Source organism: Natrix helvetica, assembly GCF_964273705.1.
Source record: "Natrix helvetica genome assembly, chromosome: 4".
NCBI classification, from domain to species: Eukaryota; Metazoa; Chordata; class Lepidosauria; order Squamata; family Natricidae; genus Natrix; species Natrix helvetica.
The window spans coordinates 139,350,630-139,494,808 of NC_138550.1; the positions used below are offsets into that span (position 1 = coordinate 139,350,630).

Genomic DNA, 144,179 nt, shown 5'->3' on the forward strand with positions numbered 1-144,179 from the left:
AGAGCTATTTTCTAATAGATAGGTTCTGATTTAAACATTATAAATTGGCTTCTCATTAGGCTTATTGTAAGAGCGAATACAGATAGTCCTCAAGTTACAACCACAATTGAGCCCAACATTTATGTTGGTAAGTGAAACATTTGTTAAGTGAGTTTGTCCCGTTTGTAAGTGAATCACTACAATTGTTAACTTAGTGACATGGTTGTTAAGTGAATCTGGCTTCCCCATTGACTTTGCTTGTCAGAAGGTGGCAAAAGGGGATCGTGTGACTTTGCGATCGTCATAAATATGAACCAGTTGTCAACTATCTAAACTTTTATCATGTGACCATGGGGATGCCACAATGGTTGTAAGTGTGAAAACGGCCATACGTCACTTTTTTCAGTGCAATTGTAACTTTCAACTGTCATTAAATTAGCTGTTGTAAGTCGAGGACTATCTGTAAGCCAAGTTGTGGATTGTTATTATGCAACAGGAATAATAACTTTGATATTAAGTAATTTCATGTCCTGGTGAAGACACACCAAAAGAAGCACCTGCTTCTACTTCATTAATTCCAATCAGTAGATTTTAAAATCTTAAAATGGCATTTAAGACACCTCCAGCATCCTGAGTGTTTAAAAAAAAGGCATATGCAACTGGCAGTTGATATTCATACAGGCTGCTCTTGATGGATAAACTGGATGCATGTATCAGTTTTGTACACATGTTCCTCAATGAGGTCAGGAATTGGAGATATGGCCCTGGGTATCATAGCCAGAGCAGGATTTGTCGTCATCCTAAGAAAATTGAGGGTGGGGTGTGGGTGTGGGTTCGGGTACACGTACTCTCCTAAAATGTACCAAATGTTCTTTAATTATGTCCTGACATAGTTCAATGACCTTGAAATTCTACAAAATTCATGTCCAAATATCTAAGCCAGAGGTGTCTGCAAGGAAGGAGTAAAAATGTCAATGTTAGCCATAACCATGTGCTCTGTCTCTTTTGAACATGCATTGTGATCCAGAAGAAAAAATACTGGATATAAAATCTAAATACCTATCATTTTCATCTTTTAAATCAAATCCTTCCTTATAAGCATAAGACAAGCACTTCTTTTGACAGGCAGGCAGGAACTATTTTTATTTTTGGAATTGTATTTTTCCTGCCTTCTGTCCTCTAGTCTTCTAGAGAACTGATGTACAAAACAAAATTGCCCCTTTTGAACTCCAAAAAGAATACAAAACAATTTCAAAACTTCCATGACCAGAAAAGTTATCCTGTTTGGCATTCAGGAAGAGGAAGGAACAGGTTTTTCTCTCTAATTCAGTCATATAAAAGGTACTAGGTGAATCCTAAAATGAGAGTTAATACAAGGTGTATTTTGATTAATATGGCTTAATAATATTGTGAGCTAGAAGTAGAAAGTGTCTTTTGGGAGACAAATTTTTGCCCTAGAACATATTCCACTCTTTGAGCAAATGATGGAGCCATTTCTTTCTTCTGGGGTCATGTTTTTAAGCCAGGACATTTTATGATGTTTATTATTTGTCTATTACCAGGATAGACAAATAAAAGGATAAAAGGATTTCCAGAAGAAGACCAAAGATGTTTTTACAAAAAGCGGAGCTGACGATTGCAGTGGAATGAACAGCTGGCAAGTAGGCCAACTTCTCCACGCAAGGTCCTGTTGTGTGTTTTCTGGAGTCTTCAAATATTACACCCTCAAAATTCAACAGCAAGTTTTCTGACAGAAAGTCAAATAAGTACGTGAATCTTCCAATCATACCTGATGTGGTATGGGCTTATTTGTTTAAATGGAAGTTTTAGATATAAATAGATAACTACTCAAATAATTCCCTTGTCGCAGTATGTTAGACTTCATAAATAAGAATGTGTTATTTTATGGCTCAGGATGTGTAACCAAATGATCCCATTAATTTCTGTTTAGCTGTTAGAGCAAAGCAATTTGTATGTGTTTGTGTTTTGTTAATCCTGATCGAGGTTTTAGTGGTTTACTGGATGAATCTAACCAAGTGAGTGGCCAGATTCATTTCAATATGTTTATAGATAGTTTTGTAAAACTCATATTAAAAATGAATGTTCGTAATGTATTGATAGTAATTGCTATTGTAATGTACTGAGAGAGTTCACAATTACTCTAAAAAACCATTACTTGTTGCATTGGTTTTACAATTTTATCCCTTTTCCAAACTGTTAAAAAAAGATGGGTGTTACAGCCAAACTATTTTTTTTAAGGAAAAAGTATATCAGAAACTGCCAAACTAGGAAAAATTACACTGGCCTACTAAACTTGAAGATAGCTTGCTAATAGAGGCTTTTTAAAGGTTTTCAACATTTTCAACATTTTATTGTTCCTGTTTTGATATCTATATCAATGAAGGCATTCAGTCAATTATCAGTTAAAGCAATTTTGGTAACCTATTCCAATAGGATATGATCCAAATACGCAGTTACACAATACAAGGCAAAAAGTTGTGAGGTAGATTACTTTTAATTCCTAATAAAAATAATGACAAACAATCTTAAAAATAAGATCCAGTAAAAAAAAATCTTATCCTAATGAACAGATAAAAAGGAAAAATAATCTGCAAAGACATGCTTCAGTGTACTTTGCCACAACGGATGGCAATTTCTGGTATCAATTTATTTGCTCCCTCTGAGTGAGCATTCTGCTGGCTCTGTGAAAGATCTTGAGGGAATAACCAGCTTTATGATAATGCACATTTAGGTTTTGTCTGCCAAGCTTTTAAGTAATCCTAGGACTCTCAGGTTGTTGTGAGTGATGGAACAACTGCTCTGTTTGCTCCAAAGCAAAACAACTGCATCATATTCTCATCCCTGATATACTTTGCCCTCTGAGATATTTTTTTTTGTTTTTATCCTAATCCAACATTTGCAAACAATCCAGTAGCAATCTTTGCTCTGTCTAAAGAGAGGAGAAGGATATGCTTTGAACTGTTACATTCAGGTCAGAACAGTCTGTGTATCTATGGTGCATGAAATTTGCATGTGTAACTTAAAAGCTACAGTATATCAGATGAAATTGATCTACCTAATCCAGAATAAGAAATATTTCCCAAGCTTCCATTTCATCTAAGTCAGGAATGGTTAACTAACACCATCATTTTTGCTGTTGCTTGGACATTTTTCCTTTTTCCACAGAACAGTTTTACAACACAGTTCCTGAGTTTGCATAACAAATGGAAATCGATTTGTAGTTGTACTGAATTATATTGAACAATAAATAAACAAATCATGCTTCATTTGCATATGATATTAAGTCAGTCACAAGCACACATCTATAATCAGGGATAAACCTACCTAAGCTTTCCAAGTGGTCAAATATAGCTTCTAGGTCTTTAATTCCCTTGATTATATCTGTTGTGAAAGTCCAGCCAAGGGATAAAATGTATGTTAAACTTCTTACAAGTGTTGGTTCTCACTTTGATATGGATTCAAGTAATGCAGGCTCCAGGGAATATGGTGCCCTAGGACACAATCACTGATGGTGCCACAACACAAAAGGGAAAGATCTGCATTTTCAGAATGATTCAAAAGGTAGGATAGCATTGTACCCTCTAGCCATTGGCACTTTGGCTTAAAGGGCCTTTGAATTCAAGCAACTATGAATGGAGATCATTATTAGCTGTGGGCCTCTTCTTCACTACAGAAGAAACTTGCTTCCTGCCTGGAGTAGAAGGAGGCTAGCAGAAAAGTCTCAAGAATCTCCAGTCTGTGGAACACATAGAGGTATTGATTCTAAATTGAAAGCAATTCATACACTGGAATTCTTGAATCACTACAATTTTCATTTTAGTAAACTTTAATAAAAAGAAATTGAGAAAAAGAATCACTTTCACTTCAAGCCATTACAAAAGATCTGGAAGTTGTGCCCTGTTTAATACACCTATTTTGTCTTCAGTTCACTCTGAATAATGGTTACAGGTGGTTAGCACACAAGTGAGAGGGATCAACTCCCCAAATGTTGGTCTCTCTCACTTGTGTGATGACCACATGTAACCATTATACTCCAAGCTGTGCTTAGAAGGCTAATCATGATTTTTAAAAGTGCAGTCTCCAGTGAAGAAAGTTATGCATGTCTATTATAATTGGAGATTTCAGACATTGGATTTAGGATTTAACTACCTATGGGAGTTTTCATTTCTACTTCTTTTTTAACTGGACTATACAGCAATGCAGATGGGGATAGTAAACATTATGTACCCAACACATTTGGGGGACATCATATCAGAAATGACTGTTTTAGATAAGACATGTTTCTTTATCACATAAAGAACCCTATATGCAGAACATGTTTTCCTTTGCTATAAGTACCTCCTTAAGTGAGACGTGGTGGCTCAGTGGCTAAGATGCTGAGCTTGTCGATCAGAAAAGTTGGCAGTTTGGTGGTTCAAATTCCTAGTGCCGTGTAACAGAGTGATCTCCCATTGCTTGTCCCAGCTTCTGCCAACCTAGCAGTTCGAAAGCATGTAAAAATGCAAGTAGAAAAACAGGGACTATGTTGGCAGGAAGGTGTCCTGTTTTTGAAATATTTAAAAGTATATTAAACACTTAAACTATTAAATGTTTATAAATATCACATTTATTGGTTGGAATAACAAAGCACTAACTTCATTGTTGTATCAACTAGACTGGCAGAGCCTCTGTTTAAAGTGTTTAAATTTGTTTAAATCATGCCTTTTCTCAAAAGTTTAAAATAGTTAGAAAAAACAGAACAATACTGTCGGAGGGTTTCAGTGGTAGATGCTGACCTCTAGTGTCTATTGGGAAGAAATAATAGGTGAAATAGAAATACTCTATTTCAAACATAGCTTAAGGACCTCAGAAAATGAAAAAAATAAATCCATGTCTTTTCAGAATAATTCGCTTGTATATCTATCCAAACTACATTCTTACTTTTTTTCTTGCTTTTACCTCTATCCCTGAGTCTTGTGAACTGTGACTCAGGACATTTGCAATAAACCACTATAGGTTTCTATAATAGTTTGAATTAAATGTTGGTTTTTAGGTACTATTGGGTCTGTTGTTGTAAGGATGGCATCATTATTCTTTCCAGTTTTGTTGCCACATAAAAATTGTGAAGAAAGAATGATATCAACTCTCGTTCAACTTTTTTAAAAAAGAATTTTATTGGTTTTTAAACATTTATAGGAAAAGGTAAGGGGATATATAAAAATTTTTGGCAGCTCCCACACTAGTGATAGGAATCCATCCAAATCTCACAATTTTTACAATCTTAAAAACAAAATATAAAAGATAAGCAGAAAACAGTCTTATTCTATGTTGTCAATCATGTGTTCAATCATTTTCCTTTGTCACTTTCTAGAATATCAACAATTACTGTTATTTCAAATACTTTTATTTTTGTGACTTGAGCCTTTTTGATATTGCTCCTTCCTCCCTGTCCCCAGAGGGAGCCACAGCCACCCCCCTCCTTGTCTTGTACCTTGCTGTCCTTTTCACTACCTTCGCTGTGTTTGTCCTCTAGGAGGGAGAGATGCTTTTTAATGAAGGCTTCAGCCTCCTGCACTGTATTAATTCTAATTCTATTTCCCTCCCAGAAGATCAACATCCCCTCTGGCAATAACCATCTAAACCAAATTCCTTTATTGTATAATTTCTTTGATAAGGAGGAATACTTCCTCCTTCTCTCTCTTATCTTTTTTGGAATCTGCTTAAGGATGGTACCAACTTCTTGATGGTTATAGTTTGGCACTAATTCATATAAAGATATAATTCTAAATGATTGTTACAACCAGAAAGCTCTTTGGATGATGTTACACTAGTTTGCATTAATTACTGTATACTATCATGAGGTTTTGAGAAGAATGTTGCATATAAATGCAAAAAAAAAAAAAAAGCAATGAATAATTCACATGAACACTAAGTACTCAGCTCAGTTGCACAGGGTTAACTAGTTTAACTAGGCCGAAGCTACAAGATTCTGGAGATTCACGTGGAAGTTAAATTTCTAGAAATAATTTTCACAGTTTGGGACCTACGGTAGGCTATTCAGAATTGTTAAGGTTACATCACATTTATTTGCATATTAAGTTTACATCCTCCCTTTTGTCCAGGAGGTCAAGAAGGCTGATATGGAGACCTCCCTCACTTTTCTTCCCAGAGCAGCCCAGGGAGACTGTTTTCCCCCCTACCCCCCTAAATAAATAAAGCATTGCTTTTGTACAGATTGGATTAAATATGGCTGCAGATAGTTAAAAGTTGCCTATGAAATGCCTCACCTTCATCACAGTGTCCATAAAACCTTTTGAGAAGTGCTGTTACTTTGTTTTCAAACAATTGGCTCCCAAGATGTGCTGTTAGATGGGACAGAGTGCATTGTTTCAGTTCTGTCCTCAGTTACAGCAATATCAGCAATATGGAGCTTTGTGATTATCGCCTTGAAGATCTGAAGCTGGTTTGATCCAATAAACCTTTCCCAATACATTCCTTTGTTAGACCATCCAAAAGAGAAAGCAAGTCTCAAACATCTCAATGCTAGTGAGTGGAAGGTAGAACATTGTCAGATTTTCCATAAAAATTCAGGACAAAAGAAAATAACAGTCCCTTGTTTCTTAATTGGTACAAAGGGACATACACACACCCCAGCCACAAAATATATCAGGTTTGAAAATTTCACCATAAACTCACCTTGTATTATAGACCACATGACCAGGAGCAACCTCGGGGAGGCAGGGTCAGTGAAGTTAAGATGGTGACCACAAGCATGTCATCAAAATCACAACCTTTATTACACATCATTCATTTAAAGAAGAACATGACTTCAATTGTGTGGTGATAGCTGCCATCTTGATCTTTTTGAACACCCTGAAGATGACCTTAGATAGGGCTGAAAGAGCTTATGTAGGGTTTCACTTACCAATAATTCAGCAACATTCAACCTTTCTTCTTTTTGCTGAAATGTTTGGCCAATGATATTCTTTTGCCATAAGAGCAGTGGTGGGTTGCAGGCAGTATGCCCCGATACAGGTGTACTGGGGCCCGCCCGGAGCACCGGGTACTGTTCTGGTACACTACTCTGGAGGGCCCACCTGCCCGCCCGTCATCCTTACCTGTCTTTAAATTCTTCAGTGCTTCCATGCGTGTGTACGATACGTACAGCACCTGTGCGACGCTCCGCTGAGCAGCTAGAGTGTCATGGAGGCTCGTGGAGATGTCTCTGGAAGGTAGGACGCATGTGCGCATGCTGCGCATGTTCATGTGGAGGACGCTGGGCCCCGTTGGAACTGTACCAGTTGCAACGGGATCCAGAACCCACCACTGCCTAAGAGTGAGCTAAGAAATTAGTATTCAATTACTTTTTGAACAATGGGGGACAGGGATATTATTTATGTTGATTTCCTTCTCAGATTCAATTATCTAATATACAACGTGTTCATTTTAGACAACCCACAGGGTAATTTGTGCTGGGCTGACCCGGGTAGAATATGAGCAGTGGAAGGCAGAATAGCAAAGACACACCCCACCATACTTTCCCTAAATGCTCTTTCTACCAAACCACATTCAGTTAAACCTTGCTGGCTGTAGATGATGACCTTGGTAACATATCAGATTGGGGAAAATTGCAATTAATGTGACAGAGGGAAGAAATATCCTAGTAGTTTTTCTATATTATATATCATAAACTTATAATATAAATCTATAATATCCAAGTGTAGTGGTTAGAATGTTGGATTGCAGTAAATTCCAGATTCAAGTCTCCATCCTACCAGGACACTCACAAGGAGATTCTGGACCAGGTCTTCTTTCATATCATTCTATATTGTGAATTTCTAATGAAGGTAAAGAAGAATTTGTAGGCTCTCTTGAGTTGCTTGGAAGAAAGTGAGTAGAAAAGTAAGAAAGACATGAAAATAAAATTGTTTACAGTGTAAGAATCAGAGGTGGTATTTAGCCAGCTCTGACAGGTTCTGGAGAACCGGTAGCAGAAATTTTGAGTAGTTCGGAGAACCAGCAAATAGGCTGGCCCCGGCCTGCTGCCTCCCAGCTTCCCAGCTGATCTTCTTTTGTTGCCCTGAATAGGAGAACAGAGCTGGAAAGCATGTTAGTGGGGTGGGGAGGGAATGGGGATTTTGCAGTATCCTTCTGCTGCCACGCCCACAAAGCCCTGGCCACAAAGCCACACCCACAAAGCCACCCCCACAGAACCGGCAGTAAAAAAAATTGAATCCCACCACTGGGTGGGAATGAAACACCAACAGTTCTAGTTACCATTTTGTGAGAGAGCTTATTAAAATAATGAAATTAATATATTTGTTTTTTAATCTCATACATTTTGTTCTCTTTTAAAATATTAGTATTGGCAAGTAACATCATTTCTGGAATGGAATCATTAATAAAGAAGTTAATTTTTCCACCATCTATGCACCAGTTTGGGTATTTCATTCCAAACCTCATATTCATCACCCCCCTTTTGAAAGCATTATTTAGATTAATTGAAATCAACTATAATATTATGGAAGTAGCATAGTAACAGTACTAAACAGAATTGACACCAATATAATTCCTTGGAATTTTTAGCATTCACGCAAGGAATAGAAAATCTTAGGAAGGTCTGTGCTGGATGAGACTAAAACTCTCAGGATTGTGTTGTGCAATGGTGACTTTGTTATGGGTCTTCAGGAAGCTATTGTGGGTGTACACTACAGGAAAAATATGATGCAAGAGCACAATAAAATTCTGCCATTCATCTTCCTCAGTAATTTATGGTTAAACATACCGGAGACAGGCTTATGACTAGTAATTACTGAGAGCCTTATCCTGCATCATAGGTCTATAATAATCTGTGGTCCATTGTCTCCAATACCATTTAGTATTAGCATACACTGTGGATTCACAATTACAGAAGTATGCAAATCACACCGTGTTTTCTCATTGGTGACAGAGATTGGCAAGTGTTAGGAGAGGTGTGTGTTACCGCCTGCTATCTCCTGAGATGTATGTTTTCCTTTTAAAAAAAACCTCTCCATTTTATAGAATATTTGATTATACAGGCTGCTGAAGCCCAACAATTTCAAGATTATAAACCAGAGGTGGGTTGCTGCCAGTTCAGCCCGGATCAGCCAAACCGGTAGTAGCGGTGGCAGGAGGCTCAGCCTACCCGCCTGGATGCTTCTGCGCATGCGCAGAAGCATCACACGCATGAGCAGGAGCGCGCCCAAACTGTTAGTAAAAAAAATTGGCAACCCACCTCTGTTACAAACATTTACTTTTTATGCATCATACTTTCAGCATGATTTCATTCTATTCATCAGCATAATCATATACTTGATATTTGGGAGAGGGATGACAACAATAGGCTGTTGCAAAGTTCCAGCCCATTGTTTCCTTCTCTGGAATTCAGTATGGTTACACTTGTGTACCATATTGCCAAGCAGGGAGACATTTCAGGGTCTTCATTTCCCTATGAATAGGATATCATTACCATGATCCATGCTTTATCTGAATGCATAAATATATACATTGGCTGAATACTTATACCTGAATTTCTATTTTCTGCCTAATTTCTGATTATTGTTGTGAAGTGAAGTTGTTGAAGGCAATGACTCAGATAACATTAATCAGGGAATCAGAAAAAGTCAGTGCATTTTGACCAATGTTCAATCCAGAGGTATCTGTGGAAGGAAAACAATAATTTATGGACAATGTTGTCATTTTATACTTGCATGATCATACAATCATATGTGTTGTCATTTTAGTGTGACTGCAATTTGTTAAAGTTGCCTCTGCTAAAATCCATGATATGGATTTGATTCCTCAGCTATGCTAGTTTCATAATTATTAGCATTGGGATTGAACAATGATAGTTACCCCTTTTCCATGTATAGAGAGAATATAGTGTTTTGGAAATAGAAGAAGGCACCTTAGCAGAAAGAAATGGATTGTCAGGAGATCAAGAATGAGACAGACACTCTGGCTCCTCTGATCCCAGCCAAATATTTGGTGGGTTATACCAACAATGGTAAAACAAACCATGATTTTGAACACCGTAGGAACTCAATCACACTGACAGTAAAACAAGTTATTTATCCCCCAATGAGCCAACAATTAAAAACAAGTTCTTACAATTTTGTAGTAAACCCAGTTTTTAAAGTTTTCTAATGTATTCATAGGAAGGGAGCAAATTCAGTTCCAATTCAAAAATATTGCACACCCAAGTTTATTTCCAGAACTAAGAAGTATTAGGGCATTTTGGGAAATAATCATTTCCAGAACAATACTAGCTTCTGAGTGCTTCCTTTCAGTACCATATTCAAAGGGGGGAAAATGGAGAACAGAGCATCCAGGTAAGATGAATGCCTAATTAATTCCCTTCCTTGATAGCTATGTAGCTGGAGTCAGAAAGTTCAATGAATAAAAATAAATAAAAATCTTTCCACATTTATGTTCCTACCTCATTCCCTGGCAGGTATTAGGAACAATCCATCAAAGTGGCAGGTACTTAAATAATCACAGAACAAATTCCAGGCAGCTACCAGCTGGATAAGCCATCAAAATGTTGGGTTTAAGTGGTCTATAACATGCAATTCACATTTGGACTGAAATCTAAAAAAATACATGTGTTTGTGTATTCATGGAAGAGAGGTAAGATTGAATGTTTGTCTTGAATGAATGCTTGATCATGTCTCCTTGTCATCATCTTTAATGGAGTCAGGGTTTTCTGCAACCTGTGAAATTCTTCTTATAGCTATTTATCAATGTCTGATATATTCAAAAGAAAAGAACATGCCATATGGAAGGGAGCAGAAGAAAGTCGCCTTAAGTGGTTGGATTCAGATCACTAGGTCTAGATTAAAGCCAAGCCTCAGCCATAGAAGCTCATCAGATGACTGGTCAATCATTTCTCTTTGCAGTCTCCTTCATGTTGTGACAAAAAATGGAGGAAGGAGTACCATGTACGACATCTCAGGTTCCTGAAGGAAAGATAGGCTCTAAGTATGAACAAAAAAATTCAGAAAAGTTTTAAGCTCAATTGATAACTAAAGTCCAATTAATGTATTGGTTCAAAGATACACAATTCTTTCTGCTTGCAAACAAATGGAAATGAAACAGATTTCTCCTCTCCATTCCTAATTGGTTGCTGATATTAAATATTACATTTACTTGACCTCTATGTATCATCACAAACTTTTCCTACAACATTTAGACAATGAATTATATGAGTTCCTGCACATTCTTTGCTTGCAGTACTTAATATCTGATAATCCAGTCTGGAATCTTGTAAAGTGCAATGTGATCTCTAGTAGGCAACTTAAGATCTTGTAAATCCCTTTTCCTTAAGTATTATTGGCTATTATATTATCCTCAAACTTGCTTTCTTTTTAATATACTAAATATTATATAAATGTATTTGTTAATATGTGCGTGTATACATATATGCACTTACTGTATGTGCAGATATATATGATAAATCAGATGTCATTATAGATCTAAATTATAATTCCAAACATGTTCTTCCAAACATGACTTATGAATTGTTCAGAATTACTTAGGTGAGATAGGCAGCCATACAAATCAGATCAAACCAAACCAAAATGCATTTGTTGTATGAGTAGCCAATCTCATTAAATGTTTTGGATGACTCAACAAAAAAAAAAAACAACTACCTGAATGCAGTGGTGGGTTTCAATTTTTTTTAGAACCTCTTCTGTAGGTGTGGCCTGCTTTGTGAGAGTGGCTTGCTGGCCATGTGACCGAGTGGGAGTGGCTTGGCAGTCATGTGATGGGGGCGTGGCCAACTTGTAAAATGTGGTGAAACTCACTTAACAACACTCTTGCTTAGCAGCCAAAATGTTGGCTCAGAAACTCTGGCATTTGAAGCACGCAAGTCTTAAAGCTGTCAAGTTACAAGACCCTTGCACCCCTAACCCTTTAGAAAAAAAAAACCCAGGGGTGTTCAAACTTGACAGCTTTAAGACTTGTGGACTTCAACTCCCAGAATTCCTCCTCCAGTCATGTTGGCTCAGGAACTCTGGCATTGAAGTGTGCAAATATTAAAGCTGTCAAGTTAGAAACACCCTTGTACCCTTTAGAAAAAAAACCTCAGGGATGTTCAAACTTGACAGCTTTGAGATTTTAAGGTTTAGATAGGACTCTTAGAGGCCGGCGGGGCGATTGGTGAGCCAGCCAATCAGTGAGTGATGGGCGGGGCAAGCATGGTGCAGACGGGCGGTGGGAGGGAGCTGGAACCGGTTATAAAAAGCACGGTAGATTTGTGGAGCCTCTTCTATAGAAGAGGTTAGAACTGGCAGGGACCCACCCCTGCCTGAATGTGCTTTTAGTACTTTATCTGGAGGAAATGGTATAGGAGGGAAATCATTTCTGTTTTTGCTCAACCAGTATAATAATCCTTTCCTGCTGCTTTTTTTCTGAAAGCAAATATATGTGTTTTCCTATCTCTAATGTTTGTTTATGACATGGTGGATAGGGCATTGAGGGATGGGGAGATGATGTTTTTCAGTTGGCAAGTGACAATGGGCAGCTGGATCAAAGTTGGCATAACTTTTGAGGAACACTTACAGGAGATAGTGAGTGACCACCCTAAGCTAGTGCTTCTGGGCTGCAAGGCTAATGTATCCTGGAGATATAGAGGTGGGCAAAAAGAGAGAATTGTTAATATGCAACTGGACTTTTCTATGGTGCACGTGAGCAGGCTGGCATAGAGGGAATGCCTACATAAGATAAATACATGTCTACAGAATGCAATTGCCTCTCCAGGTGTACCATTATCTTCTCCATGATATGTTTGGATTTCCCAGTCTAGTCTACAGGTCTAGGATTTTCTAAAGCTCTCTGAATCAAGTACTAATCCTATCCAACCTAGCTTAAATTTAGTTGAACGAATAATAATATTAAAAATGCTTGGACACACCTGTTTTTTCTTGTAATTTAAACACTTCAGATACTGTATGTGCAAGGTACACTTATACAACTCGCTTACGTTCTGAGCAATGTATGAGAACTGTACAAATATTTATAGCTGTAACTGTTTCAAACTATTTTCCTATGCATAGTATTTTGGAATCTTGGGGATGGGAAATATTGGTCATAAGGAAGGCGTCGGATTTGAGATGGTGCACAAATCATGTAATCTCTTTCTCTGTCTCTCTGTGCAGGGAGGAGTCAGCAACTTCAAAATAATGGACACAGTCTGGTAATTTAAACCCATTCCCTTTGTACATGCATACATTGTGTGCAACAGATATTCAAAAGCAAGGCTTCAGTCACCCAGTTGTGACAATAAAAAAATAAAGGGACAATACAAACTTTAAACTCAAGTTAAAACCAGGAATAAGGGATGCGGTGGCTCAGTGGCTAAGACGCTGAGCTTGTCGATCAGAAAGGTCGGCAGTTCGAATCCCTAGTGTTGCATAATGGAGTGAGCTCCTGTTACTTGTCCCAGCTTCTGCCAACCTAGAAGTTCGAAAGCATGTAAAAATGCAAGTAGAAAAATAGAAACCACCTTTGGTGGGACAGTAGCAGCATTCTGTGTGCCTTCGGCATTTAGTCATGCCGGCCACATGACCACTGAGACATCTTTGGACAGCGCTGGCTCTTTGGCTTTGAAACGGAGATGAGCACTGCCCCCTAGAGTCAGGAACAGTTAGCAGATATATGCAAGGGGAACCTTTACCATTACCTAAAAAAAGGAATATTAAAAATAAATTTAAAAAATTAACAAGTTAAACCCATTTGAAAGATGTGTGTTAATGCTTTCTGTGAGTTTTTTGTGAGTTTAATATTTTTATTGGGTTATATAATAAAATAAGATACAAAATATGAAAGTAAATAGAAGAATGGTGTGTGTGTGGGGGGGGGGAAGAGAAGTGAAGGAAGATAAGAAAAAAAGAAAAAGAAACATTGACTTCCGACTCTCTCCGTTGCACTAAAATAAGGCATTAACATCAAATCACAACTTTTTGCTTTTACATTATAATATAAACTAGCCATTTCTATAAAGATCTTTCAATCTACTCGGTAAAACCCCAAATCAAAATTTCATTCTTTTCCATTTCAAGCACAAAATTCAGAAGTGGTCTCCATGTGGAAAGAAAAGTACTTATATTCTTTCCTTTAATCAAAATGGTCAATTTTGCCATTTCAGCCAACTCCATCAGCTTCTGCAACCATTCGTCCATGTTAGGGATCGAACTGTGCTTCCATTTTTGTGCAGTCTTGTTGCTGTCAACATATATAGAATGCTTTCTAAAAAAACAAACTAAGAACTCAAGACAGCTGAAAGAACATTGCAGAGACATGGACAGAGACCTCAAGAAGACTGAATCTGAACCACTGAAGGCAGGGGTGAAATCCTCCCGGTTTGGCCCGGTTCAGCTTGGTTCAGCCGAACCGGTAGGAAGGATTGTCCTTGGTTCTGCGAACCAATAGTAAAAAAAAAAAAAAAGCTTCTGAGGACACTGCGGCTCAGTTGTGAGCCGCACGATCGTCGGAAGCTTTCCCCCCGCTTTTTAAAGCATTTCTCTCCTGCTGGTTCAGGCAAACCAGCAGGGGAAAAATGCTTTAAAAAGCGGGAAAAATAACTGAAAGTGAAAAAAAAATTGGCCATGCCCACCCAGTCACATGACAAGCCACACCAAGCCACACCCACATAATCAGTTGGAGGCGGAATTAGATTTCACTACTGACCAAAGGAGAACTCATAGCAACTAGAGCAAAACTGCTCAGATGATCCTTATCGGTCTCCCTAGTGGGATTTCAAGGACTGCACAATAAAATTATATATATTTTCCTTCGCTCAGGACACTCGTGCTTTGCTGAAAAGCCAGTCCAAGACCTGCTATGCTTTTCAGAGACTGTTAAATCCCTTTAATTCGCTTTGGTTTTGCAAGCTTCTTTGTGCACTTTAATGTCTTTGTTTAAAAAGTCCACCCAAAAGAAGGGGATGCCTCATCAAAGCATACCTATTATAGCAGAGCTATGTGGCAGGCCTATCACCAGCTGCAGCACCTCTGAATTTATGGCTAAACAAATGTTGCAAGCTCGCAGAGGAAGGCATGCCAGCTGTTGACTTGTTGCCCAACAACTTGCGTAAGGGCTATAATTGAAATTCTGAGTTCATGCGGCTGTGGGAAAAGGAACAAATTCAGAATGAATGCTTTCCATGCTGGGGATCATGGAGTACAGCATGGACTCTTCCTGAACAGATGCAGAAAATTTGTGGAATTTTAAAAATGGAATTTTTGAAGAAGGTCTCGATGGGCAAGAAGGCAAGAATAGACATGAAGATAAATCAATAAAGTATTTTCAGAGTGCGTGTAAATGACTGCCAGTAAAACCAGTGGGATTGTTTAATCTGGCAATTAAGATAATGAATTACATGGGAATTGCAGCTATTCCGTGTGATCCTCATAGCCACATTGTGTGCACATGGATGGGGAAACCAAACCATTCTAAGTGGAACATTGGGTGTGGCTGAATGCTCTTGAAAAGTAAGCAGACAAGGCAGAAGGATGACTGTATTTTCTTCTCTTGACTGTTTCTACTTAAACTTAAACATAATATATAACTACTTAACTGTAGCTACTTAAACATAAGAAGAGTTGAATTAAATCATGCCATCATAATTGAGATATTAAAAATAAAAGCGAAAGTATGTCCAGTTTATCTGTGAGTAATAGTGAATTAAAAGTCCCAAAGATGCTCCACCCCACCCCAAGAGGCAACTGGACTTTCTGCTTTTTATTTTAAGATGTTTCGCTTTTCATCCAAGAAGCTTCTTTAGCTCTGATTGGATGAAGAAGCTTCTTGGATGAGAAGTGAAATGTCTTCAAAGAAAAATCAGAACGTCCAATTGCCTCTTGAAAAAAAAAGCACCTTTGGGACAACCATGACCTGGATAACTAAGAATTTCCATAGACAGTGAATTAAAAGAAAATCAACAAGAAGAAAAAGATTTTTTAATACAGTCAGAATTGGCTGACAATAGCAAACCTTTACACGTATACTGTAGTTGTTGGTTTAAAAACATAGGTTGATTTTAACTACTTGTATTATTAACTGTGATGGCCTATGAATAAGTAATTCCTAGTAATCTATGAGATACTTGTAACCTTCCTGGGAAACCTGTTTAACCATTTTTGTGCAAAGGTCTAAGCCAATATGTGTACAGATTTCCATTGAAAATAATTTGGAAAAAAAATCTAGACAGACTGTATGACTATACGAGTTATAATTTGGGACCAACAGATTATTTCATTTCCTATTTAATCTTTCGGTACAATTTCTGCAGTCTGGAAAAAAATCCTTTGACCATGATGTTAAAAAGTGAAGGTCTAGTTCTCACCATAATGAGATCACCAACCTAGAAAAACATGTGTACAAAGCCTAAAATATCACAATAAATAACCAACAACCATAGAGACTTCTCAATTCTACTCCCTCACCAACCAATCCAGCTCTGTCAATATCAAATGCCCTCACTTATTTTATGGAAAATTCAAGTACAATGAACAATGTTTGAACAGATGTTTGAAATAAGTGATATGCGAATAAAATTCAGTCCAAAGAAGATTGCTATATTGGTCTTTTTCTCTTATCTGAATGCTAACTTCCTGTTCAACGTGGGTCTCCTTATTGTTCATACCTGTAACTGAAGACCTTCCTCTAGCTGTAAAGATCTCAATTTGATTTAGAATCCTCATGCTCTGGAGTCTGGGCTAGGAGAACAGAAGAGATTAATCACAGTAACCATCTATGTATAATAAGAATAATTAGCAGGAAAACAAAGAACCACTCTGCTTTTTTCCTTTTTTAAAAAACATGTTTATTTATTCTTTTATCACCCAAGATAAAGTACAAAACAAAGAAAAGGGGAAAAATAAAAAAATAGACTAACAAACATCTAACACTAACGAAAAAAATCAGGTGTACAAAAAAACCCCCTCAAATATAAATACATCTAATATGAAACATAAGAAAAAAACCTACCCTGGCTGAATGCTGAAAAATACATTAAAAATCTAATATCTTCCCCTCCCCTCTCATAATGGGTCTACAAGAGTTATAAACTTTTCCATCTATATTTAACAAAAGTGCTATATTACATAAACAAATATCCCTGATGTGGAAATCTATTTTATTTGTACAGGATAGCAGGTATAAATATGAACATGGACATGAACAAAGGAAATGAATACAAGTAAATAGGGACAGTAGGACAGGGATGGTGGGCACGCTGGTGATCTTATGCATGCCCCCTAATTATCTAACAATTATCTAATAATTGAATTGATCCAGCATCTCTTCACACACACTATATGTGTGTTTGTGTGTATATGTGGTAATCTACAGAACATACATTCAGGTCAGATATAACTTCTGCAAGTACAAAACTTTTTTTTAAATCAAGTTTAAATCTTTCAAAAATTCTATAATAATTAAACCAATCATAAATTCTTCACTTACTAATTGTTCTCTTGTTTTTATATTAAACCCCTCTTCTTCAAATATCAGTATATCTTGATATGTCATCTATTTAGAATCCAATAGCATCTCTTTTCTGTGCAATGCTTCATGGAATGATAATCAAAGAGGCACTTTTTCACCCAATCTTCTTTTAGATTTTACCATACATGCCCAATCAATTGTCTAATAACACTATTCTTAAAACCAGGGTTAACTTTTATCTTATTACATCACAAATAAGCATGACACCCAAATCTCAAATCAGAACTTTCAAGACCTAACAATGTTGGGTTTTTCAATGTTACCCAATCTTTTAACCATGCCAAATAACAGGTTTTGTATACAATCTAAGATCCGGCAAACTCAGACCTCCTCATTCTTTAGCATCCTGTAGGCGTTTATATTTTATTCTTGGTTTTTTGTTTTGCCAATAAATTTGGATATTTCTTTCTGCCACTGTTTAAAAGGAAAATCTTTAATTAATATGCTGGTCTCGTTGTATTCGGGTCTTTTCCCGTGTAAGATTGAGATTGTCTTGGCAACGTTTCAGCGAGGTCTCCCTTGCCATCTTCACGCTGGGTTTTGGGCTTAAAGTGTGATAGGAGCGGCCGTCTTTCTATAAATCTTGGTGGGGGTATGTGGAGTGCTGGCTTTGTTTCAGTAAGTGGAATCATTGGTCGTGTGGTTGTATCATGATTGGCAGATTGGTGCTGATTGGTGCTGGCTGTGTGTCTATTGTTGTTTTGTGTTGTAACGGCCTGGGTGGTGGATGGGGCTCGTTTATTGACTAGGGCTGGTTTCCAGATGTCTGGTAGGTGGGAGGTATCGTCACGTTTATTCATGTTGTAGGGGTGTTTCTCTATTCTGATAGCTTCCATAATTATTCTCTTGTTGAAGTGTTCTGTTTTGGAGATTAACCTGGTTCCTTCAAAATTAATTTCATGTCCTGTAGCTTTAAGGTGTAGGAAAAGGGAGGAAGTTTTTTCTTTTTCTTTTTTTTCTTACTGTGCTCTTGTGTTCTGCGATGTGTGCACTTATTCTCCTGTTCGTTTGTCCTATGTTGCAGGGCAGATTTTGCATGGTATTGTGTAGACTCCTTGGTTTTCTAGCTGGATTTTGTCTTTGGGGTTTCTTAAGATGTTGGCTATTTTTTGGTCAGGGTTGAAGGCTGTCTTGATATTGTGTTTGTGGAGAATTTTGCTGATTTTATCTGTGGTGCCTTTGATGTAAGGGAAGAGGGTAATGCCGTTGTCCTGTTCTGTGTCGTGGTTTTGGGGGGAGTCTCCCTTTAGATTAGGTTGGTAATAGTTTTTCTTTGGAATCCATTGGAGATAAATATGTTTGTGAGAGTGTGTAATTCAGTTTTCAGGTGGTCTTTCTTGGCTAGGTGTTTGGTTCTGGAGATGAGGGTCTTGGCTACAGAGTTGATCTGTGTAGGGTGGTGATGGAATTGTGCACTTAAGTAGCGGTTGATATGTATTGTTTTCTGGTAGATGGTGTGTCCTAGGGAGCCATTGGGTTTTTTGTAGATTAGGACGTCCAGAAAGGGAAGTTGGTTGTTTGCTTCTATTTCCATGGTGAATTGTATTTTAGGGTGTAGGCTGTTGATATGTGTAAGGAAGTTGTCCAGTTTTTTCTGTGTGGCCAAATCACGAAAGTGTCATCAACATATCTAAGCCAGAGTTTGGGTTTATGTTCAGATTTATCTAAGGCGTTATTTTCAAAATGTTCCATGTATAAGTTTGCGATGACTGGTGAGAGGGGTGGTCCCATGTGTGCTCCTTCTATCTGTTTGTATCTTTGTCCATTATGGATGAAGTATGTGTTGGTTAGCAGTTGGTCAGGTCTAGGATGTGTTTAGGGGGGTTGTGTTTGTTCTGGATAGCTGTCAAGGCTTCTTTTATAGGCACTTGGGTGAAGAGGGATATGACATCGAAACTCACGAGTAGGTCGCTGGGTTGTAGGTTTCGTTTCTTTATTGTTTCTATGAAGTGGAGTGAGTTTTGTATGTGTGAGGTGATGGATTCTGCGTAGGGTTGGAGTTGTTTGGTGAGGAATTTGGCAAGATTCTGTAGAGGTGAGCCTATGGAGCTGACTATGGGTCTGAGTGGTGTTCCTTCTTTGTGTATCTTGGGGAGGCCATAGAGTTGGGGGCATCTGGAAGATTTCTCTCTGGGGATGATTCTTTGCTCAATCTCTTCACTGATGGGAGAGGCTTTTATTTTGGATTTGGTGGTTTTTTCCAGGTATGTGGTGGGGTCTGTGTTTAGAGGTTTGTAAGCGGGATCTACGAATACACACACACACACACACACACACACACACACACTGAAGAGAGATCCTAGTTAATAGTCAGTTCATCTGGGCAAATAAATTTTGTTTATGTCATTTAGGATTAGATTGTATTCTCATTAAAAAAAAAAAACTCCATAGACTGAAGTGCCATCAGATCTACTTCTGGCTTTAGATAGCTTGCCTAGATGGTATCTATGGCATGAAAAACCTTTTCCAACTAAGGCCAGTATGCTAACCGAGATCCTCTAATGGACAGAAATAGCCTGTTCCTCCTATCCATACCTTGATAACATCCAGATTCAGTTACCGAAATAAATTATATGTGGGACTACCTCTGATGATTACTGAAGAATACTAATGCCGAATACACAAATTAAGTATAAGAAAAACTCCATGGAATATATATTGTAGAGATAAACATACCTAGTGATTAACATAGCCTGTAATACAAATACATTTTTCTGGTAAGTAGAACATAATGAACAAGCCTTTGAGATCTTCTAGATAAAGTCTGGTGAATCACAAATGGAATAACAGAGTTGGAAGGGAACTTGGAGGTCTTCAGGTCCAATCCCCTGCTTAGGCAGGAGACCCTACAACACTTCAGACAACATCTTCTTAAAAACTTCCAGTGTTGGAACATTCACAACTTGTTTCATTGATTAATTGTTCTGTCAGGACATTTCTTCTTAGTTCTAAGTTACTTCTCTCCTTGATTAGTTTCCACCCATTGCTTTTTGTCCTGCCCCCAGATGCTTTGGAGAATAGTTTGACTCCCTCTTCTTTGAGTGCAACGTCTGAGATATTGGAACACTGCTATTATGTCACTTGAGTCCATCTTTTCATTAAACTAAACATACCTAGTTCCAGCAACCATACTTTATATGTTTTAGCCTCCAGTCCCCTAATCATCTTTGTTGCTACGAATCCCCAGTTGTCATCAAGTTTTAACCAGGACCTTTTAACTATGAACAATTTCAATATATCCCTGCATCAGTGGGATTGTAGCTCCAGTAGTGAAAATGCAATTTCAAGACAGTGAATGACAGTACTTAGTGACTTGTATTTAAAAAGGTAGCCACAACTATTTTTAGAAGTGTTTTTATTTATTCCCCCCCCCCCCCAAAGTTTAAATATTCTAGGTGGCATTAGCAAACAAATGTATTATGGAGCAAATCTATCTAGAGTTTTCACTCAAGGAGCAAATGACAAAGCTCAAAATATCATATTCTGGGAGCCTTATGTGAAGACTTAGCTCTCTATAAAAGATCATAATGATGAGAAAGGTGGAAGGAAAGATAAGGGGGAAAAATGACCAGGAGAATGGTGTCCATATACCAAATCTCAAAGCTGTGATTAAATAGAAAGATTTGAACTGCATAAACCTCACATCAACGAGTGATTTTCTATAAAAATGCACAGATACGGAATGTTATATGATATCTAGGCAAGATAATATGAACAAAAATATCTAGGTTCTAGAATTCTATGCCAACATATTTTAAAAAGCGTTTGTGAGAATTTTCATAATTGTAACTTCCAATGATGTACTTGTAAAAATGGCTAGAGGAAAATCATTGTATAATGTAATTGAGAAGATGTTTTATAAATAAGCTGTTGTGTATCTCAGTAGTAACTTGGGAAAATACTACTAAATTGAATCTTGGTACTTTGCCCCAAACCATCAGATCACTTCACCTAACAGCCTTATGTAGATGTTTAACCAGGCTTCCTGTCATAGTGGAATTCACTATTGTGAAGTGAGACTCTGCTGTGCTTTCTGGCAGCAAATTACCACCAAAATCTTGGCATCCTCCATCAAAACACAGCACAACATGTTTTCAAATATACTGAAAGTCATGTTATAGGTGGAATGCCACCAACGTTTGTTCCCTGTCTCATATTTTGCAGAATCAACACCTCTGAGTAAAGGTTCAGTTTTTGCAGATGTGTTCTGTAGCTAAGTTCAGGGGTGAGTTCCAGCAGGCAGTACTGCCGGTTCGCTCATGTGCGTGGCCCACGTGCGTGCATATGCGCAGTACAATTAAAATTGTTCTGTGCATGTGGAGAACTAAAAAACAAGATGGCACCACTGTCAACGCCGCCCAGAGGACTGGTTCGGGGGCCTGGCAGACCTGGGTCACTGCCGGTTCCAGCAATCCAGGCTGCCAAACCACTACCGTTTCGGCAAACCAGTCTGAACCGGTAGGAACTCACCACTGGCTAAGTTACCTCTGCCATTTCTTATTTCTGCATGAGCCACAGCAAGCGTTTGAAGCCATAGCTTTCTACATCCATGTTTGTAAAGACACAAATGGCACAATGTTTCATCGATTCATTGATTTAGCAAACCAATAATTTAAAAAAAAGCTTTGACGCATATTGCTTTGTTTCTAACTAGGCAAATAATTTTTAAAGAAATGTTTGAATGTAGGATACAGTTGCAATCTTATTGATCATGGGCAATTGCCCGAAGGCAAAAAAAAAAAAATATGCTGATTGGATTTCTCCTCAAAATCAGAAAGAAAGTACTCAGTTTAGGGAGCAAAATTCTTCATTCCTGTCAGCGTTTAAAAGTTTCCCTACACTGGAAATGTCAATGTTGCAAAGAAAAGAGATGTAGGAAGGATTGGGATCTGAATTTTAGGAATGGCTGTGAATTAGAGATACCATATCTGGGTGACTAAAATCTGTATTGCCAGCACAGAAATAGAGAAGTATAGAAAATGCTCCTTGCTGTCATCTAGTGTTGGGTCTGATTTTTACAGCTGTGTTAGCCTTTCTCATCTCCATTTTGCTTGCTTCCCCCATAGAAAATTAAATGAACAGTTTAGCTGGAATAAATAGCATCATTTCCTATGCTTCACTTAACTTTATATAGGGTACTACATATTTATCATATTCAGCTGTTATGCTATATGTTTGGAATTATTCTCAAGGAGTGTTTATTTCCTCTTAAATTAAAATGTGTCAGTCTAATATTTCCTTGGGGACTAGTGTGTTACCATCTCCTGAATAGGCAATGTGGTGCTAAAGTATACTATGCTCATTGTGTTTGCATTCCTTATCCAAAGTGTCTATATGCTTAAATATTGTGAGATACCAAGCCATTTTCTCCTATTCTCAATTAAAATCTCTCTAGGAGATTTAAATACACTAGAAAATATTTTACATCTTTCCAACAATAATTAATTTGCTGTTGTTCCTGCATCATTCTCTGAACCCGTTCCCATTTGGCATAAATAGCTGAGGCTGCTTTTAGATTTTGTGGTACACTAATTCCACAGATTTCAGTTATGTTCCAGAGAATCCTACAGGTCTTTGCAAGTTTATCAATATTCATGTAGTTTGCAGCCACAGTAGACTCTAGATACCTAGGAGAATGAATGAATAAAGACCTCTCACTAGGATTCCATAGGATTCATTCAGTGGTAGATTTCTACCGGTCCGGACCGATTTGGACAAACGGTAAGCTCTTGAGTGCAAGCCACAAGCGAACCGTTTCTCTGTTTCCGTGAAAGTGTGCCCGCCCGCTCCTGGGTTATACCAACCTTTATTTCTGCTTCTGAAGCCCAGCTGATCAGTGGCTGCAGATTGAACTGCTGTCCGTCATCTGTTTTCCTTGCTCCTTTCCTTGTTTGCAATGCGGAAGTTCAATTTTTGCTAAACTGCGCAAGTGCATGCATCGCACATATGGCATGCTCGTGAGTGGAGCGAACCGGTTGTTCAGCTGGTAGGAACCCACCCCTGGATTCATTGGGACATACCTCAAGACTTTTTATGAGATATAGGAGCTCCTTAGCTGGCATGCAGGATTACTACTGAATTCACTTAAAAGCAATTGTCATACTCATTGCCTTCTTATCACGGGACTTCAACCAAAAAAGGAGACCAAAACAAGCAAAAGCCGTACCAATTTTCAACATATTCAGTTTGTGAAGCCAAGCCATAGCACTAGAATCGTGGTTTCATCATGACCCACAACTCCTGACTCTGAATCCCTGAATTCTAACACTGACATAGAAAGTTAGTCAACAAGCTCACAAGTTGTAGTAGTAGTTATTGCTTTGAGATAAGAGAAAAGGTGGAGGCAATGGCAGACCATTTCTGAAACCTTGCCAAGATAACTGCAGGTACTTCTTCAGGCGTTGCTAGGTATCAACACTGACTTAAGGGTGGGCGCATAGATAGTCAATTCCCAACCGAAGCAAAGTAGGATATTAAATCTGCTGCTTGTCCCAAATCTTGTAAGGAAAATGTTGGACACATAGGATGGCTTATAAGTTGCTAAGAAAATTGGGTAGCCTTATGTGTTTTGCATTTCCAAGAAAAAATAAATAAATGTCGTTCTACTGGCGCTTTGAACCTTTCTGGCAGCTTTACATCAAACTGCCCCATTTATCAGCCTATGCTTATTTCTTGCCCCAAATCTTCGAATGTGTATAAAATTGCTACTGCTTCCCAGATGTTACAACCAAGGCCTAGAACCTCATTTATTCCTTGTGCTATCTTACCTTCCCTAACTTGTTTGCCTTACCAGCAACAGTAAAATACAGCACAGAGGACTGTATCCAAGTCATACCTATTGAATATTATCATTTCTTTTCTTCAGTACTATCTTGTTGCAGAAAATGACAGGCTTAGACTTCTCAGGATACAGGAAAAGTTTATTTGGCAGCCAGGTTCAGAAACGTTAGCCCATGGCTAACATTGCAAATTCTGAACAATCTTTATTATTGATGCACGCATTCTTATACATTCTCAAAGACAGTGTAATACGGAAACACTTTACTCATTTCTTATTGGTTACCTTGAGGAAAAAGCCTTATAAGGAGATGGGGGTTATTGTATTCTTTCCTCCCCGACTTACGACCGGGGAATTCCCCCTGTTGTCAGCCAGCAACAGCCATGCTGCGCCTTAGCCAATCAGGCGCGGCATGGCTGAAGGCGGGCTGACTTGCGCTCCTGATTGGTTCCTTGGCCTGACAGCTCTCGTATAAATAGCTGTCAGGCTAAGGAAAGGGGCTTCTCTCCTGTATTGCTTGCCGTTGTTTAAATCGCAATAAAATAGTGTTGGACGTTCCACAGTTGTCAAGTCTCATCTTTCCCCACACTTCTTCACTGGCGACGAAGGTGGGATCCTGCTGAGGCGACGACCCTGACGGAACCCGACCTCTGTTACTCAGCCGCTTGAGTTTAGCTCCCCGAGCCGCACAACTCCAAGCCGCTATGTCTTCGCTTCCCCCGTTCGCTCCCTTCGGCACCGACGGAGAGGGATGGACGGGGTTTTTGGAGCGTTTTGAATGCTTCCTGCGAGCCAACGGGAAGCGGGGTATTCCGATGGAGGAGAAGTGCAGCTTCTTCCTCAGTAGCTGCGGAACCCCTATGTTCAACGCCGCCCGGGCGTTGGCAGCCCCTGTGCCAGTCCACGACCTAGACTGGGACACGCTGATGGCCAAGCTGAAGGGACATTACGCCCCGACCCCATCGAAGATCACCAGGCGATACGCTTTCCGTCAGTGCGTCCAGAAGCCGCACGAAGACGTCAGCCAGTTCCTCCAGTCCTTGCGGACCACAGCCATTCCCTGCGAGTTCCCTGACTTGGAGGACAATCTGGTTGAACAATTCGTCAGCGGCATCAGGGACCGACGGCTGAGGAGGCGTCTCCTGGCCCGACCAGAAATCACCCTGTCAGAGGCGGTCGCTGATGCACGGGCGGCGGAGTTGTCGGAGCAATCTGTTGCTGAGATGGACCGCCACCCGTTTCAATCTTCCCCAGCGCAAACCTGCCTCATCGATCAGCTGGTGCCCATTCCGAGCCCGGCTGAGGAAGAGGAAGAACTCGTGGCTCGCCTGGCAGAACTGCAAAGGCGCCGCAATCCGCGACCTCCGCGCCAGACTGTGACAGCCTGCCTTGGCTGCGGTGGCAGCCACGACCGGTCAGCCTGCCCATTCCGGGCATCCATCTGCCGCCGGTGCTCGAAAAAAGGGCACCTGGCCCAAGTTTGCCGTGCTGTGTTACCACCACCACCATCCCAGGGAGCCACAGGCCAGCAGATGACAGCCGGACCGCAGCAGCAGCCCCGCCGCCAGCCGCGCTCGAAGGCCAGCTGTTACACCGTGGAGCCAGGCCCTGCAGCAGCCGCCCCTGCAGAGGCGATCTACCAGGCCTCCGCAGGTGCGGACAGAATCAAGGCGGCAGTCCTCATTGAGGGCACGCCTTGTATAATGGAGGTGGACTCCGGCTCGTCCCGCTCCTTAATCGCCTGGGCGGACTTTCAGAAACTGTGCCCCGGCGTCCTAAAACGCCAGCTGTCTGCTAGCCCCGTGGCCTTAAGGGACTATCAGGGGTCACTTATCCCAACCCTGGGCTGCCATACAGTCAGGGTTGAATACGGGGGGTTTTCGGGGTGCCTGCCAATCCTAGTGGTTGAAAAGCCCCTCCCCGCTCTATTGGGGCTAGATTGGTTCCCCGCCCTTGGTCTCTCCGTGCAGGGGGTGCACTCCATCTCAGACACACCCCCTGACGTAGCTGCTGTCATCTCCGCCTACGCGGACGTCTTTGACGGCCAGCTGGGACTATACAAGGGCACCCCCATCTCTCTTAACTTAGATCCCCAGGTTGCTCCCATTAGGCTGAAGGCCCGCAGGGTGCCTTTTGCCTTAAGGGCCAAAGTTGATGAGGAGATTGACCGCTTGTTGGCGCAGGGCGTACTGGAGCCTGTTGACTACTCGCGTTGGGAGACCCCAATAGTGGTCCCTGTGAAGGCCGACGGTTCCATACGCCTCTGCGCCGATTTTAAGTCAACCATCAATTTGGCCCTTCAGGCAAACCCCTATCCAGTCCCTGTCGTACAGCACCTGCTCCACTCCCTGGGGCAGGGCTGTATTTTTGCGAAACTGGATATGGCGCAGGCTTACCAGCAGCTCCCGGTGGATGACGAAGCGGCGGCTGCGCAGACTATCGTCACCCACCGAGGGGCTTTCCGTTGCCGCCGCCTCCAATTTGGCGTTTCCGTGGCCCCGGGGATCTTCCAGAGCCTCATGGAGCGTTTGCTCCATGGGCTCCCTGGCGTTGTACCCTATTTCGACGATGTCCTGATCGCTGCATCCAGCCGCTCAGGACTCCTCGAAGTACTGGGGAAGGTCCTCGACCGTTTTAGGGGCGCGGGTCTCAAATTAAAGCGCAGCAAATGTTCATTTGCTGTGCCTAAAGTGGATTTCCTCGGCTTCTCCATAGATGCCCACGGAATCCACCCCACCCCTGCAAAAGTCGCAGCCATCAAGAACGCCCCCACCCCCGCCACTAAGGCGGAGCTGCAGTCGTTCTTGGGGCTTTTAAATTTCTACGCGCCATTTTTGCCACACAAGGCGTCACTAGCCGAGCCGCTGCATCGGTTGCTCGACCGATCGGCAGCCTGGCGCTGGGGCAGCCGCGAAGCGCATGCGTTCGCGGCTGTCAAAGACATGCTGACGTCAGAGGCAGTCCTAGTCCAATATAGTGACAGGATGCCCCTGACTCTAGCGTCTGACGCCTCCCCCGTGGGTTTGGGGGCTGTCCTGAGCCACGTCCTTCCCAACGGCTCAGAAGCCCCCATAGCTTTTTATTCCCGGACACTCTCTCCAGCGGAGAGGAACTACAGCCAGATCGACAAGGAGGCTCTGGCTGCCGTGTCCGGGGTTAAAAAGTTCCACGAATACCTCTACGGACGGCATTTCACGCTCTTCACTGACCACAAGCCGCTCCTTGGGCTTCTGGCCGGTGACCGTCCGACCCCTCCCATTCTGTCACCCCGGATGACACGTTGGGTGGAGTTCCTAGCGGCATACTCGTATGCCCTGGTCTACCGCCCTGGCAAGCAGCTAGGGCATGCTGATGCCCTCAGCCGCTGCCCCTTGCCCGTCTCCAACCCTCAGACAGTGCCTTGCATGTCTGTTTTGGCCATTGCAGACCTCGCCTTGCCGCTCTCTGCGGGCGATGTGGCGGCAGCGTCTCTGGCCGACCCCACCCTCTCCCAGGTGATGACCTGGGTTCTGCGGGGGTGGCCTGAGGGGCCGGTGTCCGACGGCCACCGCCCCTACAAGGCCAGGCAGTTAGAGCTGTCCCTTCACAGTGGGTGCCTCCTGTGGGGAGACAGGGTGATCATTCCACCCACACTGCGTGACCAGGTGCTATCTCGCCTCCATGAGGGCCACCCTGGCATAGCGCGCATGAAGGCATTGGCGCGCAGCTATGTCTGGTGGCCCCGGCTGGACGACGAGATAGCTACCTGGGTTGCCAGGTGCTCGACCTGCCAGGTCTCCCGTCCAGCGCCTCCGGCGGCCCCGCCGCGGGAGTGGGAGATTCCCCGCGGCCCGTGGTCACGCCTCCACCTGGACTTCGCCGGGCCTTTCCGAGGTCAGGTTTTCCTGGTTGTGGTGGACGCTTACTCGCGCTGGGTGGAGCTCATCATCATGACCTCCACCACAGCCGAGGCCACTGTCCGAGCACTGACGCGCCTGTTTGCCACCCACGGCTTGCCAGACGTCGTTGTGTCGGACAATGGTCCTCAGTTTGCGTCCACCGTGTTCCAGGGTTTCCTGGCCACCCAAGGCATCAGGCATGCCCTCGTCGCTCCCTATCATCCGGCCAGCAATGGCCGGGCGGAACGCGCTGTCCGCTCGGCCAAAGACGCCCTTGGCCGAATGGACAAGGGCGACTGGCCCACGAGGGTGGCTGCTTACCTCCTGGTTCAGCATTCCACCCCGTGTCCCTTGTCCGGCAAAACCCCAGCTGAGCTGCTGATGGGCCGGCGCCTGCGGACCACCTTAGATAGGTTGCACCCAACCTATTCTGAGGCACAGCCGAGCAACCTGGGGCCCCCTCCCCGTTCCTTCCGTGAGGGCGATCCAGTATGGGCTAGGGCTTTCTCCGGGGATATTAAGTGGGTGCCTGCCACCGTCACTTTTGTAACCGGCCCCTGCTCTTACAGGGTCCGGACCGCCGACGGTGCAGACTGGCGCCGCCATGTGGATCAATTAAGGCGCCGCGAACCTTTGGATCCACACAACAACCCCGCAGAGTCGGCCTCGCCAATTCCACCCGAGGCCCTGGGGTTGGCGCCGCAACCGTTTCCCCAGCCGTGGCAGTTGCCCAGGCCGCAAGATGTTTCGCCAGAGACTGTTCCAGGCGCCTTCCGCCTTCCACAGCCCTCCATCGTTTCAGCCCCCGTTGGGCTACCAGCTCCGCCATTGCAACCGACTTTGGCCTTCCCTCAATCAGGCCAGCCTGTCCCTCGCAACAATTCAAAGTTCCCTGACTCAAGCCCGCCAACGGCCGCGCCACCCCGGCCCTGCCTACCTGTTCCTGAGTCTCCGCCTCCTCCTCCGGCTGGGGTAGGCCTTCAAGATGGCGCCCGGAGCTCCATTCCCTTCAGGGAGGAGCTCCCACGGACACCACCTCCTCCTCCGACGGTCTGCCCAGTTCTGCGGCGTTCTGGGCGTGTCCGTCGCCGCCCAGCCTATCTTAGCGACTACGCATGCTCCACTGCTACGCATGCGTACTCGCTGGGGGGGAAGGAGTATTGTATTCTTTCCTCCCCGACTTACGACCGGGGAATTCCCCCTGTTGTCAGCCAGCAACAGCCATGCTGCGCCTTAGCCAATCAGGCGCGGCATGGCTGAAGGCGGGCTGACTTGCGCTCCTGATTGGTTCCTTGGCCTGACAGCTCTCGTATAAATAGCTGTCAGGCTAAGGAAAGGGGCTTCTCTCCTGTATTGCTTGCCGTTGTTTAAATCGCAATAAAATAGTGTTGGACGTTCCACAGTTGTCAAGTCTCATCTTTCCCCACACTTCTTCAGGGGTCTTACTTCTCCTTTTGTTACAGGTATGGACTACGTGCCATTAACGAACTTTAATTGAACCTTGTGGTTTTGGACTTTTGGCATAGGGACATTTGCTGGAACATGTTGTGGTTGAAGGCTGATGACATTTCCCTGTCCCTTTAAGCAAGCTTCTAACTGTTCCTTTAAGCAAGGTTCTAACTGTCCCTTTTATGCCACATCTTTATTCTTATATTTTAATCCATATTTTATTCTACTTTAATCTGGAAATGCCACAGACCGGATTTGGGACTGTTCCATAGAAAGCAGATGCTCCAGTACCAAACTATATATTTTCACCTAAGAGAAATTCTGATAGCAAAATTGTTTCACTGCAAAATTTTGTGGATGGAGGTTGTAAAGCAATCACATTTATTTGATTAAGCAAAAATCACAATAATTTTGTAGTTCTTCAAGACTAGCAACATCTCAATATCAATTATCAATATCAGCAGGATCAATAACAATAGCAACATCAGCAGGAATTTCAGCAATTTACAGCTACTTCATCTTATATGGTACTTTCAGTAGCGACCTTTACTTTTTCTACTCTATGACTTTAGTTGTTCTTCATTATTTGATCATTCAACTTAGGTCAGCATAGCAGAAGATCATCTGATGGCAAGAATGAATTGTCAATCTTTTGGAATTTCAGTGGAGACACACCTCAAGGTTATAAAAACAAATGGCTTAAGGCAGATTTTCATTCCTGCAGGTTGTGTTTTTTTTGAGCCACACTATGCCAGAGTTCATAAAAGCAGATTGTGTAACTCAAGCTTTCATATTTGGAATAGGCTTCTGGCTGATCTATTCGTGCCACACAACTGAAAATTGTCAATGATACCCACCTGATGAGTGAAGCAATTAAGAAGCTGTTTGATCATAAGCGGAACTGCAGTCAAATATTTGAAAAGTAGAAAATAATTGTACATACATCACTATTATATCCCTTGCACTTCAAATATTTTTAATATGATTTGGTATATCTTATTCTATTTATATATTCATATTTTAAATGCACATCTTCAATTTTTGGGAAATGTAAAAACAAAATGACACAATATCACACTTAATCTGATATACAGCTGCAACTGTTAGAGCAGGGGTGTTAAACTCAAGGTCCGTGGGCTGAATCCGGCCCACAGGGTGCTTAGAACTGGCCTGCGGGGCCCTCCTGGAAAAAGTGAAGGACTGGCCCGCGGTGCCTCTGCCAGTGAAAACCGAGCTCGGCAGCTCAGGAGTTCAGGAGGGCTGTGGGTGACTGGCAGAGGGTTGCAGGAAGCCATTGCAGCTGAAAATAGAACTTGGGAGCCTGTTTTTGCTGGCAGAGCATTGGGCCACCACAGGCGCCCCTGAGATGGGTGATGTTGAGGTGGCCACACCCACCATGGCCACGCCCACCCCACCCCCCCAAGGTCAAACACAACTCTAATGCGGCCGTCAATGAAATTGAGTTTGAGGAGCAGGTATTGGCTTTGTCTCCTTGGTGAAGTACATCTTTGTTGTAAGGATAGGATACAAATACAATCAATAATAATCATAATAGATGGCAAATTTTACTGTGACTGTGTAAAATACTATATGGTCTGAGATCTACTTGCAGAAGAACACATATACAATACCCAGAAGTTTTGTTCTTACTGCTACCTGTCATTTCAGATCTGCAGTAGAATTAGCATTATAGTCCTTCATAGGAAAAAACAGGCCGAATCTCTGAAACTGCTGAATCTACTATCAGGCCTTAAGTTATTTACACACAGTGGATATTTGTATTTATTTATCAAATTTATATGGCTGCCCATCCCACAAAAAATGACTCTGGGCGAGGTACAGCAAAAAAAAAAAATAAGAACAGTAACATGTCAAAAGCAGTAAAAAAAAAAGTTTTAAGAGCATAAAAACCACAAGATATTAGACCAGAAAGGGAGGCACTTTGAGATTTTGCCAGCCCCCTGAGGCCCCAGGCCAAATGACATACACAGGTCTTGAGGGGCTTCCAGAAAATAAATAGGGATGAAAATGATCTCACTTTGGAGGAAGAATGTTCCATAAGGCAGACACCACTTATAATGGTCACATATCTAATCTAGATATACAATATGCATGGTCTTTTTACAACTATGTATTGTGTAACTGATTGCCAGTTTTACAGCAACTTCCAGCATTATGCTACAAATAGACGTTGGGTATGTCTAGTTTAGTGAAAAGAAGGACTTAGGGGCTACATGATAGCAGTGTCCCAATATCTCAGGGGTTGCCAAAAGAAGGAGTCAAGCTATTCTCCAAAGTACCTGAGGGCAGGACAAGAAGCAATGGATGGAAACTAATCAAGGGGAGAAGCAATGTAGAAGTACTGTAAGAAGAAATTTCATGGCAGTTAGAAAAATTAATCAGTGAAACAACTTGCTTCCAGAAGTCGTGAATGCTCCAACAATGGAAGTTTTTAAGAAGAGATTGAACAACCATTTGTCTGAAATTGCATAGGGTTTCCTGCCTGAGTAGGGAGGTCCCTTCCAACTTGGTTATTCTATTCTATTTTATTCTATTCTATTTTATTCTAATATGTTTTTGTTACTGCAAAATGTGGAAACACTTTCATTATGCAACTGATCTTTGGTGAGTTTAGGCAGTTAAGCCTAACTGTATTCTCCTGCGAGTAAACCTTGATAAATCAAAGAGGACTTTTCCCCGAAGGCCTGGGCTGTTAATCACATTTCTCATGTAGCTGACTTTACCATCCTTTTCTTTCCACACTCCTTGCATTTTAGCTAACAGGCGGGGTTTCAAACTACCTCTCTATTATCTGTCTCCCTTGGTTTCCTGTTAACACAAGACAAATGAAAAGGACAGCTGTCATTAAGAACAGGAGAATAATATCATTTGGGGCTCTGAATAAAACAGGAAAGTGGTTAACAAGCTGCTGCTGTTGCTTCATGGGACATGAAGTAGTCAAAAGAGGGCCGGGCTGGGTGGGACAAAAGGTGTCAGTGTCACTTCATGGGATATATTGGTGATGGCTTGAGTCATTTTGCATTGCAATCATAGAACTCTTGCCAATTTGCGCCATGACATCAGATGACATTCCGGACAGGGGAAAACTAATATAGATACAACCGTTTTGATCGGGGAGTGGAAAAAGTAAATGATCATGTGAAGCATTGCCTTAACTTAAAAAAAAAACACCTAACTGACCAACTATAATCAACCACTATTTACAACACTAAAGGATATTTTGCATAGCAAATGCTTTTTTAAAAATTATTCAAAAGTTCTGCAGAGTGTATTTTTTGATCCAGATTGAATTCTTTAGCCAGGTAAAGTGAGGAAAGAGAACAGAGGTTAGATTCCACCAGAGATTTTTCTCACCTCTTTCTCTTCACTCCAAGTGCTGTGTTTAGCTCCACCTGACGTAGATTCACAAATTTCCCCGCAACCTATTTTAGGGCCATATTTTAGGGCCAAATTTCCCTGCAACCTATTTTAGTGCCATATTTTTCAGATGCAAACTGCAGCCAGTAAATAGCTTCTCTCAATTAAAAAACCTTTTGCTTAAACTAAAAAGAACATAACTGAATCTTTTTTAAAAAACAAAGGAAGTTAATTGTTCATTAAGGGTAACTGCAAGAAAACATTGCACAAAATGGAACATTTTTTCCAAGAATATTAAAAGTTTAAAGAAAGAAAAAGAGATTAAACAAACCTGTGCCTAATGATGCTTTTTAGAAAGAGAATTCCATGCCAAGTTTGTCTCCTGTATGAAAGTTTGTTTCCGTAAATCCTATTACCTCTCATTGGCAATGACTCTCAGTCAACAATTTCCAAAGATTTTAAGGTCAAGATCAGCGGCATTCACAGCAAACCCCAATGATACCAAAATGGCAACAAATGAGTAATGATCTCATTATGCAAATGTTTCTCTTGTGTCTCAACATCTGACACAAGGGTGTAAGCAGTGGCATTGGTTTGCTTATGTTGTAATACTTGTTTTGTCACTTGCCTGCTGTCCTCACAGATGCCCATGGCAAAGACAAGCTTACTGTAGGTGGTTGATGTCAAGAGAAAATTATGTGCCATACAATTGTGATATACTGTATAAATAATAAACTTCTTGAATTTTAGCAATATTCCCAGTCCAGTATCTATAATTGAGTTGGCCTACAGTGCTGATCATCTTAATCCAACACTCTTGGAAGGAATCAAATTTGGAAGGTTGTTTTAATCTGTCAAAATGATTATGCTCCTTTCTTCCTTTCTGTTCTCCCCTGAGTTTGTTTTCTTTGTAGTTGTTTGTTTGTTTTGTACTTGTTTTTTTTAGTAGTAGTCTCAATTTTCAAAATATTTTAACAATTTTAACAATTGAACTCCCCCAGAGTTGTTGGGGCAGGGGAGAGGGTCTGGTGGTATATAAATTCAATAAATTATTATTAATTATACTATTGTTAATGAATAATTGAAATCTGGACAGACAAATTAAGAAACTACAGGAAATGAGTGGAGTATATAATAAGGTCACACAAATCATCTTAAACGTGCTCAATTGGAATAAGATTAACACGCCTCTAATAGTTACTGGAGGACACATTTGTTCTTCTATTCTTATTCATATGTAAATCTGTCTGGAAATGCAACAAAAAGAATTACGGTATTCATTTGAAGAGAAGATAGTTACAATTTCCTTTTTCATTCTGTCCTACAGCATTATATGAAAACTAAACCAATGTGCTAAAAAGGAATAAAAAAGCCTGAAGGTACTGATTGATATGGATGTCAGATTTTCTTTTCTTGAGACCAAGACAATTAAAATGAAATTTACATTTATATGAATTACATAGTTTGGAACTGTAAATTTATGAGATTCAATTAAACCCCTGTAACTTTAACCTTAAACTGTATAGCGTGAACCTCACCCCTTTCCTAAGAGGTCAGTAGGGGGCGTGCATAAGCGCACCAGCGCGCCTAGTGTCCCTGTCCTACTGCCCCCATTTATTTGTACTCATTTCCTTTGTTCATGTCCATGTTTATATTTATACCTGTTTTCTCATACATGCTTGACAAACTAAATAAATAAATAAAAGAAATAGAGTAGAACGTAAGGCAGTTGAGTTAAAATTCTCTCCATACATTCTTGAATCAGAAAACCATCACTGTGAACTTTCCTGTCCTGTCACTGGTAGCTGCTATGTTGCTTTTATTGCCTGTTTCCAGTCACTGTGGGTCACTTGTCTTCCCTCCAAGGTAACAGGTGGCAAAGTCTAATACCTCGAGATTGTTCTGGGATGGTGTCCTGTTTCAGAGGGAAAAACTACTTTAATAGAGGTACAACTAAGCATGACATAATCCTGTCTCGATCCCTCAAGGCCTGTAGAAGAGATAAGGGCAATTATCAAGGGGTCATAGAAGGAAAAAAATGCCTGGAAAAGTTTGTGCTACTGTTAAAGGCAAGTGAGAAGCGTATTTGTACTCAGGTGAATGTGTACTTGACAGGCATCTCTTATCCAAGTACAGAATTGAAGTCATTTCTAATCTGACCTCTTTCTCTCTTTCATTGCACTGCTTATTGTCATCATTATTTTTAAAACAAGGATGCATAACTGCTTTGCAACATTTTAGCTTGCACTATAGGGATTGAGCTGTTTTAGCCTAAAGGTAAAGGTTCCCCTTGCACCTATGTACTAGTCATTCCTGACTTTAGGGGTCGGTGCTCATCTCTGTTTCAAAGCCGAAGAGCCAGCGCTGTCCGAAGCCGTCTCTGTGGTCATGTGGCCGGCATGACTAAATGCCGAAGGCACCTTCCCACCAAAGGTGCTCCCTATTTTTCTACTTGCATTTTTACATGCTTTTGAACTAATAGGTTGTCAGAAGCTGGGACAAGTAACGGGAGCTCACTCCATTACACAGTGCTAGGGATTCGAACTGCTGAACTGCCGACCTTTCTGATCGACAAACTCAGTGTCTTAGCCACTGAGGCACCATGTCCCTGGTTTTAACCTACAAAGGTTAAATTCACTCAAATGACCCCAGAAATATACATATGGACAGATGAACAGATGTAAATACACATGTAGATGTCATGTTAGTCTTGATTCCAGGTGACTACCTGGACAAATCCTGCTGGGATATTCTTGACAAGTTTTTAAAGTTCCTTGCCACTGCATTCTTCCTAGGGCTGAGAAAGAATGACTGGCCAAAGGCTGGCTTTGTGCTTAAGGCAGGACTCAAACTTGCAGTATCTTAGTCTTTAGCTTGATGTCTGAGCCATTATACCAAACTGACTCTCTGAAATGTGTTCATGAATTAATTGAAAAGCTGAAAAAGTGATCAACTAATATTAATGCTGTACATCAAGACCAAGAGGCTTATTTGATTTCTTTGTATTTCAGTAATGTTTTTCAAGTGATATCATAAGTACAATATTATCTTGCAATATATTCTGCTCTTTATATTTTATATAGATTTTATAAAGGAAGCACTAGCTGTGCTAGAGAGATTTCATGAAGGTATAATTTCCTATTGGAAATAAGCAAAGAGTACCGTCTATATATCTGTCACCAATCCCAATGTTAATTCTGTTTCCAGAGTGGTAACGGAGTTAGTTTCTTGAAATAAAATCAACTTCATCAAGTGTTTTAACTACAAAATTTAGTTTGGCCATACATGTGTTAGTCTTCAATAGCACATATACATGTGGAAGGAAGGAAGGAAAAGAAGGAAGGAAGGAAGGAAGGAAGGAAGGAAGGAAGGGAGGGAGGGAGGGAGGGAGGAAGGAAGGAAGGAAGGAAGGAAGGAAGGAAGGAAGGAAAAGAAGGAAGGAAGGAAGGAAGGAAAAGAAGGAAGGAAGGAAGGAAGGAAGGAAGGAAGGAAGGAAGGAAGGAAGGAAGGAAGGAAGGAAGGAAGGAAGGAAAGGATCCTTTCAACAATGTGCAAATGTCAACTAATTCTGACACGGAATATGGAAAAGTATGAGGAACCACTATCTGACAACCATCAACCTCCAAGCCGGATCATAAGGAAGATACCGAGAAATCGAGCGAGCTCCACTTCTCTTAAACTCATCGTTCTTCCAGCCGCCGACAGATCCAACAGGACGATCCAAGTTTTAAGGGAAACCCGCGCTAGTGCGTAGCTCCCCCTTCCGGCCTCCGGCTGTAAATGATCTTTGGGCGCCTCCGACGCCGGGCTGTCCCAAGGCTGGAGTTCGCTGAGCCTTATAAATGGCTCGGGCGTCAGAAGTTCGCAGCCAGCGGTGCTGAAGCCCCCGAGAGAGGACGATGCGCAAGCAGTCGACCGGCGATGCCCTGACCTGGGGCTATAGCAAGGAAAACGGTGAGTGGGAAGAAGTCCCCAGCCATCCTGCCTCGCCCCTCTAACTGCACACACATCCCAATCGAGCAAGGCTATTTGGGGCAGGAGTTTCCCTCGCAGCTCCGTGGTCCCCCGCAGCATTCAACCGAACTGGGGAAGAAGCGTTTTTCCAAACTCTCGGGCGTGGGATTCATGTGTCTCCGAGAGGCCGCCTTACCTGGTCACTCCACTCTTTTTGATGCTATCAAATAGGGCATAAGTTCTCAAAGATACTTCACACCCCGTCAGGCTTTCCTTTTTGGGGTGCATTGCAGGTATGATGGACCACAACTCCCATCATCCCCACTGAAAACCTGGCTGTAGATTTATTGGAGTTCTTGCTCGACACAGTGAAGGATGTTTAAGAAATGTTTCTTGGGGTGATAACTTGGAAGCAACTTGCAAGGCTAAGTGGTTCTTTCTTAGGTGGAATATATTTGGGAAGCCAAATTAACCAGGTTGTTTGCTTATCTATCTTAGTATTGAATTTTGGACTTTTCTGGATTTTTGATGGAAGACTCTCATTGTTCGTTGCCTCATCCTTGTTAGTAATTGAGGATGCCAAAGACTGAAAATAGCCCCTTTTTGCACGCACTATAAAATGTCCTGTTGGAAGAAGAACAATTTTTATTTTTATTTATTATCATAGGAAAAGCACAGAAGACTCTAGGTTCTTAAAAGATCAATGTGCTTATCACAGCTTTCTTCTAGTGCTTGGACACACTAGAGATTTCCTGCCATTCACCTGCTGTATCCTATAGCAGTACATTCACTATAGCAAGGTGGTACGTTCCAGACAGGGTAGCTGGGGGGCACCCATGCATGTGTCTTGAAAAAGACAAGATAGTGACCACAAACATGCAATCAAACCTTGCCCCCCCTTTTTTTATGGGCATGTGACCCATGAAAAAAAGGGGGGGGGCTTTTGATCGTTTGATATGGCTGCCATCTCGACTTTCTGACTCCTTCCCTGTGGAAGGAAAGACTTCAGGATAAAAAGGCTGTAATCTGCTGAAGTCTAAGAGCAGACCATAGTTTTTATGAATGGCTAATATATAGTGTGACACCCCCCCCCCCAAATGGTTGCAAATTTGTTGGATTATAATTTCCATGGCTTCCTGCTGTTGCCCTTACAGGCTGAGACTGATGGCAATTTGGAGATTAAAATATGTGCAGGGTTCAATTTGCCTAACCTTGTTGTGTGCATGTGCAAATAAGGGTGCATATTCCAGTACGGTTGCTTTTGTTCTTTTTGCTAGTATTATCATTTCTAAAATGCCAATCCTGATACCAATACTGTTATAAAGTTGTTTAAATTAAAGCTGAACATCGTATTAAGAACAAATACAAAATGCACCAAACCATTTGTTATACAGTTATACATTTTGTATGTATGTATGTATATGTTTCTTATACATAGCATTAAGGGTTAAGCTTCAATCTAAAACTTAATACTTAAATACTACAGTCTCCACTGTGTTGTTACATATGATTATTTGAGCAAGACTTTTTTTTTCTAGTACTATTCAGACTTTGAAATGTTAAAGCACTCTACATTATTCTCATTAATTTATACTAATCATTGTTAAAAACAATAACAACATAGAATGTTTTTCACATTTCAGGCATATTATGATAATTAATACTGGTATAAACAGATTTATTTTTAATAGTTTAAATTATCTAAATATGAGAGTATCAATAATCTCCAGTTAATGTTATATAAATTTCTATTGACTCAAATAATGCAGTAAAACTGGGAGAAAAAGAAAAAGAAAGAAAAATAGGGCCCTGTCAAGGGGAATTTTATACAATACAATACAATAGTAGAGTTGGAAGGGACCTTGGAGGTCTTCTAGTCCAACCCCCTGCCTAGGCAGGAAACCCTATACCGTTTCAGACAGATGGCTATCCAACATCTTCTTAAAGACTTCCAGTGTTGGGGCATTCACAACTTCTGGAGGCAAGCTGTTCCACTGATTAATTGTTCTAACTGTCAGGAAATTTCTCCTCAGTTCTAAGTTGCTTCTCTCCTTGATTAGTTTCCACCCATTACTTCTTGTTCTACCCTCAGGTGCCTTGAAGAATAGTTTGACTCCCTCTTCTTTGTGGCAACCCCTGAGATATTGGAACACTGCTATCATGTCTCCCCTAGTCCTTCTTTCTCTTAAGCTAGACATACCTAGTTCCTGCAACCGTTCTTCATATGTTTTAGTCTCCAGTCCCCTAATAATCTTTGTTGCTCTTCTCTGCACTCTTTCTAGAGTCTCCACATCTTTTTTACATCGTGGCAACCAGAACTGAATGCAGTATTCCAAGTGTGGCCTTACCAAGGCATTATAACGTGGTATTAACACTTCACGTGATCTTGATTCTATCCCTCTGTTGATGCAGCCTAGAACTGTGTTGGCTTTTTTGGCAGCTGCTGCACACTGCTGGCTCATATTTAAATGGCTGTCCACTAGAACTCCAAGATCCCTCTCACAGTTACTACTATTGAGCACGGTACCACCTATACTGTACCTGTGCATTCCGTTTTTGTTGCCTAAATGTAATAAGCAATTTTCTTTGCTTATGAGTCTGGAATTCAATATATGCAATTCAATAGAAATAGGCTTTCAGGAGGCCTATTGTGGCAATTGCCTGATGGGTAAAATCAGGTTTTCTTCCTTGCTATAATTGTTCTTGAGAGAAGGGGATGCAAGTAGCTTGGGCAGGTATGTTTAAATTTAAAAAGAGGCAGAAAATCTTCCATGTGGGAACCCCATTCTCCCCAGTTAATCATTCCCTGCCCTATAATAACTCTCCCGAATATGTAACACCTTTGTCTACTCTGGTAGCACTCTTGTCATTCTCAATCAGCAGGAAAAAATCTCTGAAGGGTACCCCATGAGGAGATAGAATTAGTCTGTACACTCAGAATGACATCCCAGAACCTGTTTTTCACTTAGATCCCAGGCTTGAGATATATAGCCGTAAAAAAACATGATTCACAGCTTTGTATAACACTGTGCCTCTGCCTACAATTAAGTGGTGCTATAGTAACCCTGCCACGTCTTAGAAATATATAGTTTTGCTATCCTTCCTGTTCTAAAGTAAATAATTTGAAAGGCAATTGAACAAAAGCCCCTTTGGCTTTAATATGGCCTATTTATAGTAGACATGCAAAAGATTGTTGTGTTAAGATTTCCAGGGACTCACCTTGGAATTTTGTGTTGCATAGATGCAGAACTGATTTCCAAACATTTTTTTTAACTTTACTCTAAAAAGTAGGTTTGAGGAAGAAATCTAAGCAGAATCCTTATAGTCTGTAGTTCCTATGAGGGTCATACAGCCTTAACAATTTTCTTTGAGGTTTAAATAAATGAAAGTTTTCCTATATCAGTAAATGAAAGTTTTCCTATACCAGAAAGTTGGTGGAATATATTTAGCAACTTCACCCATTTTGCTTCTAATTAGCAAAAGTTTATGCAGTGTGAAAATTATCAATAGCACTGCATGCTTTTTAATTTTTTTCTACACGAGTCTATATATGAAGGTAACCTCACTGAATTTGTTGAGATTTCCTGTTAGGTTATCCGGGACTGGGGGCTATGTTTTAAATTCAGATCTAGTTTTAATTTCTTGTTTTCTAAGGAGGAATAGAAAGAATGGTTGAAACTGTAACACTAATCCTTGCTTCCAAGATATAAAGACTCTTTAAAAGGTAATTTAAAGTAATTCAAAAAGACTAAATCATCTTGGGATCAGGTAGGGCTTCACATTGTTCATTTGACTTTTCCAGCCTCATATCCTTCAGATATTGGAACAGGCATTGTAGCCATCTGGGGTTAAAAAACCAAAATAGCTGAAGGGCAACTTGTTGGAAACGGCTGCCATATGGCACAAGATATGACACACCTTTGCCTTGGCATGTTTCCCTCCCAGGACCTGATAACTGGCATGCATCTTACCCAATAGCCAAAGGGAACAGCCAGTCACCTGTTGCAATTCTTAGCAAAGATGTCTTCAAGGACCCTGCTCTTTTGCCTTGGTTTACTGGCTACGATCCAGGAGCAGCTAAGAACATAAGAAACACCGGGAAAACATTGCGGATTACATTTGATGATACTTTTGATCGCTCAGGTAAGTTTACTTTGGTAAATGTTTGCAAATGTACTTGTAAGCCTAAAGTAATCAGGGTTAAGCCTACAAAATCCTTGGTGTGAAATGATCTTCTAAGGAAGGCTTCATCTCCCTGAACACAGGAACAGCTGGGGGAAGATGAGTGATTTGTTGCGTATTGTGCTGGTTGGATTATTTACTTTCCTCTGCCCCTCGGGATATTCTTCCAATTTCGAGAGATATGCCATCCATGTCAACAGCCAATTTACAGGAAGTCTGCAATCATTTTGAAACTCAATGCTTTTCAGCAAAGTTGGGATTTTGTTACTATTTTGCTCTTCAGTCTTTGTTCTGTTGTAGAATGATAGGGGCAGTCCTCCTGGTTTTGCATCCCAATCTGATCACATGATGGGTAGATCATGCTGGAAAGTATTTGTCAGTCATGTAATTTAAGAATTGAAGTGCATTAAAGGGACGCGGTGCCTCAGTGGCTAAGACACTGAGCTTGTCAATCAGAAAGGTCAACAGTTCGGCGGTTCGAATCCCTCGTGCTGCGTAATGGAGTGAACTCCTGTTACTTGTCTCAGTGTCTGCCAACCTAGCAGTTCGAAAGCATGTAAAAATTTAAGTAGAAAAACAGGAACCAACTTTGGTGGGAAAGTAACAGAAGGTGACTTTGGTGTTGAGTCATGCTGGCCACATGACCACAGAGATGTCTTCAGACAGCGCTGGTTCTTCGGCTTTGAAACGGAGATGAGCACCGCCCCCTAGAGTCAGGAATGACTAGCACACAGGTGTGAGGGAATCTTTACCTAAAGTAAAGAGCCAGTATGGTTAATAGTTAAGGTATCAGGTTAGCGATCCTAAGACTGTGAGTTCTTAGGCACAACACCAGCCGGGTGACCTGGGACCAGTTCTCCTCTCTAGGAAGGAAGCAATGGGAAACCACTTTAAAACTCTTGTGGAGAAAACTGCAGGGATTTGTTCAGAGAGTTAACGGGAATAAAAAAACTGGCTCCAACTCCCCGCCCCACCAACTCACATAAGAAGCCACTAGCCATCAATTTTATCAAAAATCATTCTTCTATAAGCATTATTGTACTTGGCTGTTATACTACCAAGTCAAGACTGATTGATAATATGCCATTAAGTCATTGTTGACTCTTAGCAACTGCATAGTTCGATTTCCTTGATGATGGTCTGTCCCTAATCTGATCATTCATTATCTCCTTACATTCATTGCTGTTGTAACTGAGTCCATTCACCTTTGGAAGTCATTTTTCTCTTTCTTTTTACCTTTCCCAGCCTTTTTAATTAGAACCTCATTAATTATAATTTCCCTATATATTTTTTCTTGTCTCTACCTCCTTTCTCGGCTTTTTCTCCTCGTGGAAATGTGTATAATTTGTTTATACAAGAAGAAATGAAATAAATCCCTTTTCTATCCAAAAAAGGGTAAAGCTGCTTAGAAAGCAATCATAAATCAAGAAGCAAGTCACCAGGGCACAAAGAAATTTAAAGATAAAAACATAAAATAGGTTTTATAATGAACAATTAGATAAATGCGATAAACAATCGTAAGCAAAAATTCCAAGCAGCCAAATTGTACATCACTTCTAGGGAAATTCAGGTTCTGCTTGCTTGGAATGAATCCTAATCTATATTTCCAATAGTTTCATTCAACTATTTTAAAGCCTTTAAGATGATTGGGAATGTTAGTCTCTACTGCAGGGGTGGGTTCCTGCCAGTTCTAACCTCTTTTATAGAAGTGGTTCCACAAATCTACAGTGCCATTTAGAACCGGTTCCAGCTCTCTCCTCCAGCCCGTCCGCACATAATGAAGATGAAGAGCGAGAGGAAAAATTCTGGGAGTTGAAGTCCACAAGTCTTAAAGCTGTCAAGTTTGAACATCCCTGGGTTTTTTTTTTTCCTAAAGGGTTAGGGGTGCAAGGGTCTTGTAATTTGACAGCTTTAAGACTTGCGTGCTTCAATGCCAGAGTTCCTGAGCCAACATGACTGGAGGAAGAATTCTGGGAGTTGAAGTCCACAAGTATTAAAGCTGTCAAGTTTGAACACCCCTGGAGGTTTTTTTTTCTAAAGGGTTAGGGGTACAAGGGTCTTGTAACTTGACAGCTTTAAGACTTGCGTGCTTCAAATGCCAGAGTTTCTGAGCCGACATTTTGATTGCAAAGCAAGAGTGTTGTTAAGTGAGTTTCATCACATTTTACAAGTTGGCCATGCCCACCCAGTCACATGGATGGCAAACCACTCCCACCTGGTCACATGGATGTCAAGCCACTCCCACCCAGTCACATGGCCGGCAAGCTACTGCCACAAAGCAGGCCACACCTACAGAAGAGGTTCTAAAAAAATGTGAAACCCACCACTGCTTTGCTGCCACAGTATTTGATTGGATTAAGCTTGCAATTCACATGAAAACAGATTGCAAGAATGACATTTTACTGTGATCAGCACGATTCTTTCCATGTGCATCTGTGGTTAAATATCAAAATGTTCTCGTTAGCCCTTTCCCATGAAGTTGATTTTTATTTCCTAGTAGGGTCTTTTACAATAGTCTTTTCTCAGAAAATGGAAAAGGAGTTGTGGAACAGCAGCTTTTTGCTTTTAAACAAAATATAGGAACACTGACCATACTTGGAGTAGTGATACGATTTTAAGATTTGTTTTAACAGCACAGGTAAGATACAGTCCTCCTGAACTGTAATTGCTTTCAAATGTTTAGAACCTACACACTCATGTACAGTACAGAAATGTATTTACTTGCTTGTGTGTGTGGGTTGCTGCAGTGCCAATTTAATATTTGTATTTTGTGATGGTCCTCTATGACAGTTTTTATCTATTCTCTTGTTGGAGTAGTTCTTGGCTATAAGGTTACATATTTTTCATTGGAGTGTCTACTATTGATGCTGTTGTGAGAAGGAACAAACCATGTGCCTTTTTGTTCGCTTGTCTCCTTGCATTGTATGGCTGCAACAGAATGCATCTATTTTTCATGTATTATAGTCCTTGGGGTTTTTTTTTTTGCATTGTTACATTTAATTGATTACGATGTCCTTTTGTATGGGTGCTTCAATAATCCCAATCAAAATGAACAGAATTCCAAAGCTGAAAAGGAGAGATGGTGTTCTGAGTTGGCCAACATCACAATGCCAGCTAAAGAAAAGACAAAGCTAAGCCTTTTGCCCTATGCCTTAACATACTTTTATCCTTGGGTATTCGAGTACATAGATATTAATCACTGATGAGAGACCAGCAATACTCTGACACAAAAGGTTGAGCTCTGCGGTAGCATTAACTCTGGAATTCCATGCTATTGCTGGCAGTCAAAGGACTTGAATGTTGCTTCAAACAAAGGCCCTCTGGGATTGTGGCAGTGATCGGCTTTCTGCCCACAGGAGTCGGGTGCTTTCTCCTTTTTAGGCTGCAAAAGAATGTGTGGTTAGTATCACTGGAGGCCTAGACTTAAAACTCATGGGCAGGGGCATTTTAGGTCAAAACTGAGATTGCTTCCAGAATGCTACGCTGGAATAATCTCTTCTCTTTGAATTCAACGTGACCTGAATTCATGAAATAAATGGCACTCTTTGCCACTATGAAAATGAGCAGTATTTTAGTTAGGCATTTTCATCTCAGAAAAGTCCATGGTATCATTGTTCAATGTTCATAACTGCCTTTACTGACCGTTATTTCAAAGAACATGCCAACGGTCTATTTATTCTTGGACCTGTTAATTGCATTGTTATTGACATGGCCAACTGTGTTATACTGTTATTTTTTTTTTAAATCATAAAACAAAACTGCAAAGCCCTCACTTGTACCTAGGGGAGGGCTGAACTTCCTTTGTTTTCACTTGTGATTGTCACCTGTCGCTGAAAAACTGACAATATATGAAGCTTTTCAAACCTTTGTAGCAATATAGTGTGGCCTTCCCACGACTTTATGTGAAGAGGGATAACATTCCTGGCTTGGTCAATTATGTATTGATGAATATCCCATTTGTAAGGAAAACTCAATTATATTTGCAGAAGGATACTACTCTATAGGCTGGTCATAGAGGCTTTCATTGGTTTTACTAAAGATTGTGGGTCTCTAAGATAGAAGATTGTTTTTCCTGATCTGCATATTGTGCCCTTCACTGAAAACATAATGTACTAAGGATATTTTTAAATAATGAATTTTCAAGGTCCTCCCCACACAATACTATTCGGTGTTGTACTTTTTTGTTAGGAACTGACTGAACTAGAGGAAAGGTTTCCCTCGCATATGTGTGCTAGTCATTCCCAATTCTCGGAGGCAGTGCTCATCTTCATTTCAAAGATGAAGAGCCGGAGCTGTCTGAAGACGTCTCTGTGGTCATGTGGCCGGCATGACTAAATGCCAAAGGTGCACGGAACGCTGTTACCTTCCCACCAAAGGTGGTCCCTATTTTTCTACTTGCATTTTTACATGCTTTCGAACTGATAGGTTGGCAGAAGCTGGGACAAGTAATGGGAGCTCACTCCATTACGCGGCGCTAGCGATTCAAACTGCTGAACTGCTGACCTTTCTGATGGACAAACTCAGCATCTAAGTCACTGAGCCACCCTCTGAACTAGAGTACTATAGTTTAAAAAAACATGGTTTTCAAAAAAATGTTTTTTAATGTGACCTAGACCAGAGGTTCCCCAATCCCCGGGCCAGTGTCAGTCCATGGGCTGTTAGAAATGGGCCTGTACAGCTGGAGGTGAGTGACTGGTGAGCGAGTGGAGCTTCATCTGTATTTACAGCCACTTTCCCATGCTAGCATCACCGCCTAAAATCATCAGGCATTAGATTGTCATAGGAGCACAAACCCTACTGTAAAGTGCACATGAGGGATCTAGGTTGCACACTCCTCCTATCCCCCTCCCCCTCCCTCAATGGAAAAAATGTCTTCCATGAAACTGTCCCTGGTGCCAAAAAGGTTGGGGACTACTGACCTAGATAATAATGTTGCAGTTAAGAAAAATGTTTGAATTCCTCTCTTTTGCTGTGAGGACAATAGATAAGCATTTGAAGATTTTTTTTATTAGCAAGTTATTAATAGCATTTATTCCATGGCTGAAGAATGCAGCACTGACCTTTATTTTTATACAAATAAATAGTAGCCAATCAAGTACATTAAACAACTCTGCAGGATGGACAGAAAAGTACTTTTTCACCATGTCTCCTTTGCAGCGGGCTTACAAGCATGCTGCATATGAATCAGAAAATAGAATACCCATTTATACACCTATCTTCTCTATTCCTTTAAAAATGTCTAAATTGGTGGCTACCACCACACTGGATAGCAGTGAATTCTGCAGGTCTGAACTGAACTGAATAGGATTTAAAACTGGGTGAAATGAGTTAATGAGGAAGTTGCAGGTCCTAGCATAATAGAGTTGTCGCTTACAGTATGATGTTGGGTTTTCTGTGATTTTGATCAAATTGGCTTAGCTTTGACAAACCGTTGTAGTGGAATATTTGCCTATTTTATTTTTACAGAGAATAGTCTGCTGTTTGAAGACATCTTCTGTACGAAGGACTATTTATCTTACATCCTAAAAGCAGAAGGAATGGGTTGACCTTGACAATTACTATTGTAATTAACATCTGGATAGCATGTGGAACAGGCATATCATTCAGTTGGTTCAGCATTACTCCATATCGTGAATATATTTTTCTATAAACTGTTCAATTCTGCCAATCAGAAAGGTTGGCAGTTCAGCGGTTCAAATCCCTAGTGCCACGTAACGGAGTGAGCTCCAGTTACTTGTCCCAGCTTCTGCCAACCTAGCAGTTTGAAAGCATGTAAAAATGCAAATAGAAAAATAGGAACCGCCTTTGGTGGGAAGGTAACAGCTTTCTGGGCACCTTCGGCATTTAGTCATGCCTGCCGCATGACCACGGAGACGTCTTTGGGTAACGCTGGCTCTTCAGCTTTGAAATGGAGATGAGCACCGCCCCCTAGAGTTGAGAAAAAGCTAGCACATACTGTATGTGCGAGGAGAACCTTTACCTTTACCTTAGACATATACACTATAAATTCAAATGTGCATGTAATATAATTTGCCTCATTTTCTTTAATGATGCATTAAAGCAATGGTTCTCAACCTGTGGGTCGGGACCTCTTTGGGGGTCGAATGACCCTTTCACAGGGGTCGCCTAAGACCATTGGAAAACATATATTTTCGATGGTCTTAGGAACCGAGATACCAATTTTATGGTTGGGGGTCACCACAACATGAGGAACTGTATTAAAGGGTCGCGGCATTGGGAAGGTTGAGAACAACTACATTAAAGGATATTTTTATACTCTTTTAAAAATAATAACATAATAAAAGGAAATCTAAGACTGGACCGCCAGAAACCATGCTCATCTGTATTCAAAGGACAATTTTATAAAAGCTTGAAATAATCATTGACTGAGTTTGCAAGGACTATCCCTATATGTTTGACACATATTTGGATTGTTTATTTTACTTTTGAAAGTTGTAAAATTGAGGAAGAAACAGATCACACAACTCCATATTCTTGGCAAAGGAACTACTGGAACAATATTGCCCTTCTACCATTGTTCTCTTCAAGGCTGGCCCTCTTGGTGAGTAAGGTGGAATACTTGCTTCCGGTGACAGCAAGATGCATGATAAGGTAATTGCATACACCCCTGAAAAATAGTCTGTTTCCTTCAGATTTAATAGATGATGTATGCTATTGGAATTAGTATACATATAGAAGATGCCATGTTATTTTTCTATTCAGACAGCACAAAGTCACAAGGCTGCCTCTTTATCTTTCTTCTCTGTTAAAGAAGCAGCAAGCAAACAAAAAGAAAAAACAGAAAAGAAATATTCCATATAACTAATGGGAGATTTAAGCAAGTCAGCAAAAAGGATAGTTACTGACATGTTGGAAATTTGGTGGCAGTTAGTCCACAGTGAACCATAATTGCAAAGATAATTTGTATCTAATGATGGCATCAAAATGTGAAAAATTAGACATAAGTACTAAGAGAAGTTATGAGTATTTTAGAAATTACTTAGGTAACCTCATCACAAAAGGGACATGGTGGCTCAGCGGGTAAGACGCTGAGCTTGTCGATCAGAAAAGTAGGCAGTTCGACGGTTCGAATGCCTAGTGCCACATAACGGAGTGAGCTCCCATTACTTGTCCCAGTTTCTGCCAACCTAGCAGTTCGAAAACATGTAATAAATGCAAGTAGAAAAATAGGAACCGCCTTTCTATTGGGTAGGAAGATAACAGCGTTCTGTGCACCTTTGGCATTTAGTCATGCCGGCCACATGACCACGGAGACATCTTCAGACAGCATTGGTTCTTCGGCTTTGAAACGGAGATGAGCACCGCCCCCTAGAGTCGGGAACGACTAGCATATATGTGCGAGGGGAACCTTTACCTTAACCTCATGACTGTATCTAAAACAAAAGGCAAGACATAGAGACCTAATTGTGCAGGAAACAGTTCTGTGAAATGATAGCTCTTGGCAGTTCAGTTGAGTGCAAATGGAGAGAAGAATTCTATTGATATGTTGGAAATACTAATTTTTTTAATGCAAATATTTTTTTTCCATAGCTAGAAGGCCACAGTAGTGGGTCAATCCATATCACATGACTTTTATCCTGTTTGGTGCTTGCCTTGGGGATGAAGTGCACAATGCTTTTGTACAGATCTGCCTATAAATTCATTCACTGGTTGCATTTCTCTTAATTGACTTTGACATTGAGATAGGGAAATGAAATCTTAATCAAGTAGACATTCTCATCTGACTACAGAAGTGGACACGGGGTAGAATTACATTGTCATTATCTTGGCTTGTGTTTTATACTGAGCATCTTTTTTAAAAAAAAATGTAGGAGAAAAACTTCAGAAGGAAAGAGCCATGGCATCAGCCCAGCAACACATGCTTTTCTGAGCTCCTGCCTTTCAGTTTCATGTTCCTTTATAATGGTATATTTTAATTACCTGGATCCTTTTCAATCAGGATTCAGGCCTGGGAGTGGAATGGAAACAGCATTGGTCGCGATTTTGGATGATCTCTGGTATGGGTGTGATGGTGGATGTGCATCCATTCTTACCTTACTTGACCTTTTAGCAGTTTTCAGTACCATCGACCATGGTAACTCTGTGGATTGACTCAAAAGACTGGTAGACAGTGGCATGATGTATTGCTGGTTTTCAGGATTAATTCCTGATGGTGATGATTGGGGAACAAAGATCCTGCCCTTGGCCCCTATATGTGGTGCACTCCACGGGTTGCTGTTTTTCCCCCTCCTATTTAACATCTACGTGAGACACTTGATGAGCTCATCCATTGCCATAGGGTGATATATGATCAATATGCAGATGGCATTCAATTGTACATCTCTGCTCCTGACAAGATTGTTTATGCTGTGAGTATTTATCCCACGGTTTGGAGGCTGTCTGGATGAGGAGCAACAGACTTCAACCAAACCCTGGTAAGACTGAGTGGCCTTGGATTTTGAGATAACCCCACTCCCCCTTGGTGATGGAACTGTACCATTTTTGGTGCAGGATGGGATTGCACTGCCCCAAACAGACCTTCTACACAATCTGGGAGTCCTCCTGGAGTCATCACTCTAGTTTAGTGAGCAAGTGGCAGTGTTGACTAGGAGGACCTTTGCACAACTTTGTTTTGTGTGCCAGTTACACCTTTTTCTGGATCAAAGGGTCCTTACTGATGGTCATTCATGCCCTGATGACCTCCAGGTTGGATTGCAGCAATGCACTGTACGTGGGACTGTCCTTGATGAGTAACTGGAAACTTCAGCTGGTGCAAAATGTGGTGGCACGAGCAATTATATGTGTTTCTTTGCAAGCTGCATTGGTTACCTATCTCTTCCAATTCACAGTATTTTATTGACCTCTAAAGCTTTTTATGGTTTGGAGCTGGGTTTCTTGAGGATCGCCCATCTCTTTACCTGCTTGTCTCATCAGGCCTACCAGAGAGAGTATGTTAGAGGTTCTGTCAGCTAGAGAGTTAGGGCCCTAGGGAGTGGGCCTTTTCTGTGGTGGTTCCCACATTGCAGAATCTACTATCAGGTGATACTGGCCTCATCACTTTTGAGTTTCACAGTCCTTTAAGACTTGATTATGCCAGCAAGCCTGGGACCCTAGGGGACAGGTGAACTTTTGAGGTGGCTCCATTATTAACATCCCTTTGCTATTATTTCCTTGTTTGTTCTGTTTTTTATAATTTTAACTTTTGTCACAATGTTTTTATAATTAAATGTTTAAATACAATTTTTAATGCTTTTATAATTAATAATGGTAATTGGTTTTATGTATTTAAAACATATCGAGGAGGCAATATTCTCTATATTGAGATACCTACAAGGTCCATACCTGCAAATCAGAAAAATCCCCCAGAGAATCATCTGTGCAGATCAGTTTGAGTCCAGGTGCCCTTGGTGATGTGGAAGAAAGCGAAAAATTTGCCCCTAAAGCATTTCCATATCATACCAGCATAAGACTTGTATGGAAACGTATTGACGTATTCCTCAACAATTATCAATAAACCCGCCTTAGTACATCCCGGTGCAGGATCATCATAATCCCTTAATTCCACCTCCAGGAAAACCGAATGAAGCTGCTTGTGATGCAAGTACGATTGGATGGTGCCAACTTTGTCACCAGAGAATTGGATTTCCATGAGCAGCCAGAAGATTTGCTTGGCAGAGGTCCTGCTGACCTTCCCTGGTTCACCATTCCAAACATCATGCTCTTACAATGTTGGATTGGCCAAACCTGCTCACATGACTCTTACCAGATGCTCATGTGATCTCCCTATTAATCTTGAATAATGCAGACTGGTCAGAACTATTAAAAGACCATCATTACTTTGATTATGTATTGTGATTTGATACTTTTTAAAGCAGGAAACGTGGGCCACATCAATTCAATCTTGGTTACTGCAAGTAAGGTGGGAGGGAGACCCAAGGGAAACATTGCAACCCTAATTAGTACAATTTTACAAGGGAAATGTGTCCCTCTGCCTTCCTAATTCAAATCCTAACCCTACTTCTTTTCTCCTCCTATTTTCTCTGCAACAACAACACAGAGAGAGTGACTGGTCCAAAGTCACCCATCTGGCTTTCATGCCTAAGGCAAGATTATAACTACACTCTTATCGTTTTTAGCCTGGTGCTAAGTGTCACAACTAAATCAAACTGGCTCTATTTGATTTACCTTTCATGTTGTATTATGTAATTTTTTTGTTATCCATTGACTGAATAAAGTCTTGCATATAGGAAGCTTCCAAAGATTTTTCTGCGATAGGAAAAGTTACCTTACATTTCAGGTCCTTTCTTGCTGCTACATCTAGTTGTTCATTAAGTTGAAAGACAACATTTATTTATAGATAGGAAGGATATGAATTTTGGGCAAAGGCCACTCTAACTTGACGTGCATAAAGTTAATTAAGTCAGAAGTGACAAATGTGTGAGTTCAATCATACTGCCCGTTCATAGTTATCATCTACTGTTAGATGACAATGTGTATCTTGTACATGCATTGTTCCCAATACTGGAAAAATATCATGACAAATCACTGTAAGACTCGATCTGATGATCAGTTGGGCTTGGGGGAATGGCTTGATCCTGGCCAAAGCAATGGACATTTTTCTTCTGCATCAAAATATTTCCTAGAATACATTCAGTTATGGATAAACCAATCACCTAATACTACTTAGAATCTTAAGGCAGAAAAAGGGAGATGCTAAGTGTCACAACATACTTGCCAATGTGTTAGAGATAGGTGCCTGGCCAAGGATGCACTGTCTTATGAACATTGGATTGGAAATGCACTGGAAGATGAGATGTCCTCTTTGCCATCAGTCATATTGGCAAGAGATGTTCATAAATATTCATCTTATGTAATGGTTATACCATTTGTTATGGCACAGCAAAATCTTCTGTTAATCTAGACTATTCTTTGCAGTGCTTAGGGGAGGACCACTCTCTGGGATTTACAGACTCCGTCAGCTTCACATCCACTGGGGTGCTACCAGCGACAAAGGCTCAGAGCACGTGGTGGATGCAAAAAGACATGCAGGAGAGGTGAGTAGGTTTTGCAGGAAATACTGGAAGATCTCCCCTTGCCAGTAGAAAACCATGTGCAGATAGTCTAATAAAGGTTCAGCAAACATGGACAGTCAGTTGTCCTCTAGATGTGGTTGAATTGCAATTTCCATCAGGTTCCATTGAGGTCAGTGGCCAAAGGTGTAGGACAGGGGTGTCAAACTTGATTTCATTGAAGGCCGCATCAGGGTTGTGTTTGACCTCAGCAGGCCGGGGGTGGGTATGGCCATGGTGGGCATGGCCAGTTCAATGTCACTTGTGTCGGGAGGTGCCTGTCATGGCTCCCGACCTCTGTTTTTATCTACGATGGCCTCCTGCAAACACTGCCAGCAAAAACCGAGCTTGGAAGGACTCCCGAGCCCTCCCGAGCTCCATTTTCACTGGCAGAGGCACCATTGTTCATTTCTTTGCTGTTTCCAGGGTGGGCCCACAAACCAGCTCTAAGCATCCCACAAGCCTTGAGTTTGACGCCCTTGATATAGGACATGAAGTTTAATGTTTGATGCATACTTTTAGTGCCAACATTTTTTAAGTCTTTGAAGTATTGAATTTGTCCTACACAAATGAACAAGTTATTTCTTCTGGTGAAAAGATAATAATTCATGGTTTGAATCAAAACTCCAATTGACACATGGAAATGGATGGCAGGCAAATAGAGTTGGAGCTCAGTTTGAAAGTTCAGATCCAATCTTTTCAAGAATCCCAAATGAGCAGAGAATATAAGAAGACTGGGGTGGTAGCATCAATATCTATGTCAGCCAGTGGTGAGTTTCAACATTTTTTAGAACCTCTTCTGTAGGTGTGGCCTGCTTTATGGGAGTGGCTTGCCGGCCATGTGACCGGGTAGGAGTGGCTTGTCGGCCATGTGACCGGGTGGGAGTGGCTTGCCAGCCATGTGATGGGTGGGCATGGCCAACGTAAAATGTGGTGAAACTCACTTAACAATGCTCTTGCTTAGCAACCAAAATGTTGGCTCAGAAACTCTGGCATTTGAAGCACACAAGTCTTAATGCTGTCAAGTTACAAGACCCTTGCACCCCTAACCCTTTAGAAAAAAATCCCCAGGGGTATTCAAACATGATAGCTTTAAGACTTGTGGACTTCAACTCCCAGAATTCCTCCTCCAGTCATGTTGGCTCAGAAACTCTGGCATTTGAAGCACACAAGTCTTAATGCTGTCAAGTTACAAGACCCTTGCACCCCTAACCCTTTAGGAAAAAACCCCCAGAGGTGTTCAAACTTGACAGCTTTAAGACTTGTGAACTTCAACTCCCAGAATTCCTCCTCTCGCTCTTCATCTTGATGATGTCCGGACGGGCGGGGGAGGGAGCTGGAATCGATTCTAAACGGCACTGTAGATTTGTGGAACCTCTTCTATAGAAGAGGTTAGAACTGGCAGGAACCCACCCCTGGTGTCAGTATACAGATGAGGATATCTGTGTAACCAGGATACATAGTGGTTAATGCAGCATTCTTCTTTTTTAAAATGGAAATGGAAATTGACTGGGCATATTTAGAAACGCAAGTGTTAATTATATATACGCATGTAGATGCATATGTGTTTATAGCATAAAATTTGTCCTGACTCCGAATATGTAACTTGTAAAAAGCATATTATATACTATATATTTGTTTGCCAGTCATTATAAGTTGATACATTGAAAGCACCACTTATAGGAATTTTTATAGTATTTTGATTTTATGAAAATTGTTCTTATGAAAATAATTAAACTGTGGGTGCTCAATATATTTTATATGCTTCCAAAGGTGTGTGATAACTCTTCATCATCTCACATCTGCTTGGCCACTACTCATATTGTCTGAGAATTAGTATTAAAGTCTGTAAGATGCTCCAAGATAAGTTGGAGAAAAATAGTAGAACAAAAATCATTTAATGTAAATTTGGCAATTTTGTGAAATCTTACCTTTTGACCCTATCATTTTAAACATTTTCGACAGGGTCTTATTTTCTTTTGCCCCACGAAATATGGCCTTGGGCTTATTATAGGGGAGGGCTTATTATTTTCTAGGGCAGGTGAGAAGTGAGGCGCACCTTTTACCTTTCCAGCTCTGTCGCGTTCCTCGCCATTGTGCTCAGGGAAGTGGCGGGTAAAAAAAAGCCCTTCTCGCAAGTTCAATCAAATTTCTTGAAATTGCGAGAAGAGTTTTTTTAACAGGGGCTTCCCTGAACACAATGGCGAGGAATGCGATGGAGCTGGAAAGGTAAGAGGCGCGCCTCGTGGCCCAACACTGCCCACCTCGCCCCAATGGTAAAGGCAGCCTGCCTGGTTCCCCTCCCCGCTGTCCCTTTAGTGAGGGGTGGCAGGTGGGGAGGGGAGAAGTGAGGCGTGCCTCTTACCTTTCCAGCTCCGTTGCGTTGCTCGCCCTTTCACCCATTGAATCCCCTTGTAAAAAAAACCTCATGAGTTCAACTCGCGAGGTTATTTTTACAAGGGGATTCAATGGACGAAAGGGCGAGGAACGCAGTGAAGCTGTCAGTCTTTGGTAGCGCTAGGATACGCGTCTTGCTTCCCCCCACACCTGCCATGCGCTTAAACAGTTGGGGGCGGGCTTATTTTCAGGGGAGGGCTTATTATGGCGCATGCTCTGAAAAGCCCAATTGGGCTTATTAGCAGGACATGTCTTATTTTCGGAGAAACACGGTAAAAGAACAAAAATACTTAGATACTGCATAATACAGTATGCGTGTTTCTGGTTTTTAACATTTTTTAAATGTTTAAATTGATTATTATTGATTACCTGGTAATGAGAGTCAGATGGCTTCTGGGAAATGAAGAGAATTTTATGAAATTTCACCAAGTTCTGTTAAGGCTTTTTTGATATCTAACTATAATGTTTCCTTGTTTTTAGATTCATTTGGTACACTGGAATTCCTCCTATAGTAATTATGCTGATGCTTTGAGAAAAACTGATGGCGTGGCTATTATAGCCATTCTAATGCAAGTAAGTTCTGATTGCTATTTTCTTATGCACATTTTCACAGCAATCTTCAGCTGTGGCTCCAAAAATTGTATCTGCTTTGAACAATGATGCTTTCTCTTTTTCACTATGCACCACATACCTTCTTGGTGCTACTATGGACTGTAACATACAGAATGCCAACAGCTATCCTCTACCTTCCTCTAATCCCCCATCATATGGCACACTAATGGACAGAGTCAGTAGTGAGATTCAGCTGGTTCTCACCGATTCGGGCAAATTGGTTATTAAATTACCTCCCCCCATTCCGCTATGAAAGTGGATCCTGGGTGCTGCGCTGCAATAGAGAAATGGGCAATGGAGCAGCTGGACTGATGAAAGGAAAAGACCCCTTTCCCTCCTCATTCTCTTGTGCCGGTTGCTCCATTGTCAGTTTCTCCATTGCAGTGTAGCACAGTGCCAGGATTCATTTCGATAGCGGGGGGGGGGGGGGATAATAATTTGCCTGGCCAAACTAACACCGCATTGGACCCAGCTTTGATTGTGCTGCCAACATAATTCCTCATCCCTCTCACTTTTGCCCGCAGACTGACCAACACCCCCTGCACGCAGCTCCATGGGGAGGGGGTAATATCTCCCTCCACTTCCCCCCAATACTTCACCTTCCCATGTGAGCTTTTGGGAACATCAACTCCTTGTCTCTATAGTGACCCCCCTTCTCCTTGCCTGTAAACTTTGCTTCTTCAAGGAGCAGCATCCAGAAGGCTGAAACAGCTACAAGACCAACATGCAGACAAGCACTCCCAGAAACAGCCTTTTGGCAAAGGGTGGAAATTTAACAACTGGTTCACCCAGGGTCAGGCTAGCCATCATGGAAGACTCATCCCTTATTTGTGACAGAGCTGGAGGATGGAGATGGGCCATGCCTCTCGCAACAGCCAACTTGACCTTGGGTAAACCGGTTGTTAAATTATTTGAATCCCACCACTGGATTGAGTGTACTGTCTTATCTTTCTCATTTCTAATTAAGCTTGAGGAAAAAGTCCACCATAGTATTAGGTTTCCTTCTAATACATGGAATACTGTGTGAAGATTCTTCCTTTTCCAAGGAAGGGACACACCACAAATGTATACAGTGCTTTGTGGCAATCAACACCTTTCCCAACAACAGGCTGTTAGTCTGGGTTAACTCCAGTCTTCTTGGCTTTGCAAGGTGCTGTTACCATGTAAATGTCTCTTTAGCACTCAGGCAATATGCTGACTCTGTAAACTGCTTAGAGAGGACTGTAAACACAGTGAAGAGGTATATAAATCTAAGTGCTATTGCTATCTCTCATTATTCTCAGCCAGTACGGCTCAAAATATAAAGAACCATAATCAATGAAGATAGCAGGATCTGTAGTCAAACACGGCTGGAGAGTACCAATTAGTGAAAGTTTAGTTTAGTTTGTGAATACTTTCAATTATTTTCACTTTCAGCACTACTACCAAAATGTTTCCTGAAGTCCAGAAACACTCACTGAAATTAAAATCATACTCTGGTTGTGCAAAACAGAGCACCATTAAATAACACCAACCAATCAGGCAAATGTTATTCTCTTTTAGTTTTTATACTTAGTCTTATTGGTAGGGGTTGTAAGATATTCCCCAAATGTTACTAATTAAATGGACATATGGGATAGTTAACAATTCATTCTGCATACTGTTGCAATTTGGAAGATAATCACCTTTCATGGTTGCTCACTATCTGACTTCTGCATGACAGGTAGGAAAAAACCCTAAGCCAGAAATGAAAAGAATTATGGAAGAAATAGATGCTATTAAAACAAAGGTATGGAAAACAAGATTCTACTCAATAACAAGTTTTCTAACATGATTAACCTAATATGTTTCAATAAAGGCAGCTAACATAATTAGATAATGCATAAAAAGTATGCTATTATTAACACATGACAAACTACAGTATTCTTAATTTGTTGAATAAGGCACAGTTAGTTGGCTTTAGTTGTCATACTAAGCCATAAGTCATGCCTATGAAGCTTAATGACTGTATTTGCACAACAAGCCAAGCAATGCTATGGTTATGATGTGCCAACATGGCTCTCTTAATAAATTGGAACTTTGAGCAATACTTTGCCTTGGACTCTGATTTACTTTTGGATGCTATTTGGAACCCTGGCTTATGTGAAACTTCACTGTGGCAAGTAACAACTAGTACTGAGAACTAGCATGAAACATGTGGACAACAGGAACATCTGAAGCTTGTAAAAAATCTTTTTTAAAAAATGAATAGCTGACAATTTCCCATGGGAGGTTTAATGAGAGTGGAACAAATGAAAGATTATTTAAAGGAAGGTTTTCAGACACAGGAATTTTGATTCATATTTCAAACTACTTGGGGCAGGGACGTGCGGTCAGGGGAGGCAGGGGAGACAGAGCCTCACCTCTCTCACCATGAAAAGAAAAAAAAGGGAAAAGGGAAAAGGCACAAGTGGTCTGATTCCCTGCCTTCCTGAGTCAACATGAAGGGGACCGCGGAGCGCGCTCCGCCAGCTCGCGCTCTGCGGTCCCCTTCATGTTGACTTAGGAAGGCAGGGAATCAGACCACTTGTGCAGGAGGCTGAGGCTGCCTCAGCCTCCTGCACACGTGGCCCCATTCCCCGCCTTCCCGACGATGTCACCAGCCTCACCAGCCATAAACCTCACCACACGTCACTGACTTGGGGACACTTACTAAAATAAACGCGGACTTAATAAAATAGGGATATCTAATGTTAGGTAAATCTGGAATAGCTTTTGACTGCTGATAGACATTAGACTAAAATGTTTATTAGTTTTTGTATTCTGTGATCTCAACTACACCTGGAAGCGATTTATACAAATGATCATCATCATCCAGTCATAATAAATCTTGATTGTAGAGAGTTTTCTAGTCTCTGTCACTGAATTTAATTATGTTATTTCTGATTTCTTTAAGGGAAAAGAGGCTCCTTTTCCAAACTTTGATCCATCCATCCTCTTCCCTCAAATTCGAACTTACTATACTTATCAAGGCTCTTTTACAACGCCTCCGTGTGAAGAGTGTGTTACCTGGATTGTTATGAAAGAGCCCATAAGTGTTGATGAGCAGCAGGTAAATTAGTTATTACTTTTGTGTATTTATTTTGTGCAAGTTTAAATGTATCTTGTGTTCGTTAGTAAGTATAATCTTGCTTTATCATAAATGATATACATGATCCAGGTATATCCAGGTATATTGTGCCACTGTATTCATGAGAGATATTGGATAATTTCTAAAGCAAATGAATCAGAGTGACAAGCGAGAACCTAAGGGCATTTTACAGGTAGTCCTTGAGTTACAACAGTTCATTTAGTGACCATTCAAAGATACAACATCACCGAAAAAGTGACTTATGAACATTTTTCACATTTATGACCGTTGCAGCATCCCATGGTCACGTGATCCAAGTTTGGATGCTACCAAGCTCCATTTTCACTGGCAGACGGTTGCTGGAGGCCATGGCAGCTAAAAATGGAGCTTGGGAGGCAATTTTCTCTGGCAGGAGCACCGCGGGCTGGTCCTTCGCTGTTTCCCTGCGGGCCAGATTTAAGTACCCCGTGGTCCGGATACAGGCCACGGGCCTTGAGTTTGACACGCTTGGGGTAGAGCTTAACTCCAAGAGGCTCCATTTTTACTGGTGCTTATCAAAGTGTCCAAAGAGATCACAGGGCTTTAAAACTCACATGGACATTCCAGGAAGCAGGGCTATCATGAGGAGATTTGTATCAGGAGATCACAAGCTCCTTTCTTGTAACAACGGGAGATCACCTGATGTTGTTATTTTTCTGGTATGCCTTTGACATAAGCCCTATAGGGAAAAATTCTATACTACTACCATGTTAAAAAAATAATGGCGCTCCAAGATCCCTCAGCTACCTTATAAACATAAAGTTTAAGCCTACCTTAAATCAGTACAACAATGTTTTCTTAAATAAGATCTTTTTTTTAAAGAACTTAATCAAACTTGCATATCTTGAATCTCAAATTTTAATTTAGTTTCATAAAAGTGGTTGGCGATTATATTATTTCCAACAGATACGAGTTTTTTATTTAGACAATGACACTATCCTTTATCAATTTTATTATAGAAAGAAGCACTCAGAAGAAAGATGTACATTCCTTTTTCATAGTGTCTTGCATAAACTATTTCATTTTTTAATTTCCCATTTCCTAGTTAAACTTTTTCTGAAAAAACAAAATACTAGTGTGCTTTGCTTAGGTTTCTTGAGCTAGGAATCAAACCCTTCATAAAGCCTCACACTCTAGTCCTTGTGCTATTTATGTAGAATTGAAGTCTATTGGCTTTAACTGAAGTCATTTCCAAAAAGGGCGAAGTGCAGAGTAAGTCATTCATAAATAAAGACCGATAAACTTGTTTTTCTTGCTTTGCAACAATCTAGTAAAAAAGCTGAGCAAACAAAGCAGATCTTTATATTACTGCAGGAAGCTCTTTGATCAGTTGTAATAATCAAAATCTGTTTAATATGTTATATTTATCCTTCTAAGACTTTTTAAATGGCGTGAAACAAAATAGATAAGATATTTAGAGTAGCAATTTGAGGGAAACCCATCAGAGAAATAAAGATAAGAGGTTTATTTGTAATTAGAAAGTTCTTGATACCCAGGCAATTACTTACCAAGAAATATAGATCCAGGAGATCTATAAGAAAGAATTATAGATCTCCAGGAAAGGAAAATCAGTTAACATGGTTGTTATCTAAATTAGGCAAAACTTTATTTCAGTGTTTGGGAAGAATTGCTATGTGGACTGTGATAGGTCCTGAACCCCAGATAGCCTTCTCTACCTGAGAAGAGTATAATCTAGAATAGACCATTGGTTAGCTAAAGAATGTTTAAAAATTGAATCAAATACATAAACAATTGAATCCAACAAGTAAGAGTTCATTTCTACTTGGGTGAGAGGTTCTGTAGAAAATAAGCCAAGCAGAACTTTACACAACAAATAAATAACAATGGTTGTATTCAGTGGTGGGTTTCAATTTTTTTTAGAACCTATTCTGTAGGTGTGCCTGTTTTGTGGGAGTAGCTTGGCAATCATGTGACTGGGTGGGAGTGGCCAACTTGATGTCACTCACCAGGAGATGTCATTGATTGGGTAAAATGTGGTGAAGCTCACTTAACAACGCTCTTGCTTAGCAACCAAAATTTTGGGCTCAGTTGTAGTCATAAGTCAAGGACTATCTCTACCTTCCTCTGCATGGCAGCCTTGTCCTAGCAAACGATTTCTCCTTTCTGGCAATTTTCTTCTCTGTTAGAGGCACCAAAATAATCCATACAATGTAAAGTTTCCAGGAGGGGGTTGGACTAGCTTACCCCCTAATAGCCTTCTAGCCCTAAATTGGTGTGCTGTTTTTCTTTCTTTCTGCTAACAAAGAAACCTGCCTGAGGTTCATTCCACATGCCTGCCAGATAGAGATGAGATAATGACCCTAGAGAAAGTTTGGCTCCATTCACAAGCAGGGAATCATCTAAACCGTTTTAGAAACACAATGCTCATATTGCACAAACTCCAAAACTTCAAAAACATAAAACCATATAACATATAACCAAATTGTTCTTTCCTGCACCTTTTCAATTTAAAGTTATTAAGACTTGTGGACTTCAACTCCCAGAATTCCACAGCCAGGCATGCTCAGTTCCGATTTAAAGCAACAGCATTTGTTTTTCTCCTTTGCGAAAGAAGTTTCCTTCTTTCTTTTTCTTCTCCCTTCCCCTCCTTCCTCCCTCTCTCCCTCCCTTCCCCCTCTCTCAAACACACACACACACACAAGTTGGATTGGATTATCTCTCCTACCGCCTTCCCTCTCTCACTCACTCACTCGCTCTCTCTCAAACACACACACACACACACACACACACACCTTCACTGATTGTAAGTTGGATTGGATATCTTTTCCAATGACTTGAAAGCAGCTCCTCTGCCATCCCCCCCCCCCATTCTCCTGCTGCCTTCCTCAAACATCTTCCCCATTGCAAATGCAGCCTGCTGTCTGGATGGGAAATGCCTGGAATGCAATAAAGCCCACGCACTCACCTCCTGCTGGCAGGCTGGGGTGAGAGGAGAGGCAGAGAAGCTGGAGGGGAGCCGATTTGACCCTTCTGAAAGAAAGGGGCTGGGGGAAAGTGTGTGTGCTACAGCTTGGCACTTTGCCTGGCTTCCTGCCTCCTCCTGTGGTCGTCTCAGTGCTTGCTTGTGCTCTCCCTCCTCAAGTGTAGTTTGATTGGAGGCAGAGCCATGTTGCCTTTTCAAACTTGTAATCAGTGAAGCTGGGCTGGATTGTCACATAGCTTTATTCAGCTGTGTGTTTGTGTGTGTGTGTGGGGGAAATGGATGGGAACCTGGGGAGGAAGTCACTACACTTGGGGAGGGAGAGCATGAGCGAGCACTGAGGAGACCACAGGAGAAGGCAGGAAACCAGGCAAAGAGCCATGCTATAGCACACAGACTTTCCCCAGATCGGCTGGGTAAAAATACAGCTCAGCTTCACTGATTACAGGTTTGAAAAGGCAACGTGGCTCCGCCTGCAATCAAACTACATTTGGGGAGGGAGAGCACGAGCGAGCACTGAGGAGACCACAGGAGGAGGCCGGAAGCCAGGTGAAAAGCCATGCTGTAGCACACACACTTTCCCCAGATTGGCTATGTAAAACTTTAGCCCAGCTTCATTGATTACAGGTTTGAAAAGGCAACGTGGCTCCTCCTGCAATCAAACTACACTTGGGGAGGGAGAGCACAAGTGAGCCAGGTCCTTCCCTCCAGCCTTTGGCCAAATCCCCACCCAGCACCAGGAGGATGAAGTTTGAATTCCTCCCCTTCCCACACATACCTTTTCCAGCTGTTTCAGAGAGGGCTTCAACGCTGCTCTTGCCTTGGGTCCTCTGAAGAAGCCCCACCCTTTCTTCCTTCCTTTCGCCACTAGAACGGCTTCTAGTCAGCATGGTAGATTTGTGGAACCTCTTCTACTCAACTGGTTAGAACCGGCAGGAACGCACCCCTGGTTGTATTGCATTTTCCCCCCTTGAACATACTCTGACAACTTTTTAAAGGAAATTGTCATTCTAGTATCTTTTGAATGTCTTTTTAGATGATTTGTAACTAAATTGGTCTTAGAAATCTCTTTCTTTTTCCTCCATAGATGTTAAAGCTGCGTAGCCTTTCTAGCAATAGCGCAGAAGATCCTCACTGTCCTTTAGTGGACAACTGGCGGCCTCTTCAGCCTCTCAATACCAGGATGATACGATCAACATGTCAATAGACTTTCTACTACAGTTGCCATCTTGAGTCATGAAGATCTAAGGTTTTACACTCATGTTGTATATTGGTGGTTCTTCCTTTGGATCTATGCTGTTGAGCCAAAAATTTTAAGCAATGAAGCGGGACAAGTTATTAAACGAATATAACTTCTGGAGGAGGAAAAAAATAATTATAGTAAAACTTTAACTTGTATATTGATATGCTGTGGACTTTCTCTTCAGATGTCATATACCATATGCCATGATGTTACAGAGACTGAGTAGTGTGTATCAAATGCTTCCTAGCTCAGCCTTACTCATTTGGTTATTCCTGCTAACTGAACTGGCTAAACTGTTTTCTGCAACCAGATAGTGATAACCAAACCAGCTGTATGTAATCTTGAAATATTTTTTTCTTTTCCCCTTTCACAATTGATTAAAATGTTCTTAATTTAAAACTGGTCAAATTCCACTATGATTTATACCAGTTGAAATTGGTGAAAGAGGATTTATTTCAATGATAATCAAGCCTTCTATAGGTTGTAGGAAAAAAATAATATTCCCATTCTATTCATACCAAATTTCCTTGAAAAGCCTATTCATTTTAGGGAATTTGACATTGAAAAAAAATGCTGTTAAATAATAAAAAAGAAAATCACCCCAGCATATACTGTATTTACAGCATTAATTTATCTTTCTTGAAATATACATTAAATGTTCAAATAGAAGACAGAATGAGCTATAGAATTCATATTTTATCCTATAATTGTGTAACTTTATTTCATGCTAATTATGAATATTTTGAACACTTTAGATTTGCTTAATATGAAAATAATCTCAGAGAATTAGAAGCAAACTTTTTTTAAAAATTAAGTATGATGTACTCAGTTTTTAGTTGTGCTGTATTGTAGCATCCCAAATAGTAATATTCTGATCTTATCCTCATTTGATTATTTAGTTATTCATTTTGTGGCAATGCAGATAGTGTGCATTATATTCAGAATTACTGTTATAAATGGGAAGAAATTTCATAATGCAATGATATTTTCATGGCATCTCATTTTAGATTTGAAACCAGTTATGAAATGGAAAATATAATAAATCCAGACTTTTAAATGTCAATGTTACATTTTTTTTTTCAAATAAACTTTTATATCTCCTATGTCACGGATGCTGTCACATGACATTCCGTGACTTTTTCCCCTTCACGGAGCTGGGGTGGGCATGACCTACGCATGATGCATCCAGCCCACTGGCTGGCAGTTTCACACCCCTGTCTTATGTATATATAATTAATAACTTATAAGCATCAGAGTATTTCTTCCAATTTTAAAAATTGATAAATGGATTGCTTCCTTCCAAATTAAAAAAAAATCAATTTGTCTTTGCATTGTAGCACTTAACATTTCTAAAACATTCATTAAAATCTAAAACATAGATTAAAACATCTTTTTAAAGCTACTAGGAAAACAACAGTGTTTGGGAAGAATGTCTAAACTGATAATTATTAATAAAATATTGGCATTTCAAACTGTACTGTATGATGGCAATATACTTGCTTTTGTAAAACAATAAAAATAAATCTACCTTTCAGAACCAACATTTTCAGATTTTTTTTTTCTGACCGCGTAATTAGAAGTCACAAAAATAATGCTTGGTCTTGAAATCTAATTTTAGTGCCTCCCTCAATAGACAATGCACATGGACTATTCTAAAAAAAAATAAAAACTCCCAAAAAATTACAAGGTCACCAAAATTATCCAAATTTGTTTACTTCATTTTACTCTATAGGACAGTTTAATATTTTTTAGTAAGTTAAATCTTTAAGAAATTTCCTTTTAAATACTGCCTGTTAGATTACCCTCACCACAGGTGAGGGAAAATACATTTATTCATCAATATTTATAATTCACATTTAGCAATCAAATTTCAACTTCACATGTGCCAAAAATACCTTATAAATTAATCCTATACACTATACTATCTGCTTTTTCTAAAATGACAATCATCAACAACTGTTATGCCCATACAGTTTTTGATGATTTCATCAAGAACAAAATTTGGGAGGCTACATGGCAATTCTCAAATTTTACTTATTGTCACCTCTTCTACTCTTTCAAACACAATCCCCCTGTAGGCTTTGCATTCACCCTTGCTACATTTCAATCTCCATGTGGGAACAAAACAAAACGTATTCCAAACCACTGGAGCTGCATGTGGCTCTTTCACCCCTCTGCTGCGGCTCCCTCAAAATATGTGTTGCAACTGCCAATGTGTGATAACCTGCTGGTATGCGATTTATTGAGCTTTTCGAACTCCAGTAGGCCAACCATGGATAAATTCAAGAGAAGAAAAGTTTCAGGAGAAAACAGAACATTTAATTCAACTACATATGCTACTTCTGGGGCCACTCAAGAAATAGTCAGGCACAGGAAGGTTTTTGTGGCTCCTGGTGTTTTCTTTTCTGCGGAAAATGGGTCCAAATGGCTCTTTGAGTGTTTAATGTGGCTGATCCCTGAGGTAAACTCTTAATCTGATAAATAGTGTTTAACATCATACTCTGCTTGGATGCCCTCCTTGCCCCCAATTCAATACACCGGTGCTTGCTCAGTTTCAAAATTGAGAAGATCAACCCTTTCTTGTATGTGAAATATTCCACATATTTCTTAAGTACTATTATATTTCGTATTAGGCTTATTTTTATGGTAAATATACCTAGTTCTTTAACTTTTCCTCATAGGACTTAATTTCCAAACCTTTTATCATCTTGACAGCTTCTCCATGTTTCTTTTAAAATGTAGTCCCACGCTATACCCCTATTCCAGATTAATCAGGGCACAGTATATTGGAACAATATGCATTGTGGATTCAAAACCTAATACAGACCCATTTTTATTGGCCTTTAAGTTGCTGCATCAGATGACTCTAGTGGTGTTGAGAAACATCCAGCCAGATAGGCAGGAGGGGTCAAGTGAGGAATTAGTCTTGAATCATTGTGCAACCACAAGAGATCCAGGACTGACCCGCCCCAAGCTCCAGGGAATCTTATCTCTCCTTACCCAAAGGAAGGCAAGCAGTCTGGGAAGATTCCTGTATTATGGGAAGAATACAATAAAGTAGTTAGTTTGAACTCTACATACCAGTATGTGGATCTGATAACTTGCACCTGACAGTGGCACATTAGTATGCTTAGATCTTTCTTACATACACAGTTATTAAGGTAAGAGCACAGGTAAGAGCCTATTTACGGACCTACCTTGTGGCATTGAGAGCGGCCAAACGTAGACATTGTGCCGCTCTTATTGCGTCCGCGGATAACCGCCCTGCCGCCCTGTTTAGGGTGACCCGCTCCCTCTTGTCGCAGAGGACGCGGGGGGCACCCTTGCAGGGAAGAGCAGAGGAGTTTGGGGAATATCTGCAGGACAAAGTCGCTCAGATCCGGAGCGGATGGGCCCCCTCCAGTAGACCAGGCGAGCCGTCAACAGTGAGTCTTGTGAGACCATTCTGGGAGGAGTTTGACTCTGTTGCCCCCGAGGATTTGGACGGGTTGCGTGGACGGCTGCGACCCACCACATGTTCAATGGACCCGTGTCCCTCCTGGCTGGTACTGGCATCCTGGGAGGTGACACGAGGCTGGCTTCTGGGCCTGGTGAACACCTTGTTGGGTGAGGGATCCTTACCAACTGCCTTGAAAGAGGCGGTGGTGAGGCCCTTGCTCAAGAGGCCTTCGCTTGACCCAACGGAGCTAGCTAATTATCGTCCAGTCTCCAACCTTCCCTTTCTAGCGAAGGTTGTTGAGAATGTGGTGGCACAGCAGTTTCCGCGACACCTTGACGAATCCGAATATCTAGACCCACACCAGTCTGGCTTCCGACCCGGGCACAGCACAGAGACAGCCTTGGTCGCGTTGGTTGATGATCTCTGGAGGGCCAGAGATAGAGGTTGTTCCTCTATCCTGGTCCCATTAGACCTCTCAGCGGCTTTTGATACCATCGACCATGGTATCCTATTGCGCCGGCTGGAGAGGATGGGAGTCGGAGGCACCGTTTTGCGGTAGTTCGGCTCCTACCTCTCCGACCGGATGCAATGTGTGTTGACAGGGGGGCAGAGGTCGACCCTGAGGCCACTCACTTGTGGGGTGCTGCAGGGGTCGGTCCTCTCGCCCCTCCTGTTCAATGCATATATGAAGCCACTGGGGGAGATCATCCGTGGTTTGGGGGTTGAATATCATCTGTACGCTGATGATACTCAGCTGTACATCTCAACCCCAAACCACCCCAACGAGGCTGTCGAAGTGATGTCCCGATGTTTGGAAGCCGTCGGGGTCTGGATGGGGGACAACAGACTCAAACTCAACCCCTCCAAGACTGAGTGGCTATGGCTACCGGCACCTCGGTTCAGCCAGCTGACTCCATCGCTGGCCATAGGGGGCGAACAATTGCCCCCTGTGGAACGGGCACGCAATTTGGGCATCCTCCTAGATGCCCGGATGTCAATGGACGACCATGTGGCAGCCGTGGCAAGGGGGGCGTTCCACCAGGTTCGCCTGGTGCGCCAATTGCACCCCCTTCTGGACCGGGATGCCCTACGCACGGTCACTCATGCACTGGTGACGTCTTGCCTGGACTACTGCAATGCTCTCTACATGGGGCTTCCCTTGGGACGCGCCCGAAAACTGCAGCTAGTCCAGAACGCAGCCGCGCGGGCTGTCATGGGGAGTACTAGGTACTCCCACGTAACACCACTCCTGCGCGAGCTGCACTGGCTGCCTGTGGTTTTTCGGGTGTGTTTCAAGGTTTTGATCACCATCTTTAAAGTGCTCCATGGCACAGGACCTAGCTACCTGCGGGATCGCATCTCTCCACACACATCCCTGCGGCCAATTCGCGCTCACAGGGAGGGACTTCTCTTAGTGCCGTCCACTAGGCAATGCCAACGGGCGGCGCCAAGGAGTAGGGCCTTCTCTGTGATGGGCCCAACCCTCTGGAATGACCTCCCCCCCGACGTTAGAACCACCACCGACTTCCGCTCCTTCCGACAAAAATTGAAGACACACCTGTTCCGATTGGCTGGCCTGGCATAATCATAACTGCTACCTCCTGGCAAACATATTTCTTAACTGGTATTTTAGGGGAATTGTTTTTTAAATTTAATTTTATGGGATATTTGTAGGAGTTTTAAACTATTTACTCAGCTGTACAGTTCTGTTAAACCTTTTTTATCCTCCTTCGTATCTATTTATCTATTTAATAATTTTAATTGCTTAATTTTATAGTTATTTATATGATGTATTTCCGATATGGACTGTACACCGCCCCGAGTCCCTTTCGGGAGAGGGGGCGGTCTATAAGCGCTCAGTAAATAAATAAATAAATAATAAATAAGGCAGGTCTCCCTATTCCTATGCTTATATATTTGGTGTAGGACCTTAACCTTGTCAGAGTGGACCATCATCCTTTGGATATGATTGAATGCTCATGCCTTTTCAATGTTATTTTGAATTGAGATATTGTCCTCCAAGGTATTGCCCCATATGCCTAGCTTGGCTCCATCTGCCAATCTGATAAGCTTCATTTTGGCAAAATAACAAAACCAACAACTGGAGCTGGTCCAAATGATTGTTTATTAGCCTAAATCTAGCATGTTACCCCTGAATCACTAAGTCACTTGGACCTGAACAGGCCAAGAGCAAGACCCACAAGGTTACATAGATCTTATAAGGAATGCAGATCAAATATAGTTTGAGCATGTATACACACTATAGAAGATATTAAAAAGACAAAAAAGCTTTACAACTGATAAACAATATAACTAGACATGGTATCTTCAAATGCTAAAACAAAACAAAACAATACAAAACAAAACACAAAACAAAACAAAATATTTTCTTCCAGGTTGCCGTTTAGTCCTTCTGGCTCCATCCTACAAGTGTAAGTTATCAGTCTACATTCATCCATAATGTTTTCTATACATTTTGTTTTTTGCTTCATAGCATCTTGGAGAAATGATTTATTATTATTATTATTATTATTATTATTATTATTATTATTATTATTATTATTATTATTATTATTATTATTATTATTCATCAATAGAATTGTATCACAGTGGCCAGTTGTTTCGCCGGATTTGGCATCGATTACTCGTCGGGCCCCACCCAGGGGCCTAGGACGTCGTAACGTATTTTCGTAATATGTGTGCGGATCCAAGCAGTGCGGCCTTTTGCATTTGACTGATGGTGATTTTGTCAAGTTTTAACTGTTTTAAATGTAATTCCAGTGCTTTTGGAATAGCACCCAGTGTGCCAATTACCACTGGAATTACCATTGCTGGTTTGTGCCATAATCGTTGAATTTCGATTTTTAAGTCCTGGTATTTCGCGATTTTTTCATATTCCTTCTCGGCGACCCTGCTATCACCTGGTATTGCGATGTCTATGATTGTAACCTTATTTTTCTCAACCAGTGTGATGCCTGGTGCATTATGCGCCAGCATTTTATCCGTTTGTATGAGAAAATCCCACAAGATCTTGACCATCTGACCCTCGACGACTTTTTCAGGCTTATGTTCCCACCAGTTTGTTGCTGTTTTAATATTATAATTTTTGCACAAATTCCAGTGGATCATTTGTTCCACTGAATTGTGCCGCATTTTATAGTCAGTCTGCGTGATTTTTTTACAGCAGCTGAGTATGTGGTCAACAGTTTCATCAGCCTCTTTGCAAAGTCTACATTTGGCATCATCAGAGGATTTTTCGATTTTGGTCTTAATGGCATTTGTGCGGATAGCTTGTTCTTGCGCAGCCAGGATTAGTGACTCTGTTTCTTTCTTTAATGTACCTGCTGTTAACCATAACCAAGTTTTTTCACTGTCCACTTTATCATCAGTTGGTTCAGTGATAACTGGTTCTGGTGATAGTGCTGTTATTTCCTCCCCGACAGCTTCTTCTGGGAGTTCTACTACAATGTTGTTGTTGTCATCATCATCATCATCATCATCATCATCATCATCATCATCATCATCATCATCATCATCATAATATAGACATTGTAAAACATTTCCCATTTTTCCTTCCATAAAGATAATTTCTTCCTGTAATTTAATTTTCTTCTTCTTCTAAAACAGCTAAAACTTGTTGATCTAGGGCAGGGGTATCAAACTCAAGGACAGGGGAGCAGAGCTGACCCACGGGGTGTTTAGATCTGAGCTCCTGAGCTCTGGTTTTGTTTGCAGAGTGCTCGGATCACCAGACATGCCTCCCAACATGAGTAATGTTGAGCTGGCGACACACTCCTGGCCACGCCTCCCAGCCCTCCCCCCCGAGGTTGGGCTTTGAAACACAACCCAGATGCGGCCCTCAATGAAATCGAGTTTGACACCTAGGATATGGTGACTTTTTTGCCTGTATTCTTTAAACTGCCAATTTTTAGCCTAAGATATATAACTAAACTTTGAAATCAGTTCTCTTGGCCAGGATTACATCCAAGATAGCTGATTTTCATGTTTCTTCTTCTTCCTTCTGAAAAACAAATTTATCACCAGAAAGATCAGGAATCTGTTGAATCTCCTTCTCTTAGCTGAGTCAGAGTAATAGTAACATTTTCACCCGGAGATGTTCTGGAGAGAATCCTCCAGAAGATATTCTGTATTCTGGAGAAAGTACATTTCCTCAAGCATCTTAATGCACAAGGAAAAACCAGATAGGATGAAAAACACATTACTTTGTAATTAAAACAACTATTTGGAAATAGAGTCTTTTTCTAACAAAGATTTCTGTATATTTTATGCTACATATGGTTATTGGGAATTAACCAGATTAGAGTGCAGTGGGACTAAAGTATATTTTGTAAGACAAAAGCTACCATTGGCTAAGACACAGAGCTTGTTGATCAGAAAGGTCGGCAGTTCGGCGGTTCAGATCCCTAGCACTGCATAACGGAGTGAGCTCCCATTATTTGTCCCAGCTTCTGCCAACGTAGCAGTTCGAAAGCATGTAAAAATGCAAGTAAAAAAATAGGGACCACCTTTAGTGGGAAGGTAACAGTGTTCTATGCATCCTTGGCATTTAGTCATGCCAGCCACATGACCATAGAGACGTCTTCGGACAGTGCTGGTTCTTTGGCTTTGAAATGGAGATGAGCGCCGTCCCCTAGAGTCAGCAATGACTAGAACATATGTGCGAGGGGAATATTTACCTTTATCTTTATATTTGGTTTACAAGGTGTTTTTTTCCCAAAGCCTGTTGCCAGAAAAGTAAAGTTTTTCCTCAAATTATCCTCAAATAGAAAACATTTAAGCATTTAAAAAGCTCATTGTTATGTATTTATTGATCAACTCTCCATTTAAATTAAGTTACAGAAAGCAAGAGCTAAGAATCAAGAAAAACATTTGAGGAATATGATGTGCCCCCCCCCCCAAAAAAAACCTAATTAGGATTTTAGTCATTGACTTCTGCAACGGAATTATGCTTTTGCTAAATTTTCTTGCTTTTGGAAAAAATAGGTAATTTTTTCTAATAAATAATAAAAAATAGTAGGTATTTGAAGAATTTCTGAAACAGCTACATATAAAATGCTTTTTTAAAAAATTGACATTTGGAAACAAGCCCATTTACATCAGTACAAAAGTATTTGTACTTACATGAGAATGCAAATTTGTCATATTTCTGGCAACCATTCATCATGGAACGCTTATCCTACTGTATAATTTCAATAATAAGGGTATTCGTATTATTGCAGTCACTTTAGCTGGAAGAAATAAAACCTCAGCTTCATTTAGTTGTGACTTTTCTAACTTTTACATTTGTGAGTGCACCTTGTCTACATCAATAGAAAGCTTTTTAGATTTGGTTGATGATATCTTGGCTTAAATATCTTTAATTAGACCAATGAAATGTACTGTAATAAAAAAACCATTTTGTAGTAAAGCATTGAGTCTGAATTTAGCCTAGATTTAGTCACTCAATATTAATAAATGCATTTTATAATTACCTTTGATAGGCCTGTGAATTATACATTCAAGTACTAAATTTCTGTACCACACACTGAATTACGCTGATTTTTTGACATTCATTTCAAGTTCCGAGTTTTCCATAAAAAGCTAGGTGTTTTTAACAAAATTATAAGGTGCTGTAGGAAGTGAAAGTCGCGGTGTCATTTAGCAGTCTTTATATTAAAGGTAATATGGAGGCTAGAAAAAAGTCAGTATCCATCAAGCAATTAGAAAAGCAACTCAGGCACCAACAAGGTTAGCTAAAATATCAACAAATACCTCCCCAAAATGTTGGAAATGCGAATCGATACACGGAACGTATTACCATTTATGGTGGACCTGTGAGGAGGCTAAAAAGTTTTGGAAAAAGATCAAAAATTGGCTGCAGGCAATAACGGGAGTTAAAATAGAATGGAAACCGGAAATCTTTTTATTAGGAATAATGTCTGTGAAATACAAAAAAGAAATCCAGTATTTAATACTACATATAACAACGGCGGCAAGGATTGCCTATGCCCAGAAATGGAAAAACAAACTAACTCCAAGTGAAGATGAAATAATAAGAAAGGTTATGGACTGTGCTGAAATGGACAAACTAACTAAAGAAATTCAGGGAAAAGAAGAATCAGAATTCTACCAGATATGGGATAAATGGTATAGGTGGATGGAGGAAAGAAACAAGAATCAATGAAGGAATGTAACAAAACTCAAAAATAATAGTTATGGGTAAAATAAGAAAGTTAAGAATGGTGAAACCCAAATAAAACACAATTGAATGGGGAAAAAAATAAAAATAAAAACTTAGTTAATTTTTGGTGATTAATAAGTAGAACTTTGTAGATGCTTATAGAATGTTTTTGTTTTTAAAATATTTATTCGTTAACAGATAACCCATCATGACAATAATAATGAAATAATAACTCTAACTGGTAAAAACAATTTGGATATAAACTATAATATGGGACCTGGGGAAAAGATTTACTAATTTTATTAATATTTTTTTTGTTTAGATTTTGTTATAAAGATGTAATCTCTCCTGGGTACTTATAAATTCTCGTAATAAATTTTTGTCTAGATTTATTATAATATAAATATAAATGATTCTAGACAAAAGCACGCTTAAACAAATATAGTTAAATGAGAATGATGGTATATTGATGGTATAAAGATTTTTGATTTAAAATGTACAATTCAATATGAATGAAATATAAAGAATGATTGTAGTAACGCACGAAATTTATTTGTAACCAATCAGCATGCTTTCTGGAAGATGTAATGAAGAATGTTTTTGTGTGTTTTTTTTGTTTAATTAAAACAATAAAAAATTAAAAAAATTAAAAGCAACTCAATTCACAATGGTTAAGTTCCTGTGTTCTATGGCCAGTAGGTGGCAGCAAATGACAGGTGATTGAACAGTACCTTTGATATGTCTATATTGAAACCAGAAATAGTTTATAGGAAAAGCCCTGGAATAGGTAGCAGAAGATATTGTGGACCTAAGACACTTAGGACAGTCCAATAGTCAAAGCTAACCCAGTGTGGTTTTGAATAATAGAATAAAGTTTAGTTAAGATTAAATTAAGAATTTATGGGAAAATGTCTCTGCATCTGTACATTTAAGAGGGCCATAAGCAAATCTATATCTATGTACTTTGTTCCATAAAACAAATCTACTATACAATAAGTGTACATACATAAGAGTTACTATCCTGGATCAGATCAAAATCCACAGTCTATTTCCAACAGGATTCCGATGCTCCTGGAAGCTCATAAATTGGATATCTTTTTTTGGTCTGTCCAGAGTAGCATTGGGAAATCTTTTGATCATGATGAAAATTCCCTCAAGCTTATCTGAAACTATATATACTTTTCTTCAATCTTTCTCTCTCCTTGCCACCTATTTGCTTTCTCCTCTTACTTTCTAATAGTCTGTTTGCCTAAGATCAAAACTGAAAAAAACCCACCCCTCTATTACCACTGACTTGCAAATATTTGCATCTATACTCCAAGATATGTGCTTTTGGTTCTATGGGAATATCAGACCTAACATTCAGCAATAGACTTATTTTTATATTAACTAGAGATATAAAAATAGACTAAGCTGCTCCAGAAAAAAAAATACTTGTAGAACTACATAATCAAAATGATTGATGGTCTGCAGGGAATATTAACCTGCACAATATAATCCTATTATGTTTACAATGTAGACTGTAAAATCAATTGCCCAAGATTGTATTTACTGATATCTGTGGGGCTGTGAAATTCTTTCATAAAGGAGCTTTAAATACATGATGCCTACTAGCTATCACACAATTACTTGCTAGGATAGAAGATGGAAAGAAAAAAATTAGCAGTTCTAATGTATTTATAGATGAGAAGGATGTTTGGGGTGGGGAACTGGGCAGTTTGCATCTGGAAAAACTGATACCGCTTTAAAATCTCACACTCTTGTTTACTTTCCTTCCTTCATTGGCATTAGTGCATTTCAATAAATATTATACAAATTAATATTAATTTCTGGAAGCTTTGCCTAGTGGGAGCTAATTTAAATGTAACTACAGACAGTCCCTGTAGTGCTATCTGTCAGAAAAATAATGTTTGTCTTGTAGTAAAAAGAAAAAGGGAGAAGAATCAATGTGAAAGGAATGCTAGGATTAAACCATAATGTATGTCTGAGCCTACACCATGTGATTTTTAAATGACGCTAATTGGAACCAAACCATATAACCGTGTATGGTGATGTGCTGACTGCACCAGTGGAAAATTGCTTTCGTTCGCCTGATCTGAGGTCTGGACTAGGTGCCTGAATCTTCTTCTCTGCTCCTCAGTAAAATTACTTTTATGGGCATAGCCCATAATAAAATAAAGCCATGTTTAAAAACACTGTAAAAGTTACAAACTTCTCCCTGGTATAAAGCAGTGCTCAGCTGAAACAGTATTTCCTACATGAGTCTGCAGCATTCCCCCTCCCCCTTCTCTGTCTATGTCCCTCTTTCTTGTTCCCGAAAATTGATTAACCCAATTTAGGAAGACCATTCATTAAGGCAGAAAAACTAAAGCAAAAGTGTAAAAGAGTTTGCTTTAGTTTTGCTAGCAGTTCCTTAAGTAATCTCTAAGCAATAGATCCGGCTTAAGGGTTCAGAAAACAATTTCTCACATAACTATAATGGAAAGAGATATTGATGAAGGAGCAACTCTGTCAAGCTGACATGGATCTTTCAGAAAGTATCAACTACCAAAACACAGTCTCCAAATGATCAAACATGCCTGGTCTAAATTTGAGCTTAATCTCATTTAAGCATTGTTTACCGAAGGACTGAGGTTAAATGATACCCTGCTTTTCCATATTTGCCTTTGGAATTGATATGACATTTAATCTTAGAATACTGAAAACAATACTACAGGGGGGAAAAACAGATTTCCCGCTAAGGATTAGCTGAGTTGCTCTCTTGAAGGCAAAAAGAAAAAGAAAACGTTCCGTGACTTTCAAGATTAATGCATTTATAGTGACAGAAGTTTTTATAGATTGTGCAGGGATATAAGACGGCCTTCAATTGCCAACATTCATAATCACACATGGGTATAGAGAGAAAGAAACAGATGTAAATGACAATGAAATGCAAAACAAATGCAACTTTTGACAATTCCAGGATACCAACTTGAAATAGACACGTGATAGATAATTTTAAAAAACTTTTATTCTTAACCTCCCTTTATTTGCTCTGTAGCTGTGTGTGAAAACATATGAAACATTATAATAATATAATATAATAATATAATATAATATAATATAATATAATATAATATAATATAATATAATATAATATAATATAATATAATATAATATAATATAATATAATATAATATAATAATCCTACATACAGATACAATAACTGAAAATGCATGTGATGAAAAATGAAATGCAACCAGGAGAAATATTTCCTCATAGATGATGATATCATTGATTTCTCTAAAGTGCCTCCTTTCAGTTCTAATAATAATGTTAATATGGAGAGCACTGAGTCTCTTCTAGGGCTTGATGCTGCTGCTATAATGGCACCTGACTCTGAGCACAATTCCCATATTCAGACTTCAGATGAAAAAACATTAAAATAACAAATAAATAACATAAGCAATTACGATCCTGAAAAGCCATGTATGGGGGAAGAATAAATAAGTGACTAATCGCATATACTCCAATCAATGAGTTCCAAATTAAAACCCATCCCCCCCTTTACTTTCTTTTAATTCCTTTGTCCTGATGCAAAACCATATTTTAATGGACTCACTAAAAGCCAGGAGAGAAGGGACTTGACTTGACTTGTTCTAACTACAGGGGTTTCCACCAAGGTCCTCTGTTCCGGCGGGAACAGAGATTTAATCCTATTGGTCGAAGGGTCTGACAGCTCCCTATAAAAGGGCTGCTGTCAGACTCAACCTTCGGTGGATTGTTCTAACTTGTTGTACTTAATATAGAGCTGTTGTTACCGTTAAGCCTGTGTGTGCCTATCCATTACCCAATCTAACAGAACTGTTCATATCTCTGGGGGCAGTCTTTGCTGAAGTATGGACCACAGGAAGTTTTTGTGATATAAAGGGCTGAGTGAAGGATGATAAACTGATTCGGACAGCAAAGTGCTCCAGTAACATGAAGGATAAATTTCTAATTCCCATATGGTGCTTCAGAATTTCTACTTTCCTTTATAACAAATAAATGCAAGTTTGTTCTTCCAAGGGCAGGATATCCAGTATAAGAAAGATCAGGATTGCCATATATTAAAGGACTGACGTAATTGTTTTTCAGTGCAGATTGCATGCATGAATGAAACACATGCATACAGAGGAAGTTAATGGTGTTAGGTCTGCGCAGGAAGAATACAAGTCTTGGCTAGAGGATAGGAAAATCAGACACACTGTAAAAGTCACAGTAAATGAAGACACCAGTAGACATAGTTAGTAAAAGAGATGTAGGAATCTTTTAACATAAAGTAGCAAATGGGATCAGGGACTGAATCTAATAAGTCCTAGTAGTTGATTCTCACATCTGCAAAAGGTACAGAAAGTGCCTTTGCTTGGGTGGGATTGATTTGGCCGTATCTTTTCTAGAAAATGCAGGAATGGCAAAGAGGAGACATATATTTTGCAATTTGCACATAACTACTGTACAAATATGCTCTGGCAACATCTTTCCCCCCCTTGCCTTATTGATGTTGGCCCATCAGCAGTGGCGTAGCGTGGGGGGTGCAGGGGGGGCCGGCCGCACCGGGCGCAACATCTGGGGGGGGCACCCTGACTCGCCCCGCGCCGCCCTTTGCCGGACTGTGGCCGCCTCTTTCCGCGCCCGGCTCGGCCCGCGAACTAAGCTCCCTGGCCCCGGCCCGCCCAGGCCCCTCCTGCGCACTGCCTACCTCCCAGCGGAGCCGCCAAGATGCGCCGCCCCGCCCCCACGGGAGCCGAAGGAGAGCGGCGCTGCGCTCCGTCTGCCCGCCGCTGCAACGCCACCGTGTCCTCCCGCTCCGCCTGGAGTGCCCCGGGGAGCCGGTGCCTTCCCAAAGCCCCCGGTGCGCCTCCCACCCCCGCGGCACCTGCTTCCCTTCAGTCGAGCCTTTTCCCGCTGCCCTGTTGAGCTCCTCCTCGGGAGGAAGGCAGGAGGCCAGCATGGAGAGCCTCACTTGACTGATGCCGACCCAGGGGCAGCTGCAGTTGGGCCGCCCTCGGGTTAGGGGGCACAAATTACTTGCCCCGGGTGCTGACAACCCACGCTACGCCACTGCCCATCAGTAAGATAGGCTTGTTCTTAGGATACTCATTTTAAAACAGTATTTTCTTCCTTTTTCCAACATTTTTCAAGGGCATCCATTACGGTACCTGAGAATGAATTCAACTGAAACTTGAAACACGAGTAATAGAAAGAGAGCAGGGATTGGTAAAGATGTTTACATATTTTGGGCTAGTTTTCTGCCGGCTCAAGGATGGGCATGTAGAACTTCAGTTCAGCAGTTGGAAAAGACACTGAGTTGCATCACAACTAGGTTATTGCACCTTGTTCTATGGAAAGATGCTGATTAATAGGAGGCTATACTTGGTTCAAAATGCTATACACATAGTCCTCACAATGACTATTTGAAGTGATGATGAACTTCAAAGAAAGCTACTCAAAGCTATGACTGCTGTACACACACATACACATGCACACACACACAAGGTCATGGGGTGGCATTTTGGGTGCTTGACAAGCAGCTTGCATTATGAGCAGTTGCAGCATCCTATGGTCATTGACCACAATTTGGGGTATTTTCCTGCCATGTTTCAGCTTGCCTATTGGATATGCTGGATTTGCTTAATGACTATGTGGTTCACTTAAATATGTGACTCCCTTCTTGTTTAACAACCATCGTAAAAACGGTCATAAATCAGATCATGTAGTGACTCACTTAAATTCTGGTCTCAATTGTGATCATTGGCCAAGGACTATCTGTAGGCCTTTTCTTAACCTGAGCTGCGTATAGGAAACACATTATGTCTGTACTAAAACAATTACAGTTTATTTTGATATAGAAATGGATGTGCCAGTGTTGATCTCTAATGCCCTCGATAGTTTAGAAACAAGATAATAAAGATTCATATTTTCTCATACACATCTGCCTTTGGCTGCAATCAAGTATTGAAGTCCTCTTCTATGTTGCAGCAACCTTTAAGATACATGTGGCGGTGATCGGGGTGGTGGTGGTAAGCATTTTCAATAACCATATTTATATTCTGAAATTGCCTTCACAGAAAGGCAAATCTCACTCTTTCACTAACAACTTTTCAGAAGTTGGTGTAGGCCAGCGATGGCGAACCTTTTTTGGCTCGCGTGCCACAAGTGGGGGGAGCGCAGGGGGGTCGTGTGCAGGCGTGCCGCACCCATAATGCAATGCGTGACCCCCCCAGTGCGCATGCGCATACAACACGCGACCCCCCATTTTTACATGCGTTTTTCGCCCTCTCCAGGCTCCAGAGGCTTTATATACACTGTAGGCCTTCAGTTTCAGAAATACCTGTGATACGAGCCTTACTTTTAGATTTTTTGCAAACTGCTCTTTGAACATTTTAGTCTTTTTAAAATAATTGCTGGGGTGTTTCTGTGCTGATTAGTGATTTTTATATTTACCGTATATACTTGAGTATAAGCTGAATTTTTCAGCCCACTTTTTGGGCTGAAAAATCCACTTCGGCTTATACTCCAGTGAACAAAAAAAAAAAAAAAAAGAACTTACTTGCGCGCGGCCGAGGCTTCGGTGCTTCCGGGATCGCCATTCACAGAAGATGCGGCTCCCAGCGTGACACATCATCTGGATGGGCTGCGAATGAAGAAAGTCCTACCGCGCAGGCGCAGTACAGCTTAAACGCGATAGAGGTAAGGAGCCTGCGCATGCTCTGTTTCATAGCATGAAAGACTAGCATGAACCCCGGATGCAAACGAGCAATAAATAAATAAATAAATAAATAAATAAATAAATAAATAAATAAATAAATAAATAAATAAATAAATAAATAAATAAATAAATAAATAAATAAATAAATAAATAAATAAATAAATAAATAAATAAATAAATAAATAAATAAATAAATAAATAAATAAATAAATAAATAAATAAATTATATATATATATATATATATATATATATATATATATATATATATATATATATATATATATATATATATATATATATATATATATATATATATATATATATTACCGTGAGCTGCTGCATTTCTCAGCCTCGGCTTATACTCGAGTCAATAACTTTTTCCAGTTTTTTGGGGTAAAATTAGGGGTCTCGGCTTATACTCGAGTCGGCTTATACTCAAGTATGTACGGTATGTATTTTATTGATATAGTGAGTTGCTTAGAGCATCATACAAGATATGAAAGATAAAAATCATTCAGAAAATACTGTTAGCAATATCATAAAACTAGCCAAAGTTTTATGTAGAGAAGCATGATCAATAGTGTTATCCAGTCCAATCACTCTTGAGAAGTTGACTGAACCAATAAAAAGTTTTATTCTGATTTTTAGCCAGATTTCTGTGTGGGCTGGGAAAAAACACTTTATAACTGATGCAGACAATAGAGAAGGTAGGAAGTGCTCATTTTCACGAGGAACAATAAAATCGTCATTGGCAGCAATGCAGAGAAATGAACAGAGGCTAAATAAAGTGCCTCCATTTGCAAGAGACTAATAAATGCTGACTACTATTAGCAGGAGTTGAAAGTTCTTTGAATTGTGCCATTTCCTTTTGGTGTGACTGACACTTTTGTAATATCTGGAAAGCTGGTGAGATTCTTTCCATGCCTAATGTACCCCCTGGGCCATGCAAACTCTCTCAGGTTGTGCTCATTTAAATTAAAAAAGAGAAAAGTACTACAATAAAAGCCAGTAATTTTGCCGCTTACAATGCAGCAAAAATAACCTTAAGAATTTTCCTCCATCACCACTACTGCAATCAAGTTGTAATCTTCAGCAAAAGAGAATGATTCACATGTGATCCAAGGTGTTTCCTTACCATTCGCACTTCTAAAAAACATGCAATATTGTGGTGGGAATCAACCTGACTGTAATTTTATAAATGCCAAATCTTGGTGAACCGGTGCTCCCTGGATCAGAATTGAGACCTGACAAACCAATGTAATCTGGGCCTCGAGATCAATATGGATAATTGTTATTTTTTAAAAAATAAAATAAAATCATATTGTGTCTCATTGGAGTACTTTACTGTAATGTTATCCTTGTGCATCAGCTTTATTTATGTTTTTCTACATCTGGTGACTACAAAAGCTGGAAATGGCTCAGTCTTCAAAGTTCAATAGGAGAACTGAACAGCTCAAACGGGCCTGTGGGAGCTTCTTTTTATAGAAACCAGAAAACTAGAGTAAACTGAATTTTATATATAGACATGAGTGAATTTTGATATGTTGTAATGGGATGTCATATGCACATATTGCAATATGTGCCAATGTGGTTCTGGAGAACCGTAGCAGAAATTTTGAGTAGTTCGGAGAACAGGTAAATACCACCTCTGAATGGCCCAGGCACCATCTATTCTCTGCCTCCCGAGTTCCAGCAGATCGGGAGGGAATGGGGATTTTGCATTAACCTTCCGCTGGAGTTGGGTGGGAATGGAGATTTTACAGTATCCTTCCCCTTCCATACCGACCAAACCATGCCATGCCGACCAAGCCACGCCCACAAAACTGGTAGTAATGTTTTTTGAATCCCACTACTGGTATAGAGATATAGCCTTGCTCTACTTCCTCTTCATTTCTTGCCAAGACCAAGGACTTAACTTTTAATATGGAGGTGGTGGTTGTACGAAATGTCTTGGGTTATTTCCCTACAAATCCTCTATTAGCTCCTGAAAAACTAATCTACTTTTGTTCAGGTGACTAAAAATATACAGCTTTGCTCTCCTCTTAGTTTTATTTCCACAACAATCCCATCGGTTAGGCTAAGTTGGAAAGATGATGATCCAAATTCCCATGATGAACTTCCGCAAATGAAGATGGACCTGAATCTGATACTTCCTGGTTGTAGCCTGACACATAACTGCTGCACAATACTGCTTATTTATTATAATGGCATCATAAATCTGATGATTTCCTGTTGGATCCAAACCAAAAGCATACTTTGTCCAGGATACTTGCTTTTCAAATAAAGCATGATCACAACAATTTTTCCTGCTTATGATTTATATCCACTGGAACTGAGAGCTGTATTGCTTCTGAATGTTCTTTTTATTAGAGAATGTTTAAAATGTATAAATAATAAGGAGCAATAATAGTGGGAGGCATCATTTCCAGGGAACTCAGGTGACTGTGTCATAGAATTTGGTGTACATACATACGCACACCAACCAACCAACCAATATGTGCCAATATGGTATAGAGCTAAGATGCTAGTCAGCTAGATGACTTGGTCCAATCACTCTTTCCTAGGCAGGAAGTTGAAAGATACATATCTATCTGACTGTGCTGGACCAAGCATAGTAGATTGGTCATAACCCTCAGTGAAGAAACTTTCAATTTGCAGTGGATAGACTTTGGATTAGGATTATTATTGTATAAAATGATTTCTGCAAATTTATCTTAATCCAATGACTAAGAAAGATTTTTAAATGACTAAGAAAGATTTTAAAATATACAAAGCTTTCACATCTCCTTACTAAATTTGTCACATTTTTAAAGCTGTCTAAGTAGACAGTTTGAAGTGGCAAAACCTTGAGAAACATCAGTGGACCTGTGAATTCTTTGTCACAATGGCAACCAATGAAGTAGGTTTTGTGGGTTATTGAGTAGCTACTTCTAATCCTATTGCCCCTATAGAGTCATCATGAACCCCTATGCTTTTTATGGGAAGTGCTTGATTGATGGATCGGCTCCTAGAATGCTTTCCTAGTTTGTGATGGAATGTAGAACGGATCCTGGGAATTGGGAAAGAAGGAACAATAATTAATGGAGGAGTTTCCTGCCTTGACCTGACCTATCTTGAAGGACTGACCCAATTACACAAATTTGGGGTCATGCTGCACTTTTTATATCAGAAGAACTGAACTGAGGTGTTCCTGCCAGTTGCTCAGAGTATGTCAGCACCAATTTCTCCTTTTACCCTTGCTTAGAATATTTCAGTGATTCAGTGTGGCAAATAAATATTCACAATAAGCAATAGGTAACAGGATTGAGCAGCACTCTGCTCAAAAAGCAGCCTTGCGTGGCTTTGAAATGTTTTGATTGTACAGCCAGCTCGCATAGTAATTCCAACAAATACCATAGAGAAGTCAAGTTATCTAAAGTTTCTTTATTCTTCTCTTTCTCTTCAGTAACATTTTGACTGTTGACTTCCAATCATTCCTTACTCAGTCAAGCACACAGATTATCTTTTTTGACATAAAAGCATTATATTTAAGGTTTATTTCCTAGTCCCAGCCATAAAATCTCAAACATTTTTCCTTGTGAAGTAGCGTATTTGAATTGCTTGCCTACATTTAACATACATGAGATTCCACTTGCTGTACTGCATGATCTATTCCCCCCCCCCCCCGAAATATTCATAGAGCACTCTGAAAAGTTTTTAAGTTAAATTTCTATACAATGGGAGCTATGGCATTCAGGCATTAGGGTAGGGATCTCCAACTCTTGAGCTGTGGACTGATACCTGTCAGTGGCCCATTAGGAACTGGTCTGTGCAAGTGAGCAAAACTCATCTGCGCATGTGTGGGACCTAGGTAGTACGCAAAACAATCTCCCGCCCTCTACCAGTATGTGGAAAATTTAGTTTCCATTAGTGTCCCTGGTGCCCAAAAGGTTGGGGGCTGCTGCATTAGGGTTCAATGTCTGAAATATGTTAAAACAAGTGTGTATTTTAAACAAGTGCACTTTTAAATCCTATGCAATATTAAAGCTAATATCAGTAACAAAACGGCTTGGTGTATACCTTCACTTTAATTGCGAGAAGAAACATACCAGCATTTTTGGATATAGGTGAAACATCAAGAAGCATACTGGTAGTTCTTGACCTATGACTGTAATGGAGCATGTCCATCATAGTTGTAGGTCATGACGGTTATAAAATGTTCATTAAGCGAACACCATGATTATTAATCAAACCCATGTTCAGTATGAGAATGGTTTTGTTGAAAACTGGAAGTGCTGGGTTTTGGCAAAACCAGCATAAAAGACAGTCACATGACCACAGAATGCTGCAAACAGCCATAAAAGCAGCTGTGTTGCCAAATGCCCAAGTCGGAATATGTGACTGCAGGGGGACGGGACGGGACGGGATGGGACTGTCAGAACTTTGAACACGTGATGTAAGTAGCCCCAAACTAGGTCCATCTTGAACAGTCACTAAGTGCCAGTTGCAGGTCAAGGACTTCTGTACTCATATTACAAAAATACAAGGAGACCCCATTCTGAAAGCTATCCTCCCATCTTTTAATGACCCAACTGTGGATCATTAATGATGGATTATATTTTTGGCTCAGGGAGTTCAAAAATGAGAAGCAATTTCCAAAACCTTTATGGCATATGGTAGATAGAAAGGAGCGGAGTGGAAGAGATCAGCCGGTGCAGAAATGTGCACACATAAAAAGTCTTTAGAATTTGCATCGGAATCAGTAGGATTAGTGATTCTTATTCATCCTCTGATCATTCACCTACTCTGTACATCTGTACAGTAGCACTAAAACAGAGGTGGTATTCAGCAGGTTCTGACCAGTTCTGGTGAACCGGTATTGAAAATTTTGAGTAGTTCGGAAAACCGGTAAATACCACCTCTGACTTGGCCCGCCCCCATCTATTCTCTGACTCCCAAGTCCCAGGTGATCGGGAGGAAATGGGGATTTTGCAGTAGACTTCCCCTGCCATGCCTACCAAGCCACACCACGCCCCCCCAAGCCACGCCACGCCCACCAAGCCACACCACACCCACCAAGCCATGCCATGCCACGCCCACCAAGCCATGCCCACAGAACTAGTAGTAAAAAAATTTAAATCCCAGCACTGCACTAAAAATGTGTAATAAAAGCAAAAAATCCAGTGGGGCAGCACTAGAGTCCTAGTGGTGTTGCACTGCTACACCAGTAGAGGGGGCTACCAGACTAATAGTAACTGCCAGTGTCAGAATTAACCATGCAAAATTGAGGTCCTCTGTGTTGTCTTTAAAATATGATATGCTTGTGGTGAACTGTAATAGGCATCATAAAACATTTACTACAATTATCTTGGCGTCTTTATTTAAAGAACAGAGACTGCAGTATTTATTTGTCCATTCTGTATCTTTATGGCTCTGCTTATGATGCAGACCCCTTGATTTCCTGAAAAAGCTTCAAGGAAATCAAATAGAGTATTCAAATGAAGTTAAATGAGCTCACTGAAGGCCAGGGCTTGTATGTCTGGAAGAAGAGGAAAATGCTAAAAAAAGACAGAATGGTGGGAGTTCTAAATCAAACTTTTTTTAAAAAAAGTCAAGCTCAGCTGCTGATGACATTATAGATCAGGGGTGTCCAAACTTGGGAACTTTAAGACTTGTGGACTTCAACTCCCAGAATTGCCCAGCCAGCCGGCTGGGGAATTCTGGGAGTTGAAGTCCACAAGTCTTAAAGTTCCCAAGTTTGGACACCCCTGTTATAGATGCATCCATGGAGTTTCCTTGGCCATAGTGTAGAAATACTTGCTACAACGTTCCTGATTTTTGTTTCAGCTTAGTTTATTCCTTGGAAATCTCTTTCCCAAGTAGTAATCAGGCCCAACCTACCTAGCAGCCCAACCCCATTAATAGCTGATTAATAACAAATAAACTTGAAAAGCTACAGTACATGACCAGGAAATATGGAATCCTGTTAGAACAAGTAAAAAAAATTTTTTTTAACCTGAACAGTATGCAATTGAGTGTATTGCTGTTATATAAGAAACTCCCTCTTGTAAGTTCATTCATTTTCATTTCAACTCAAAGAAAGCCTCTTTGTACACTACCATAATGGGCCTTCTATTTATGTTTGTGTTTATGAATATTTACTAAGCTGTACCTGAAAGATTTTATCAGTCCTGAGAATGTTCAGTAGAAAAGACAAAGCTCTTAGATGTGGCAGGCATGAAAGTAACAAAGAGGAACACAAAGTAAAGCCTCGTGGCTATTTATGCTACTTAAACCTGGCAGCATTTAATTTCAGCCCTTAAGTAATTCCAGGAGTGCAGTGCACATTAATTAGGGTAATAGTATTTTCACTGAATCCACTGAAAGGCTGCAAGGTACAATCTCACAACGCTATCGGCTGCACCATCTACAGCTCACATATTTTGATGGAATTTTCTTATGTGCTCCATCAAACTAAATACACCTTTAAATGAACAGACTGCAGTTGCAATACCTGATATTAATGCCCTTGGACTGCAATGCAGACTTGAATGACTTATCTAATTGTACTTCGTGAACTACAGTCAATTGCTTATCAAATGTGATCCCCTGAAACATTCATCCTAATGAAGTTTATAAGGCTCAATTTATTATTTTAGAGTTATGTACTATATAATCTTAAGACAATACAAAAAGAAATATATTTAAAATGCAACTTTATTATGTGTGTCAGGTAGAAATACTGTGTGCAACATAATATTCTCTAATACAACAACACCTTAAATACATCCTCTCAACATAAATTTCATTGAAAGAACTGGTTTTTAGAGTCGGATTTTAATGGTTTTGTAGGTTGTGCTCTATCAGCTGCCTTTGCTAGGAAAACTATTTCATCACTTTTCCTCTGAAAGCATCTATTGCATGATCCTGGATTTATGAGACTCATCCACTACATTTACATCAGTGCTTGCACATTTCAACAGCCAATGCAGGAATATTAAATGAAAATCATCATGTAAAGACAATTCAGAAATTTAGCTTCCAATTTAGTGTGTGTTCCCAAAGGGATTTATACTTAAGAACTTGATGAACCCTTCAAGGCAACTGTAGTCTAAATATCTTCCAGATCTGCCATATCCTTGTTCTTTAAAGAAAGCTTCTGTAAAGAACAAGGATATTAAGGAAAGTGTTGACTGTATATACAGTAGCACATCAGAGAAAAGTTCCTGATTCTCATAATCATTACACCCAGAGAATCCAATGATGAAATAAATATCTGGAGCTTCACTATTTGAATATATGAAAGGCACGCACATGTAGGTTAAAGTTAATCATGTTAGTCAACTCTTATACTCATTGCCTCCTGGGTCAACTTGCAAACTGCGCATTAAGCTCATTACTACATTTCCGAATGGCATAATTGAATTGTGAAAGAACTCAGCTAACTAGGTTAATCAGTAACCTTTGAAGCATTTTCTGGAAATCTTGAAGGAATTTCTTTTCCAGTGAATTCATTTGCATTTTTTTGCTATTGGGATTAATAAACAAATGATATAATCTTACTTTCAGTAGATATGTATTTTTTAAAAAGTTCCTGTGAAGCAGTTATTAATTTAAGCTGCTGACATTATTATACCTGTAAATACAGCTGACATGATTTATTTAATTTGATCAAGTAAACACTCTGTTGGTTTCAATTTGTAGTAGATTAATCAACAGCAATATATTTCCTTCCGTCTTTGCAGAACCTGGCTGTTTATCTTTATTAGCTGTTGCAATAAGGCACAAAGGTAAAGAGAGGCTCATAGCTCCATGTTCTTTTGTTCTAGTGATTTCTCTTATTATTCCTCATTGCTTTCTTTTAAGATTAAAAAGTTTACCCATTTCAGCTAAGACAAAATTTAAAAGAACATTTAAAAGAACTATTTAGGGGTCAGCTGCCTTTCAAATTATACATGGTTCAGAACAATGTAGAGTGAGTGTCAAAAGGTGCACGCTTGTGCATGCGCTTCTCACAGCCTTGTGTTAATGCTGCCTTGCAATTAAAAATACTGAATGATTCTTCCTTATACATGTGTCTGTGTAGTTTGCTCTTAAGCTACAGGCAATCATTTTATCCTTTTTGCATATAATACTTTATTAGAAACAAAGCAACTGAAATTGAGAATCTACAAGTACAGTATTATACCTGGCTAAACTAGTAATACTCCTGAGCTATTAACAGAAATATCTTGCTTTTATCAAGAATGTATGCGTCAAGGTGTGGGTGTGGGTGTATATATGCAAAATATTAATATTTTAATGTTTAGGTCAAACAGGAACAACTCAAGCATAGAGATGAACCAAGGGACTGTTCACATCCTGTTTTAACTCCTTCCATATGGCTCTCAGTAGAAACTTTATTAAGCCATGACTGTTTAGAGGCATTTTCTACTGTCACAGTTTTGATGAGCCACATGGACTAGTGTCACACATGGTCAAACAGTGTTGTTATGACACATAAACACCTTCCCATGGAGTCAAACAAGAATGCAGATAAGGTTTTTAATAAGCTGGAGTGAAAAAGTAGAACAGGAAATAATGTTGAGAGTTTGTATTACTAATGCTTACCTGAAACAGTTCCTAAACTACTTCGCAATACTGGCAGTCACCCAATGGCTCAACCAACACTTTAATCTTTCCATTTTCATTAATGGCTTAACCACTCATGTACACACGTGTTAGCTGCCTGAGTTATTTCCTCAATCAGTTCAAAGTATCTCCAGGACACTTGGCAACATTAAGGGGATGGGACATCGGTTTTTTGTTTGTTTGTTTGTTTCTCCACTGCAGGTTAGAATACTGTACAAGATTCTCACTGGACCAGTTCAAAGGCCGCACTAAGTAAGGCGTTTGTTTGTAGAATACAATTAGCCTAAAGGCAGGACATGAGCATAGTACAATCCTCTTGCAATGTTCTTCAGCAACTGGGATTCATTCCGGCCTCCAAAACAGAGGAAGAGAGACTACATTACTTTAAATGCACGCAGAAAAAAGTCCCATATTTTGAAATCACGGTTACTATGATTCTGTTAAAAGCTTTTATGAGCGGGAAACCGGTTACAATTGTATTTCCCTTTTGCACGGAGAGTGAAGAATTAACTAGCTTCAGAAGGCGCCGCAGTTTCCTATGCAGGTATTCGCCCGGGGATACATGATGAGTGTGTTTCCATGCACCCCCACTCACTACTACTGCACGACAACAAGCCTCCTCGTGTGATTCAAAGACCGCGGGAATTTTTTTTTTTAATTACCAACCTCTGCTCTCTCATTGCGACCTTCCAGGCAACTCCAGGGCGCCAGTTCTGGACCACAAATGATCCTCCCTGATCCCCGGGAAGCCTCCGGCACTTTCGTAATCCCCACAGCGCCCGCGCTTCCCCGTCACGTCCCAACCCGAAGCGCAAAAGCCGCCACCGCATCACGATACTGCCCGCAAACCCGCCGGGCCGGCTCCGCTTCGCCCGCGTGCAAGCCCGCCGTCGTCTCAAGGTCACTCCCGCGAGTGGTTTTTTTCCCCCCTTCTTCTTTCCCGCCTCCCGGAGGAAGGGAGACTCCCGCGCGTGGGATGGGGAACTGCGCGGTGGGGCTGGCGATCAGAGCCGGCGCCGAGGCCCTGAAGAGCCGGACTTAAGCAACAGCTTCCCCGGCGCCAACCCCACCTGCCCTCCCCACCCCCGGCATTCTGCGCGCCCGCCCGACAGAGAGAACTGAAACTGCTCCATCTTCTCGGCGGCCCTGAGCCAGGAAGCTCCTTTACGTGGCGCCCTTCCCGAAGCGGCAGCGCCGGGCTGGAGCGCTTGGCTGTGCCAGGCTCCGGCTTGAAGTGACGCGGTGAAGCGGCAGCGGTTCCCGCTACAGTGACGGAACAGGAGCCCAGCGACGGGAAGCGCAGAAGAGGCAACCGCGCACGTACCGCCGCCGCCTCGCAGCCCCGTCCTGCTCTCCCCGCCCCCCCCCCGCCGTCCGGTGGCGCTCGCCTGGGAGCCGCCCCCTTCTCCTCCCCTTCGCTCCCCCCTCCCGTCGGCGAGGTCCGCGAGGGTCATGGAGTTGATCGGGACCTATAAAAGCCCCTGAGAGAGAACCCCGAGTCTGTCACCCTCGGGCAAGCCAGAGCAGGCAGAACGCACGGCGACGGCGGTACCCGGCACACAGCTGACCCATCACCACCATGTCCTGGGGCTACGGCAAAGAGAACGGTGAGTCCCTCTGCGGAAGGTGAGGGTCATCATCCTGGGTCCGGGCACGAGCTCAGGTGGGTGGGTCGCTGTCCGAGCACACACACACACGCACACCCCCCCGATCTCCGATGCGCTGGGAGCTGTGGGTCTGGCTGGTGTTTCTGGGGCTAAGCCAAAGGAGAGCGCTAACCCCGCTGCCTCTTGCACTACCTGAGCTGGAGTTTGTTCCGGATAGGCTGCGCGCTCCCGGTCAGAGCTCAAGGGAAGCCTGACCTTCAAGAGACGAAACGGAGCTTCTGCCCCGCGCCAGTTAAACTGTCTTCTGCTCCATATTAATTGCTGAGAAGTAGTAAAAAAAAAAGGGGGGGGGATTGTGGAGCGAGGGGTGGGAGATGGGGTAGGTGGATGTGCTTGGTCTTTTTAGCCTTTCAGCTGGACTGAGACTGACTGTAGGAACTAATAAGATTTCCAAGTAGAATTGTGAGTAGAAGAAAGTAATCCTACAATTCCATCAAAGGTATCAGGTGCAATAGATGAGGAGCTTGGTAGGCCACCTTCTCCAGCCGTTTGACCTTCAGGTGGACCCAGCTACAGCACTGGCTGTGTCTACTAGGGATGATGGGAGCTGTGGATACCTGAAAGGCAACAGGTTGGGAAAGGCTGCAATAGGTTCTTCTAACCTGAACTTCCACCTGCCTTTTACTGCTGTATCCTCCTTCCAAGCAGAGTTCAGGAACATACACTGTGTTGCAATTGCAGCGACACTTGTAAGGCAAAGGAACCTCACTTCTTCCACTTTCTATTAGGTAACTGAAATGCCCAGGAAAGGATTTTGTTGTATCTTCAGGAACTCCATTAGAATATGGATTTAACATTCCAAGATTTGCTTTGCCATTTCCAAGCAGAGTGATTGTTTGAGATGGGAATTTTGTTCCCGCTAACTTGAGAAACAAGTTTGCTTGCCTAGAATTGAGTAAGCAACTGTTTTTTCCTCTATAATACACTGGGAAATGGAAAGCTGTTATTTTTATTTGTACAAACAAATCATGGAAGGGAAAATGTAAATGTGCCCTCCAGTGTTTTGCTTTGCAAAGAAGAGGTGACCTGTGAACTTTGGTTGCTATATGTTAAATTCCTAGAATCTCCTTGAACTTGATGCACCAGTTTAAATAAGATAGGTGGGCTTCCAGTTTGTCACTGATTAGATCATAAGCACCCTTAGCTTTTAATTCCCAACAATGCCTTAGTGGAGAAATCTGAGTGATGCTGTTTCATTCATCTCAAAAACCCCTCAGGCCTTGTGCCCCAGTTTGCAATATCTGTGCAAGAATAGATTCAAATTTAAACCACACCCCCAATCTCTCCCCCACCCCCACTAGGTTTTTCCTCATTTTCCATCTGCTTCTCTATGTGATCTTTCTATAATTTGAGCTTCAAATTCTATCTGGCCAAAAAAACCTTCATTCTTTCAAAAACGTTAAAAAAACCTTTTAGGTATCTTTATGTTAAGAGAAGAGCCAGGTTAGTCAATAGTAGCAAAAAAAATCAGGAGTCTGTAGCACCTTTTGCAGCTAACAAATTTTATGAAAAGGCACAAACTTCAGCTCACTTCCTCAGATGTATAGAAGGACTAATATCAGCCCTGCAAGGTAGACCAAATCAGGTAACTGGCTCCAGAAGAAGATTAGAATTATACTTTGCTGATATCGGCTGTAATAGTAAAAGTTTACTTGTTTCCCCCCCACTCACACCCCCATCCCAAATGTCCCTGTTATAGTCCAGAGAATTCAGGAGAGCCTGAATGAGTCTTTTCTAATATTTTCCCACCTCACTGCACTTAATGCATTCCGATGCACCTGTTGTTTTCTTAATAGCTTCTTGACTTCTCCAAGGTCATTTCCCTACAGCTAGAATGATGAAGTGAACTGCAGTTCATGCCTTTTAATAAAATATTAGTCCTAAAAGGTGCTTTACTCTTTTATCTTTTTCTTCCTGATCTTTTTATCTTCCTGGTCTTTTATCTTTTTCTTTCTGATCTTTTATCTTTATCCAGGACCCAGATTGTTGGGGGCAATATGCTGACTCTGTAAAACGCTTAGACAGGGCTGTAAAACCCTGTGAAGTGGTATATAAGTCTAAGTGCTATTGCTATTGCTGTCTTCCTAATTTTCAACTGCCTTAAGAATTAAGCCCCTTTCCCTTAAGAATTGTTTCCCTTTCGTGCTGTTATTTTGTGATGCGGGGGCTTCATTCGTGCACTTTTCTCTCTCTGTTTTAGGACCTGCTTTTTGGCATAAGAACTTCCCTGTTGCCAATGGAGAACGACAGTCACCCATTGATATCCAACATAAATCTTCCAAGTTCGACCCTGCACTGAAGAGCTTGAGCATCACATACGATGCATCTGCAGCAAGGAAGATAGTCAACAACGGGCACTCCTTCAATGTGGTCTTCGATGACTCTGGAGACAAGTGTGGTTAGTATTTGATTAGTTTTCTTAGGTTTAAAGCTTTGTGGGAGGGATGGAAGCTGCAGCCAAGGGGGAGGGAAGGGCTGACTAGAGAGAACTTAATTGATGTATGGCAGAGGGATATTTTTGTTTTCTTTATTTTATTTTATGAAATACGAAAATATGATAAAAGTCAATTTTTATGGATGATTTCTCCCCCCCCCCAATGGCAATAGATCTTTTAAAACCAGTGAATCATCTTGTGCTAATAGAACAGCAATGGGGGCAGGCTATATATATCACTTCAGTGATGATTCAAGTACAGGAATATTAAGAAGTTCAAAAAGTTACCACTAGACAAGCAGTCTAGAGAGACAGGTATTCTTTACCCACTTAACATTTTCTAGATATGTTGAACTATAATTTCCATTACCCACTGTGAATAGTGATGAAGGAGGCATTGGGAATTATTAGCTCCGCCTGTAATCAATTGTCCTTGCCATCTGGCGATCAAATTCCAGTGTAACATTGAAATCCTGTATTGATTCCAAAGATAATCCATAGCAGACTTCTTTCCCAGATACATTTGTACAGTGTTGCAAACATATCCGAAATATTGTATTTTTATAGTCCAACAAGAGATGTATTTTGCATACTAGGGATATGCCATGCAGTGGGTCTGAAGTAAAAAAGATGCTTTGGGATAAGTATGGCCACATTTATGTATGTATGTATGTATGTATGTATGTATGTATGTATGTATGTATGTATGTATGTATGTATTTTATTTAGTTTGTCACTCATGTACAAGATAACAGGAATAAGAATAAACATGGACAGTACAAACAAGTACATACAATTGGGGACAGTAGGATAGGGACAGATGCCTGAACCAATAGTAAAAGAAAATTGGCAACCCACTACTGTCCTGGGGTCATGTGATCATCTTATGTGACATTCTGACAAGCAAAATCAACAGGGAAGCAACATTCAGTTAAAAACGGGGTTATTAACTTAACAACTGCAATGATTCATTTAACAACTGTTGCAAGAAAGATTGTAAAATGGGGCAAAATTCGCTCAACTAATGTCTCACTTAGCAACATAAATTGAGGCTGTACATTGAGGACTACCTGTACTTCATCATACATGTTGACTTTCTTATATTCAACCTGAGTTCTATGGGTATATATATTGTTTTCCAAGCAATGTAGAAGTTGTGTGATAATATCTGTGTGAACAATAACCATTTATGAAACTTGGATGTTTTATACTGTAACATTCCTGTATTTTTTTCTGCGGAAAAAAGTATATAAGATAGATAATAAGTATAGCTGAGGGCTTGGATTAAAAAAAGGGGAGGGACATAAAATTGAAAAATAAAATATTCATTTGATAGTTTCCAGATCAGTGGAACTAAAAGTAAAACTCAACAGACTTGTGTATTATTCTGGGGGAGTTTTATGAATGTTGATATACAATTTTTTCTGTAAGTATAATGTCTTTTTGAATTAAACATTAAGTGGAAGCTCATTTTATAACTAGGATCATCCATTATTCAGGAATATATATGTCATGATTATCCCAAGATAAGTGATTCTAATTGCCACTAGGTTCCAATTCTCTCCATTTAATATTTCCTGATTTAAAAAAAAATAAGAAACAACATGACATTTCCCCCACATTTCCATATTGTTTCAGTTAGTCATTTTTGCTGGAGGATGTTCTATTCACAATAATTCTAAATTAACTCCCTCTTTTTAGCATTTTGTAAGTTCTCTGTTCTTTATGACGATTCTGCAATTGCTGGCAGTGCACAGCTGGTCTTAGGAACAGGAGTTGGAATGCTTGCTTTTTAATCACCCAGATTTGCCAAAGCAATCTTCTTCCCCTCTCAGTATCCATGAATGAGCATTCTAGTCTGAGACAGGCTGATGCTAGAAACAAATGGGCTGCTTTGTCTCTCAGCTGGTTCAAACTACCTAGTTTGATTTGCTTAAGCAAATGTTCTGTATTTTCTGCCCATGTTGGCAGCCTCGTTGAGGGAACATCTTCAAAGAACCTGGAACAGTTTGGATATGTAAGCTTTCCAAACAGCATTGAAAATAGCCATGCAGTGGCTATAGTCCAAAGCTTGCTTCTTTTAATATGTAAATGGACTACTCTGGAAGAAAATAGGTTGTGCAATGTAGCCAAAGTGTGTACAATCCATTTTACTAAGGTGACCAACATTTTTACAATGAAAAGGAGGACAAATAAATTGGGGAAAAAATATCGTAAATAAAAGAAATATTTTATTCATTGCAACAATAATACACTAAAATATATATGCATAATAAAAACATTTGTAACATTTTATTGTAATTATGCTTACATGCCTGTTAATTATTATTTAAATGAGTACTTTTCCATTGAATTAATATTTTTTGTCAATGTATCATCTTCTAACAATATATTGGAAATATCTGAACAAGAAATATCCTTCATATTGAATTTTACGGCAAGTGCTGCAGTATCAACATTCAATCTCAATCTCAGTCTACTGCGTGTGTATGTGCCGTGTCGTGTTTCGGTAAGAAGTAAACAAAGCCACTTACACGCGACGCTCTCTCTCAAGGTCTCCCATACGGAGTGCATGTGTCTCATAATCGCATGTTATACTGCACTATACCGAGCCTAGACGAATTGTCATGTCAAATACAAATACGTCACATAACGCGCAACAGATTAGTCTTCAAATATCGAAAAGGAGGACATGTAGGAGGACACTTTTCGAGGGAGGACAGAACTTACAAAAGAAGGACTGTCCTCCCTAAAGGAGGACGGTTGGTCACCTTAATTTTACTCTTAGCATTCCCTGTAATAGAAAGAAAAATACCCCTAAACACAGGCCTCAGTGCAGGATCTCTTTTATTTATGACTGGAATAGGTTTTAGGTTCTCACCCACAATTACCTTCTCGGTCTGTGGTTACTGCAGACAGAAGAAGTCAACTATCTTGCATCCAGACCCTTTAATGAAATTCAGTGTCTGAAATATGACAAGAAAACTACATGCGAAACATAAATAGCAAGGAGGCCCATTTTATGTTTCTTCATGTAATGGATTTTTTTGCATCCTTTTTATTATCTCAGCCTCTAGTGGGTTTGCATGCATGAGTAGTCACAGTATAAAAAGTATATATATCTACATATATTGTCCTGGTTGTAAAATTGGTGATTATTGAGAAAGATACACTTTTTTACTTTGGTTGTTTTGGAGAGAAAAACAGAGAGAGGAAAGAAAAGGTTGCAGGTAGGTATAAACTATGATTCTTGAGGAATGGGCAGGAATTTGAGATTTTTGTTCACAGTTCTGAGGGAAAGAGAGAAAGTCTCTACTATCCATATGGACTTGCAGCTAATCCTTAAAAAACAGAGTTGAGGCTCATATTTCTGCAAGAATCACTATATTTTGCATTAGGAGATATGCCAGATAATCTCCAGCATGCATAATTTGGCATAATTTTATAACTGTTCCTTCCCTCCTAGTTATTTTTCGTGTCCTTAGGTCCCCTTCTCTTTGGCTGGAGAAAGGCAATAGGACCAGTGATAGCCAGAAAACTGCTGAAAATTCAGAAATCCAGTATTCTAAGGAGGACACAGATATCTCTGTTGTTATCCTTCAAACTGAGACTAGGGTCAGTTAGCTGGAGAAAGTAACAATGTGACAAAAATAGTTCTAAACATCTTTTCAAGCTTTCACTTATGTCACTGTCCCATGGCCCACTTTCTCTTTTCTGCAGAATTTTTTTTAAAGTACAAATATGGGAAGGAGAAGGAAATAAGTACCGTATATCAATATTTCTCCAGTCTCCCATACCTTGTATGTAGACCCCACATATATTGGAATTAGCCTGTTCCGTTCACAAAACGACTAGTTTAAAATCCATTTTCTTCTTGAAACACCAAGATGAAACAACATTACAAATTTTAGACTGTAATGCATTACTTTGAAAGTCGAGAGAACATTCTGTGACTATTCTATTATTTATACTACAACATATGTTGATAATGTTTGCGTTTTTTATCCCGACTACCAAAGTTTATAACTGTTATAGGAATCAAGAAACTACTGAAGGATAATATTTAAACAGTCGCCTTACAGAATGCTGATAAGATTCACTGTCTTCCTGGGGTTAATTTTGCCAATATTTTGATTGGTCTGCTGTTTTTGCAAAATGTGTATGTGAGGTAACATTTGTAATAATGTTTAAGGCTTCTTCAAATTCTCTCCCACCTCCCTAACTTTACTGTAGTCTCTTTAACTATGGTAAATTGGTAGTAGTTGCTCGTTTCCCAGCCTAGATAATAAACGACATCAGAAATTAAAGAGTCCTTTGCAATGCTTAAAGATGTTATCTACATAATATTAATATGTATTTTTTGTTTATTTCTGTTCTGACTTTATTAGTTTTAAAAATAACTTATATAAATATCTTATTAAAATACATAATATATAAATTTCTCTAATCGTTTATTATCAATAGATCAATTCAGTGATTGTTTAAAATAATCATTACGGTGTATTAGGACTGTGCAAAGTTTTGATGGGCTGATTTGATTAGAAAATGTGTAGAGCAGAGCCTCAAAATCCAGATTCAGTTCCACTGGAACAGAGCCTCATAGTGATCCAACATTGTATGGAATGGATCAAAGTATATAAACCTCTTTCTTTTAGTTGCTTCTCTGACCCTTTAGTGAATATACCACTTTATGCATGTGCAGAAGCCAGAGCTGGACTGGCTCTGCCTTGAAGCTGAAAGGTGACATCTGGTTTTTTCCCCCTGTTCTTGGTTTTGCCCAAAGTGCCAAGACAAATAACCCTTGCATTGCACAAGCAACATACAGTAACCAACCTGGTGCCATTCAGTTTATGTTGGATTTAAATTTCCAGAATTCTCAGCCAACATAGTTAGCCCCTACTTCTACTTTTATTTTCAAGGAAATAAAATTTAAATTTTATGGAAGTTTGTTTTGTAATTCTATACTTACTATACCATACCGCGATGTTGGCGCAGTGGTTAGAATGCAGTACTGCAGGCTACTTTTGCTGACTGATGGCTGCCAGCAGTTCAGCTTTTCGATTCTCACCGGCTCAAGGTTGACTCCATCCTCCTTCCATCCTTCTGAGGTTGGTAAAATGAGGACCCAGATTGTTGGCGGCAATGTGTTGGCTCTGTAAACCACTGTGGTTTACAGAGAGGGCTGTAAACCACTGTGAAGCAATATATAAGTCTAAGTGTTATTGCTATTCACCTGAATTAATTTTTACATTAACAGTAAACATTGTTAGAATCAGATTTGTGTCCCAAGCTGTACTTTATTCTGCTATGTTGTTTGATGGTCTACATTTGCTCCTATGATCACACAGTATGAATTCTGCTTTCTTGAGGTTATGATAAATCCTGTTTATTTGTGCATATGAATAGTAAATCAGTGATTAAATAAGGGCAAGATGATTGTAATATTAGTCTATAATCCATTTTAGATAAGGTCAATAAAATTATTCAAAAGCTTTTCAATTACACACACACATCATGGAAAAGATCAAAAGTTCATATATGGCTGTTGGGATCATTTCAGTCTTACTGGGTCATTAAGGTCTAATTAGTACTTAATTATCTAATAGATTTTAACTTGAATTTTCTAGATAAATTACTCTCTACATAATTAATACTTTTTGAAGCATGTTTTTATAATATATTTTTATTAATAATACAGTGCATAGCTGAAACATACAAGGATGCAAAAAAGAGATACTTACTAAAGATACCTCTTTTACTTTGGCAGTTGTAAGCTTCGATAAAACAGATGTTTTGGAGGGATTACTCATGCAACTCCCTTATAAAACTACTCCCAAAATATCCTATAGAACCACACATAACCGTTAAACCTCACCCAGGCAGAACTTTCTGATATAGTCATTGGCTATTAACCAAGGCCAGCCTACTCCTTTATAAGACCCTTCTCCAGCATGATTTTGGAAGTTCTCCTCATGCCATAAGTAACATAGGTAGAATATCTGTAGAGTTTTATGGCTACTAAGACATAATTGTCCAGAAGGAGAAGACCCATCCTTGTCTACCCAAGGACAAGGCAATCCTTGCCTCAGACATTTTTCTTCAATTTCTTCATCACAGTTTTTATTGGGTGAAATAACACAAATTCATTGTTTGAATTCTCTGATTGTATCCTAAATGTAATAGTAGTTGCAATAATTTCTTTTTCATGTGGAATTGGTGTCAAACATCAAATAGTGAAATATTTCAGTTTGCCAAATATTGCAATATTTTATAAACTACCTCCAGTGAAATCAATAGAACTTACTCATGAGAAAGAATATTTAGGCTTGGGAGAATGATTAAATGTATCAAATAGGAGAAGTCTAGCTTCCCACACTATACAGCATACATTTGTTTGATAATCTTCTCTCCAAATTCTTAGAAAGCCAATGAACTCCATGATTTTCATCTAATTTCTAAGAATTTATATGAAAGTCATGAAACTCCATGGCTACTGGCCCTAATGGCAATGTGGCTGCCTCTGAAGGCCCTATGCTGATTGACTAAAGTTAATTGGTTCCTGTGAGAACCAACTGCTGGACTAGATGGACCAGGCATCTGATCCAGCAGGGATCTGTTTATTTACTTATATAGGAATTATATCACTTTATTACATTAATCAGGCAGCATTGATGGAGATATCCCCTCATTTTATCTTCCTAACGGTAGTAACCAATATGTGAGACAGGCTGCATTGAAAGAGACAATCATTAATCATAATTAAAGACACCCAATGAGTTCAGAAAACAGTTTAAGTATGTTGTGTGAATACCATAATAGCTTATTTATATGACAGATATCTTTTTTATGCAGGGAATTAAAAAAAACTTTGGTTCAGTTTGGCTTTTTAACTCATACTCAAGCAGCCAAATAATTATTTACAGGTTTGTGGAAATTGTTTCTACCTGCAAGTGATACCATTCTAGAAGGTAGTTCTATATGAAATTAGCCTACGTCCCCTATGTCATATGAGGACTTAAGATATGAGTATTTTTGTGTCTTTAAATAGAACTTCCCCAAGGTACATTTAGGGTAATTGTTGACAAACAGCCAGTAAGTAATATCTATAAATACAATTTAGGGAAGGTTTCCCCCCCCCCCAAATTATCTCTTAAAGTTAAACCTTGTGCTGCTATCAGTCTCCTGCTGACTTCTCTCAGATAACCAGCTGCTGTTTATCAGAAGAAATTACTAAAAGTACATTTTTAAACATGTGAACAGTTTTGCCTGACTGGTTCTAGAGGTTCTAAACTAGGAAATTAAGATAACCATCCTGCCTGTAAGTTTCTGTTTGTGCTAATTCGGAACCAAATATTACCAAATATAGAAAGTGTGCTTGTGAGAGATAGCATTTAAAAAAAAACCCTCTCCCAAAACGACAATTTGCCCTGTTGGTAGACTGTTGGATAATGATTAGACTTCACCCTGATTGAACTCAATAATGGCCTGTGGATAAGTGAATGACAAAACAGCCTAATCCTTTATAATCCTTACTAGTTTAACTCAGGTCAGCCGTAATACTGAATTTTTAAACATGAAATATTTGGGGAAAATGTCCTGTATAATAATTTTTTTGTCATAACCCACATATATATTCAGGCCATCTGCCCTAGTTTTTGAGAAACTATAGGTGAACTGTGTTCTACAGAAATACTTTGGCTTGTATTTTTGTAGATTTCTGTCTCTTTTCTTACTCCGTGATCGAAGAATACCAGGTAGCAAATCAAATTCTATTAGTAGTAGCCATTTGAGGGGAAATTATGTTTTTCAAAGCACTGAAATGCTCTAAATCTTGTAGTTATGCAGGCCCAGCTGAGAATTAGACTTGTCAAATGTCAAAAGTCTAATTGCTTTCTTAGCATGCAGATGTTGCTATGAAATTAGCTCATATTAAGATTCAGGATCACAGAACGTGTTTTGCATGTGTTAGATTATGATCTTTAAGAGATTTTTATTAGCTTTTGAAATGTTTCCTCAACTGATATGCAGGAGAAATTCAATTTATCACAGCAAGATCATATATGATCAATGTGCTATCTTAACATCATTGGGGCAAATGATTGTATTTTCATAATTTTCAACTCTTTGTTCTTATCGCATTGCTTAACCTGGCAAAAACATTAGTGAAACTATATCTAAAAAATTGATTCAAGGTAAGAAAGTAATTCAGACTTTTTGTTATAAGGCACCAGCTCTCTTTTGGTCAGGAACCAGTTTATGGATGAAGTCTACAACAGCTATTTTTTATTTCAGTGCTGAAAGGTGGCCCAGTTGAAGGAATTTACAAATTGAAGCAGTTCCATATTCATTGGGGATCCTGTGAAGGCCAGGGTTCTGAACACACTGTTGATGGGGTAAAATATGATGCAGAGGTAAGACCTTCATTAATTTCCAAGTGTTTATTTGTGTGTGTTTACTATTGAAAAATATACTGAAATATATAAGAAATGGATGTTGGGATGGACCAAATTAATATATGATGGCAGCTGGAATTCCTTTCTAATCAATATTTATTTAGCAACCCAACCAGTAACATGGACCACATGAAACTTGCATATTCTATATCTACTAATATTATTAGCGAAAAGTCTATGTTAACCTAGGTTTTTTTAAAGTATATTTTAATACTGACCTACCAGGATAGGATAAAAACCACCCATCCTTTTCTTTTTATAGCAACAACATGAGAGGCATTGAAATGAAAATAATTGAATCTCATTGCAACTAAGGGTTCTTAAAAAGGGGTTCTAATTTATGCTGATTCAAATTCTGTTATCATTATCAAAACTATATCTCATTCGGAATCTGTATTTGATCATTAAAAGCATTGCGTCCCAGGTAAAAGAGGGGATCAAATATTCTCGATGAAATATTTTAAAACTTGTGGTTTAGTTTCTGCACTGAGTAGGGGTCTTTCCAAATTTCTGTAGGATACTTATAAGGGCCATATTACTTTTTATCCTAAGACAAAATTAGTAATGGAATAAAGAATTCTGTCAATCAAATCCAATAAAATAAAATGCAATTAGTATTGAAAGCTAAAAGTATTATCAGTTTTTGGAGTCTTAGAATTGTACAATTGGAAGGAACATTTAGATTATCAAGTCCAACTTTGTTTGAAGGAATCCAAAATAAAATAACCCATAAATTGTGAATTTTTAGGAGGATTAAAGTGAAATTAAAAAAGGCTTTTCAGAAAGTAACTGAAAAATTCTAAGCTATTTGTGGCCTTCATGAATATGTGCCCAAATTTTTGCTGCTAAAATTTGGTGGTAAAATGAGCAATCATTAGTAATGCAACATTATTTTTAATGTGTTTATTAAAAATACATTTATTTTTCAAGTTAACAAAAAGTTGCACTGTCAAAATTCAGTCATTTTCCTGCCAAATTTTGGTGGTACACTTATGAATAGTAATAGTAAGTGTAGGAAGTTTTGAACCATTTTCAAAATCAACTCTCCAAATAATTTGTGCCTTTTCTTATGATATCATCACCATTTCACCAATGTCACTGGTAACTCTCTCTAGAGATGTTGCATCATCTCTAGATGATGCAACAAGCTGTTATTTCTGATCCTAATAAAGTTGCCCACATTTGATCTAGCTAACATAGTTGTTCTATATTCATACTTACAGACTAGGGTGTACTTATTTTACAGGCCTGTCAGTCACTACTCAAAAAATGATACAGGGCTATCACGTTTGATAAATGCAATGGATACATTACCACTTCTAAGAGGAAGTAACCTGGCTTAGACTCTTTAGATCAGCCTTCTCCTCTCTGGTATTCTGATACTCCTAGTTAGGTTGAGATCCCAGTGCAGAGCAACAGCTAGAAGGCCAACAGGGGGGAAAGGTTAATGTATGACACTGAATGCAGTAACTATCAGTTTGAGTTGAGTCCAGAAGTAGATTAGCAGCCAATGGACATGGTAGAAAACCAGTGAATAGTAAAAGCTTTCAGAAATCATTTTTACTACTGCATTTTGCACTGTTTTACATAGCTGTTGCAATTTTTTTTCAATCTACCTGATCCTTCTCAAATTTATATATAGTATCTCTCTTGCTTTCACAGAAATGTCTGAATAAAAGGATTGGCAGTCTGCTCACATATTAGTAATGATCTGAATGGCATGAGAAGACAGTGTGAGAAATATAGTTGTATTTGAATATTTTATTGCATGGGAAAAGGAACTAACAAGCCAATTCTTTCTTTTAGTGTCTCTGAAATCAAGAGACTCTTTCAGGCTAAAGATTAATATATAATTTATTGAGTCCTGTTTAAAGGAAAGACTATTAATGGATGTTTTCTGTCTTCCATATTTTTCTTGATTCTAGCTCCACTTAGTGCATTGGAATACAAAATATGGAACTTTTGAAGAAGCTGTGAAGCATCCGGATGGCCTGGCAGTTGTGGGAGTTTTTTTGAAGGTTAGTATCTTTCTATTTCCCTCTGTAATTTTTGTATTTTCAGAATATTTATCGAGCAAGGTGACTTTGTGCTTTACTCAGAAGTGAATTAACTGCCTGCAGTCATTCCAGGTGTTTCAATGATAACATTGTTATCTTTATATTAATTTCTACTGAAAACTGAAGAGGTCAGTTGGAAAGGGTCTAAAAGTCAGGTGGGCACATTTTCTGGTCTGCGACAGAATGATCAGAAATTGACTTAATTTATATGCAACAAGATTCCAATTAAGCTACATGGTTTGCAGAGAAAATAAGCCTTTGAGGATACAAGTGAGTGAACACATTGCAGAAAAACAGATACTTACCAGTAAAGCTTCTTACCTAAAAATCACGAAGACCCAGTTTTAACCGCATTTAACATATTCTTGCAACATATTGTATTCAAATATGAGGTACAAGTACAAAATTCATATGCACATGTGCCTAATATAACAGTCGTATAAATTTGATACATCTAATAGATTTTTTAATTTTTCCTTTTAAATATATCAGATGAGTTGAGTTTAAATGGCTCTTCTGTATAAAATAATAAGCAACAAAAATATGTACATTTGATCTGTAGTTATGCATATTTTTGTTATACTTCATTGTATATATATTCATGTCGACATTTTTATCTTACTGTATGTAGAGTTACATTCCATTGCAATTGGCAAATTTGCTTTTCCAAATGTATTTCAGAAAAATGGTAATAGATGATAAACAGAGTGAATATTGTTTTAGGAGCTGAGTATTGATTTTATTTTGGAATTAATATTAACTTCTTGGAAGGAGGTCAGAGGGCCGAATTTACAAGGCTTCTTCAGTTGGTAAATTACATAAACATATGCACAGGGGCACAAGGCGTAACTCAACTTTCTCTTTATCCTTTTATTTCACAGGTTGGAAGTCCCTGTCCTGGACTACAGAAAGTTGTGGATACACTAGATTCCATTAAACACAAAGTAAGTGCTTATTTTTCTTGGTAGCCAGTAATATCGGACCTGTTAATTTTATTATTCTTTGAAAAAAACGTTACTGTAAGGGGGGGGGGGTGTTGAAATGAAATTGCTTTTAATCTGTATTTTAAATGGCAATGGTTGCTTAACTATATCTTGTTTTTAAATGCTATATTTAATCATAGCAGACATCTTTACTTTTCATTTCTACCTACCTATATTAAAAGCTTTTGTTCACTTGGTATCCCTCAGGGAGGAGGTAAAATAGCATATACTTTTTATCACTATAGTTTAGGGGGTGGGTTCCGATAGTCACTACTTCTGGTTCACTCGTGGGCACGCAGTGCAATAAGAATTGCTCTGCGCATGCGCAGAAGCAAAAAAGAAGATGGCTGTTCGGGGGCGTTGCAGGCCTGTGTCGCTGCTGGTTCCAGTGACCCAGGCCACCAAACCACTACTGCTTCGGCTGAAACGGTCTGAAACGGTAGGAATCCATCACTCCTATCGTTGCATTAAACGTATTTACAAAACAATATCTTAGCATACATTTTATCATGGTCTTCAACTCCAGAATTTCTGACTGGGAAATTCTGGGAATTGAATTGAAATCTATACATCTGTGTTGCCAAGGTTGAGAAACACTATACTGGATTGTTTTATCAAACTTCTCTCTTCTAGGAGAAAGAAGCTAACTTTACCAGCTTTGATCCCACTGTTCTCCTACCTGCCTCTCTTGACTATTGGACTTACCCAGGATCACTGACCACACCACCTTTGCTTGAATGTGTCACCTGGATTGTTCTGAAGGAACCTGTAACTGTGAGCAAAGAACAGGTAAATTCATTTGCTTCAAACATTGTACTCCCTACCTTTTGCCACTTAGGAGTTACTAATCTCCTCTCTAATATCTAAGTAGAGAGCATGGACAAATGGTTTTTCTGATAGAATTTCACAGTGCTAGACTTGAAGCTGATTTTGCTCCTACCCCACATGGATATGGACACATGGACACACACACACAAACACACAAACACACAAACACACAGTGTATGGCTATGTAGTGTTTCAATCTTGTGTACTTTTGTTAGAAGTGCTTTCAGGTGTAGTTGGCTCAGTGTGGTTTTGCATGATGGCATGGATATTAATCATTTTTATTTGCTGAAATGTTTAATTTCATTTATTTATTTGTTTGTTTGTCAAACATGTACAAGATAACAAGTATAGGTATGAACATAAACATAAGCAAAGGAAGTAAATACAGATAAATGGGGACAGTAAGACAGGGACGGTAGGCACGCTGGTGCACTTATGCACGTCCCCTTTTACGGACCTCTTAAGAATGAGGTGAGGTCCACCGTAGTCAGTTTGAGATTGAAGCTGTGAGGGTTTTAGGCTGTAACAACGGAGTTGGGTAGAGCATTCCAGGCGTTGACCACTTGAAGATTGAGAATTCAATCCTAAGTATTGGTAGATATTTCTCTCAGGGCACAAAGAAAAAATGACAGCTGTGAACTCCATGTAGGAGTCAGGAACGGCATCCACACAGTAATCGCTCAGCTCTACCAAGTTGCCCATAGACTCCCCCAACTAGTCCCGAATTAAGGGTCTTTATTTTAACTGCTTTGTATTATTTTGTAACCTTTTATTATATTGGAAGCTACTCAGTCACTGTATCAGTGGGATGGGAGATATAAAAAATTAATACACGCATACAGGTAGTCATCTACTTACGATCACAAAACAGAAAAAAATCTGTTGTTAAGTGAGACATTTGTTAAGTGAATTTTGCCCCATTCTATGACCTTTCTTGCTACAGTTGTTAAGAGAACCACTGCAGCTGATAAGGTGATAACCCAGGTGTTAAGTGAATCTGACTTCCCCATCTACTTTGCTTGTCAAAAGGTTGCAAAAGGAGCTCACATGACTATGGGACACAGCAATTTAGTCACAAGTATGAACCAGTTGCCAAGCATCTGAATTTTGATCACCTGATCATAAGGATGCTACAAATGTTGTAACTGTGAAAAAGGCCCTAAGTCACTTTTTTCAGTGCTGCTGTAACTTTAAACAATCACTAAATGAACTGTTATAAGTCACGAACTACCTGTACTTAATTCTCCTAAAGGGCAGGTGGGAATGTTGTTTGAGCAGCAACTGAAGGTTGCGATCAGAGCCTTTGTTCAGTTTTGCCTACTACTCAGTTGTGGACCTTTTTTTGGCACAGAACACGAGTGGTAAAATTCAATTTTTTTTACTACTGGTTCTGTGGGCATGGCTTGGTGGGCGTGGCAGGGGAAGGATACTGCAAAATCCCCCTCCAGGGGAAGGATACTGCAAAATCCTCATTCCCTCCCCACTCCTGGGACCAGCCAGAGGTGGTATTTGCCTGTTCTCCGAATTACTCAAAATTTCTGCTACCAGTTGTTCAGAACTGGTCAGAACCTGCTGAATTTCACCCCTGCAGAACACCCTTATGGCGGTAACTCATGCCCCTCATCATGAAGAGGAGACTACTGCAAAACAGTTTACATGATTCTTCCTTGTAGACTCAGAAACTGCAACTGGTCTTGCTTACTGTTTCTACAAGTCCTTTGGATATTTTTGGAAAAGAGACATGCTCTTTTCTGGGGGAGGGGAAACCTGAGGGATTTTTCTGACTAGAAATTTTATTAAAAGGCATAAGCTATCATATAATGAAGCATTCTGTTTGCAAATAGAAGCTGTTTTCATTCAGTTGGAGCAGTTCACAGACACAACACCTCTAGTCCAGGGGTGTCAAACTCACGTCATCATGTTGTGGTCACGTGACGTATCATGACTTTTCCACCCTTTGCTAAAACAAGGTTGGGCATAACCTACGCATGATGCATCCAGTCCTCTGGCCACAAGTTTGACATCCCCGCTCTAATAAGTTAAATGGCATGAAAGTTGTGTTAACCCGCATAGTTCACTTCATTGTGTGTGCATCAACCATGGCTCATGTGTGTGTGCTTTGATATGGATGAATGTACAAAATAACATCTACATACACATCTGCAAATTAAAAATAAAACATGAATTCTCCTCTTTAACATTTATTGGTCTGTGTAATTCAGGCTCATGCAGAAATATTAAAATACACAAAGATCCAACATGACTATGGAAGAGCTGTTACGTTATAGGTAAAGAACATAGGAATCTAGGATACTCTTAAGTACATTGTCCTATAATTTAAACCCACATATCTGTCTTATATCAGATTGAACCACTGAGGCCCAACCCATTACTTTATGCTCCAGACTTCCACAATCTAGAACGTGATTGGCACGCCTTTACAAAAAGGTTAGCCATCACTGATCTAGAACATTCATGACATGTTGCATTTCAACTGGTACACTCACCCAGAACAATTGAAGCCAATACCAGACTAGGAAGGGTAGGATGGAAGACTATTTGCTATTTTTTTATTCGTGGCAATATATACAAGTTAGGAAAAATTGTTTTCCTGTTAAGTCTTACGTCACAACCCTAAGAATTCTGCTTGAAGTAGACGAATACTAATATCTTTTCTTTCCTCTAGATCAACAAAGTCCGCTGCCTTTGCTTCAATAAGGAAAATGAACCTCAATGCAGCATGGTTGACAACTGGCGCCCTTGTCAGCCTCTGAAGAGCAGACAAGTTAGAGCCTCATTCCAATAAGTTCTTGCTGTTAGTTCTTCCTGCTGAGCACAAATCGAAATGCGATACATGCACTTGCCTCATTCCTCCCCCTCTCTTTTCCTACTGTTCTTTTTTCTTCCCATCTTTGTTTGTAGTGAAAAGGAAAAGGCCATCAGCAAAAGAAAAACATAGTTATAGCAGTGTGGGGGTGTATCTGCAGGATTTGATACTTGATAAGAATTACTGTGATGTTGATGTTGGCTCTGCAACATGACATCATCTTTTGCAGCTTGCTAAGGGCCTGGATAATAAGCCACAAAAATGAAGCCATTTCTTACAGAACAACTGTATAGAATAAAATCTTACATGCACTAATTAACTTGAATCTTTAATGGAAGCACATGAATGCATCCGAAGTAGACATTCTTCATCTGATTTAGGATATTTTGACTCAACCTAGTCATTCAAATGCAGCTATTGGTACTGAAGAATAAATGTCTTAGATTTTAAATAGTTTGATGTGTAAATATTGTTTTGCATTTTAATCATGAATCTGAACCATAACTTAATGTTACTATGCTTTTATTTTTCTAATCACAGATGTTAACGAATCTAAATGAAATGCTATTGTGTGTAAAGAAAAGAATGAAGGCAACATTTAAAAATAATGTCATAATTTAAATAAAAACATTGTATTTTAGATATATTCTCAAACGAACAAAGTTGTTTTTGGTCTCTAAACTGCAATGCAGATAAAAATTACAATTGGACATATGGTAACTCACAGATACTTTACTGCAGTATAAAAATATTTGTCAGCATCCAGCTTGAGTATCCAAATAAAAGTCCAGGATCATTTCTGTTCTGAAAAGCTTACTGTTTATTGAATACATAACATGGTAATGGTGAAGTAAAACTAACACTGAATCTCTCAGGCAGCAGTTCACAATATTAAACAATGAACTTTCCCAGCCCAAACCCCAGGCTTCCATGTAGACCATGTAAACAAGTTCTCTATGTTATGGGAACCATCTGACTTCTTCTTCACACCTATTTATCTCCTTGAAAAGTTTCCAGACTCTCACAAATTTCAGTAGAACTGGAGAAGTTTTGTTTCTCCAACTAACCCGGGGTGGATTCCAGCAGGCACTACTGCTGGTTTTCTCATGTGCATGCTGTGCGTGTGCACATGCTTCACACACTTGATGTGCGCTACATGCACATGTGCAGTGCAATTAAAATTGTTCTGTGCATACGCAGAACTCAAAAACAAGATGGCACTGCCTATGATACCGCCCGGAGAACCGGTTCAGGGACATAGTAAGGTAATGGCGAAGTAAAACTAACTCTGAATTTCTCAGGCAGCAGTTCACAGTATTAAACAATGAAGTTTCCCAGCCCAACTCCCAGGCTTCCATATAGACCATGTAAACAAGTTCTCTGTGTTATGGGAACCAACTGACTTCTTCTTCACACCTATTTATGTCCCTGAAAAGTTTCCAGACTCTCACAAATTTCAATGGAACTGGAGAAGTTTTGTTTTTCCAACTAACCCAGGGGTGAGTTCCAGCAGGCACTACTGCTGGTTTGCTCATGTGCGCACTTGATGTGCACTGTGTGCGCACTTGATGTGCACTGTGTGCGCATGTGCAGTGCAATTAAAATTGTTCTGTGCATGTGCAGAATTCAAAAACAAGATGGCGCCTCTGGTACTGCCTGGAGTACCGGTTCGGGGACGTGGCAGGCCTGGGTTGCTGCCCGTTCCAGTGACCCAGGCTGTCAAACCACTACCAGTTCGGCCAAACCAGTCCAAACTGAACTAAACCAATTCGTAATCAACACCTCCCTCCCTTGCTCTAATGACAAGTTGAAGTGAAGAGGCACGTAACAGCCAGTGTTTCATTCTTCTTTTCTCATTTTTAAAAATGAACAGCTATCCATATAGCACATTAAAACAAAATAATGCTTTTGAATTCCATAGCTCCTTGAGTGTTTATTATTCATTTATTAAAACCATGTACTGTCCAAGTCCCGGTAACTGAAGAGCATCTAAGAGAAACACCGCTGTTCCTTTTTCCTTTTCTGAATGAGGAGGAAGAGCTCTGAACTTGAAGAGAAAATTCAGCATTAAATTTACCCACCAAACAAACTTGATACTCCCAAAGTGGGGATGTAAGGAAGTAATACTAATTTTTAGCAGGAAGCCATTGATTAAGCGGAATGGAATGCATATCTAGGTCACATTAGCTTGGTTATCCATGAGTTACACAGTGATGTTGCAGAGCCTGCTTTACTATTGGAATAACATCAATATTTTGTGGATCATAAATAAGACACATTCTTTAGGAAGACAGGCATTTCCACATGTATTTTACAAGCAGACAGAGATAAGTCAGTGCCTCCCCAAGCATACGAATGTGATACAAATATGATGCTGATGTTCATTTTTTCCACAAATTCATGAAGATCTAAGTGGATCCCCCCCCAAGAGATTTTCCCAAGTATTTTAAAGGGGAATGGAGATAAGGCCAGTTTGAAAACTTAGGGCCCTCCTAAGCATAATGATGGGCTACGAATTTGTTAATGATACCCATTTTACTGTTTGAATTCATGGAGACCTAACCATAACCCTAAGTGGATTTTCCCTGATAGGAGATTTTCCCATGTATTTTACCAAGAAACGTAGCTACTGGTAACCATTAACTAACGTGGTTAGTCTGCACCCTCCTAAGTACATCAATGCACTATGAATCCATTGGCAATGTCTATTATACCTGGAAGAGAGAAATGTAATGAACAAACTTGGAGTCCATGGCCATTTCTGGCAGTGGACACTGACATACTGTGAAAAATCTTTCTGATTGAGAAAATATTGTGTTATTAAAATACAAACATAACTCTATTTATTCTCTTGCTATTAAAGGGTGGTTCTTGAGTGTCACGTTTGGTTCATTAAGGAATGGTTCTTTGGCCGCTTTCTTTGCTGCTTAGATTCCTGGAGTGGTCACAGCAGTCTCCTGACTATTTTGCAACAATGTGGGACAGAACACTAATGGAACTCCATGCATGGCACCTATTGAGAGTTAAAATGGCTTTGAAGTACAAAACAAACAGATGGCAAGCTCCTTTTGGGAATGACTGAGAGTTTAGCAATTGCCATGTGGTGCATAAATGGGAAGTGGATTACTAAATTTACTAGATGTATTCCAAGTAAATTTGTTAATTAAAGGATTCTTGAAATCAGTTAGGAGTTAATTAAACATCTGTCTGTCTTTGTACTCTCCATCCATAAAAGAACCATCATAATTTCCTGTTTTAAGGATGCTATGATTAGCTATTTTAAAGTCAATAGGATTTAATCATAAACAACAAGCTGATTAGGGGACTAAAGGCTAAAACATATGAAGAACGGTTGCAAAAATTGGGCATGTCTAGTTTAATGAAAAGAAGGACTAGGGGAGACATGATAGCGGTGTTCCAATATCTCAGGGGCTGCCACAAAGAAGAGGGATTCTCCAAAGCACCTCAGGGTAGAACAAGAAGCTGGGTGGAAATTAATCAAGGAGAGAAGCAACTTAGAACTAAGGAGAAATTTCCTGACAGTTAGAACAATTAATCAGTGGAACAACTTGTCTCCAGAAGTTGTGAATGCTCCAACACTGAAAGTTTTTAAGAAGTTGGATAGCCATTTGTCTGAAGTGGTATAGGGTTTCCTGCCTAAGCAGGGGGTTGGACTAGAAGACCTCCAAGGTCCCTTCCAACTCTGTTATTCTATTCTACAATAAATCCCATGAATCTTAATTTGAAAAAAAGTTATGGATGAATTAATGGTTGGTCTCACTATTAATGTACACCTTGGTTCCTATGTACAGTGTGATTAGAAAGAAGAGGCCTTTTTTGTTACAATATGTAGAAACATGGTTGCATTTTATTTCAAAGAATTTCAAAATGGCCTGACAATAGAACTTTCCCCCCCTTTTCCTACAGAACTCTATAAACTATTTTTATTCTGTGACCTGAATAGTAAGAGAACAGAATGAGAATATGCCATTCAGGCTGTTTTCAAGGCTTGCTGTTTCTGTATTGACAATGTGGAAAGAGACATGGGACCCTATGAAGAGAAGGGTGACCACAAATACTGTACATCTAAGTTTTAAATTGAGAATCAGAAACTGATTTGGACATCATTAGAATTGAAAATGAAAATATGCAACCCGTTGTGACCTTTTTTTTAAAGGCTTGCGATTAATAGCAATCCTCTTTGTATCTGTATATTCCTTTAGATAGCAAGGAAACTTGGATTTGTGAAATTGATTGGAATAGGTAGAAATGGAGTAGAACATGCAGTACTCTGCTTTTGAAGGCTTTTGAATTGTTCCCAGGAGCAAACAAACAATGATAATTGGGGAAAAACTATTCTGAAGAGATTTGCTCAATCCTGCTAGTTCCTGAGACACTTCTAAGTTAGCATTCTGGATGACAATGCTAAAACTTCCAGATGCTTTTCAAGGGCAGTGTCACACAGAGAATTCGTTGCTCAAAGGTCTCTGTTGCATGACTGTCCCAATAATAATTGCAATTAGTTTAAAACAAATTCACAATCAAGATAAGACAAGCATATCTCTCTATTGCTGAGATACACTGCAATTCCAGCATATATGGAGATATTAATAGTGCGCAGAAGTAGTTTGACAAGGAAGAGTCAAAGGACATTTTTCATCAAATAAACATACTGATTTCCACTGAAATAGAATATAATAAAATAGAATAACAGAGTTGGAAAGGACCTTGGAGGTCTTCTAGTCCAACCCTCTGCCTAGGCAGGAAACCCTCCAGTCCCCTAATCCTCTTTGTTGCTTTTCTCTGTACTCTTTCTAGAGTCTCCACATCTTTTTTACACTGTGGCGACCAAAACTGAATGCAGTATTCTAAATGTGGCCTTACCAAGGCATTATAAAGTTGTATTAACACTTCATGTGATCTTGATTCTATCCCTCTGTTTATGCAGCCTAGAACTGTGTTGACTTTTTGGCAACTGCTGCATACTGCTGGCTCATATTTAAATGGTTCCTAAATAAATGGGAATTATAATAATAATACTTTATTTACAGTCACAGACCAAACATGAACAGTACAAAAGAGACACAGCAGCCAGTCGCCAAAAGCCCAACTAAGGGAGGTTACAGCTCTCTCCTCTAATGGTCACAGCTCTCAAGAAAAACCTGGAAACCTGAGAGGTGATGTACGAGGAGACATCCCCAAGGCAATGCACATACAAATCACAGCCATCAGGACCAGGAGGGACGATTTCAGGAAGAGACAGTAACCTAGATCTGTCCACGCTATACATAGGGCAAAATAGAAGGACATGCTCCGCTGTCTCGACCTCGGCTCTGTCACAAAGGCATAGCCGCTTATTAATCGGGAGCCTCTTGTAACGACCACCCAGAAGTGCTGAGGGCAAGACATTGAAGCGAGCTAGGGAAAAATGGGAATTATACATGCTTAGCTCTAAAATGGGCAGACTGTGGAAGAGACCACTTGACTAGCCACTGAAGGAAGCAACTGATTTGTAATGCAGATAGGAATACGAGTAAAGAGTCTGCTATCATTATTTCACTTTATATTTAAACATTCATGTCCTCCTACATTGCGGCTTAACAAGTAAAATCAAAATATAGTAATAAATCTGATGTGGTTTGGTTTTGATTTAGCAAAAAATGCAAGCAAAGCTACTAATATATGGTAATTATGGCTTCTTCAACAAATCACCATAAAAATGGTGTTTATGTTATGTATGGCCCATTATACATCAGACTCCCAAATCTGATAAAGATTTCTACAAGCAGATGACCTTAGCTGGAATAGACACCAGGATAATGTTTTTCAACTTGGCAAGTTTGAGATACTGAGAACTTCCAGAATTCTGGGAGCATCCTGACTGAGGAATTCTGGGAGTCGAAATCCACACTTAAGTCCTAAGCTTATACACTTTGAAAACACTGCTCTAGAGCTTTCTGAATCTCCTTCCCTGGTTTCATCTACAGGTTGTTAGTGCCGCCACATCATATGAAGACGGTAATTCAGTTGCTGAAGGCTTTGAATATGTCAAAGCTGACTTCTTGATGACTTCTTCCTTTACTACCTAGCCCCTTGTCTTAGCTCCTACTTATGAGCCACCATGCTGGAAAGTAACACCTGTACTTTTAGAAAAGGCATTGAATGTAGGTTAGATTGTGAGGTCCTTGTTGCTGTCTGAGCTTATTGGTTTTCTTGCAGATGTTTCATTACTAAGCTAGGTAATATCTTCAGTGCTAGTACTGATGATATTACTAGTTTGATAATGAAACATCTGCAAGAAAACCATCATGTTCAGAAACTACCAAGGACCAAGCTCAGTTTGGGTCTAGGACAATTCACCACAGCCAACTCACCATGGTCAACTCATCACAGAACAATTCACCACAGCCAACTTACCAGCGGACAACTTCCTGCAGGAAAAAAGTTACCTAACATTGAATAAATGGTGGAACAGGATCATTAAAGAAATGATGCAAAAGGAGGAACAAAATGAAATGTCAATGACAAAAATTAAAATAATTTTTTAATTATTTTAAATAATTAAATAAAAATGTTGAATTGTCCCATGGTGAGTGATCCTAAGGCACGTTGGCCACAGTGAGATGTCCCCTGGCAAATTGGCTGTGATGAGCTGCCTACAGTCAGTTGGTCATGATGAATTGGCCACGGTAAGTTGGTTGCACCAAGTTAGCTAAGGCGAGTTGTCTCATTTTGGCTCAGTGCAACCCTGAGACATAAGTTCTCTCTTCTTTCATTAGATTGCTAACTATTGCATTAAAACAAAAGTGATTGCCAGTTAAAAACATTATTTGTTCTTGAAAGGACCAATTCAATGGGTTTAATAGAGCCATTTAGCAATATAATCATGAACAAGAAGGCTTATCTTGTCTTTTTTCATGGGATTTTCAGATGCACATCATGTAATCCATACATAGCCCTGGTATGTCTTTGATATTTTCTGAACATTTTTTTATTTACTGGGATGATCTTGATGCAGATAATGATGAACAAATCTATCAATGACACCAGTAAATGCTATCCTAATCTGGTATATAACTGCTGCGGAACAAAAACTTTTTTGCCAGTTAAATCAGCCAAAGGAGGCATTTTTTACTCTAACTTTCCCTTAAAATGAGCCTAGGCAGCTTTCATTGAGAAAACTTGTACATACAGCATCGGTTATATGGCACATGGCAAAGCTGGCACTTTGAGCCATTTCGAGGCCATCCTGTAGGTCTTGCTCATGCAGAAGATAAAATAAAGGAACAGGAGTAGCAGGAGAAAAGGATTAGAGGACAAGACCTATTATACTTGTCCTGAACCATTCAGATTAGGCTGCTGTACTAAACTTCAGTAGATCCATTGTTGCTACTAGTTAAAATACTAATTTCCAGGTCAGTTTCCATATAGGAAATAAGAGGTGATGAGGCATGCTAGCTCTTCTCCACTATGCACAATAAGTTGTTACTTCGGCTTTAGTGGATTTCTTTTCTTCTGTATCAGATTGCTTTGGCAATCAGGATTGATAGATAGTCTCTGCCACTGCATTGCTCAGGAACTGATGCAGTTCTATGCAGTTCTATGCAGTGTTTCAGAAGGATAGATGTTGGTGGTTGCTCTGAATGACATTGACTGAAACCTTATGCACCCCCCCAAATGCCTTCTCCACTCCAAGAACATATAATTACAGCTCTCATAAAGCCAATAATGAATATTGTGCTTTATTGTGTCATGCATACACAATCGTATTCTCATTCACATACAGTTTGATTCTCATCCACACTTTTTAAAATTACAAAGTGATTTTTGGAAACACATGTCTTGCGTTATTAAATACCCTTTCTCAGAAGTGATGTTTCTTTAGGCATGCACCTCTTTCCCAGATGAATTACTATTTCTAATGGTAATCCACAAATCACCTAAACTAGAAGATAATGTGTGGTTATCACATTACGCACTAAGATGCTGATTAGAATTCAGGGCAGGAATACATTTGTTTGATGTTGGTTGGCTCTTTCTCAAGTGCCCTACATGCATAGGAAACAAAGAAAAGGCCTCCACTTTTTGTAAACAAGTAGCAGGCTCATTCAAAGCTGCCACTCTTCATTTTGTCACTGATTCAGCAGTACATAATGTAGCTCTTAAATGAGAGTCTGACCTTGACTATGTACCAAAATGTGTAAGAGTGTCAAGGAAGAGACAGTGGAACAGTTAACAAGCAGTGCTGTTCAAGGACAACGTCCTATAGGACAGGGTCAAAAAGAGAAAGCAAGATATATGAATGAATGAAAAAGGAGCAGATAAAATGCAGGACAAAAGCCCTCATGAAAACTAAAGCCACTGATTATCCATTCTGTGCAGTATTTATTACTGTAAAAGTGCAAATTAAACTTGCATACTAGGAATTATCATTGGAGCTAAAATGGAAGTACATGAACCAAAGTAATAGTAATCAGATGCTTGTCTGTCTGTCTGTCTGTCTGTCTATCTATCTATCTATCTATCTATCTATCTATCATCTATCGATCGATCGATCGATCGATCGATCTATCTATTATCTATCTATCTATCTATTTCTTCCTAGCATTTTTCCACAAGTGCAGGATTTGCTTTTTTCAACAGTTGATCCATTGGTTGCAATAGGAATTGACTAACCAGCTTGTCACCCAATCTTCTATCATGGGCTGATATAGAGTGTTTGGTTTAAAGTCACCCAACTAGCTTTCATGCCTGAGGAGGGACTAGAACTGACAGTCTCTTGATTTCTAGCAGGGTGGCTTAACCACTAGACCAAACTGGCACCAGTTGAGAAAGAATAAAATATAATTACAGATAGCTCTCAACTTACAACAGTTCAATTATGACCATTTGAAGTTACAACGGCATTGAAAAAAGTGGATTATGACTGTTGCAGCATCATCTGATTGACATCTGGATGCTTGACAACTGATTCACGTTTATGATGGTTGCAGTGTCCCGGGGTCATGTGATCACCTTTTGTGACCTTCTGATAAGCAAAGGGAAACCAGATTCACTTAATAACCATGTTACTAAGTTAACAACTGTAGTGGTTCACTTAACAAATGTGGCAAGAAAAGTCATAAAATGGGGCAAACCTCACTTAATAACTTTCTCACTTAGCAACATAAATTTCGGGCTTAATTGTGGTTGTAAGTTGAGGGCAACCTGCATTGCATCCAATTTGAAGGAGGAAATAATTATTTTAATTGACCACAATCTGTGAAAAGTTGTTACTTATCCCTTACTAAGGGCAAGAAAAAGAAAAATGAGTTTGTTATAATGCTCCAGTCTGTGAGTAGTATTCATAGTTGATGAACTGGTGAACATTAGAGTTTTGTTTAGAGCAGCCATCTATAGGACTCTGGATAAGTTTTATACTCTAAAGAATATTCTAAATGTTAGAACAGATCAATCTGTTATCTAGAGAAACTGTGGAATTTATTTCCTTGGTGCCAGTTCACAGATACATTATTCTAACTGTTGTAACATGAGATGTAGAGGCATGAAGATTTTTAAAAAACTTTTTAAAAACGTTTTTTTTAAAAGTTCCAATGATCAGCTGTGCAACAATCAGCTGTGCCAAGCGATTGTTGGAACTTTTTAAAAGCATTTTTTTTACTACCAGTTAGGGCAAACTTGCCTGAACCAGCAGCATTTCACCCCTGGATAAAATGTAGAGACACGATTATACTAAGACAATAATACACAGTGTAGGCCAGTGATGGCGAACCTATGGCACGTGTGCCACAGGTGGCACGTGGAGCCATTTGTCAGGGCATGTGAGGCGCTGCCCTGTCAGCTGGCCAGTGCGCATGCGCACGCTGGCCAGCTGAGTTCACCCTTTTTAAAAGACATTTTTCGCCCTCCCCAGGCTCCAGAGGCTTTATAGGAGCCTGGGGAGGGTGAAAAAAGCCCCCCCGCCCCCCGGAGGCCCTCCAGAGGCTTCATGAGCTTCCCTGACGCTTTCAGAGCGCTCAAAATGACCCTCCAAGCAAACCGGAAGTCACTTCCTGTTTGCTTGGAGGATCGTTTTAAGCGCTCCGAAGGCTTCAGGGACCGTCCGGAGGCTTCCCTGAAGCCTTCGGAATGCTTAAAACGACCCTCTGAGCAAACAGGAAGTGACTTCCGGTTTGCTGGGAGGGTCGTTTTGAGCGCTCCGGAAGCTTCCCTGACGCCTCTGGAGGGCGTCTGGGGGGCGGGGAAGGCTGTTTTCGCCCTTCCCGGGCTCCTATAAAGCCTCTGGAGCCTGGGGAGGGCGAAAAAAAGCATGTAAAAATGGGGGGGGTCGCACCTGTAGTGCACGCATGCGCATTGGGGGGTCGCCATTGCATTATGGGTGCAGCACGCCTGCACACGACCCCACTGCGCTCCCCCCACTTATGGCACGTGAGCCAAAAAAGGTTCGCCACTGCTGGTGTAGGCCTTACTAAATTATTGTAAACCTTATTTTAAAAACCTATGAGCACATACAACAACTGTACTCAAATGTATATTATACATTGTATTATCCCCATTGGAGGCATAGATTTATATATTTGACCTCTATAGGATTCTCATTTGGCTGTTTTCCACTGGGAACTGTAGTATATGCCAGAGTGGTTATATAGAGATAATCAGTACATTTTCAGTGGGATATTTGCCTGGGAACTAAAAGAAACAAGATGAAATCATTCAGCTACTTTGGTCTCACTGGACCATACGCGAATACAAATGAACATATTGTTATAAGATCTTCCATTGTATGTTTTCAATATGTTTTTTAAATTTCTGAGCAAGTTTTCACTGGACTACATTGTCTCATTCAGGATTTTTTTTCAGGAAATCCAAACCATCTTTCATTTGTAGAGTGCTTGGTGATCTCTGAACTTGCTTGCAGACATTTCATTACCCAATTAGGTAGCAACATCATTAATGGCAGCACCAATTCAGTCCTGGGGTATAGATATTCTCTTCTACTGGAATCTTTCATTTCTATCCATTCTGTACAGCATCACTCTTCCTATTCACGTTACCCTATTTCACGTTAAAAAATCAGTTATGAAAGAAAAAAAAATATCTAGAAGCATTCTCTGTGAACCCATGCATGACTGGTCACTGTTACTGATTTTTTACACGTAGTGGCTTCCTTTATAGTGCAAAATAGGTGATTCATTCTTACTTGTAGTTATAGCAACCTTAGTTCTATCACAGTGGAAGTTTGTTCTGAAATTAATGGGCCTACTTTAGAAAATTATCTTCAGAAATTGCACATATTTTACCCAAGAAACAATACCACGATTCTTTGTGTTCTTAAAAAAAGATTGGGTGCAAACTTTATTATTTGAACATAGTTATCGTTAACATCAAACACTGTACTTGGCTGAACACACGGGCAAATCTTTCCAGAAAGATTGATAGTGAACGGGTATGTAAAATTGATAAATCTATTTATCTAAGCAAAAAGGGTAGATAAATCACATTTTCAAACTGGATCATCATTTTCTATGTTCTCAATATACCAAAAGTCTGTAAATGACTTTTGGTATATTGAATAGAGATATCTATTCCTGTTTTCTATTGGCACATTGTTGCTCGTTGGGATGAGTGAAGTAGAAACAATATTCTATTTTGTCTGGAATGTGATTTGTTACCATGTTAACAATAATTACATTACTTTAAAAAGGATTTGGTGTACCATTATTGTATATTACAATATCTGAAGTTATTCCAAATATTCTTAACTAGAAACAGGTCATTGGGATATACCAGGGGTGTCAAACGTACGTCATCATAGCAGTGTCTACACTATTCAACCTTATTAAACTTTCAGAATACTAATACACAAGTCATTCTATTCATGTTTACACAGAAACAGATCCCAAAGAATTCAGTAGGCTTTATACAATACAATACAATACAATAGTAGAGTTGGAAGGGACCTTGGAGGTCTTCTAGTCCAACCCCCTGCCTAGGCAGGAAACCCTATACCGTTTCAGACAAATAGCTATCCAACATCTTCTTAAAGACTTCCAGTGTTGGGGCATTCACAACTTCTGGAGGCAAGCTGTTCCACTGATTAATTGTTCTCACTGTCAGGAAATTTCTCCTCAGTTCTAAGTTGCTTCTCTCCTTGATTAGTTTCCACCCATTGCTTCTTGTTCTACCCTCAGGTGCTTTGGAGAATAGTTTGACTCCCTCTTCTTTGTGGCAACCTCTGAGATATTGGAATAATGCTATCATGTCTCCCCTAGTCCTTCTTTCTCTTAAGCTAAACATACCCAGTTCCTGCAACCGTTCTTCATATGTTTTAGTCTCCAGTCCCCTAATCGTCTTTGTTGCTCTTCTCTGCACTCTTTCTAGAGTCTCCACATCTTTTTTACATCGTGGCGACCAGAACTGAATGCAGTATTCCAAGTGTGGCCTTACCAAGGCATTATAAAGTGGTATTAACACTTCACGTGATCTTGATTCTATCCCTCTGTTGATGCAGCCTAGAACTGTGTTGGCTTTTTTGGCAGCTGCTGCACACTGCTGGCTCATATTTAAATGGTTGTCCACTAGGACTCCAAGATCCCTTTCACAGTTACTACTACTGAGTAAGGTATCACCTATACTGTACCTGTGCATTCCGTTTTTGTTGCCTAAATGTAGAACCTTACTCTTTTCACCATTGAATTTCATTTTATTAGATAGTGCCCAATGTTCAAGTTTGTCAAGATCCTTCTGTATCTTAAGCCTATCTTCTGGAGTGTTGGCTATTCCTGCCAGCTTGGTATCATCTGCAAATTTGATGAGTTCCCCATTTATTCCCTCATCCAAATCATTGATGAAGATGTTGAAGAGTACTGGGCCTAAAACAGAGCCTTGGGGTACTCCACTGCATACTTCCCTCCATGTAGATGCAGTTCCATTGAGAACTACACGTTGAGTGCGGTTGGTCAGCCAGTTACCAATCCATCTGGTGGTGATGCTGTCTAACCCACATTCTTCTACTTTATCTAGTAGTAGGTTATGGTCTACCTTATCAAAAGCCTTACTGAAGTCCAAGTAAACTATATCAACGGCATTTCTCTGGTCCACTAATTTTGTCACATTATCAAAGAATGCAATAAGATTAGTCTGGCATGATCTGTTTTTGACAAATCCATGTTGGCTTTTGGCTATTACTTTGTTTGCTTCTAGGTGTTCGCAAATTCGTTGCTTGATTATTTTTTCCAGAATCTTTCCTGGTATTGAGGTTAGGCTGATAGGTCTGTAGTTTCCTGGATCTAATTTTTTCCCTTTTTTGAAGATGGGAACCACATCAGCTCTTTTCCAGTCCTCTGGTAGTTCCCCGGTGTTCCAGGATCTCTGAAAGATATAATTCAGTGGTTCTGAGATCTCGTCTGCTAGTTCCTTCAGAACTCTGGGGTGTAATCCATCCGGTCCTGGTGATTTGAACTCATCTAGGGTAGACAGGTGCTCACTTACCATTTTCTTCCCTATTTCAATTTGTGTTCCTAATTTTGTGGTGCTGCTTTTGATAGGTTGGACTGTTTTATCCCTTTGTGTAAAGACAGATGCAAAACATGAGTTAAATAGTTCTGCTTTCTCCCTGTTGCTTGTCACCTTCTTGCCACTTTCTCCTAGCAATGGACCAATTGTTTCCTTAACTTTTTTCTTGTTTTTAACATGTTGGAAGAAGCTTTTTTTGTTAATTTTTACTTTTGTGGCAAGCCTTTCTTCATTGTGAGCCTTAGCTTTCCTCACTTCATCTTTACAGGCTCGGGCTATTTGCTGATATTCTGCCTTAGTTATGTCCCCCTCCTTCCACTTTTTATACTTACTTTTTTTGTCTTTCAGTTTGTCAGATAGTTGTTTATGCAGCCATGCTGGTTTCTTTTGGGAGCTGTTGTTTTTCTTCTTCATTGGTATTGTGTTAGACTGGGCTTTTCTAATCTCATTTTTCAAAATTTCCCAAGCTTCTTGAGTTGTTTTCCCCTCGAGGATTCTCATCCATGGAATTTTTCCCAAGCTCTCTCTAAGTTTATTGAAATTAGCTTTCTTAAAGTCCAAGACTCTAGTTTGACTTTGTTCTACTATTTGTGTTTGGATAATGTTGAATTCCAATATTGCATGGTCACTTGCCCCCAGGGTTCCTATGACTTCAACACCTTCTATCATTTCCTCTCTGTTAGTGAGAATTAAGTCCAGTATGGCTGATCCCCTTGTTTCCTTCTCTACTTTTTGGAAAACAAAGTTGTCTGCTAGGTTTGTTAGGAACCTGTTGGATCTTCCACTTGGTGCAGAGTTTGTTTCCCAGTTGATGTCAGGGTAGTTAAAATCTCCCATTACTATTGTGGTGTGCTTCCTACATACCTTAGTTAGCTGACTAGCAAAAAGTTCATCTTCTTCCTCTGCTTGGTTGGGTGGCCTGTAGTATAGACCTATGGCAATGTCATTTCCCCCACAACCTTTAATATTGACCCAAATGCATTCAAGATAGTTCTCATTATTGTTGTGCTCTATTTCTGTAGAGACATAGTTATTTCTTATATATAGTGCAACTCCACCTCCTCTTTTATTTGGTCTATTTCTTTTAAATAATTTAAATCCTTCTAGCTGTATGTTCCATTTGTCAGTTTCATCCCACCAGGTTTCTGTAATGGCAATAATATCATATCTGCCCTCTTTTACTTGAATTTCTAATTCTCCCTGTTTATTCCTCATGCTCTGTGCATTGGTATATAGACATTTGAGTCCATTTTGATTGACCTTGTGTTTACTGTCTACATAACCTGTATTATGCCTGACTGCCCCTATTTTCTTGCCACTTGTGTGATTCATGCACATGGTATGACAATCACTATTACATGCTTGGTTTTGCTTGACAGCAGGAGTGATAATCTTACCCACACACACATCTATGTTACATGCATTTATAACCCTATGAATTTTAGTTTGCTGGGGACAGAGATGTTCTGTATCTATTAATTCTCTGTCCCCGCTCTTCAGTTTAAATGTTTATCAAGAAAATCTGTGAATTTAATGCCAAGTAACTCAGTTCCTTTCTTGGATGGGTGCAACCCATCTCTTTTGTACAGTTTTTCATTGGACCAGCTACAGGCTTCATGACTAATAAAACCAAAGCCTTCCCTTTTACACCACTCCTTTAGCCAAACATTAAACTCTGCTACACGCTGGCCCTTCCCTTTTTGTTCCTTATATACAGGTAAAACCTCTGAAAAGATAAGCCTACAACCTATACTATTAAGTTCATACCCCAAGTTCTGGAAATCATTCTGCACAGAAAGTACATCTTTCTGGGATAGATCATTAGTGCCAAGATGTATAATAGCATCAACGTCACAGTCCTTACTTGCATTCTTGACTATCTTAAGAATACGCCTCTTGTCTCTGCTGGCAGTAGCACCTGGCAGACACCTGACCTCTTTTAAAACCTCCGTATCCTCTCCTAAATTAACATCTCTTACGATTGAATCACCAACCAGAAGGTGACTTCTCTTTTTACATACCTTGATCTTCTTCTGCGACTGATGTGTGATACCTGGTTCCCCTTTTCGCCTTTCCGAAGAAAGTTCTTCGTTTTGGACCACGATCCCCTGCTTATTTGAGTCATCATTATCACAACTGCCTTGACCTATCTCTTTAGTGTCCCCATTAAGGTCAGCAAGGGCACTATATCTGTTTTGCTGGGTCACAGCAAAAGCTTTGGGTTTATGGTTCACAGCTCTCAACCTGCCAGATCCCACAGTTGTCCAGACAGCTCTTCTCCTGCAAGATCTTTGTGGTAGAGGGGGCTGATAGTGTGGCTTCACCATAGAGTGGAATGGCTGACGTAGACACCTAGTTTCTGCTTGGAGAGCACAGATTACAGATTCTAGATAGGTAATCTGCCTATGTAGACTCGTAATTTGTTTACAAAGGGGACAGTATCCAAATTTGAAAAGAGTACTGCGAAAGACAGGTGCAAAACAGCTATTACATTGAACTAAGCCAGTCATTTTGAAATAAATAAAATCACAATCTCAAACACACTAATCCAGAATGTATTATTGCTATTTTGGTTTATAGATATATGATTCGCGCGCCGTTAGGCGCGCGGGCCCCCACCTCAGTGTCTTTGTCTTGTGACTCACCCCCTCCTTCTCTCCAGCAGCTCCAATCCTAGCTTCAGGAAGATTCAAATGATATGGAGTTTAAGGGCCCCCACCTCAGTGTCTTTGTCTTGTGACTCACCCCCTCCTTCTCTCCAGCAGCTCCAATCCTAGCTTCAGGAAGGTTCAAATGATATGGAGTTTAAGGGCCCCCACCTCAGTGTCTTTGTCTTGTGACTCACCCCCTCCTTCTCTCCAGCAGCTCCAATCCTAGCTTCAGGAAGATTCAAATGATATGGAGTTTAAGGGCCCCCACCTCAGTGTCTTTGTCTTGTGACTCACCCCCTCCTTCTCTCCAGCAGCTCCAATCCTAGCTTCAGGAAGATTCAAATGATATGGAGTTTAAGGGCCCCCACCTCAGTGTCTTTGTCTTGTGACTCACCCCCTCCTTCTCTCCAGCAGCTCCAATCCTAGCTTCAGGAAGATTCAAATGATATGGAGTTTAAGGGCCCCCACCTCAGTGTCTTTGTCTTGTGACTTACCCCCTCCTTCTCTCCAGCAGCTCCAATCCTAGCTTCAGGAAGATTCAAATGATATGGAGTTTAAGGGCCCCCACCTCAGTGTCTTTGTCTTGTGACTCACCCCCTCCTTCTCTCCAGCAGCTCCAATCCTAGCTTCAGGAAGATTCAAATGATATGGAGTTTAAGGGCCCCCACCTCAGTGTCTTTGTCTTGTGACTCACCCCCTCCTTCTCTCCAGCAGCTCCAATCCTAGCTTCAGGAAGATTCAAATGATATGGAGTTTAAGGGCCCCCACCTCAGTGTCTTTGTCTTGTGACTCACCCCCTCCTTCTCTCCAGCAGCTCCAATCCTAGCTTCAGGAAGATTCAAATGATATGGAGTTTAAGGGCCCCCACCTCAGTGTCTTTGTCTTGTGACTCACCCCCTCCTTCTCTCCAGCAGCTCCAATCCTAGCTTCAGGAAGATTCAAATGATATGGAGTTTAAGGGCCCCCACCTCAGTGTCTTTGTCTTGTGACTCACCCCCTCCTTCTCTCCAGCAGCTCCAATCCTAGCTTCAGGAAGATTCAAATGATATGGAGTTTAAGGGCCCCCACCTCAGTGTCTTTGTCTTGTGACTCACCCCCTCCTTCTCTCCAGCAGCTCCAATCCTAGCTTCAGGAAGATTCAAATGATATGGAGTTTAAGGGCCCCCACCTCAGTGTCTTTGTCTTGTGACTCACCCCCTCCTTCTCTCCAGCAGCTCCAATCCTAGCTTCAGGAAGATTCAAATGATATGGAGTTTAAGGGCCCCCACCTCAGTGTCTTTGTCTTGTGACTCACCCCCTCCTTCTCTCCAGCAGCTCCAATCCTAGCTTCAGGAAGATTCAAATGATATGGAGTTTAAGGGCCCCCACCTCAGTGTCTTTGTCTTGTGACTCACCCCCTCCTTCTCTCCAGCAGCTCCAATCCTAGCTTCAGGAAGATTCAAATGATATGGAGTTTAAGGGCCCCCACCTCAGTGTCTTTGTCTTGTGACTCACCCCCTCCTTCTCTCCAGCAGCTCCAATCCTAGCTTCAGGAAGATTCAAATGATATGGAGTTTAAGGGCCCCCACCTCAGTGTCTTTGTCTTGTGACTCACCCCCTCCTTCTCTCCAGCAGCTCCAATCCTAGCTTCAGGAAGATTCAAATGATATGGAGTTTAAGGGCCCCCACCTCAGTGTCTTTGTCTTGTGACTCACCCCCTCCTTCTCTCCAGCAGCTCCAATCCTAGCTTCAGGAAGATTCAAATGATATGGAGTTTAAGGGCCCCCACCTCAGTGTCTTTGTCTTGTGACTCACCCCCTCCTTCTCTCCAGCAGCTCCAATCCTAGCTTCAGGAAGATTCAAATGATATGGAGTTTAAGGGCCCCCACCTCAGTGTCTTTGTCTTGTGACTCACCCCCTCCTTCTCTCCAGCAGCTCCAATCCTAGCTTCAGGAAGATTCAAATGATATGGAGTTTAAGGGCCCCCACCTCAGTGTCTTTGTCTTGTGACTCACCCCCTCCTTCTCTCCAGCAGCTCCAATCCTAGCTTCAGGAAGATTCAAATGATATGGAGTTTAAGGGCCCCCACCTCAGTGTCTTTGTCTTGTGACTCACCCCCTCCTTCTCTCCAGCAGCTCCAATCCTAGCTTCAGGAAGATTCAAATGATATGGAGTTTAAGGGCCCCCACCTCAGTGTCTTTGTCTTGTGACTCACCCCCTCCTTCTCTCCAGCAGCTCCAATCCTAGCTTCAGGAAGATTCAAATGATATGGAGTTTAAGGGCCCCCACCTCAGTGTCTTTGTCTTGTGACTCACCCCCTCCTTCTCTCCAGCAGCTCCAATCCTAGCTTCAGGAAGATTCAAATGATATGGAGTTTAAGGGCCCCCACCTCAGTGTCTTTGTCTTGTGACTCACCCCCTCCTTCTCTCCAGCAGCTCCAATCCTAGCTTCAGGAAGATTCAAATGATATGGAGTTTAAGGGCCCCCACCTCAGTGTCTTTGTCTTGTGACTCACCCCCTCCTTCTCTCCAGCAGCTCCAATCCTAGCTTCAGGAAGATTCAAATGATATGGAGTTTAAGGGCCCCCACCTCAGTGTCTTTGTCTTGTGACTCACCCCCTCCTTCTCTCCAGCAGCTCCAATCCTAGCTTCAGGAAGATTCAAATGATATGGAGTTTAAGGGCCCCCACCTCAGTGTCTTTGTCTTGTGACTCACCCCCTCCTTCTCTCCAGCAGCTCCAATCCTAGCTTCAGGAAGATTCAAATGATATGGAGTTTAAGGGCCCCCACCTCAGTGTCTTTGTCTTGTGACTCACCCCCTCCTTCTCTCCAGCAGCTCCAATCCTAGCTTCAGGAAGATTCAAATGATATGGAGTTTAAGGGCCCCCACCTCAGTGTCTTTGTCTTGTGACTCACCCCCTCCTTCTCTCCAGCAGCTCCAATCCTAGCTTCAGGAAGATTCAAATGATATGGAGTTTAAGGGCCCCCACCTCAGTGTCTTTGTCTTGTGACTCACCCCCTCCTTCTCTCCAGCAGCTCCAATCCTAGCTTCAGGAAGATTCAAATGATATGGAGTTTAAGGGCCCCCACCTCAGTGTCTTTGTCTTGTGACTCACCCCCTCCTTCTCTCCAGCAGCTCCAATCCTAGCTTCAGGAAGATTCAAATGATATGGAGTTTAAGGGCCCCCACCTCAGTGTCTTTGTCTTGTGACTCACCCCCTCCTTCTCTCCAGCAGCTCCAATCCTAGCTTCAGGAAGATTCAAATGATATGGAGTTTAAGGGCCCCCACCTCAGTGTCTTTGTCTTGTGACTCACCCCCTCCTTCTCTCCAGCAGCTCCAATCCTAGCTTCAGGAAGATTCAAATGATATGGAGTTTAAGGGCCCCCACCTCAGTGTCTTTGTCTTGTGACTCACCCCCTCCTTCTCTCCAGCAGCTCCAATCCTAGCTTCAGGAAGATTCAAATGATATGGAGTTTAAGGGCCCCCACCTCAGTGTCTTTGTCTTGTGACTCACCCCCTCCTTCTCTCCAGCAGCTCCAATCCTAGCTTCAGGAAGATTCAAATGATATGGAGTTTAAGGGCCCCCACCTCAGTGTCTTTGTCTTGTGACTCACCCCCTCCTTCTCTCCAGCAGCTCCAATCCTAGCTTCAGGAAGATTCAAATGATATGGAGTTTAAGGGCCCCCACTGATATGGAGTTTAAGGGCCCCCACACGCTTTCTTTTGCACTAGTATCCACGGATCAGCAGATTTATGTGCTAACTCAGGGAATAGAAAGAATGTTAATGCTTTATTATGCTTCTTCCCTTAGGGCTGCTGAAGATGCTACAGGCAGGATCATAGGGTATTTGTATTTGCTTCAAAACTTTTGAATATATGTACAGACAGAAGAAAAGCTGCTGGAGGGCACAAATATGTTCAATATTCAGAGCAGCCTTTTTACAATCAGTTTCAAGAACTGATCATTATATAAGGATGCTATTTAGAGACAAGGAATCTGTGTAATTGGATTTATTCTAAATGAAGCATATTTGAATAGAATGGGGTTTTTTAAACTATCCCAAATGTCACTTTTGAGCAAACATATACACACATTTTTTGTATTTGCCATGATTATTTACATTAGTTTTGAATATGCATGTGCTACTTGTTTATGTTTCAATTCAAACTGAAAAGAGTTTTCAAATTTTCTCCTAAGTAGGTACTATTATATGTTTTATTATATTTGATAAACTTTAATATTTGATTTTGGTAATAAATTTCACATATAATTCTGTAACTGCCAAGGTGTGTCTCATTGTCTGATATCATTGTCCGGAAACACCTTATTGGTGTTTCCAAAATACTAAGGTGTGTTTAATCAATAATTTTGAAAAGCCTTCGATTTAAAGCAACTTTAGAAGATGTTTCCACTTTCCATTTATGTTTCCAAACTATGGATATTTGGGCATACCAGGGGTTGTAACACAAATATATATATATGCAATTTTATCTCAAATGTTGTAAAGGTTTTACTAAGGTTCATGTACATATAATTTGCCTTAATCATTTAGTTCAATTTTGGGTTGAGCAGAGGTGCATCCAAGTACATATTTAGCAGTTTTATTTCCCTAATCCGTCTCAGATTTGAGGAGGAATCTTGAGGAATACATGCTTGATGTATTTCCCTAATGCTTTCCAAAGTTCTCCTTGACTATAGCATTTGGCAGGTAGAAGTTCAACAGGTCTGCAATTTCTGCTTGATGCTATGTGATGTTTATATGTACTAGCAAAGCAACCTAAAACTTTATCGCAGAGACTCACCTCTGATTACAAAAGTCCTATACTTGATCTTTTTCCTTGTTAGAACTGCAAACAGGCAGTCCCAATTAGAAAAGCAGACAAAAAGGCTTATATGGATACAGTGTTTACTTATCTTATCCAGATATATTGCTTATCTATGAATCGAGGCTCCCATAAAAATCACCTGATGTACTACGTAGGCGGCACCCTTTCACTTTTTAATAGGTGTCGTCCGTTCAAAGACAGCCATAAGAAATGTGACTTTCAGTTTATCATTAACCTTTCTTTTGTTTAGGATGAAAATATTTGTTAAATATAAACTAACTCCTCCTATGCACGAATTACCTTTCTGTTCTTGTAATAATTGATGATGATTGCTTCCATAGTTAGGAAAATTTTACAGCCTTCCCTCACTTAATCTTATGCAGAACTGAAGCATGGGAAAAATTACCCTACTACAGTCAATATAGGAATCACTCAACAGACAAGTGCAAGTAATGAAGTATGGAAAGGGCCAAGCAGAAAGAGGATAAGCATCAGTAGCCTCTAAAATACCAACACATCACTATAGAATTCAAGGTCAATACAGTTTAAGAGAGAACCAGTTGAAATAAGGCTCTGGACTAGAGGCTGTGAGTTCTAATTACCGTTTAGTCATGAAGTTATCTGGATGACCTTGAGCCAGTCACTCTCTCAGTTCTGTGAAAGAGGCACTAGCTCAGGGGTGTCAAACCCGTGTCATCATGGCAGCATCACATGACATATCACAATTTTCCCCCTTCCCTAAAATGGGTATGGGTCAATGGTGGGTTTCAAAATTTTTTAGAACCTACTCTGTAGGTGTGGCCTGTTTTGTGGGAGTGGCTTGGTGATCATGTAACTGGGTGGGAGTAGCTTAGCAGTCATGTGACTGGGTGGGAGTGGCCAAGTCAATGTCACTGAATTCTTTGCCCCAAAGAATGACCTACAAAAAGAAGATATAAAAAAGGAATTTATTATTTTGTGCACTTGCAACTTAAATAAGAATAAAATAAGTACACAAAACAATAAAACACACACTTCCAGCCCCTCTGCCTCTTCCGTCTTCCTGGATTCACTCGAACTTTTAAAAACTCACAGCCTGTGCACAGCACACACTCTTCCATCCCCTCTGCCTCTTCTCTCTTCCTGGATTTACTCAGATGTATTTAAAACTCACAGCCTATGCACACGCACACACTTCCAGCCCCTCTGCCTCTTCCCACTTCCTGAATTCATTCAGACGTTTTTTAAAAAGTGGAAGAGTGTGTGCATGTGCACAGCTGTGAGTTTTAAAATGTCTGAGTGAATCCAGGCAGAGGGAAGAGGCAGAGGGGCTGGAAGTATGTGTTCCTATAGTATCTTCCAGCCTTTCTGCCTCTTCCCTCTTCCTGGATTCACTCAGACGTTTTTAAAACCCACAGCCTGTGCACACACACACACTCTTCTAGCAGCCTCTCTGCCTCTTCCCTCTTCTCCAACGTCCTCCCCCCCAGCCACTCACCAGTTCTTTCTTCTGGTTCTCTTCTGAGAACTTTTTGGCAGCATGGTGGGAATGGGCGGGGTGAGTGAAAGAGTGAACGAGGGGAGGGAGTGTTCTGATACAGGGCCTCCTCCTCTGGGTACGGGAAGGCATGCTGAATTTCACTATCCGGTACGGCTGTACTGGTCCGTACCGATTAAAACCCACCCCTGGTATGGGTGAGGTCAGTGCTTGACACATCCGCCCCACAGATCACGAGTTTGAGAGCCCTGCACTAGCCAATCTCTTTTGCAAAACCTTGCCAAGTAAAGTACAGAATCTTGTCCAGGCAGTGAAAAACTGACTTGAAGGCAGAAATAAACAAATAAGCAAGCAAGCTAGTAGTTCAATATGTACATACAATATGGTCTCAAAAGCTGAAAGAAAGCATTTATACAGATAAAATATTAAATTTATGAGTGTCTCTCTCAGAAAGCATTTTTGAGCTAAAATTGGAGCAATTAGATGTCCCTAGGGACTTGCAGGCTGCAGACCACATAGGATGGAGAGACACTGTGGTTTTTGTCTATAGTGTACAATTACAGTAGAAGTTATATAATATTTTCAGCAATACATTTTGCAAGGAAAATGTCTCACCTGGATTTTGAGCCATTCTTCTCATAGTTCAGTGTTGGCACAGTGCTTATTGAAATACGTTATCCAACTAGCTAATTCTTCTTCACTGCTAAGATTGGTGTTCTTCACTGCTAAGATTGGTGTCCTAGTTCCTCAAAACTAGGTTTTGTCATCAGGCCTGGGATCCCATGGAAATATGCAGTCTGCTATATTGTGTGTAAGCTCAAAATGGAAGGTGAAGAAAAATGAAACTGGACAAAGGTATTAAATATGTATTGTTTTGATCAGGTAATTAAGTTCCACCACTATATTTCTTGTTAATCTCAAGGTGCTTCTGGAATATATCAGATTTGTTCTATTAACTCATGTGCAGCTTAAATGTTATGCCAGTAATATCTCCAAAATACTAACTAGTGGGATTTTTTAAACCCAGGAAGATGGTTCAATGAGTCTCCAAACTCTTGACATTATAAACAAGACATATGTATACACTATGTACTAATGATGAGAATCTAGCTGGCTACATAGCAAATTAGACAACTGTATGCAAGCCAGGAGGTACACAGACATCTCCATAAATAGGCAAGAAGTTTCCATATATTGCAGAAAACAAAGCATCTTTAACTGAAATAATTAACTCATTGATACATTAAACAATGATTTATTAAATTAGATGTAGAAAAAAAGGATAAGAAAGTGCTCTAATGAGGCTGAAGATATGAAATATCTCTCAAATTGAACAGCAGGAGATCCAGTAATCCAATAATTGAATGAAGCATCACAGAGTAATTTGTTCTTTGATCTGTAATTTCTATTCTATCTATAAATTCACCTTTTCCAAACTGATGCCTTCTTCTTTTCAACTCCACATAGCAAAGGAATCAATAATTCAACTCCTTTGGATTAGGTCACTATGGCTTCTTTTTACAAAACACAATTTGCTTGGTGCATGAAAGACGCCTATCAGACTTTGTGTTACAGAAGTGCTCCTAAATTATCTGTGTGTGATGGAAGAAGAAGATGACATAGATTTTGCCTTCCTCTTTGGTAAGCATCAAATGTATTTTTTAGGTTTTAAAGTATCCATTTCAGCACAGTGGATACCAAGCAGCTACTTAGCTGATCATGGGAACCTATACCAGATGCAAGTCTGTTTACTCCAGGAAGTATGGCTGTTATTGATAAAAAGAGTTACGTCTTGAAGGTTAGGTTTATAATATGCTAAAGTAGATTAAAATGGGATTATTTTGTGGTTTAGTTTACTGTGGGAATTCAGCAATTTTCTTATTCTGTTGTGTGAATCGGGTCAACATTAAGTTTTGCTAAGGTTTGTTTCTTTGGGCACAGTTTACTCTGTAGTCCTGTTGCTCAGTGGTTCAAAGTTCTCTTTTCTGATGAGAGCAACTTTTGCATCTCATTTGGAAACCAAGGACCCAGAGTATGGAGGAAGAATGGAGAGGCCAATCAAGCACAGTAATCCCATGGTCATTGAACCAGTTTTGGTGCTTTTGGCAAAAGTTGCTCTCATCAGAAAAGAGGACTTTGGACCACTGAGCAACAGTACTTTGGACCACTGTGCTTCATTAAGACCAGGGTCAATGCAGCTGTCTACCAGGAGATTTTGGAACACTTCATGCTTCCCTCTGCAGACGAGATTTATGGGGATGCTGACTTCATTTTCCAGCTGCCCATACTGCCAAAAGCACCAAAACCTGGTTCAATGACTGTGGGATTACTGTGCTCGATTGGCCAGCAAACTCGCCTGACCTGAACCCCATAGAGAATCTATGGGGCATTGCCAAGAGAAAGAGAGAGACATGAGACCGAACAATGCAGAAGAGCTGAAGGCCGCTATTGAAGCATCCTGGTCTTCCATAACACTCAGCAGTGCCACAGGCTGATAGCTTCCATGCCACGCCACATTGAGGCAGTAATTGCTGCAAAAGGGGCCCAAACCAAATACTGAGTACATATGCATGCTTATACTTTTCAGAAGTCCGATATTGTTCTATGTACAATCCTTGTTTTATTGATTGCATGTAATATTCTAATTTTCTGAGATGGTGGATTTGGGTTTTCATGAGCTGTACGCCATAATCATCACAATTATGACAAATCACGGTGTGAACTATCTTGCTTTGCATGTAATGAGTCTTATCTCATATATTAGTTTCACCTTTTAAGTTGCATTACTGAAATAAATGAACCTAAATATATTCTAATTTTTCGAGTTTCACCTGTAGTTGTAGTATTTAGAGAGGCTTAGTAGTGCAATGGTATGTGGGAATGAGCTTGACAGACCAAAGGGAGAGTCACAGACTGGATAACTGGTGTGTAAAAGAAAGTGCCCTACGATCATTCACAAAAACCATTATAGCTAGTAGGACAGTTTAGAAGAACCTCCTCAGAGAACACTGAATATGACTAAACAGATCTGAAGGTGAAAGAAAGTGTGTTAAATGGTGCCATTTTAGGAATAAATGAAATTAGGTGGATTAGAATGGACTACTTTATGTCAGACAATTGTGTGAACACATTATTTAGTTCACAAGGCTCTATGGGAATAGAATAGTAGATATACTCAAAAATATTTTTCTAAATATACAGTATAACCTAAGACAGTGATGGCAAACCTTTTTTTGGCTCGCATGCCAAAAGTGGGAGGAGTGCAGGGGGGTCGTGTGCCCCACCCATAAAGCCTTGCGCATGGCCCCAGGGCGTGCCCTGATAAATGGCTATGCGTGTCACCTGTGGCATGCGTGCTATAGGTTCGCTATCAAGGAGCTAAGAAATGATATTATAGTACCACTGCATGATTGGAAAACCAAAGTTAGAGAAATAGAGGAATTTATGAAGATTTGAATAAATAAAGGCAATAATATGAGAGATAGATTAATTAGAATTTTGTAAAGAGAAATCTTTGCACATTGGTGATACTTCCTTCAAACAACATAAATGGAAACTCAACACCTGAACATCACAGAATTGATCATTGAAATTAAATCAGCTTTGTCCTAGGAGAGGCATATGAGATACAGTCAATCAGGATGCTTTTAGGTGAAGACAGAACAGATTATAAATTATTGAAATAAAACACGTGAATTAATATAAAAACCTAAAGAGAGTAGGCAGCAAGATTTTTGAGGAAACGGTGGTCAGAATGTAAAATCATCACATGGAACAGATTCAGTACACTTTAGTTATGCAAAATAAAATATTAAAGGTACTGTACAGAAATAGATAAGAGACATTGCAAAAATCTAACTGGAAAAAACATCCAAACGTTTCAAAGGAGACCAAGTGGCTTTTAGAATTATCCGTAATGATAGACAGGAAAGACAGGATGAAAGCTTTGAGCAACATGGAAGCACAATGATGAATGCTGACTTTCAGCATCAAGCAATATGGGACACAGAGATTACCTCAGCCAAGAATGTCAACAAAAGGAGGAAAATAACAAGAAAATGGAGATGCTTTTAAGAAGATGAGGTAAATCACAGGAAAATTGAGCACCAAGGTAAGATTACTTTAGAATAATCAAAGAGAAGATACAATAGAGGCAAATGAAAATAAAAGACTAGGAAAACTGTACAAAAAACCTTTACAGATGGATTATAGAATGATAAAAAAATATTTGCAAAAAAGGAATGTACAACTACAAGGAACAGGGATAGCCATATGCCAATAAAAATTAGAAAAGTTAAAACAAATGTTTCCAATAATAAGGAAGGCTGTAATAGACAGGCATTGATAAAGAGAAAAAAGAGTCCATGGAATCATGGATTTAGAAGTTATATTCTAGAATGCAAGAATTGTTCAATCAGTCTTAAATGAAACAATGACTTGATTGTTTCCCTGAGGTTAATAGTAAGCAGAAATTTACATACTTTAGGCAATTGATATGACTACATGATCATCCAGGGCCAAACTTATGCTTGCCAAAGTTGAGAGAAATAGAAAAAGAAAATAATGAAAAAGATAGATAAATGGAATCAGAGATATCAAGTTATAGTGTAGATTGTCACTGGTGAGAAGCTGAGATAGAGGGCATTTTTCCATAGAGTTCATGTTGCATCGGTGGAACCTAAATTTATTTATGCTTTTGATCAAGCAAATACCCTCTTTCCCTGAAAATAAGATCTCCCAAGATAATAAACTCAATTGGGCTTTTGAGCGCATGCGCTAAAATAAGCCTTCCCCGAAAATATTGCAAAACAGAAACAGCCATGAGGTGACTACGCTCACTGCCTCCTGCACCTCAAAAATAATAAGACCTCCTCAAAAATAAGGTCACGTTTCGGGGGACAAACAAAAATAAGACCCTGTCTTATTTTCAGGAAAACACGGTAGGAGCTCTGGCTTCTGCTTGTCATTATCTTCCCACTAAACTTCCTTTGCAATTTTCACCTGAATTAGGAATTAACTCTGAAGTGATGAAAAGAGTCAACACTAGTTTCTCAATAAAGCAGAACAGGATATAAAGTTTAATTAATCAGAAAGCAGTTTCACCATGTTCAATGGGCCTTCCTTCAAAATATAATCTGACGTGTAGGCATAATCAGACTTTTATAGTATTTCCAAATGAATACTATATTTGGAACAAACCCAGTAGATTTTAGAGACAAAATATTACATGTAATATTTTATATGTGAGTATTCCAGTGAGTACTTTTAACAATGTTGATTACCTCTTTTTTTTTGGCAACACAATTTTATTTTGGATTAAAATGGTATTGTGTTCTTGTTGAGACTTATGGTAAATAAAATTCTATATTCATTTTCTGACTCTTCCTAATTTAGACAACAGTATCTTCAACAGAAAAGCATTTAGGACATATCCTTTGAAACAGCAGTTATCTTCAAGTAATTTCACTCATGAAAAAAATGACATGTGGTTGATTCACTGCTGTTTTTGGAAGTACTAATCTGGGCTCAAGGATTCATAGGCTTGGAAACAGAGAGAAGTCAATATCAGAGCAACATATGCTATTTATGTAACTAGAACTGTCAGAAAGTGTCACATTGGTTCGGAACAGCCATTATGAGCAATAAAAAAAACAATTCAAAGACAATAATCATATTGGATTTCATTATTTTTCATCTACATTATATATATTAGAGATCCCACGAGTGAAGATATGGGTCGATGACAAGGCCATCAATCTGCATTCAAAGATTAGATTAGGCTCTAATTGGATTCTGATTTGGAATGCAGGGATGTAAAGTCTCTTGGTTGCTAAAGATATAACACTAGTGTCATCATATTTAATTTACACCTAATATAGATGACACAGAAAGCACTAAGTGTTGGGTAGACCTGAGCCACTTATCACACACAACTGATTCTGGGTGGCTTATAGAATTAAATCAAACAACTCCACCGAAACAGCTGCTGGTGTCCAAGGAATCCATTGACCTCATTCACCATCAACAATAGTAGATAGCAATGTACCAACTCTGATTGTGGCAGTCCACCACCTTGCAGAATTAAAGATGGAAAGTCCTTGGGACCTGGAGACCTTAAAACCCACAGCAACTCCATCTTGTTAGGATTGAGCTGAAGCCCATTCTCTCCCACCCAGGCCTTCACATCCTCTGGTTGGCAGGATGGAAATCTGTAATTCAGTCTGAAGACAAGTATCCTAAGTGCTGCCTAGAGATGGAGGCACTCGTAATCCAACATTTCTGAAGGCAGAAATTGAGAAAATATAATTTTGACAATATAATTTTGACTCAACACTTTTTTTCTTTTCTCCCTTCCCTCCTCACTTTTCTGTTCCCTTCTCCTTCCCACTGTGTCCTGCTATTTGCTTTTGTATTTTTGTATTTTATTCTATAATCCAATAAAAGGTTTTAAAATGAAAAAAATTGAAAATATAATTTTAAGCACAATCTAAAAATGGCATAAACCACATTGGCAAATAACTTTAAGTATGGCAGTTTTTTTAATTCCTTCAAGACCATTTGTGGAGTTGGGATTTGTTACAGTTCTGTTGATAAGAACAATCCAATTTTCGCTTTTCCTTTCCATTAGTGCCAGATGTATCACAATTAGTCCTTCTAAGTCTTCTACCTTCCAACAGCTCTTTACAAAGCAAATAAAAAACAAATAGGAAATGAGAGGAATATTATGGAAATTTTAAGACACCCCCCCCCCCATATAATTGTATTTGAACAAAATAAGGCAAGTAGGTTGGCAGGGATATAGGCTCTAAGAAAATGGGCGTGGGATGTGGGGTGTGGGGTGAGAAATGCCTAGATTATAGAAAAATCTCTGCTTGGCAGCTACTATTTGACCTTGACATATTATGCTCCCCACTGAATGTATTTGAAAAAATGGACAACATTTTTTTAAAACTGGAGATATAGGAAATTTGAAGGTCCCCTGATCCAGATGACCATTTAGTATCCTTTGAAGGTTGTATATTAATGTATATAAGCAGATTCATGGATATGAAATCTTAAATGTTAAAGATGTTTGTGTAATGTTGACCATAGCTTTGGAATCTGACTGTTTTCAGAAATTGTGATTGTATTGAGTGATGACAGGTGATGACAAAATGAATTATATTAAAAAAAATTGGAAAAGTGACATTATGCTGTTGTCAAAGAATATGTCTCAGAAATGTGTGATCTATCTTTTTTGGGAATGTCACATTTTCTACTAATCAAAGGATGCAGCAATAAATATTACTATGGCAGAGATTCTGTGATCTCTTACAATGGTATCATGCAGTGGTTATAGTAGTGAATTCATTGGTAAACCAGTGAATATTGAGTAGTAAAAATATATAAGACAGATTTTTCTCCTTCTTAATTTGTGTTTTTAGTTTGTTCTTGTATTTTATTTTTTTAGATTAAAGATGTGTATACATACACAAACACACACCAATCATACGTGCATTCTTTGGTAGCCAAAGGATAGTTAAAATAAATAAATAAATTAAGGTCAAATTTGATTTAAGTCCCGATAGTTAACAATGTCAGAGAGATCGCCCCTCAACCTGAGCTGCAGTGGTGCAGTGGTTAGAGTGCAATACTGCAGGCTACTTCTGCTGACTGCCGACTGACTGCAATTTGGCAGATCGAATCTCACCAGGCTCAAGATTGACTCAGTCTTCCATCCTTCCAAGGTCGGTAAAATGAGGACCCAGATTGTTTGGGGCAATATGCTGACTCTTTAAACTGCTTAGAGAGGGCTGTAAAAGCATTGTGAAGCGGTATATAAATCTAAGTGCAATTGCTATTGCTATCTGCTATGGGCATAAATCGCAACCAGAGTTTTGCCAGTTGATTTGCTTTTATTGGGCAGATTTTATAGCCCTTGTTGCTTCCTTTTTCACTCCAATTCCCCTCTGGAATTTCTTAAAAATCAGAAAAGAGTTGCATAAATTAGGATTCTGCAAGGGAAGATTACATATTAGCAGGGATGAACCAGTTGTGATTAATGCAAAAGGGGAAGTTATTGCCTAATGGAGTCAGGCTAAGGAGCTTGTTAGTTTGTGGTTCACACTTAGCAAACAAGAAAAGCAAGTAAGAGCTTCCCCCTTTTAAGCATTTTAAGCTATCCCCCCCCCCTTCTTAATTAAAAATGTGTGTCAATCCATACTTGGATATGAAACCATCAGGAAATATCAGCTAGAATATATCAGTAAAAACAAAAATCATGCTGGAAGAAAGTGTCAAACAGCTCCTACATTTCTCCCAACAAAACTACACAGATGTGCTCCTAGAATCATTGGGAGTTGAGGTTGACCTGAATGACTTTTTACTTATATCACAGGAATGGTAAACTTTCCTAACTGCAGAATGAACTTTTGGAAAGGGGAAATGTGGTGGCTCAAAGCAGGCAAGGCAATTCAGCATCTGAACCAGTGGTGGGATTCAAATAATTTAACAACCGGTTCTCTGCCCTAATTATTTCTTCCAACAACCAGTTCACCAAACTGCTCAGAAAGTTAACAACTGGTCCCCTGAAGTGGTGTGAACTGGCTGAATCCCATCACTGATATGGACTTGAAACATGGTTTTTTAAAAAATCATCTTCTTGTTGTTTTCCCCCCTGGGCTTTTGAGATAAATGGGGCTTGGAGTGTGGTGGTGATTGGTTTTGCCTTGTTAGTTTTTCACTGTTCACCCTATTTTGGAAACATAGGTTACAATTTTGCAAATTTCCTGCATCAGTAGGATGTTAATTCAGAGCAATTATTGTTGGAGGGGGTGTGGGGACTGTTTGTGGTCCTGGAATTTCAGTTTCCCACACCTGCTACCTAGTCCTGTTGATATACTGCCTGCATTCAATTTACTGGGCTGGCATTTCTGTAGGTGTTTTGGAATTATGACACATTTGGAAAGGCCAGAATGCAATGAGAAAGAAATAACACATCAATATAGAATAGACTTCTCTGTCTGAAGTCTGCAAGGACATTGCCACAGCATGTTTTCATGTGAAATCTGTCCTTAATTGACCTTCCCTTTAGCTGGGTCATTTCAAAACCAACACAATCTTGCTTGTTCTTTGGTTGGTTGACTTGTCTGCCTAGGTTAACTGCCCCTGGCCATTTGTAAATTTGAAAACAATTAATAAAATAGTCAACACAGAGAGCAAATAATCTTATTGACAGGGATACAATTCAGGAAGGATTTTCTATGGGAGAATCTACTAAATCCTAAGTTTTTCATTTTTCATTAATTTTAATTTTTTGTAGGGGTTCTTAAAGAACAGGCACACATTTTAATGAATAAAAATTGTATAGTGATAGGTATAGAAAAACACAAGTCATTTCATATTTCAGGCCCTCAAAATAGGCTCATTATCAGCTTAACCAACTGGGTGCTTCTCCCTGTTTGCAGCAACTGATAAGAAGAAACTGTAAATGCTCCAACTTAGTTTCTGAGCTATATGTAACTCAGGGTGTTTTAAGGTCTTCCATCTCAAAAAGCTTTGTGCGCAGGCATTTAAAAAAAAGGCCAAAGAATGACTCCATATGAGTCTACTTTAGGAGCCTTTCTTGCATTTTTGTTTTAATTTGCTTATCACATCATACACTGTTCTTCCAGGCTAAACTTAAAATAGTTGAACCAGCTTGATCAGGCCCTAATTTGACAAATTCAAATTATCCTCTTTTTTAAAAAATTATGCACATTTACCTTCCAATGACAAATGAAGCCATGCCAAGGAGAAAGCAGAATCCGCAGAAATCTCAACACGAGATTGTGAAATAATATTGTGCAAAATCATTATGACATTTATCTTACCAGAACATCTATTTAACAGACTCTATATATCTTATAAATGGAAAATAGACTACAATTTAAGAGGAAAACATAGAAGTATTACGCTTCAACAGGAATGATTCCTTTCAAATAATATTTCAAATTTATTTATTTCATCAAGCATGTATTAGACAACATATATATGTATAAACATGATTTGGGATAAATGAAATGGATACAAATAAAAAGAAACATTAGGACAGGGACGTTAGGCACATTGGTGTGCTTATGCACGTCCCTTACAGACCTCTTAGGAATGGGTGAGGCTAGCAGTAGACAGTCTAAGGTTAAAGTTTTGGGGATTTGGAGAAGAAACCACAGGGTCAGGTAGTGCATTCCAGGCATTGACCATTCTATTGCAGAAGTCATATTTCCTGCAGTTGAGTTTGGAGCGGTTTACCTTAAGTCTGTATATATTGTGTGCTTGTGTATTGTTGTGGTTGAAGTTGAAGTTGTCATTGACAGGTAGGACATTGTAGTGGATAATTTTATGTACTATGTTTAGGTCAGATTGAAGGCAGCATAGTTCTAAATTGTCTAAGCCCAAAATTTCAAGTCTGGTGGCATAAGGTATTCTGTTGTGAGCAGAGGAGCAGAGGACTCTTCTCGTGAAGTATCTCTGGACTCACTCAATTGTATTAATGTCTGATATGCAGCGCGGGTTCCAGATAGATGATCTGTATTCGACAATTGGTCTAGCAAATGTTTTGTATGCTATGGTTAGCAGTACTATATTACCAGAGAAGAAGCTCCTCAAGATTAGGTTAACAAGTCTTAATGATTTGAGTGTTGGACTGAATCCAGACACCTTTGAGGCTTTCCGGAAAGATGAAAGGTAATTCAGGCATTGGACAGTTTGCAAAATCTCACACTTTGAGCTCATCTACAACATATTGTTTGTCACCATATGAAGACATTCTATTAAATAAGGATGTGTTGGGGACACATCCTTAAAACAGAGTCTCCATCTTGTGGTCAGCCCATTCCTGAGGCAGGATGCAGCACCAGGCTAAAGGTGTTCTACACTAAAAATATTATTTCCCATCTCATGCACAAGAAGACAATGCAGACATTATGGAGAATGTCTACATGGTCTTCTTCAGAGGTTGACAATATTCTAGAATCCCAGTTGTTCACTGCAAGATTTCCTCTCCTATTTGGTTTCTAATTTCTGTGCACCATTATCTCACTGGCTTCTAAATTTTTATTGTTCAGACATGGGAATACAGACCTTGTGGAAGTGTATATTCCTTTTGGTTCCCCAACATACCAAAGACCTATGTGGGAGTTCCCCTCTTCCAATATGTATAACTCCTGATTTCAAATGAGGAAGTGAAGACCAGAAGTTTGGAGAGATGGGGACAGCTGTGGCCCTATAGGGATCATTGGGTAGGAGTCTAAATGAGGTGATGGAGGAGTTGAATGACTACAGGGTGGGTTGTTGAAAATGGAAAACCATGGCAAGCTAGTTGGTGGCTGCCAAAACACAGTCATGAAAGCAGGTGTGAGAAGAGGTGAAGTCATAGGGCAGTGATGATGAATCTTTTCAGCACCAAGTGCCCAAACCAGAATGCACATGCATGTGCATGCGCCAGAGCGCAAGAAACCCGAAGATCAATTGGCACATGCATTCCAATATTTTGGCTGTTTTGGGAGCTGTTTTCAAGCCATTTTGTGGGCATTTTCAGGCCATTTGGGGGACATTTTCCGGCACTCTGGTGCCCATGAAGAGCAGCTGGAGCTGGTATGCATGCCCACAGAGAGAGCTCTGCATGCCACCTCTCGCATGTGTGGCATAGGTTCACAATCATGGCCATAGGGTCAATTGGCAAGGTGCCTCATTGTAGTTCTATTAAACATGCAAATCCTTCGCCCACCACCTTATTGCAGTAAACCACAGATGGAAGGACAAGGAATACTCTATGTCCCCCAATCCCAACCCTGCCACAAGCACAGTTTGTCTTCCTACCAGTGGATGAAGCTAAAGGAGAAAAAAGACAGGAAACCCTGTTCTGAAAATACCACAGATAATAATATTGACTGGCCCCATTACAACGAATGAAGAAGACAGATTGTGGGGTCAGTATATCTTTTTCCCAACTCAAGACCAGAGGAAAACACTTGTTACAGACTTGAGAATGAATCAGTAGTTGCAGTTTTCCTTCTGTACATAGACGAAGTTGAGTGTGTGGTGAATGTTCATTGATTGATGTGTCGATGGTCTCTGTTGCTGGTATGATATTAAAGTCTTTCAAAGTTTGAGAGGAGTACTGTTTGTTTTTTGTTTCTCATACTTATATGTTTGTTCAGTTTTCTCCTTCATTCTTATCATTTCCACAAATATATTTAATCTTTTTTGCTGTTACTTGTCTGTAGCAGTCATGTCTCATGCTGTGGGAGTGAGTCTTCATTATATCAGTTGGTCTACGTTAGTATGTTTTATCATTAGATTATTAAGTACGCCACACCCTGTTTTTTATATCACACAGTATATTACATGCAATAGTGTTATCATACTTTTGAGGCTTAAAAAAGAACTCCTGCATAAGCAGCTCCTGCATACCATACATGATTTTTTTTTTTTTTTTTTTGCAGAAGAAACTTACTTTACTTTCTTGGCTCAGAAAAGCAAGTGGGTCAGTGGGTGAGATTCTTTGGACATTTAAAATGTGTGTGTATGTATGTATATGTATATGTATATGTTTATGTATATATATATCCAGATTAGGATATTTCCTGCATTGTCTTGCCTATTTTTTTCAAAAGGCTTGCTGCTGAGTTGCTGTTTTGTTTTTTCTTTATCTTTGCTGTCTCTTTCTTCCAAGAGATGAAGAGGTAACAGTTCAGAACACGAGTCTGTGATAAAACTGGTGAAACTCTCATGCTAAAACTTTGCAAAAAAAAAATCTAATATATCTGAATTGGACGTTATTGCAGCTAGTAGTCTATTAAACCAAATTTTTTATTGCCACTGATTCTCAAATTTTAAATGTGGAATGGAAGGCCACATTTAATGCCACATCTTTTCATATCAAATTCAGATGGGATCTTATTAATCTGTAAAACCCATCTCCAGAAGTGACCCATGTACTGTAAATTGCTAATACCAAACTAGGATTAAAATGTGAAAGAAGGCAGTTAAGATAAGAAGAGGAGTAAAAGGAGATGATACTGTTCATTTAAGCATTTTAAAATCTTGAACTCTAAGCAAATGGACGTTACAACAGGTGGGTAGGTAATTCATTCTTGTTCTTAAGCTTACAATCTAGGAAATCTTTTAAAAGGGAAAACAAAGATAAAGTGGGGGTGATGAGAGTGGTAAGACGTTGCAGCGCAGAGGTGGTATCCAGCCAGTTCTGAACAGGTTCTGGAGAACCGATAGTGGAAATTTTGAGTAGTTTGGAGAACCGGCAAATAGGCTGGCCCTGCCCCCACTGCCTCCCAGCTGATCTTCTTGTGTTGCCCTGAACAGGAGAACAGAGCTGGAAAGCAGGTTAATGGGTTGGGGAGGGAATGGGGATTTTGCAATAACATTCCCCCAGGAGTGGGGAGAGAATGGGGATTTTGCAGTATCCTTCCCCTGCCATGCCCACAAAGCCATGTCCATAAAGCCATACCATGCCCATAAAGCCATGCCCACAGAACCAGTAGTAAAATTTTGAATCCCACCACTGTTGTAGTGGTATATGGGAATGATCTTGGGAGTCAGAGGGAAGAACCACAGCCAGGAGAATGATTGGATAAGAGATGGCTCGGCTAACAGAAAGAAGGTAGGTTTGGCAAACATCTCAGAAGGAGCCCTCCCTAGTTTCCTGGGCTGTAAAGGCAAAGGGGGAAAATGTACTTTCTGATTTGCAAGATACTGATAATGTAATCATACAATAAAGCAGAAGTAGTTCATCTGAGAGTGCTTCCTATCTGGAAAACTTACCAGGCTGGCAGAAGTCATGCACAACTAATCTTAGAAAGTTTGTATTTCTGTTATATTTTCTTCAGAGGAATAGGAAATGGAATGGTAATCAGTGATAGACTACAAAAATGTATTAAACATTAGCCTAAAACAAGGACATATATATTCAGTTTTAGAAGAAAGGTGGCAGTCTGCAATTGTCACCTGCAGACTTTGTCTTCGATCCTGTGAAATCCTCTCAGCCATAATCTTCAATGAATTGCATAACAAACGTCCCATGTTGCCAGCTTGCTAAAAATTCAAGTGTTAGCAACTATAAGTATCAAATTCTACAGTTAAGATGGAACCACCATAGTGGATTAATATGCCCCAAAGCCTCTTAAAACAAGTATTAATTAGGAACACTGTAATTCAAGATACTATCATTTTGTTAAGATGCTTTATGGTCAAGCAGTTGCTAAGCAATAAAAGCTGTTCTAAAGCCAGTACTTGAAGTACAGACTGTATCCTAAGATGCATGCCTTGCAAATGCCAGCCAGCTAGCAGAAAGCACTATCTAGTCTCAGCAATTTGTTACGCAACTGGTATAATGTATAAATAATATATATATATATATAATGAAACATGTGGCATAGACACACACATACACCCCATAATATGTGCTATGACAAGGTCTTTTGTGGGGAAATAAAGAGTCTGCCAAAGTACAACTTGTGTGAAGGAACTGAAAAAGATAGATCTTTTCCCTCTGAGACAACCTAGATTTGTAGTTGTTGCAAATCCAATAATTGTGAAGACATGGCATCCAACTGGCCAGGAATTCTGAAATTAGAATCCCAACATGTTTGCCATATACACCTTGGAGAATAGTGTTATAAGAGAGATTAATACTAGAGATATTTTGCTTAGAAAACCACCAGTGACTTAAGTTAAAACTGGAAATGGGTTTAAATGGAAACTCCAAACTTCATAAGTACTCATGAGTGTCTGTGGGTATATGTGATATAATTTCATAATGCAATCTTGCGGTTCGTTTGATGGTGTGTTCTAGACACCTATGTGAACTTTGAAAGCTGGTGGAAAAGAAAAGTTTCTCTCTAAGCCTATCTGTTGAGATCCTAGTAATAATGGTCAATGATCTTTTGAGATCCAGTCAATATTTTGTACAGTGTAAACAATAGCAAAAGCACTTATATATTGCTTTATAGTGCTTTTACAGCC

General features: G+C 40.0%; 2 protein-coding genes across 3 annotated transcripts; both read left to right on the plus strand.

Moving 5' to 3' along the window:
- Nucleotides 1-36,818: 36,818 nt before the first annotated feature.
- On the plus strand, nucleotides 36,819-64,056 carry LOC309391806 (carbonic anhydrase 3-like). Of its 2 annotated transcripts, XM_081952578.1 has the most exons (7): nucleotides 36,819-36,948; nucleotides 40,894-41,091; nucleotides 52,066-52,184; nucleotides 55,077-55,169; nucleotides 56,911-56,976; nucleotides 58,123-58,278; nucleotides 62,364-64,056. In XM_081952578.1, the coding sequence occupies exons 1-7, from the start codon at nucleotides 36,894-36,896 to the stop codon at nucleotides 62,481-62,483; spliced, it is 807 nt and encodes a 268-aa protein (XP_081808704.1). In that variant the 5' UTR covers nucleotides 36,819-36,893; the 3' UTR covers nucleotides 62,484-64,056. The 2 variants fall into 2 exon arrangements, with proteins under 2 accessions (XP_081808704.1, XP_081808705.1); XM_081952579.1 differs by lacking the exon at nucleotides 56,911-56,976.
- Nucleotides 64,057-85,804: 21,748 nt separating this feature from the next.
- Nucleotides 85,805-107,540, plus strand: LOC309391807 (carbonic anhydrase 2-like). Its single transcript, XM_081952580.1, has 7 exons — nucleotides 85,805-89,087; nucleotides 91,348-91,545; nucleotides 99,874-99,992; nucleotides 101,960-102,052; nucleotides 102,973-103,035; nucleotides 103,708-103,863; nucleotides 106,589-107,540. Exons 1-7 carry the CDS (start codon nucleotides 89,060-89,062, stop codon nucleotides 106,706-106,708), a joined length of 777 nt encoding a protein of 258 aa, XP_081808706.1. The 5' UTR covers nucleotides 85,805-89,059; the 3' UTR covers nucleotides 106,709-107,540.
- Nucleotides 107,541-144,179: the final 36,639 nt, after the last annotated feature.

Bases quoted from the DNA above. Each gene is read 5' to 3' on its own strand.
- LOC309391806 (XM_081952578.1), top strand. From the start codon at position 36,894: ATGCGCAAGCAGTCGACCGGCGATGCCCTGACCTGGGGCTATAGCAAG. The intron at 36,949-40,893 runs GTGAGTGGGAAG...TTTCCCTCCCAG, and splicing joins GGGCTATAGCAAGGAAAACG to GACCTGATAACTGGCATGCA. The intron at 56,977-58,122 runs GTATGGAAAACA...GATTTCTTTAAG, and splicing joins TAGATGCTATTAAAACAAAG to GGAAAAGAGGCTCCTTTTCC.
- LOC309391807 (XM_081952580.1), top strand. From the start codon at position 89,060: ATGTCCTGGGGCTACGGCAAAGAGAACG. The intron at 89,088-91,347 runs GTGAGTCCCTCT...TCTCTGTTTTAG, and splicing joins GGGCTACGGCAAAGAGAACG to GACCTGCTTTTTGGCATAAG. The intron at 103,864-106,588 runs GTAAATTCATTT...TCTTTCCTCTAG, and splicing joins TAACTGTGAGCAAAGAACAG to ATCAACAAAGTCCGCTGCCT.